At 44.4% G+C, this 144,179-nt stretch overlaps 3 protein-coding genes across 3 annotated transcripts; 1 reads left to right on the top strand and 2 right to left on the bottom strand.

Moving 5' to 3' along the window:
• Positions 1-33,510: 33,510 nt before the first annotated feature.
• LOC311248830 (lysosomal protective protein) lies at positions 33,511-52,335 on the top strand. The gene is made up of 11 exons (XM_084338051.1): positions 33,511-33,784; positions 37,590-37,701; positions 39,097-39,234; positions 39,824-39,982; positions 41,502-41,593; positions 43,550-43,634; positions 44,133-44,285; positions 45,765-45,910; positions 47,247-47,409; positions 51,047-51,136; positions 52,150-52,335. Exons 1-11 carry the CDS (start codon positions 33,606-33,608, stop codon positions 52,231-52,233), a joined length of 1,401 nt encoding a protein of 466 aa, XP_084194177.1. The 5' UTR covers positions 33,511-33,605; the 3' UTR covers positions 52,234-52,335.
• A 4,153-nt stretch (positions 52,336-56,488) lies between these two features.
• Positions 56,489-84,471, bottom strand: slc38a7 (solute carrier family 38 member 7). Its single transcript, XM_084308769.1, has 12 exons — positions 84,396-84,471; positions 80,192-80,808; positions 78,462-78,515; positions 72,838-72,982; positions 72,414-72,552; positions 72,181-72,279; positions 71,317-71,374; positions 69,866-69,980; positions 64,698-64,845; positions 60,822-61,021; positions 60,663-60,714; positions 56,489-58,385 (listed from the first exon to the last, which is right to left on the bottom strand). Exons 2-12 carry the CDS (start codon positions 80,438-80,440, stop codon positions 58,280-58,282), a joined length of 1,365 nt encoding a protein of 454 aa, XP_084164895.1. The 5' UTR covers positions 80,441-80,808; positions 84,396-84,471; the 3' UTR covers positions 56,489-58,279.
• A 2,486-nt stretch (positions 84,472-86,957) lies between these two features.
• Positions 86,958-130,208, bottom strand: got2b (glutamic-oxaloacetic transaminase 2b, mitochondrial). The gene is made up of 10 exons (XM_084307978.1): positions 130,075-130,208; positions 116,061-116,217; positions 110,932-111,060; positions 107,850-107,909; positions 104,678-104,839; positions 102,500-102,604; positions 98,027-98,177; positions 93,609-93,774; positions 89,455-89,605; positions 86,958-88,619 (listed from the first exon to the last, which is right to left on the bottom strand). The coding sequence occupies exons 1-10, from the start codon at positions 130,158-130,160 to the stop codon at positions 88,497-88,499; spliced, it is 1,290 nt and encodes a 429-aa protein (XP_084164104.1). The 5' UTR covers positions 130,161-130,208; the 3' UTR covers positions 86,958-88,496.
• Between the last annotated feature and the right edge of the window lie 13,971 nt (positions 130,209-144,179).

Here is a 144,179-nt window from a genome sequence, read left to right as displayed (position 1 = left end):
ATACCTGGTCACTCCAGACAGCCAACTGCTTAGTCGACTTCCCCTTGGGAAGTGGCTTCTTTTTCGGCTCCAACACCATCTCAGGGCAAAGGATAGATGCCATCGGGTTATCAAGCCGTGGTACCCCCTCCTTCAACCCCTGGACCAAACCCACCACCCGCGTGAAAGGCACGTAGGTGGCGGTGAGGCAGACGATGCGGGGGATTACCTGTCCCGGCGCCACGTAAGCCTCCATCGACGGGAACAATGGGCAGACGCTCGCCTCCCTCATAGGACGGCGTTGCCAGAGATGACCTATCATGTCATCGGGAACAGGTGCCGGCAGTGGCGTCGGCAGCGGCACACCGTTGGCACGGGCGGCTGCCGTCATGAGCTCTGGGAACAAAGCATGCAACTCCCTTTGCACACCTTCTTCCACTTCGCTCGCATCCCTCGCGTTTGGGAGGCTACACTCACTGTCTCCATAGGATAGGTGGGAGCCAGCATCCAGTGCGGCTGATAGAAGGGCATCTCGTCTCGGAGGTGGTGACTTTAACACTTTGGCGACCACTGGGCATAGTCTAATTAGTGGCTAGAGGACCAGGGAATGTAAACAGACGTGACCCTGTTTGTTGAGCTATATCTATACTTTATAGTATTGCTATCTGTCCATTCTCATTGTCACTTGAGTTCATAAATCGTCCCTTCAAAATGGCTTAAAAAAAATCCATCAATAGGTTGTCATTTTATAGCGCCGTGAATATAAGCTTTATCGCAGATTTCGTCTCATATATTTTCTGGAAAGCTAGTTATGGAGCTAAAGGCTACTAACGTTATATTCAACGGCATTTCCGTTTTATATATGCTAAAGAAATAACACAAACTGCATATGATCCGGGCTCTCCCAAAGCATGTATGGATGAAAGGGGGGCGGCGGGGGACGGCGTTTAGTATTATTGATTACCAATACGTCCGTGTAACTAGCCACATTCACTGATAGAATGCTTGCGTCTCACAACAATGTCTGATCCGGCTGTAATTTAGGTGAATAAGGTCTTACTGTCAGCCCATGGGATACCCTACAGCATTTCCCCGTTATCGATCGGCATCTGGTAGATCGATATGTCCATTGGGTGATGATAAATCCCCTTATTCCATGGTGAAATCTGCGATTCGAAACGTAATCAACGGTGCATGCTGTTGGTTCGGGATCAGGGTAATATGAAACGCCATTGGAAGGTAAAAAATAAAAAATTTCCATTCGCCCACATGGTATACTGCAGTGGAGCGATGGCGCTCCTAAGAGGATCTGGCCGGTATTGCATGTTCGCGATTCCACAGACGAGGGTAGATCTGCAGAGCCGGTCGGGGATCTTGATCCGGTTATTAATATGGAATAAAACAATAACAACTTGCCACAGCTATGTACGTGCCTCTGGTCCACAACGCATGGCACCGAAACACCCCATTGTGTTAACCCAGTCTCGGAGTACGAGGCTCTCCAGAAGACACAGCATCCTCTGCCACTCCCCGAGTGGGAGAATGCTCTCTCTTTGCTGGAGCGTCGAACAAGAATGCCCCCGCCCCCTCCATGTAATCCTCTGTTTCCATTGGATGCGATGGAGAGTAGACGAGGGAATCCTCGCTCGGTGCCGGCCCGACACAGCCGCTAGACTGTCTGCCCCCGCCGCTCACCGTCGTATGACGAGAACGAGCCGAGGCGGAGAGCTTGCGCCGCAAATCCCCGTCCACCTCCGGCAGGGGAACCAGAGCCGGAACTCGACCACCTCACAGGAGATGGGAGCTTGACGGCCCCTCTGCGACGCGCACTCTCCTCCGGACGGCGCTGAGGCGCACCTGCCTGCCACAACCGTGGAGCCAGGAACGCCCCACGATGCACGGAGGAAGCCGCGACTGTGAAGTGCCAGTGGAGGTCAGAGCGATAATCGTCTACTCTAAACCCTCCGGTGGTGAAGACATTATACCTTTCTTTTCCCGAAAAATTGCGAGAGAGAGAAAACAAAAGCCCAATGTCAGCACAGCTCCTTAACCAAACTAACTACTTTAAGCACTGAACTTGAAGAGGTGCTATACACGGACTTCACGGTGATGAAAGTAGGGAAGGAGCTGTATGGCCATGACCCAGCTTATATGTGAGCAGATGTGGGCGTGGTCAGGCAGGTGAGGTGCGTGCACGTGAGCTGCGTGCACGTGGTTGAAAGTTTTCATGATAGCATAGATTAAAGGGGCAGTTCCAATAGAGCAGAGAGCAAAGCTATAACGAAATATAACCATGTATTCATCATAGATAACCATGTTAGGTTAGGTTCTCATAACAGGTTAGGTTCTCAGGTTAGGTTCTCATAACAGGTTAGGTTCTCATAACAGTTCACAGGATCAGCAGGAGGAGGTTGAAATTGAACACGTTGCAGGAATTGTCACACAAGAAGAAAAAAGACAAAACATTCCATTAAAACATTCTAACAGGACAGCTGACACCCAGCCAATCAGCGCTATTCCCTGATGGAGACCAGCGGGTTGAAACATGCTGGCTTTTTATAAATGATGCAGCTGTGTCCTAATAAAGGCTTTTTATAAATGATGCAGCCTCGTCCTAATAAAGGCTTTTTATAAATGATGCAGCCTCGTCCTAATAAAGGCTTTTTATAAATGATGCAGCCTCGTCCTAATAAAGGCTTTTTATAAATGATGCAGCCTCGTCCTAATAAAGGCTTTTTTATAAATGATGCAGCTGTGTCCTAATAAAGGCTTTTTATAAATGATGCAGCCATATCCTAATAAAGGCTTTTTATAAATGATGCAGCCTCGTCCTAATAAAGGCTTTTTATAAATGATGCAGCCTCGTCCTAATAAAGGCTTTTTATAAATGATGCAGCCATATCCTAATAAAGGCTTTTTTATAAATGATGCAGCCTCGTCCTAATAAAGGCTTTTTATAAATGATGCAGCCTCGTCCTAATAAAGGCTTTTTATAAATGATGCAGCCTCGTCCTAATAAAGGCTTTTTTATAAATGATGCAGCCTCGTCCTAATAAAGGCTTTTTATAAATGATGCAGCCTCGTCCTAATAAAGGCTTTTTATAAATGATGCAGCCTCGTCCTAATAAAGGCTTTTTATAAATGATGCAGCCTCGTCCTAATAAAGGCTTTTTATAAATGATGCAGCCTCGTCCTAATAAAGGCTTTTTATAAATGATGCAGCCTCGTCCTAATAAAGGCTTTTTATAAATGATGCAGCCTCGTCCTAATAAAGGCTTTTTATAAATGATGCAGCCATATCCTAATAAAGGCTTTTTATAAATGATGCAGCCATATCCCAATAAAGGCTTTTTATAAATGATGCAGCCTCGTCCTAATAAAGGCTTTTTATAAATGATGCAGCCTCGTCCTAATAAAGGCTTTTTATAAATGATGCAGCCTCGTCCTAATAAAGGCTTTTTATAAATGATGCAGCTGTGTCCTAATAAAGGCTTTTTATAAATGATGCAGCCATATCCTAATAAAGGCTTTTTATAAATGATGCAGCCTCGTCCTAATAAAGGCTTTTTATAAATGATGCAGCCTCGTCCTAATAAAGGCTTTTTATAAATGATGCAGCCTCGTCCTAATAAAGGCTTTTTATAAATGATGCAGCCTCGTCCTAATAAAGGCTTTTTATAAATGATGCAGCCTCGTCCTAATAAAGGCTTTTTATAAATGATGCAGCCTCGTCCTAATAAAGGCTTTTTATAAATGATGCAGCCTCGTCCTAATAAAGGCTTTTTATAAATGATGCAGCCTCGTCCTAATAAAGGCTTTTTATAAATGATGCAGCCTCGTCCTAATAAAGGCTTTTTATAAATGATGCAGCCATATCCTAATAAAGGCTTTTTATAAATGATGCAGCCATATCCTAATAAAGGCTTTTTATAAATGATGCAGCCATATCCTAATAAAGGCTTTTTATAAATGATACAGCCTCGTCCTAATAAAGGCTTTTTATAAATGATGCAGCCTCGTCCTAATAAAGGCTTTTTATAAATGATGCAGCTGTGTCCTAATAAAGGCTTTTTATAAATGATGCAGCCTCGTCCTAATAAAGGCTTTTTATAAATGATGCAGCCTCGTCCTAATAAAGGCTTTTTATAAATGATGCAGCTGTGTCCTAATAAAGGCTTTTTATAAATTATGCAGCCTCGTCCTAATAAAGGCTTTTTATAAATGATGCAGCCTCGTCCTAATAAAGGCTTTTTATAAATGATGCAGCCTCGTCCTAATAAAGGCTTTTTATAAATGATGCAGCCTCGTCCTAATAAAGGCTTTTTATAAATGATGCAGCCTCGTCCTAATAAAGGCTTTTTATAAATGATGCAGCCTCGTCCTAATAAAGGCTTTTTATAAATGATGCAGCCTCGTCCTAATAAAGGCTTTTTATAAATGATGCAGCTGTGTCCTAATAAAGGCTTTTTATAAATGATGCAGCCTCGTCCTAATAAAGGCTTTTTATAAATGATGCAGCCTCGTCCTAATAAAGGCTTTTTATAAATGATGCAGCCTTGTCCTAATAAAGGCTTTTTATAAATGATGCAGCCTCGTTCTAATAAAGGCTTTTTATAAATGATGCAGCCTCGTCCTAATAAAGGCTTTTTATAAATGATGCAGCCATATCCTAATAAAGGCTTTTTATAAATGATGCAGCCATATCCTAATAAAGGCTTTTTATAAATGATGCAGCCACGTCCTAATAAAGGCTTTTTATAAATGATGCAGCCTCGTCCTAATAAAGGCTTTTTATAAATGATGCAGCTGTGTCCTAATAAAGGCTTTTTATATATGATGCAGCCATATCCTAATAAAGGCTTTTTATAAATGATGCAGCCTCGTCCTAATAAAGGCTTTTTATAAATGATGCAGCTGTGTCCTAATAAAGGCTTTTTATAAATGATGCAGCCTTGTCCTAATAAAGGCTTTTAAATTATGTAACCATGTCCTAATACAGTAGTACTGTTTACATTTGTGCAGGCCTTGAGAGGGATTTTGGTGTCAAAGTTTGGTTTTGAGCATAATGGGCAACTGTTTTGGTGTGATAGTTTGGTTTTGAAAAGAGAATGTGAGGTTTTGTGTAGCTTGAGAAAAGTGTTTTGTGTTTAGAGTTTTGGGAAACAAGAGGGCAGTTTGTATTTTTACTTAAATATCGTCTTATTTTACTGTAATTTCATTTGTGTTCTTATTGTTTACTGTATAATTTTGCTATTATTATTATTATTATTTATTTATATTATCCTTTTGTTTAGTTTTTTGTGTAAAGCACTTTGAGCTGCAATCTGTATGAATAGTGCTAATATAAATAAAGTTATTATTATCTTTCCCCCAAAACAAACAGTGAGACACACGACTGACCCGCCAGCAAACATGCCGACTAACTCCCCTGCAAACATACCGACTCTTCATACGACTATTGAATAACAAAACGTTACCATACTGGGCTAGATTGCACGGAGCAAGTTGCACCCTTACTTACAATTCATTATGAATGTAAAATGGGGGACCGTGATGTAAACAAGACGAAAGTCTTTCTCTGGTCTGCAAGCATCCCCTTAACAATTGTGTGTATTGAGCTGTACTGTATTGTACCCATTCTGCAATCTGGTAATAAAGTTTTCATTCAATCAATCACCGTGTCTCTCACTACATTACTGTAATTATCCTCGCAGGCACCAACCTCCTCCAATGCACAGTGTCTATGTCAAATGTATATACACTCTTTTTCTGGATTTTTTTAGTATCACAAACAGTACTGTATTTGAAAATCTGGTATGTCATAAATGTATAGATGTAGCAGTACTGTCTATCTGTGTGTCATATGTTATGATGAATTGAAAATGGGGGACCCTGATGGAAACAAGACGAAAGTCTTTCTCTGGTCTGCAACCCCTTAACAATTGTATGTATTGAGCTGTACTGTACTGTACCCATTCTGCAATCTGTTAATAAACTTTTCAATCAATCAATCAATCAATGAAAACAATAGCAATACTGCCATCTGGTGACATTTACACCACATTACAACTCATTGTGGTCTAACTATGCTGTAGCAACGTTGTGTCAAGAGTCAAGACATAATATACAGTATGATACACTGAACAAGAATATGAACGCAACACTTTTGTTTTTGCTCCAATTTTCCAACGAGTTGAAATCAGAGATCTAATACTTTTTCTATGTACACAAAGGCCTATTTCTCTCACAATTTGTTCACAAACTTGTTTAAATCTGTTAGTGAGCACTTCTTTCTCAATTCTCACGAGCTGCACCCCGACTCTGGAACCCCCCCCCCCCCCCCCCCCCAGACCCTCCCTCCTCTCCCTCACTCTCCACCAGGCACGTGCACACATAGAGCCCAAGGGGTGCCTGAGCACCTGCCTTTTTGAGCCTCATAAAAAAAGTGCCCTTTTTGAAAAAAAAAGAAAAAAAAATCGTTACGCATATAGACTGCCCTTCCAACTGAAAATGTCAGGATAGAATCAAAATATTAGGTAAAGAGAGAGAGATGCCCCATATTCCATTGCAGTTTGCACGGCCTCCCATAGCGTGGGTGGTGATGATGATGATGATGATGATGATGATAATGATGATGATGATGATGATGATGATGATAGAAACCGCTGTGGCGCATACAGTTGAATGCTGGTATTACACTCACTGAGGGACACGAAGAAGTCAAGTCCGATGGGATTTGGGAATCTCAAATACAAATCGGGATTGGAATAAAAAATGCATTTATATTAAACAATACAGAATATACAGCACTTCTTGGGGTCTGTAGGGTAAGCACTTATTCCCTCCCCCCTGAACATTTATGGAGATGTATGGGCCTTTTAAGTCAGTGATAAAAGTGTCTTTCAAGGATAAATGAGCTCCTGCACTGATTATTATAGTTCAATATTCAATATTTGATCACCAAAACCCCCCAAAAAGCTTAAGAAGGTGGCCCCCCCGCTATGCGCGCTCTGTTAAAACACACAGGTATAGTGCCATTTTCAGCCATTGAGCACCTGCCCCTCTAAAGTCCTGTGCACGTCCCTGAGTGGGTGTGTATTGTTAGTGGCTTGATGTGATGGAAATTAGTCAGAAGGATTACGACAAACATCTGTATCTCCAGTATGCACCCTCCCAAGTGATGATGTTTGGAGGGTGTGGAGGAGATGTATTATAGGACACGAGTGTCAGCTTCCTCATGGTTGCATTGATCCATTGGTGGACTGTTTCCAACATGGTGGACTTGATCACCTGCAGTGATGTAGACATCCTTGTCATCTGGGAACTGTCCATCTGTTAACAACTTATTTGACAGGAATGAGAAAATGTCTTGTTACACCTGGCGCAAACTAACTCCTCGTCAACAGAAATATCTCTACTTGACGTGTATTGTGTCTATCACAATAAAAGCTTTCCCATAGAGCTCTGCATGATGTTTGAAGTGCTGCATTCTCAGCTTATTTGCTGTCTTCTTCTGTGTTTTCTTCTCATGGAACAACAGTAAGTTATTTCTCTTGATCGGTGCTGTCAGAAGTCTGTCATTTGATTCAAGCACTCTTCCTGAAATTGTTGTACTGCTCTTGTCCCATAGACTCGAGTTGATGGACAGATACGGCAGCAGCCGCAGACTCACACACCTTATTGTCTAATGTAACCAGGTCTTTACTGCCCTCCTCAAAGGGATTCCCATTGCTCAGCAACACCTCCATCAGGTCTTTGGCATGGCGTTGACATTGGTGCTGAGATGCAGATCCTTTCTTGTGATGAGGACGTTCTTCACAATCATCGTTTGTTCTTCACAATCAACTGTTGTTTACAGTTCTCATATCTAACTCTAGTTCTCCACATATTTATTGTCTCATTGTGTGAAATATCATATAAGATATGCTCCAATCATGTTTCTTTTATTTTTATTCAATTACTCATTCATGAAAACCTAGGTACAGGCACCAACATCACCATTCTAGGTTCAATAGAATAAAAGTTATGAAGCGTAATTCGAAATAAATACAGAAATTGCAGCCATCTTTGATTTTTGCCATACCAGAATATTCAAAACATCAATATTTGAACTCCAGTTGATTCCTCACACAGTATTAACTTAAAATAGCAATACAAAATTAGATTACACAGCATTTGTGTGAACATTAAGACGTTTTTAAAGAATTCATGATTTCGATTGTGGCCATTTTGGATAAATTTTTATTAAATTCAACTGGTTTCTTGACACTCAAGCCCAAATTGTTGTATAGATCCTTATCTTCAAATTAGAAGTGAAAACGAAACTTTCGCATTCATTTGAAATGACTGAGTGTCCAGGCACCCCACTATCAGAAAAGTGTGTGGTTTTCTGGTCAGCAGGAGATGTGCATCTCTGGCAGCTTATGGTCAGTGGCATTGTTCGTCAAATAGTGTTGAACTTGAGTGTTACACCCTGAGTGCATAGTGTAACTGAGGGGTTACAAAACCCTGACTGTATTAAAGATTGTGATAGATTAAACCACTACTACATATTATTATTATTATTATTATTATTACTTGCCAGACAGTACAGTTATTATGGCAGACACTCAAATAGACGGCACGGTGACAAAGAGATATCATTTACAGTATTTTATTATTATGCAGAAGATACAACTGATAATTACTGGGTCGCTCTTTTATGGCGAATGATATTAGAAAGTCAGAGAGTAGCAAAGTCAATGGGAATGAATAATTCCTAGGTTAAGTATACTAGACCGGACGCCGCATGGCGTGAGATGGCAATATAGTGGGGCAAAACGAGGGTATAGCTGGAGACTGGTGATATCCTCCCACAGAGTTGTAAGCTCCAGAGGAATGAAGAATGTACGGATACTCAGGCTGGTCACTTGAAGAAAGGGGTTCTCATACGGATCCGGTCTTTATAATCCAAGTGCTCGGTAGCAAGGTAATAGCTGTAATCCAATGCCCGATAGCAATGATGATAGCCAGCCAGCTTCGTCCCCGAAGCTAGCCCGATGTAGAATCTTCAGGGTAGTTAAATCCAAACGACAATGGTATTAACGAGGCTCTTCTCCACGGTACTACGTTTCCACAAGTCACTATAATCCACCAATAATGGTTCTACAATATCGCCGCGGTAGGTTCCAATGCTCACATGTCCAATAGTTCTGCCACTAGGTCCACCTCGTGTGCTGGCACTAATTACTTTAAGTCCACACACACTTGCTAAGGTTCACACTAGTTACTAAACGAACAAACTGCTTGTTAATGCTGCACACCGAACGAACTGCTGTAATACGATTCACACTAAATGACGACTCTTTACTTCACGTTAAGTTAGGTCGAACTTGACTCTGCTACTAGACGAACTGGGTTAACGTTACTGCGTTAACTGTAATGACGAACTGCACAATACGTTAGGTTCAACTACTGCTGTTGCATTACTTCGGACGAACTGCTTCTGTTTGCGCCTTCCACAATATATATACTTAGAGGGCTTTCTAGTGCGCAACCGAAGCTCTTGTCTGGAATCAATGCGCTGCCCCCAGGCAGGTCTCAACTTGTCCAAACCCCACACAGGGCGTCTCCTCTCAGCCCAACCCCTAAACCAACCTCCTTAAAGTGACAGTGCCCCATCAACACATCAAAACAATACCATGGGGAATTATGTCTCTATAGAACACACTACAATATAAATGTAGTTTACGAGATATATACCTAATACTTGCTATCTAATACAATACATACATATGCTCTTGCTCGCTCTCCCCCCCCCGGATCCCCACTTGGATAATCCATCCATTTTTCATTTGTTTCTAACCAGGCATTACAATTCATATGCTAGCTTTTATTCTCTCCACCACTTCTAACCAGATTGCAATGTTGGTTTCACTGACACCTAAAATTCTTGCTGTAGATATCTCTAGATAAATCACATCGAGATAGGTAAGAACTCATACCTTCCGGCACATTTTATCCGGTTGAATCCATCGTGATGCTATCAGCTTTTTAGCAGCTGTGAGACCGGATAAAACTAGTCTCTTTAGCTGTATAGGGGCTGCAAACTGAAAAACATCATTCAACAGCAATACAGAGGGATGTACAGGTATGTTCAGATATAAATATTAAGGTTATTTATTTATTTGCATTTCAGATATTGATTGAAGAGGTGTGTTTCTATATGGGTGACATGTCCCCATACACAGGGCATTCGCATGCATTCACCAGGTCTCCACCCAATCCAATGCCTATATGGGAGATTTCCGACGACCTGTTAAGACGGCACTCTCTTACGCCACCATTGCCAAAACACCAAAAGAGCATCAAATCACTGACCTCTAGGACCATCATTCAGGTCATAGTACCAGTTAGATTAGATTACATTGAAATGTATTGCCATCATACAGCATAAGTATATTACAATTCAAATAGGTGGGGCATCCAACCCGAGTGCAAATGTAACAGTAAAGTGCAATAGTAATATTAATATAGTGATTAAGCTGGGTATAAGATATATACATTTGTTCTACTGAGTATAATGCTAATCACATGTATGTACAGAGTTGTAATATATTTAAATGTTTCAAAAATGTTCTTATGTACCCCAGTTGCTATTGCATGCACATATTTGTGTTTTATTACACGTATATGTACATACATACCAACTATTCGCCTGTTTTATTCTCCACCCATCCATAGCAACACTATTATCACCGACATCCAAGAAGGGGGATCCCCCCTTGAACGGCCTTTCTAAGGTTTCTCTCCTCCACATCGCCTGTGGTGCTTTTTTCCTATTGCTATAGGTTTTTCCTTACCTTTGCTGGGGTATGTCTGGGAGCGTTGCATTTATTACTTTAAGAACCTTGGTGTTGTCCTCGACGACCAGTTGAACTTCTCTGCTCACATCGCAGCGACAACCAGAACCTGCAGATTCCTCCTGAGCAACGTCAGAAGGATACGCCCCTTCCTGACAAAAGAAGCCACCCAACTCCTCGTCCAATCAACAGTCATCTCCCGCCTCGACTACTGCAACGCACTGCTAGCTGGCCTCCCGGCCACTGCCACCAAGCCTCTTCAACTCATTCAAAACGCAGCGGCCCGCCTGATCTCAAACCTACCGAAGTCGGCCCATGTCACCCCACTTCTTAGGGACCTGCACTGGCTCCCCATTGCTGCACGTATCCGCTTCAAGGCCCTCGACCTAGCATACCGTGCGGCAAAGGGAACCGCTCCCGCCTACCTCTGGTCAATGGTCTCTAACTACACACCCTCAAGACCCCTACGCTCTGCATCTTCTGGCCGCCTCAGATCTACTCCTATCCAAGCTCCCGGAGGGTCATCAAAGAGAAGCCGCCTATTCTCAGTCCTTGCCCCACAATGGTGGAATGAACTACCCATCCCAGTTAGGACAGCCGAATCCCGTCCAATATTTCGCCGTCGACTAAAGACTCACTTCTTCAACCATTATCTGAAATGAAAAAGAAAAAGAAAAAAAAAATCTAACCCCGACTAACCTTACTGTCATGCACTAATAAACTAACCTACACTGTAACACGCAACACTTGATGAACATTGTTACTCAGCTGATAGAGTTATACCCTTCTTGCTGTCTTGTCGCACAGAACTTGTAAGTCGCTTTGGATAAAAGCGTCAGCTAAATGACTAAATGTAAATGTAAATGTACTTTACATTTATTTTGGATTTCATGGTGGGTTTTTTGTTCTTGATTTATTGGGATGTTTCTTCTTGAATAGTTTAAAGAAGACTTGTCCGGCCCATGGGGACATTAACTTGTGATTTCGGGCTTCACAAATCAATTTGATTTGATTTAATATGCATTTATATGTCCAGTGATACAGGTATAAAGACACTATGGTCAGGCACTCTACTACTGGCCCCTGAGCAGCTAACACTGGAGCGGTTAAAGCTGAGGTGCCTTGCTCAAGGGCACAGCGAGCAGGCACGTGCACACATAGAGCCCAACGGGTGCACAAGCACCTGCCCTTTTGTGCCTCATAAAAAAGTGCCCTTTTTATGCCAATAATTTTTACCCTATTTTCTTTTTTACCTCCATATAGAGAGAGTGATCTGCAATCTGCTTGGGTTGGGGGTGCAATTCCTAACAGGCTCAACCATATGGATAAAAGTTCCCATAGTATGTGCATTACACAAACTAAAAACAGATATTACATTACATTACACAAACTAAAAACAGATATTACATTACATTACACAAACTAAAAACAGATATTACATTACATTACACAAACTAAAAACAGATATTACATTACATTACACAAACTAAAAACCGATATTGTCTGAATTACTAGAAGAAAGAAATGCACCACCTTTGGCTGATAGTAATTTAATAATTTCTTAGGATTTCTTTTGGTCTAATAAATGTTCAAGGTTCTTAAATGGATCCCCTGCTGCCCTCCTCTTCCTCCTCCTCCTCATCCTCCTCCTACTCTTCCTCATCTTCCTCCTCCGCCTCCTAATCCTCCTCCTCCTCCTACTCTTCCTCCTCCTCCTCCTCCTTCTCCTCCTCCTCCTCCTAATCATCCTCCTCCTCCTCCTACTCTTCCACATCTTCCTCCTCCTCCTCCTCCTCCTCTTCCTCCTCCTCCTGCTCCTACTCTTCCTCATCTTCCTCCTCCTCCTCCTCCTCCTGCTCCTCCTGTTCCTGCTCCTACTCTTCCTCATCTTCCTCCTCCTCCTCCTGCTCCTCTTCCTCCTCCTCCTCCTCCTGCTCCTCCTCCTCATCCTCCTCCTCCTCCTCCTCCTCATCATCCTCCTCCTCCTCCTGGTCCTCCTCCTCCTGCTCCTCTTCCTCCTGCTCCTCCTCCCCCTCCTCCTCCTCCTCCTCCTCCTCCTCCTAATCCTCCTCCTAATCCTCCTCCTCCTGCTCCTCCACCTCCTGCTCCTCCTCCTCCTGCTCCTCCTGTTCCTGCTCCTACTCTTCCTCATCTTCCTCCTCCTCCTCCTCCTCTTCCTCCTCCTGCTCCTCCTCCTCCTGCTCCTCCTCCTCCTGCTCCTCCTCCTCATCCTCCTCCTCCTCATCCTCCTCCTCCTCATCCTCCTCCACCTCCTGCTCCTCCTCCTCCTCCTCCTGCTCCTCCTCCTTCTCCTCCCCCTCCTCCTTCTCCTCCTCCTAATCCTCCTCCTCCTCCTCCTCCTCCTAATCCTCCTCCTCCTGCTCCTCCTCATCTTCCTCCCCCTCCTCCTCCAGGGGTCACTGCAGGGGTCACTGCCTCCTCCTCCTCTTCCTCTTCCTCCTCCTTTCTCCTCCTCCTCCTCCACGGGGAGCAGCGTACTGGCTCATGTTAAATGGCAGGCCATGCATTACGCAGCAGCTTAGGGCACCGCGCAGGATCTTCATGTCCTCGGCTACAGTCCACCTGTCGCTGCTCTGGTCGTAGCGCTCCACCTTGTTGTAAATGAAGGTGAAGTCATTGGAGATGCCTCCGACCACGAAGAGCAGGTCGTCCAGCACCGCAATGCCAAAGTGGGCGCGGGGGGTGATCATGTCGGGCAGGGCGCTCCAGGAGTCAGTCAAGGGGCTGTAGGCCTCCGCGCTATGCAGGGCGTTTCCACCGGCAAACCCTCCCACCTGAGGACAGGACACATGAGAGGAATGTTTTAGTGTGTGGCTCAGGCAGGCAGGCAGGCAGACACTGTATTAATCCACTTAGGGAAATGAGGGCATCACAGAAGCATTGAAAGTCAAATGATACATATCAATAGAAATATCTAGTATAAATCATTTGTCTCCGTGTGCACCTACCGCATAGACATGTCCTCCGTATGCAGCGACTCCCACTCCGCTACGCCTGCTGCTCATGGGGGCGATCAGAGTCCACTGGTCGGTGTCTGGGCTGTAGCACTCAGCTGTGAACAGACCCTCCCACCTCGTCCAGCTGCCGCCACCACAGATGTAAACCTGTATTAAGAAAGAATATTCTAATTTAGTTTATATATTCCATTTGATTTCATTCTACTTTAATTGTCTGTTAATGTTGATGCACCAAAGGACCCAGACACATCTTTTGTATGTGCAAGCTTACTTGGCAATAAAGACATTTATGATTTCTGATCTAACGTTCCTTGTGTTCATCTAGCACCCTGTGTCCCTCAGTTCCACCCACCTTGCTCCAGGCTCGTAGTGCTCGGCGGTGTTCAGGTCCACGTGTCCGTCGTCCCCTCCCATGGCGTAGATACAGCCATCCAACGCGACCACGCTGAGGTGACTGCGGCGTGAGTGCATGGGAGCCGCCTGCAGCCAGCTGCGAGTGACGGGGTTGAACCTGCGCACACTGTTCAAATACTGTACGCCGTCCCAGCCGCCGACGCAGTAGACCAGACCGTGGAGATAAGCGGTGCCGTGCCACCACCGGTTACTCTCCCCCTCAACGCTCACGTCCATCCATCCACCGGCTCGGATGTTGTAAGCCTCCATGCTACCCCGGCCTCCGATGGCCAATAGGACCTCCTGGGGCCGGCGTGGGCGGGTCAGGGGGTTTGGGAGCCTGTCGGAGCCAGGGGGGTTCAGGACGCTGAGGATGAGGGGGCCTGCAGTCGTGGCTGTCCCTCACCACAGGGTTGTTCTGGACGTTGCTCCTGAAGTAGTCAGGCCTCATCAAGCCCATGCGAACCTGGGAAGAGACAAGCAGACAGCGGGTACAACTTAGACATCGGTTGTAGACGGTTTCTGTTGCTAGGGAACAGTTTGGACCCAAATGTTTGAGAACCACTGTACTTGGGAACCTAGTGTTGTTTTAATGTAATGCACAGTAATACAATTAGTTTTATTTTATTTTTATAAATGTTTTTCTTTTCTTTTCATACATAAAACAGAACATAACAGTACAATAATAATAATAATAACAATGACAACAGCGACGACAACAATAATAACAGTAACATGAATCATAATGACCTTGACAAGAGACAGACAAACAAGAAAAAGTAAAATAATAAAAATTAAATTAAAAATAATGTGGCTCAGGCACTAGCAACCATGTTTGTGTATCCGTAATACAATTAGTTACCTTGGGAAGCAGCAAAGGGATGTGTGTTTTACGCTCCTCACGGGAGAGGTCGATCCAACGGAGGACTGCCTCGAACACCGTCTCCTCGCTCTTCACGTTCAGGTCATCCCTCTTGATGATCTCCACCAGTTGCTGTGGGGACAGCTCCACAAACTCCTGTGAGACATGCAACATCTCCTCAAAGTGGCACACAATGAAGAGATGGGCCTTGCGCCTCAGGTCAGGGCAGCAGTAGATGTCCGCAAACCTCCAGATGCCGACACAGTTTTCCAAAGACAGCTGGCCTTCTAGGAAGTCAGAGCACGCTCCTACTATGCCAGTGACGCGAAGCTGGTCTGCAGCCACCAGAAGCTCTTCCACGTTCTCTGCTGTCACCAGCACAAAGCGTGTGTAGTACTCTATGATGAGCTGCATCATACCCGGGGACACCCCAGGGATAGTGTAGACTGCTTTCTCTGAGTCGCTCCAGCGAGTGAAGAGGGCTCTGTGGGACGCAGAGTATAGAGATATCTGATGAGTAAACAGTAAGCAACATTCTGTCCTGTGTAGTAATCAGAGCATGTGAGCGGAGCGGAGCGGTGGATTTTGAAGTGAGCGTGGAGTGGGCTTTAAAATGGGTCAGAGCGACTCTGGAGCGAGAGCTCTCCTCCGCTCCGAGCCGCTCCCAGCCGCTCAGTGCACACGATCACACAGAAACTGATGTAATATACAAGTAGTACAATGCCAAAGCAATAGGTGGCGATGTACAAACATGAAGGCCATTTTCAACCAATGAGAAGGGTGAACCGTCACTGTAACTGAGGGGTACAATTCCCTGACTGTATTGAATAAGTATGGTATCATTAAACCACTACTGAGTTATGTACATTACTACTGGCCATACAGTACACATGTATATGTGATGAACACCCACACAATAACACGGCTTAACGAAGAAAGTCCTGTTTGTAATATTTATTAGAAGAGCATCAATATTATCTTACATCATTGATAATTAGAGTCGCGCTTATAAGGCGAAGAATGTGCATGAATAGGTCAAGAGCGTAATCCATGAGCATATTACGAAGGGGATAATTAATACCACCTGTAGCATAAGAATTATATAAGGTACACTCGTAGGTCAGCTGGAGATACTAGGGGGGTTCCCTCCGGTTGTAAGCCAGCAGGGGAGAGGAATGTTCGGGAGCAAAAGTCTGGATCAACGAGGAATCAATAAGCTCCAGCTACGGGAGGCGGTACATATACTCCCCTCGATCGGCAGACAAAAGCAGTGACTATAATCCAAGTATGCGGGACAGCATGGATGAAAGCCAGCCAGCCTCTTCCTAGAGACGGGCTCGAGTGATGCTCCTCACGGGTAAATCCCACACAGCAGCGGGGTAGACAGTTCTCTGCTCCAGCAGCCACGGTACCAAAGCAATAATAATCCAGCCGGAAAGGGCTCTGCATTCACCGGTGTAGATTCTCCTGTGCACGGTACTTCACATTTAACTAGGTCGAACTTGACGTTATTTCACTAAGCTCTGACACTTTTACTATCCTATTCGCACACGGTTCTAAGTGCTCTATTTAGACGCAAGGTTGCTCACTTCACTTGGTCGTTGACTCGTGATGAAGGCTTCAACTTGTTGGGTTAACTCGTTTGAGGGTAACTCGTTTGAGGGTAACTCGTTTGAGGGTAACTAACTGCTGTATCCACCTGCAACGTATTTATACGTAAGATGAATAATCTAGTGCCAACCTCAGTTCTGTCTCGTATTACTGCGCAAACCTGGGCATGTTGAGACATGTCTTAGCGGTGACTTTGAACTAGACATTGGGGGTATGGCCGTGGCGCCTAGGGGGGTCGCTGTCCAATAGGAGAACGAATATTATGGTCTGGCCTGTACCTAGGTAAAGGGATATTCCGTGTATATGTACAAAGAATATACAAGGGATATCAGACGATATACAAATATTATACATGGGATCTCAAGCAATAAATATATATATATTCGGTTTAATCTGACCCTTTGTAACAGCCGCCTCCTAATTAGTCCGCACCTAATTAGATAAGCAGAGACAGATTAACCGCCTTGTCCACTACTCAATGTCCGTTGTGAGGAGTAGGGCAATTCACAAAGTCAGGGGGTCATGGTCGTCATTAAGAGAGTCGGGGAGCCTTGGCAACTCTATCAGCCTCGCCACGGGTCGGGTGTATGTCCGCCCCTGGACGAGCACTTCTGCCGCTCTGACCTTTCCGTCGGCACCAGTAATCACTTTGCTTACGCGGCCGGCCGGCCACGCAGCTCGGGGTAGTGACTGGTCTATGATCACGACGACTGTGTCCACTTTTAAGTTGTCCCCGTCCTTGACCCGCTTCTGACGGGCTGGAAGGGATGGTAGGGGGGTTAGGAGGAAGCGGGCCTGAGGCTGCTTTGATCTGTGCTTGGCTGTGCCTCCACCTCCTCCGTCTGTTTCTCTTGTTTGCTCTTTTCCCCCGTCTGAGGAGGGGCCGGTTCCGGCCGCCCCATCAAGGAGTCGCTTGGGGTGCTGGGTTCGAGGTCAGCTACGTCTGGAGCGCAGCTGAGGGGGGTGGAGTTCGGAACTCCCTCTTGTGCCCACGGTTCTCTCACAGGCCTCTCGCCTAATGTCAATAGCCTCTCAACGGGCTGTACGAGAGAGTGGCCGGTGTCGCTTGCCTTTGTGTGCAGGCAGCGTGTAGACGTGGGTTGACTGTCAAGTCCGTAGAGGGGGCCCTGGAGCGTCCACCCCAGTCGGGTCTGAACCGCGACTGGGCATCCTTTGGGTCCGATGTGGGCCGCCTCAATTGGGAGAATGAGGTCCGCGTGGTCGGAGCCGATGAGCAGGGTCGGTGTGGCGCCGTCGATAAGCGGTATAGGTAGTTGACGTAGGTGCACATACTTCGCCATCAGCTGTGGGATGGGGTAGGTGTACTGCGACAGGCCTATGTCGTGGCTGGTGAAGACGTTGGTAATACTATACTGCTTCTCTGGCTGGTCCACCGCTGCTATCTTGAAGGAGACATTTTTACCCTTTATGGTCTTCTGGTCTCTTCTGATGGTACGTATGGTCATTGTTCCTTTGGCACCCCGCAGACCCAGCTGGGCTGCGGCGGAAGCGAGGAGGAGAGTCTTTTCAGACCCATCGTCTAGGACGGCGTAAGTGTCCAGGACCTTGTCCTCGTAGCTCAGGAGCACTCTGACCACTTTGATGAGCACTCGGGGGGTCCCGCTATGCTGGTCTATATGGAGCACTCCTGTTGGTCGGTTGCCTTGGATCTTCTGGTGGGCCCCGCACAGTGCTGCGCGGTAAGCGGCGCCCGCCTGGGCCGCCTCACGCCACTGGTCAACTTGGACGGGGTTCAGTGTCTTATATTCGGCGCACTGTGCCAGCCAGTGTCCGCCGTCGCAGTAGGTACAGTAGGGGGCGGTCTGGTGGATCTTCGGTACTGGTGCCACCGCCTCGGCCTGGTACATTACCGCGACGGGCCCACTCTGTTGTCCTGGCGGACGCCTGTTGATGTCATGCAGGACCTCCAAGTGGGCGCCGCCGCACCTGCTGCACTTCTTCTTCAAACAACACTCAGCTGCCATATGGCTGCGTGCGCAGCGGAGTCGCGGTGGTCTCTCTGCCGCCGAAAGCGCTCTTGTCGGGCGGGAGGGAGCTTCTCTAATATCCTTTCTACATTAGAGTTAGCGTACAGTTCATATATCCCTTTTTCCTTTTGGGACCCCAGCATCCCTACCAGGGACTGTACCTTGATAGAGAGGTCATCCAATGCTCTGTTGTCTCTGGCTGGGGGGAGGCGGTCGATATCTCTTATTTCCTGTATCACGTAGTCCCATATGCGTCCATAACGCTGGTCGAGGGCTACTAGAGCCGCGGTGTATGGGGTACTTGAGTTGGAATATGCCAGCGCTATATTATGCGCTCTGGGCACCTTCAGGTGCTTGAGGAGGATAGCATATTTGTACGTCTCATCGGGGACGTCGGACATCATAGTCTCTAAGCACATCCGTAGCTCCGTGTACTGTGCTCTGTCCTCGCGTGTAAAATCCGGGAACGTCGGTGTGCCAAGGTACGATGCCATGGATGGCTGGCACATCGGTGAGCGTTGGGGGAGAGGCCTCCTGGGCGAGTCTCCCCGTACGTGTCGTCGTGGGCTGGTACTTGGTGGGTACCGGGGGCCGGGTACCCAGGTGCTGTTCCTCGGTGCTGACGGTGCGTCAAACTCACCCGTGAGTTGAGTCGGGGGTTTGTAGCGCAGTGACTCGGGGCTGACGTCTGGGCTGTACTGGGCCTCCTGGTCCAGAGTACGTTGCTGCTGGTCGGCTTGACATTCCTCCTCTTCCTCTTCCTCTTCCTCTGCTAAGTCCTGGGCCCTCATTCATCAACGTGTTCTACGCACAGATTTGTGCTTACCCTGTGCGTACGATCATTTCTAAGCAAAGAGTGGGATTCATCAATTTCAACTTGAACTTGACTTCGTGCTTATATTTACGCACAGCTCGGACCATGCGTACCTGGCGCCCAGTGGTAGAATATATTATTACAACAAGGAAATGAGCTTCTGTGCATAATAACACTGGATGTTCTGTATGAACCGTAATTCATTATAGTTCATTGTAAAATAGCAACAGTAGTGTAATTATGGTCAAATCCCTATAAATAGCATTTGGAATAATAGATCTTTCTCTCAGAATGAATGCAGCATGGTTTATATAGCGTTATCGGAATATACGGGGTGTAGGCTACAGACTGACTGCGCTCCGCGTAGCTTGATTGATTGATTGATTGAAAAGTTTATTAACAGATTGCAGAATGGGTACAGTACAGTACAGCTCAGTACATACAATTGTTAAGGGGATGCAGACCAGAGAAAGACTTTCGTCTTGTTTACATCAGGGTCCCCCATTTTCAATTCATCATAAATCATAAAGCTCAACTCGTTATTATTTTGCGCACAGACCGCCGAAACACGGGAACGTTTTGATTATATTTAAAAGGCTTTACGTTAAACGAAACAAGTGGAATTTCGAAGCTGTAAGCAGAATACAAGTCATATGAATATAGTGTTCTTCCCCCTTTTTACTGTATAAGAAAGAATAGAAAACGCATTGCAATGACACCAGATAGTGGACAGACTATGTATATGATGGGATTCAAGTTCATGTATTGAAAGGCAGGCTACATCATACATGCAGTGAGATTCATTGTTCTTGTATATGCTCTCGTATTATTGTTTATATAGGCTACCCAATACTGACATCAAAATAGATTGTAGTATGCCTCTAGAAATCATGCAGCAGGTAGAAAATTGACGGGAGATCCATCGCGATTTGGAATAAAATTGAGGAGAACTTTAATCCCTGGGTATTAATCAAACAACACGGGAAAAGGCAGTCATATTCCAGCGCGGTCTTTATTAGCCGACAACAAAATAGATGCCTCTAAAAATCATATAGCCAATCGAACACAACTAATAAAGGCATTCATATTACAGCACGGTTATAATGACACACAACCAACGCCAAACAGTGGTCAACGAACGGTCTTTATTAGTATTTTGAGCTGTCCAGGCAGAATTGCAGCAATGGTCTTAGGGAGCCGTTGATATCTGACATCACCGTTTACAAGGCCGCCTTTTATTTATCCCATAATACGCGATAGTGTCTTCTTGGTTCGACAGCAGTGAACAATCTCCGTGGAGTTTCTCAGAGTTCCGCTCGGGTCAGTCCATTATTTCACATCCCATGGGGGGTGTTTCCTCACTTTCATGACCATATATGGATAATCATGCACGAGCATTGACGGTAGAACAAAGTGGTATTCATCAACACGGAGGAGCATAGAGCCTGCGTACGCACGTGTGATGAATCCCGACTTCCCTGTGCGTACACTGGTTCTACATTCCGTGCTTACGTGTGGAAATAGAACATGTTCTACGCACACATTGATGAATGAGGGCCCTGGAGTCTTCTAGTCAGTCTCTCGGCGACGTAGGCCGGTTCTTCCCGGTTGCTGGGTCTCGTATGGACCGGCCGGGGAGGGGGTTCGGAGACGTGGACAGGATCCTCCTGTTGGCGGGGTCGCTTGGTCGGGTAGGGGAATGTGCCCTAGACCCTTGTCGTGATGATCTCCGGGAGCTCCGTGCGGAGAGAGGGGGTGTCGCCATGGCAATCAATTGTTCTACCATCTTTGCCTGCAGCCGGTCGCGCTCTGCTTCGCGCTGGGCATGGGCGGCGTCGCGCTCTGCTTCGCGGTGGGCATTGGCGGCGTCGCGCTGTGCATTGGCGCTGGCATGGGCGGCGTGGAGCTGTGCATTTGCGGCGTCGCGCTGTGCATTGGCGGCGGCGTGCTGTGCATCGGCGCGGCTTCTTTCAACGTTCTCTTCCGTCTGAAGGCGTCTGGTCTCCAGTCTTATGCGGTCGTCTTCACTCCTTTGTTGCGCCTGGAAGCGCTCTCACTCGATTGCAGCGTGTTCGCGCTCGCTCGTCTGTTGAGCCTGGAAGCGTTCTCTTTCCCTGGTAGAATGTTCGCGCTCACTTAGTTGTTGCGCTTGAAGTCGATCGCGTTCTGTGGAGGCTACCAGGGTGGCGATGAATGCCTGCACCAGCATCTTGTCCGCTTCGCTGGGGGAAGACACTGACGGAGGTGATCGGCTTCTGGCAGTGCTCGTTGGAGATCTGTTCTCTGGGCGCGCCTCGAGGTCCGTCTCCTGGGCGCGCTTCTCTTCTGGTAGTGGGTCGGGTTCTGTCCCTGGAGCGCTTTCTTTATCCTGGAGCTCTCCGGGGACCGTCTCGTTGACGTTGTCTGGGGGTATAGTCATGTCATGTCCCTCCTGGTCCCCCCCGTGGGCTTGGTCAGTTTCGTTAGAACCCACTGGGGTCTCTACTGGCAGGGTCGTCTGGTCGGTAGGATTTGACATGCTTTGACTATCCGCTTTAGTTTATTTTATCCGCATTTAACTTCTTTATAAAGCTAGGTATTAGACTGACAGCGTATGCCTCTAGATAGGGAGGTGGCTGACGTCTGCGCTGCGGGCGTTCAAGCTCGGGAGAACCGTTTGTGGAGTGTTCATCGCTGGCCATGTCAATATTAATATTATATTAATATTACGCTAATTACCCTCCGGCTCGAAGGACCAATTGTAACTGAGGGGTACAATTCCCTGACTGTATTGAATAAGTATGGTATCATTAAACCACTACTGAGTTATGTACATTACTACTGGCCATACAGTACACATGTATATGTGATGAACACCCACACAATAACACGGCTTAACGAAGAAAGTCCTGTTTGTAATATTTATTAGAAGAGCATCAATATTATCTTACATCATTGATAATTAGAGTCGCGCTTATAAGGCGAAGAATGTGCATGAATAGGTCAAGAGCGTAAGTCCATGAGCATATTACGAAGGGGATAATTAATACCACCTGTAGCATAAGAATTATATAAGGTACACTCGTAGGTCAGCTGGAGATACTAGGGGGGTTCCCTCCGGTTGTAAGCCAGCAGGGGAGAGGAATGTTCGGGGGCAAAAGTCTGGATCAACGAGGAATCAATAAGCTCCAGCTACGGGAGGCGGTACATATACTCCCCTCGATCGGCAGACAAAAGCAGTGACTATAATCCAAGTATGCGGGACAGCATGGATGAAAGCCAGCCAGCCTCTTCCTAGAGACGGGCTCGAGTGATGCTCCTCACGGGTAAATCCCACACAGCAGCGGGGTAGACAGTTCTCTGCTCCAGCAGCCACGGTACCAAAGCAATAATAATCCAGCCGGAAAGGGCTCTGCATTCACCGGTGTAGATTCTCCTGTGCACGGTACTTCACATTTAACTAGGTCGAACTTGACGTTATTTCACTAAGCTCTGACACTTTTACTATCCTATTCGCACGCGGTTCTAAGTGCTCTATTTAGACGCAAGGTTGCTCACTTCACTTGGTCGTTGACTCGTGATGAAGGCTTCAACTTGTTGGGTTAACTCGTTTGAGGGTAACTCGTTTGAGGGTAACTCGTTTGAGGGTAACTAACTGCTGTATCCACCTGCAACGTATTTATACGTAAGATGAATAATCTAGTGCCAACCTCAGTTCTGTCTCGTATTACTGCGCAAACCTGGGCATGTTGAGACATGTCTTAGCGGTGACTTTGAACTAGACATTGGGGGTATGGCCGTGGCGCCTAGGGGGGTCGCTGTCCAATAGGAGAACGAATATTATGGTCTGGCCTGTACCTAGGTAAAGGGATATTCCGTGTATATGTACAAAGAATATACAAGGGATATCAGACGATATACAAATATTATACATGGGATCTCAAGCAATAAATATATATATATTCGGTTTAATCTGACCCTTTGTAACAGTCCCTACACATCCTGCTAAGTCCAAAGTAGAATCCGCCATCTTTAAATCACCTTGGGACCTCGGGCGAACGCAACATTTATTTTCAGTGAGAAACAAACAAAGTGCAATAAAAAAAAAGGATACATTCACTGTGTTCTGCCTCATTTATTGATGAAACGAAACCAACATCAACACAATGTACCACCAAGAGCGGAGAGTTTAGTCTCTCAAGAAAGCGAGAGACTAAAGCTAACGCTGTTGTTGTTAGCTTACATGCTAACGTGAATGGGATCGGCCATAGCATTGCGGCTACCGGGAGGAGGTTGAGGTACTGGAATGCTGGTGCCAGGACAACAGCCTGCTCCTGAACATTGGTAAAACCAAGGAGCTGATCGTGGATTATAGGAGAGGACAGCAGGAGACACACACACCACTGAGGATAAACAGGGCTACCGTGGACAGGGTGAGCAGCTTTAAGTACCTGGGGGTCCACATCTCAGAGGATCTGACATGGTCAACACACATAGACTCAGTCGTAAAGAAGGCGAAGCAGCGCCTCTACCACCTGAGACAGTTAAGGAAGTTCAGAGTATCTGGGAAGATACTCCAGTCCTTCTACTCCGGAGCTGTAGAGAGCATCTTGACTGGAAACATCACTGCCTGGTATGGAAACAGCACGGCACAGGACAAGAAGGTCCTACAGAGAGTGGTGCGCTCAGCCGAGCGTACCACAGGTATTGCACTACCTCCCCTGCAGGTTCTATACAACAAGAGGTGCAAATCCAGAGCCTGCAGAATAATGAAAGACCCTCACCACCCCAACAACAGCCTGTTCCAGCTGCTGAGGTCAGGCAGACGCCTGCGAACCCCAGCTACTAGGACAGAGAGGCTTCGGCTCAGCTTCTTCCCCCAGGCCATCAGAGCCTTGAACACTGAACACTGAGTGCCACAGAACACTGAACTCTCCACACACAAGCACACATGAGCACACACACGACACGCACGCTGTACACACTCGCACACTAGCAGCCACCTTAACATGAGCAAGCACAGACTCATGCTGCACACGCCCACACTTATGGCCACAAAGGAAAGGTCACTTTAAAAATAGTATAGCAACAGTAACAGTGTATTGCACTACCAAAGGACCTAGCATGTCCTCCATGCTCTGTAAATAACTTATGTACAAATACCGAGATGCCCCACTATGTTACCTGTTTATTGCACAATGTTGTTTTATTGGATTCTATTATATGTTGTTACTACTGTATTGCACATCGTTACGGGCAAGACCACCCGCATTTCATTGTATACTTGTATGCCGTGACAAATAAAACTCTTGACTTGACTTGACATAGCATAGTACAGCTAGTTGAATGGATACACGTTATTTAACATTGCAGAATGGGTACAATACAATACGGCTCAATACAAACAGTTGTTAAGGGGCCCAGGGGGTGCAGACTATTGTAGTTTGGTCAAATCAAGCTAATTTACATCATGCTCCAAAAAAATTCTGCTGAGCGGGCTGTGGAGCGGGGAGCGCTTGATGCGCAAATGAAGGTGAGCGGTGAGCGAGCGGAGAGCGACTTGGGGGGGGGGGCAGACCAGGCTGCAGAAACAAATTAGTGGGGGGGCATAAAATGTTCTCGGGGGGGCACAATGGTTTTTCAACACAGGTTCCCTTTTATACGTTTCAGCTGGGACAGCGGCGCTGTGGCTTGCTTGGCGCTGCCCACGGTGCTGAACTAAACAGCAGAGAGGCAATTGAAAAATCTAATTTCTCTCTATCTTAATTAAGAACATTCACTTATACAAAAACAGACTGAATGGATATATATAACAGACCTGCTGGGGCAGCGGACTGAGAGCAGGGGACACAAACAGGCTGGATAAGATGGTCAAGAAGGCCAGTAGCGTGGTTGGGGTGGAGCTGGATTCTAGCGAGGGTGGCGGAGAGGAGGAACCTTGCTAAGCTCCAGGCCATCAGGGAAAACCCCTCCCACCCACTATACACAGACTTGGCTGACAGGAGGAGCATGTTATAGGCTCACACTACCTAAATGCAGCACTGAACGGCACAGGAAGTCCTTCATTCCGACAGCCATCAGACTATACAATGCATCACTGTGCCTCACTGCATCACTGAGCACAGAGTGACAGTTACCATCTTCCTGGACTCTTACTTTTTAAACAGCACTGTGCATTATTACACCTACTGTAGACTTCAGTATATTTTTACTGTATTTATTTACTGTATCTTTTATTCTATTTTTATTCTATTTCATTTTATTCTATTCTTAGGCCATTTGTTTTGTTATTCTTATTTGTGACTTGTTCTGTCTAAATGTTTAATGTTGAGTGATTTGCAGTGTCAAATTTCCCTCAGGATAATACATTTCTATTCTATTCTATTCTATATCTTTGAAAAGTCTCCATTTATTCAACACTTCTGAATTCACTGACAAACTGAACTGACAAAAATAAGGTGCATAAAAAAGCAAACAAAATTCCTCCACAGGCTGCTCACCATCATAAGTAGAGAGGCAAGCGGTGTTTGGGGACAGAGTGAAATCTTCTTAAAACACTGCCCCTCCACTCATCCCTGAACTTTTTTGTTAAGTCCTTCTCACTTAGTTGCGTCGATGAAGCATACTAAGGCGATGTTCTGTAAAGACGTTCTTGAGGGTAGAAAACGAATTCTCACAGAGTGCCGTGCTAGCTTCAGTAGTGTTGTTGTTGAAATCAGTGCCCACTAGGGCTGTCCCCGACTAAGGATTTGGATAGTTGACTTTGACCCAAAAAAAAAAAAAAAAAAAATGTTTTTTTTTTTTTTTTTTTTTTTACCAGGGTGGGCACAGCTGACTCAGTGGGCGGGCCCGGCCCCCTAATGCCCGCCCATGGCGCCGGGACTGGGGGGGGGGGGCAACATGAGCGAATGAGAGCGGAACCAGACGTCTAGAGCGAAGAGCGGTAGTAATTAGGGCTGACCCCTATTAGTCGAATAGTCGACTAATCGGTCGAAAGGAGCCGTAGTCGACTGCCAACCTCTTAGAAGCGTGGCTAACGCTAATGGCACGCACACCAGAGGCCAACTTCCTAAGAAAACAGGCACAGAGGCACTGAAAGAGGATTTCACCATCTAATGAACACACTAGACTAGACAAATATCAAGATGTATCCATCAGTGGACCAATTGCATGCTTTTGCAGAGGACAAGAAGCCTTCAGTCGACTCCTTCAGACATTCAGCACCCCCCACAGCCCAAATGGAATGATACAAAAATATATTATACTTTTTTTATTTTTTTATAGTCGACTAATAGTCTACTAATGGAAAATGTTGGCCAATCATAGTCGACTATCCAACTCCTTAGTCGGGGACAGCCCTAGTAGTAATATATTTTCACTGTAGAAGTATAGGGTCTTAGCACAGTAGAAGTATAGTATCTTTTTACAGTAGAAGTACAGTATAGTATCTGTTTACAGTAGAAGTACAGTATAGTATCTGTTTACAGTAGAAGTACAGTATAGTATCTGTTTACAGTAGAAATGCAGTATAGTATCTTTTTACAGTAGAAGTACAGTATAGTATCTTTTTACAGTAGAAGTACAGTATAGTATCGGTTTACAGTAAACGTACAGTATGGTATCTGTTTACTAACCAAGCTAACCTGAACCAAGCTAACCTGAACCAAGCTAAACTTACCTGAAATAGTCACTGCAGTCACACAGGAGAGCCTTGTGGGCATTCAACTCAGTGCTGTTGGCTTTAATAACCACATCACAGAACCTTCCCTCCAGAGGCAGCTCATTAAGGATTGTACAGGACATTGTTTCCTTTTCCATGTGGGGATTTTAAATTGTATCTACAGAATATATTCAAGCTTACAAACAAGTAGCCGGAACCAACAAGTGATATCTTCACTTGGTCTTCTGAGATCTGAGAACTTCTTCTTCTTCTTCTTATTTGAATTTCCGGCAGTGTAGACGCATCGTGGCGTATTACTGCCCTCCACAATTCTTGCTTCGCCCACACTTGAGAAAGTTTACACTCCTCTTCTTCTTTTTCTCATCTTCAAAACACATTTCTATCGTCTCTGTCTCCTTCTTCTCTGCTCCTCTTGTCATACAATCACAATACAAACATCATCTCCTCTCTTGGAGGGCCCCCCCAAGAGGGGGAACCCTCCATCTCATCAGAGAATTGTTGAATGAGAGAATTGTTGAATATATACTGTACACAAATGTTCTAGAATGTTCTATTATGACATCATACTGTGACATCACAAATGTTCTAGAATGTTTGATTATGACATCATACTGTGACATCACAAATGTTCTACATTTACATTTACATTTAGTCATTTAGCTGACGCTTTTATCCAAGTTACAAGTTCTGTGCGACAAGACAGCAAGAAGGGTACAACTCTATCAGCTGAGTAACAATGTTCATCAAAGTGTTGCGTGTTACAGTGCAGGTTAGTTTATTAGGACAAGTGCATGACAGTAAGGTTAGTCAGAATGTTCTAGAATGTTTGATTATCATACTGTGACATCACAAATGTTCTAGAATGTTTGATTATGACATCATACTGTGACATCACAAATGTTCTAGAATGTTTGATTATGATAATCATACTGTGACATCACAAATGTTCTAGAATGTTTGATTATGACATCATACTGTGACATCACAAATGTTCTAGAATGTTTGATTATGACATCATACTGTGACATCACACATGTTCTAGAATGTTTGATTATGACATCATACTGTGACATCACAACGGAACATGTTTGAGGTCATTTGAATAATATAAATAATATGTTGACATTAAAAAAGAACAAATAAAATGATAAAAAAAACTACTTAAAACAATGATACAAATTATAATAAAATATTTAAGTAAAATCAATAGAAATAAAGAAAAATAAGACAATGAAATAAAGATAATAATTCATTTAAAAGCTATTTTAAAAAGGTACGTTTTGAGCAGTGCCAACCGAGTCTGCTGTCCTAACAGACTTGGGGTCTGTAGGGTAAGCACTTATTCCCTCCGCCCTGAACATTTATGGAGATGTATGGGCCTTTTAAGTCAGTGATAAAAGTGTCTTTCAAGGATAAGTGAGCTCCTGCACTGATTATTATAGTTCAATATTCAATATTTGATCACCAAAAACCCCCAAAAAGCATAAAAAGGCCCCTCCCGCCCAAAAAGGGCCCCCAAAAATAGCACAGGCCCAGTGCCCTTTTCAGCCTTTGAGCACCTGCCCCTCTAAAGTCCTGTGCACGTCCCTGCTCTCCACCTTCATCATGACTCTGGAACACCCCCCCCCCCTCAGACCCTCCCTCCTCTCCCTCACTCTCCACCTTCATCATGACTCTGGAACACCCCCCCCCCCCCCAGACCCTCCCTCCTCTCCCTCACTCTCCACCTTCATCATGACTCTGGAACACCCCCCCCCCCTCAGACCCTGCCTCCTCTCCCTCACTCTCCACCTTCATCATGACTCTGGAACACCCCCCCCCCTCAGACCCTCCCTCCTCTCCCTCACTCTCCACCTTCATCATGACTCTGGAACACCCCCCCCCCCCCTCAGACCCTCCCTCCTCTCCCTCACTCTCCACCTTCATCATGACTCTGGAACACCCCCCCCCCCCCCCCCCCCCTCAGACCCTCCCTCCTCTCCCTCACTCTCCACCTTCATCATGACTCTGGAACACCCCCCCCCCCCCCCCCTCAGACCCTCCCTCCTCTCCCTCACTCTCCACCTTCATCATGACTCTGGAACACCCCCCCCCCCCAGACCCTCCCTCCTCTCCCTCACTCTCCACCTTCATCATGACTCTGGAACACCCCCCCCCCCCCTCAGACCCTCCCCCCCCTCCCTCACTCTCCACCTTCATCATGACTCTGGAACACCCCCCCCCCCTCCCTCCTCTCCCTCACTCTCCACCTTCATCATGACTCTGGAACACCCCCCCCCCCCCAGACCCTCCCTCCTCTCCCTCACTCTCCACCTTCATCATGACTCTGGAACACCCCCCCCCCTCAGACCCTCCCCCCCCTCCCTCACTCTCCACCTTCATCATGACTCTGGAACACCCCCCCCCCCCCTCCCTCCTCTCCCTCACTCTCCACCTTCATCATGACTCTGGAACACCCCCCCCCCCCTCCCTCCTCTCCCTCACTCTCCACCTTCATCATGACTCTGGAACCCCCCCCCCCCCCCCCTCAGACCCTCCCTCCTCTCCCTCACTCTCCACCTTCATCATGACTCTGGAACACCCCCCCCCCCCCCCTCAGACCCTCCCTCCTCTCCCTCACTCTCCACCTTCATCATGACTCTGGAACACCCCCCTCAGACCCTGCCTCCTCTCCCTCACTCTCCACCTTCATCATGACTCTGGAACACCCCCCCCCCCCCCCTCAGACCCTCCCTCACTCTCCACCTTCATCATGACTCTGGAACACCCCCCCCCCCCCTCAGACCCTCCCTCCTCTCCCTCACTCTCCACCTTCATCATGACTCTGGAACACCCCCCCCCCCCCAGACCCTCCCTCCTCTCCACCTTCATCATGACTCTGGAACACCCCCCCCCCCCCCCTCAGACCCTCCCTCCTCTCCCTCTCCACCTTCATCATGACTCTGGAACCCCCCCCCCCCCCCCCTCAGACCCTCCCTCCTCTCTCTCACTCTCCACCTTCATCATGACTCTGGAACCCCCCCCCCCCCCCCCTCAGACCCTCCCTCCTCTCCCTCACTCTCCACCTTCATCATGACTCTGGAACACCCCCCCCCCCCCTCAGACCCTCCCTCCTCTCCCTCACTCTCCACCTTCATCATGACTCTGGAACACCCCCCCCCCCCCAGACCCTCTCTCCTCTCCCTCACTCTCCACCTTCATCATGACTCTGGAACACCCCCCCCCCCCCCCCCCCAGACCCTGCCTCCTCTCCCTCACTCTCCACCTTCATCATGACTCTGGAACACCCCCCCCCCCCCCCAGACCCTCTCTCCTCTCCCTCACTCTCCACCTTCATCATGACTCTGGAACACCCCCCCCCCCCCCAGACCCTCCCTCCTCTCCCTCACTCTCCACCTTCATCATGACTCTGGAACCCCCCCCCCCCCCAGACCCTCCCTCCTCTCCCTCACTCTCCACCTTCATCATGACTCTGGAACACCCCCCCCCCAGACCCTCCCTCCTCTCCCTCACTCTCCACCTTCATCATGACTCTGGAACACCCCCCCTCAGACCCTCGCCCTCCTCTCCCTCACTCTCTTAACTCTTAAACCTCTGGACTCTGTGTATTACTCAGCTCTTAGATTTATTACTGCCATGGTAAAAGTCATGTATCTTCACCACAGTACAACTTTTTCACCTCAAGGTGCAATTGACAACATTCAGCCACTGTGGCACGGTGGTGTAGTGGTTAACACTGCCGCCTCATAGCTTCAATTCCCGCGTGGGGACCAGGTTTACTCGTTGCGAGGTACCCCCCCCCCCCTTGCAGTATCATTAGTAGAATCATGATATGGTCGGTTTTTCTTTCTAGCTGTCAGATCAAGGTGTATGGTTTTTAACCCAAATAGTTTTCATTTTATATGTGTTAATAATCTCATCTGGAGACGTCTATACTTTAGACAACAAATTTGTGTTTCCGCGTTCGAGTTTTACGCTCTGATTGGCCATGCGCGTTTCTGGTCATGTGACATGTGCGCCAATCGTGGGACGGCAAGTTCGGCGCCTATTTTCGGGTCTAACAGCCTGCAAACTACCTAACGCCTAGTTTATCACTGGTTAAGCTTAGGCGACTCTTTCGCAGTTGGTAAGGTTAGAGTTTGGTCAGACTACTGCTTGACCTTACTCCTAGAACCCACCTCACCCCTGCCCACTTTGACAACCTAGGATGGCTTAGAGTAGACGACAGAGTACAGCAACTTGCAATGGGCCTGGTCTACAAGATACACTACACGACCAAGGTGCATGTACATGTCAAAATACTTCCCAAAGGTCAGTGAATACCACGATCACAACACCAGAGGGAGCTCCACAAATCATGTTAAACCCAGATTCGGCTCAAACAAGGGACTAAACACGTTTCGCAATTATGCCACATCAATGTGGAACGCCCTACCCACAGCTGTAAAGGAATGTGAATCACTACCCACTTTCAAAAACACTCTCAAAAAACACCTACGGGAGACTGCAATTCGAAACTGGCCCCTGTAAATGTCCTAACACAACCCCCCCCCCCCCCCCCAATGTACAGTAAATGACCAAGTATGGTCCTGTCAATATTCCAATGTACAGTTTTGCTTGTACAGTTGTACAGTGTCCCCCACCCACCCCTCCTACCCAACCTCCCCCCACCCACCCACCCAACCACCTCCAATGTACAGTCCCCCCCACCTACCCAACCTCCTCCAATGTACAGTTTCTACGTCAAATGTATATACTCTCTTTTCTGGACTCTTTTCGTATCACAAACAGTACTGTATTTGCAAATATGGTATGTCATAAATGTATAGATGTAGCAGTACTGTCTATCTGTATGTCATGTATGTCATATATGTTATGATGAATTGAAAATGGGGGACCCTGATGTAAACAAGACGAAAGTCTTTCTCTGGTCTGCATACCCTTAACAATTGTATGTATTGAGCTGTACTGTACTGTACCCATTCTGCAATCTGTTAATAAAGTTTTCAATCAATCAATCAATCAATGGAATCAGGGCAGGCGTTCTATCGCCATGCTCTAAGACAAACTCTAACTTTAACCAATTTCGAAAGAGCGCCTAAGCTTAACCAGTGTAGACACGATTCTTGTACCGGATCTCCTCTCTGGTAAACAAGAATACCCTGAAGACTCTAGCAGGAGCACTCATTCAAGGGTACTACGACTATGCTTGCACCTCATGGTACCAAAGCACCTCAAAGGCACTAAAAAACAAATTACAAACATCTCAAAACAAGCTAGTCAGACAACTACTTGACCTGACTCCTAGAACCCACCTCACCCCTGCCCACTTTGACAACCTAGGATGGCTTAGAGTAGACGACAGAGTACAGCAACTTGCAATGGGCCTGGTCTACAAGATACACTACGCAACCAAGGTACCCATGTACATGTCAAAATACTTCCCAAAGGTCAGTGAATACCACGATCACAACACCAGAGGGAGCTCCACAAATCATGTAAAACCCAGATTCGGCTCAAACAAGGGACTAAACACGTTTCGCAATTATGCCACATCAATGTGGAACGCCCTGCCTAAAGCTGTAAAGGAATGTGAATCACTACCCACTTTCAAAAACACTCTCAAAAAACACCTACGTGAGACTGCAATTCGAAACTGGCCCCTACAAATGTCCTAACCTAGTTGTACAGTAAATGACCAAGTAAGGCTTTGTCAATATTCCAATGTACAGTGTAAAATGTGTGTGTGTCCCCTACCCAACCCCCCCCCCCCCCCCCCCCCCCCCCCCACCTCCAATGTACAGCCCTCACCCAACCCACCCAACCCCACCCCACCCAACCAACCTCCTCCAATGTACAGTTTCTACGCCAAATGTATATACACTCCTTTTCTGGACACTTTTGTATCACAAACAGTACTGTATTTGCAAATCTGATATGTCATAAATGTATAGATGTAGCAGTACTGTCTATCTGTATGTCATGTATGTCATATATGTTATGATGAATTGAAAATGGGGGACCCTGATGTAAACAAGACGAAAGTCTTTCTCTGGTCTGCATCCCCTTAACAATTGTATGTATTGAGCTGTACTGTACTGTACCCATTCTGCAATCTGTTAATAAACTTTTCAATCAATCAATCAAAACACTTGCGGTCCCACGATTGGCGCACATGTCACATGACCAGAAACGGGCGTGGGCAATCAGAGACGCGGAAACACAAATTTGTTGTCGAAAGTATAGAGGCCATCTGGAGTGGTACACCTAAAATGGCTGCATCTTGCAGCCTGCAGGGTCGCGGGTCATGTGATGCGGGTCATGTGATGCATGCGGGTCATGTGACTTTTTGAAGGGATATATATCGTTCCTGCAGGACTCGGTGGCAGCAGCTCATGTTAATGTAGAGACACACTGTACTGACAGTACTGTACGGTAACGTTCTGTTCTTCACTAGTGTGTGAAGAAGAGTCGGTAATATGTCTGCAGGGGGGGTCGTGTTGTTGTTGTCGTGTCTCACTCTGTCTTGTTGTGTCGCCGTTTGGGGACAATACGCTCCCGACGAGGTGGGCGAGCTGCCGGGGATGTCCTTTAAACCCGCGTACCGCCAGTGGTCCGGGTTCCTGAGAGCCGGTCCGGGCAAGTTCCTGCATTACTGGTGAGTCCGAGTTTATCTTCTGTGTTTCCTCTGCTGGTTCCTTCCTTGTTGTCGCAGAGCAGGTCGTGATGAGGTCTCTCTCTGCAGACCAGGAAATTAATCTAAACACGTGTTCACTGTTGACACTGAACAAACATTTTAAATCTTTACGTTTAATAAGAAATAACTCAATCAATGCACCCGTTTCGTATCATTGACCTGCACCTGTAGGGGAAACTCAATTAGTTACAGATATTTTCCATTCAATGTTTTGGCACAGTTGGGCTAATGTGGATCAGTGGTTCTCAATCAATTGATCACCCACCCCCACCCCCCCTCCCTATCTGACGTGCATGTCCCATAACGCCCCCCCCCCCCCCCCATACACTCAATGGGAATTACATTATTTTCTGTTCATGGGTATCTATTCAATTATCATCAGCCATTGTTTCTAATATGGCTCAGTTTATTGGGTCAATTAAGTCTGCCAGTGTTGTGTCAAATGAAGGCTTCTAACAATGGGTAGGGTCTAATTCTAATAGCATATTCTTTAATTCAGAATGTTACTACCAGAAGTGTGTGTATAAATTAAACATTACAAAAAGTAAACCTTTATTTGTTAAAGTGACACTTTCCCTGTTCCTGGATTTTGATTTGTGTTTCACTGTAGGCTCCTCTCTGGTTCCAGTCAAGTTGTTGTCCTGATATTAAAACAATGATGACAAATATAAATATAGCCCCCTTTTTCAACAATTCCGCACCCAGCAACCCTGGGGGTGCTACCACACCAGCACTCTCAGAACGCCCCCTAGTGTGGCTAAAAATGTTATCACGATATATCAGTATTTTTCATATAGTTCGATATTGATAATTATTGATATTTTTATTAGTATTAATTTTATTTTTATTTAAACGACAAATTTATGTTTATTTTGCAGCAATTCTTTGTCGTTGCTGCCATCTTTAGTGTTACAGCCCCTCACACTCCAGTTCTCAGGCTGCAGCTGGTTTGAAAGTGAAAGTAAACCGGCTTCTCTGCTGGCTGTGGCTCCAGGGGAGTTCAAGTTTCAAGTTTCTTTAATAGTTGTCATACAGAAGTACAGAATACTTTTATACAAAATGCTTCTTACTGTTACGCTCCTGAGACTGTGCTAGACAAGATAAGTACGAAATAACATAGTATAGCATGTAAATTAGAAGTAAAAAACGAGGTCAGTGTTCAGTATAGACATATGTACAATGTTCGATGCAGAATAGAAGTAACAGAGTTACCATACAATATGCAATGTACTAATATAAAATACTATATAGTGCAAAGCAGAAATGGGATGAGGTACAATTTACAGTAAGGTGTACGAGTTGTAGTGCAAATCCTTTATCAATAAATATAAAGTGTGTTTAGGTGATCTGAACAGTTCTGGCTCTGCTAGTTTCTTTTCCATCTTTTGGTGCTTTTTTGGTGGACAAACATGTGCACCGTGACTCGTGACTGGAGACTAGCTCTGCTAGCACACATAGCCTACTGTGTACAGACTGTTTCAAACTGTATTTTAAATTAGAAAGCAAACAAAATCCCGACGTCTGTTCCTCCGCCTGCTTTGAGAGTGGCAGAGTGGATTTTATGGCGTCGCAGAGTGAAGCGGGGTCTTTTTCACCCGGGGGGACATCAGGCAGCATGGCTGCCCCCGTGTTCCCTGGATCTGCGAGACCCTACAGATCAAGTGTTCTGATGAATACTTATTATTATTATTTTTAACAAGCCTTCTATTCATGACTAACCTCGTTTTCTATCTCTGCTCCTCCCTTCACCTCCTTATTCACTTTCTCCCTCCCTGTCTTTTCTCACTCCCATCCTCTTTTTTTCTTTTCCCTCTCCTCCTGTCTTCATCCCTTACTTCTCCCTCTTTCTCCCATCTCCTCACTCCTCCCCATCTCCTACTCTTTCTCCTCCCCATCTGCTCTTCTCCTTTCTCCCTCCTGCTATTTTTCTCCTTCGTTCTCCTGCTCTTTCTCCACCGCCTTCTCTCTGTCCTCCTACAGAAAAAGTGATAAATAAAAAGAAAGCAAACTAAATAAATGAGAGAAATAAATCTCAATTTGGTCAGTATTGTCATTGGACATGCAAAGCAATTACTTTAAGTTGCAAGAAAGACGAGTCTGTCCACTATCTCTGATTTTAATAATAAGAATTTTAATTATCGATATTATTAAAATATATATTTATCGCCTAGGTGTGGTAACACACTCGGAACGCCCTTGTTGCGATGCCCTATGGTGGTTTATACTATAGCACTGTTTCCTCACAGCAAGAAGCTCCTGGTGGCCTGGGTTCAAACCTCAGCAGGGGGCCTTTCTGTGTAGAGTTTACATGTTCTGTCTCAGTTTCCTCCGCACACCAAAGACATGCATTTTGGGGATATACTCGTTGACCAAGGTACTGGTGTTACAACTGGAGTTGGTCCCTTGACCAAGGTACTGGTGTTACAACTGGAGTTGGTCCCTTGACCAAGGTACTGGTGTTACAACTGGAGTTGGTCCCTTGACCAAGGTACTGGTGTTACAACTGGAGTTGGTCCCTTGACCAAGGTACTGGAGTTGGTCCCTTGACCAAGGTACTGGTGTTACAACTGGAGTTGGTCCCTTGACCAAGGTACTGGTGTTACAACTGGAGTTGGCTTCACACAGCAACTAAATAGTTGGGTCAAATGCACAGGATGAATTTCCTTCCACGTTTTACAAGTAATGCTGAAAAGGCTTGGGGCAGATTTTAGAATTTAGATTGTGTCATGTGGTCCCAGATCTGGGACCACTGCAGTATAGAGCACATGCCCCCTGTGGTCGGCCAGGTCCACTTGGGAGCTTCTATCCCCAGGAGTTCAAAACTTGTAATCTCCATCTGATTGGATCAGATTTGTATTCATTCATGATTAATTGAAAATGGGGGACCCTGATGTAAACAAGACAAGTCTTTCTCTGGTCTCCATCCCCTTAACAATTGTGTGTATTGAGCTGTACTGTATTGTACCCATTCTGATCTGTTAATTAAAAATGTCAATCGATAGCGACTCAATGTTTTGAACTCCTGGGCCCAGGCCATCAGGATGCTCAACGACAATAAGACACTATGTAACAACCCATCATCTACACTCACTGCACACACATCCACACGCACACACTCACTTTAAACAAACACTCACCTAATCACCCACTCATTGTACATATGTCAAAACTGAACACTGTGTACATTGTACATATGTCAAAACTGAACACTGTGACCTCTTTTTTTACTTCTAATTTTTACTATGTTTTTATTTCATACTTATCTTGTCATGCACAGTCTCTGGAGCGCAACAGTAAGAAGCATTTTGTACAAAAGTATTCTGTACTTCTGTATGACAACTATTAAAGAAACTTGAAACTTGAAACTTGAACTTGAAACTCTACTCACTTTAGACACTTTAACACACTTTATATTTATTAGTAAAGAGATTTGCACTACAATTCATACCTCATTGCACCTTACCCTAAGTTTGTACCTCATCCCATTTCTGCATTGTACCTCACTGTTACTCTTTACTCTGTATTGTATATTGATGAACACTTTATTTTACGTACTTTTGACTTTTTCTATTTTATACTTTTTATCTATTACTGTATGAAGCAACACTCCCAGGGGCTCATACAGAAAAAAGCATTTCATGATAAAAGTATTCTGTATTAATAAACAAACTTGACTGTGGGTCGGCCTCCTCATCCTGCGACCGGGCTCTGCTTCCAGGATGTCTAGTTAGTTACCTAACCTCCCTGTGACCCCACCTGACCCCAGGTTTGTGACATCACAGAGGGACCCGCTGAAGGACCCGCTGGTGCTCTGGCTCAACGGAGGGCCCGGCTGCAGCTCGCTGGACGGGTTCCTGTCGGAAAACGGTCCTTTTCACGTGAGTTTGTTGTCGTGTGCAGCATTGAACCACCCCTCTTAACACTTTGATTGCCTAAGGTTAAATTCATGATATACCATCCGTTGCCAGCTCTATTTAACATGGAGAAGTCTTCTTTGCAGGGCTATAACTTTTTAAATTCTATTGCTAGATTGCCATTATTAGGGCCCATTCAATGTCCTATATGTAATGTTCAGGGTGTAGCAACGTTAAACTTTTTCATTCACATATTCATACTAAAATATGGTCTAAAGTATAAGTATGTTTTCATCTCTTTCTGCAGCTTTCTCCAGAACGTGATCTATAGCCCCAAATGCATTATATTGATGATGAAATACAGTTTGGTAGGAATCTGTGCGAGATCAAAAATTTCAATTGGACGTACTTCTAGAATTTACTACACGTCATCTGATGTTGACCGGATGGGCGAGGGGGCGTTTATAATTCCGTGGGCAACATTATACCATTCATCTAATGTGGGTCATATGTTCATCATAGCAGTTAGTAAAGAACACGTTAGAATATAACGCTAAAACTCACCCCAGTCTCCTCGGGCTGTTGGGCGATCAGCGTGGAGTAGACGGTTTTCAATTATGGGATGTCGAAATACCGGATCTATTTCCAGGTTGTATAATAGTATATACGTCCAAATCATGTTGTTTTTTCGAGTTATTTCCACAGATCGATGTTCACTGTGTGAAGACTGAGTCTCTCTAACACTAGCGAGTGCCCGGACCCCATATGGAGTGAGGTGGACATCCGGTTTTTCGATCTGCCGATCGGCCACCAGATGGCGCTCTTGAACCGCTAGAGGATTGAGAGGAGATCAGAACTGTGTGTCAAGGCTGCAGAGGGGAAATATGATTCCGATCACAGATTTTTGAAATATTGATATCAAAGACGAGTTCCGGCGTCCTCTGCAACTTGAGCATGGCGGGGAATGACGAGTTCCGGCGTTTTCGGCAGTTAAAGTGTTAATTTGTAATATTTCTTTACACTATGTATTTGGTTAATTATATTGTTTACACTGTTTATTTTTCCTCTTTATATGTAGTCCTAATTGTATTGCCTACATTTATGTCTTTCTACTATTACCCTGCCCATACCTACCTGTCCCTCCCTCCCCCCTCCCCATGCTGCTATGACTCCTGCATTTCCCCCAAGGAATATCTTTCCTTGAATTAACCCCTTCACTACCACACAATTAACCGTCTGTAGTGTGCTAGTAAAGGGTTAACCTGCTGGCATGTGGTAGTGATGGGGTTAACCTTCTGTGTAGTGTCGCAGTGAAACGGTTGACCTTCTGTCGTGTGGTAGTGAAAGGGTTAACCTGCTGGCGTGTGGCAGTGAAAGGGTTAAAGTGATTGACGGGCTCTTGTTGACCCTGTGGTGCAGGTGAGTGACGACGGGGCCACTCTGTACGAGAACGCAGACAGCTGGAACCGGGTGGCCAGTCTCCTGTACCTGGAGGCCCCCGCAGGCGTCGGCTACTCCTACTCAGACGACCAGCGGTACAAGACGGACGACGACCAGGTGAAGCTCGTCAGACCTTCTCAGTGTGGTTTTGATTGATTGAAAACTTTAACAGATTGCAGAATGGTTACAGTACGGCTCAATACACACAATTGTTAAGGGGATGCAGACCAGAGAAAGACTTTTGTCTTGTTTACATCAGGGTCCCCCATTTTCAATTCATCATAAACATATGACATACAGATGGACGGTATTGTTACATCTATACATTTATGACATACCAGATCTACAAATATACAGTACTGTAAGAGTACAACGTCCGTCATATAGACCCTGGCGTTGGAAACTCTTGAGTAATAGACAGAGTTTCTAAAAAAGACAGTATATACATTTCAGGGGGGGGCTGTACATTGGGGGGTGGGGGGGCATTGGAGGGGGTTGGGTTAGGACATTTACAGGGGCCAGTTTCGAATTGCAGCCTCCCGTAGGTGCTCTTTGAGAGCGGTTTTGAAGGAGGATAGTGATTCACATTCCTTTACGGCTGTGGGTAGGGCGTTCCACATTGTTGTGGTTGTGGCGTAATTGCGAAAAGTGTTTATAAATTTATAAACGTGTTTCTGATTGTCTTCCACCGTCTGCTGTCCCTCAGGTCTCTGCCGATAACTACCTCGCCCTGCAGAGCTTTTTTGCTAAGTTTCCCAACTTCACTGGGAACGAGTTCTACATCTTCGGGGAGAGTTACGGTGGGATTTACGCTCCGACGCTGAGTCAGCGCATTGTCGAAGGACCGACCAAGATTAACTTCCAGGTGAGATGCGTGGCGCAGCCTGGGCTCAAACTGGGCTCGTCAACCAGTATTATGATATGCAATCGTCCTGTAATTAAGCTGCGTTCCGTATTGAATCGATATGAAACATTTGTGTCGTATTTATATTATGGAATAGCTAACGTGCAACGGCCTGGCCCCGGGCCTCTTGAGGATGATTTGCCCACCGGCGCGACGCACCACTTTGCCGACCTCTTGCGGTGTGTATTTTTTTATATATATATATATATATATATATATATAGAGAGAATTACATTTACATTTAGTCATTTAGCTGACTCTTTTATCCAAAGCGACTTACAAGTTCTGTACGACAAGACAGCAAGAAGGGTACAACTCTTATCAGCTGAATCTATCAGAGAATTAAAGCCCCATTTGTTGCCTGTCGTTTCAGGCGAAGAAATCGCTCCCGAGGCTCTAGCTCTGTCAATCATTTGGCGATCTCAAATTACAGGGTGGCAAAATTCAGTACTATATCTACATAAAACCCTGTAAATCATCTGCCCTTTGTTCATTTGCTTAGATTTTTAGTACACTTGATCTCAAGAAGGTGCTGAATGAGCTCTGTGGCAATTGTTCACTTTTGGTCAATAGTGTTCACCGTCAAAGATGGGGGGGGGGGGGGGGGGGGAATAAACAGAATAATCATTTATATTCTCCCTTTGGTTCATTACAATTGACTCGAGCATAGTAACTGACACAATATTTCTGACACTGGGAATACATTCCCCGAGGTCCATAGATGTCCCTAGATACCCAGAACAGAACATGCTGCATGTTGACCTTGTAGAAGTGGAGCAATATTGCATTTACTTGGGCATGTACCTTCAGGCGAATCTTTTGAAAATATGGCTCAAGAGTTTCCCCATTAGAAGAGAACATTGGTAGATTGAAGAGGACTGGTGACAGACGGCAGGTATTTTCTCCTTGGCTGGTTTAAGCATTTTACTCTTTCAGCACTTTGAGCTGCACTTCTTGTACGACAGGTGCTCTACAAATAAAGTGTTTATTACCCGGTGTCTCTGTGCTGGAGCCTGGTGGCCTGTGGCAGGTCTACTGCCAATAAATACATGTGTGTGGAACTTTGGAAGACGGCCGTCACGAGGGACTGCAAGAATCAAAATGAGAGTAGTCATGATTCTCAATAGTCCAATCCACTTTATTTATAAAGCACATTTAAAAAACAACAAAGTTGACAAGTGCTGTACAAGTCCACAACATAAGAGAAAACATAAATATTTTTATAAAAGCACACAATAAAAACAAGTACAATATGTCCCTGCCTGGGGACAGTAGGCCTTGAATTAACTTTCACTAACGCCATCATCTAACCAAGCAAAGTCTTATTTCCTGTTCGCCCTTATACTCTTAATGCCAATCTAGAATCAAGATTGTTGAGAATTTGTTTTGTGCAAATTTGTGTTGCGTGCCAACCTTCCAGCAGCCATGTGACGTGTGTCTGGTTCTGTCTGGTTCTGACTGGTTCCGTCTGGTTCTCCAGGGCTTCGCGGTGGGCAACGGCCTCAGCAGCTTCGCGCTCAACGACCAGTCTCTGGTCTACTTCGGTTACTACCACGGCCTCTTTGGAGAAGAGTAAGTCCAACATTTATTTAATTTCTATTTAACTAGGCAGATATTTTTTCTTATTTACAAAAGGCCTCTCAAAGGAGGAGGGGCGGGGGGCAAAGATTAAATAGAATGGAAAAGAGACGGATGGATGCAGAGGTAAGGGAAATGATAAAAACATAACGGGACCAGGTATGTAATACAGTACATGAAGCGGAGCAGACGGATTACAGTTAAAAGGCTGGGTGACGGTTGCTGGTGTGTATAAACAACTCTATGGAGTCCGTAAAGTAATGTTCTTAAACTAGGATGTTCTTTTCTTTGACAGTTTGAAGTAGTTGATGCACCGATGTGAAAATTGTGGCCGATACCGATAACCAATATTAATATTGCTGTTCTGGCCGATACCGATATTTACCGATGTCGATATCTCTGTATAGAAAACACTTTTTTATGATAATCAAATAAAGAGCTATTTTCCAAAACGCATTTTTTTACTTTTGTAACTTATTTTCAGAAATTACTGATATTTTGAAACTATTTAAGGCCAAAACATGTTTATATCTGCCCTATCTTTATCGGACCGATACCGATGTGAAAAAAAAAAATCCATATCGGCGGCCGATATATTGTGCATCACTAGTTTGAAGGTAACTTCTTCAGTTTCCTCGAGACGCTGAAACATGTTGAAGATGAGGGTGAAGATTTACATGGTGAAGGATTCTAGTATCTCTCCCTCCCTCCCTCCCTCAGACCATCAGACTCTCCCTCACTCTCTACCTTTAAATCCAGACTCAAAACCTACCTGTTCTCCCCAAGCACACAACCTTCCCCACCCATAACCACCCTCCTCCAACCTACCACCTCCCTCCCCTTCCCTACTTTATCTCCCTCTCCTGCCCCCACCCCCCCCTCCCCTCGGTTTCCTTACTTCCCTGACTGTTCCTACTGGACTCTGTATCTGTTACTTGTTTCCCGTTGGTTGTATGTCCTGCGTGTTCATACTGTTTCTTATTCCCTGTGGCTCTTTGTTTCTCTGTTCATTTGTTTTGCTTGTCAGCGTCTTTGGGTTCCTGAAAGCATTATGTATTATCGTGATTTACATGGTGAAGGATTCTAGTATCAGGATTTACATGGCGCTCATCTGAAGTGTCAGACTGAGACGATATTTGGAAGAATCTATAAATCGGGTCCTAAATATTGATATTTTTATTAGTATTAAAATCTTAATTTAAATTATTTAAACAAATTTGTGGGCGGGCCGGTGGTATATACCGGTCTCACGTCCTGGAGAAGGGGTGGTTTGTTTACTTGTGCACGGCATTGAGACACAACTCGACTCGACTCATTCATTGTACAGCTACACTTGCAAACGGAGTGCGCTGCATATTGAATGCACGGTGCAAAGTTGCAATTCAACTGAATTTACATGAAATGGGGATGTTTTAACTAAAACATGCCACAAGACCTAGTATTTTAGTATAGTATAAATAAAATAAAACTCACGCTTCAGCTTTTTTACACATGCAAAAAAATCGATAAGGGATGTCTCTTATCGATTTCATGCAGTTTATCGATAAGTGGTCTCGGCCTTACTCGTCTGCAGTGCGTCTTCAACAAGAACCGTCACCATCTCCTTTTTGAGAAATGCAAGAGAAGCAAACTATTTCTCCTCACTTGGATCTCTGTGTGAAAGGCTTCACAGGCAGCAGTTGTCCTACGGAGCCACAACGGAATGTTTTTGACGTTTCCCGCTCAAACCGGCCCGAACGAACATTTTGGGGATTTATCAAGGAAAAGCAAGACTTCAAAAAGATTCTCGTTCACAAGATTGATAAACATGGAGGAAGGTTTTTGTACGGATGTGTAAATGGTGGTAAATGAGGCTCATTCTGGTGCAGGTTGGGGCTCGATCTGAACAAACATTGTGTTTCTGGTGCAGGTTGGGGCTCGATCTGAACAAACATTGTGTTTCTGGTGCAGGTTATGGAACGATCTGAACAAACATTGCTGTGAAAAGCAAAGCTGTAATTTCTACAACAACAGTGTGGAAGCCTGCAAGGACCTAGTACGTACATTTAGTTTAGCCTGCAAGGACCTGGTGGTTACATTTAGTTTAGTCATTTAGTAAATGAAAGTCGCCAAAGCGACCTGCAAGTTCTTAGTCAGCAGGAAGGGGGGAAGGGTACAACTGGAGCAGCTAAGGGTCCGTAACATAGTGCATAGTAGTGTTGACATGATGAGCATAGTAATATAGGGGCACAGTACATTACTTGGTAGTAAAGTACATAATATTAAATTATAGTATAATACAGTAAGGCTAGTAGTTTATATTTATGTTTTTAAGGGTGTCTACTCTGATGAATTCTACTTGAGTTTACTCTTCGATTCAGATTTCTTTATTCACCATATTGTATATACAAATGGAACGTGATTTGACATTACAGTGCATGATTCATTTTTTTCACAAATAAGAATAGCATAATAATAAATTGTTATAAAGTGCAAAACAGGACGGAACAGTGAGACAACGATGAGACGATAAAGTAAGTTCTTCTCCTCGTAGTTGAACCAGGCCTTTGGTATCGTGTACGAGTCCGGACTCAACGAGTACGCCCTGTACCTGGACTGCGCTGGAGGGGTGTCTGCCCACAGAGGGTACGAGCGGAGCATGGACCTCGTCTTCAGGCCCTACAGGACCTACTGGGACACGCGCCTGGTGAGCCCCCCCCCCTTGTGGTTCTGATGAGGGCTTCCTTTATTGATCCCTTGTGGGGGGGGAGGCAGGGGGAGGGGCAGGTATGGTTCAGGGTAATGGTAGAAAGACGTGCATAATAATACAATCAACTCTAAATATATAAATATGAGAAGAAATAAACTACACAAAAGGTATGCTACAAAATAAATGTGTGGGTGAGTAAAAGTAGTTCTTGTTTTATGTTTATACAGTATTTGGTGAGTAGGTTTTGAACGCTGTCTTAGTGTTTTTCCTCTGAAACGTGTGTTTTCTCCTGAAGCGTGTTCAATAATAATAATATCTTAAATTTATATAGCGCCTTTCAGGAGACCCAAGGCACTTAAGAGGAGGGGGCAGCTAAGGGAGGGGAACAGGGAACAACAAAATAACAATCAAAAGGAAATCAGGCTGAGTCATTTACAGATTTGGTGAAGAGGTGGGTTTTGAGTTGGGATTTGAAGCAGTGCAGGGATGTAGCATTACGGATGTCTGGAGGGAGCTGAGTTCCAGAGGGTGGGTGCGGCCACAGAGAAGGCTCTGGGACCAACAGTCCGCAAGTTGGTGGTGGGGATGGAGAGGAGACCGGAGTCAGAGGACCGCAGCCTCCGGGAGGGATGTAGGGATGGAGGTCGGCTAGGTGCCAGGGAGTTTAGGGATGGAGGAGGTCAGCTAGGTACCAGGGGCCAGGGAGTGTAGGGATGGAGGAGGTCAGCTAGGTACCAGGGGCCAGGGAGTGTAGGGATGGAGGTCAGCTAGGTGCCAGGGAGTGTAGGGATGGAGGAGGTCAGCTAGGTGCCAGGGAGTGTAGGGATGGAGGAGGTCAGCTAGGTACCAGGTGCCAGGGAGTGTAGGGATGGAGGAGGTCAGCTAGGTGCCAGGGAGTGTAGGGATGGAGGAGGTCAGCTAGGTACCAGGGGCCAGGGAGTGTAGGGATGGAGGAGGTCAGCTAGGTGCCAGGGAGTGTAGGGATGGAGGAGGTCAGCTAGGTACCAGGGGCCAGGGAGTGTAGGGATGGAGGTCAGCTAGGTACCAGGGGCCAGGGAGTGTAGGGATGGAGGAGGTCAGCTAGGTGCCAGGGAGTGTAGGGATGGAGGAGGTCAGCTAGGTACCAGGTGCCAGGGAGTGTAGGGATGGAGGAGGTCAGCTAGGTGCCAGGGAGTGTAGGGATGGAGGAGGTCAGCTAGGTACCAGGGGCCAGGGAGTGTAGGGATGGAGGAGGTCAGCTAGGTGCCAGGGAGTGTAGGGATGGAGGAGGTCAGCTAGGTACCAGGGGCCAGGGAGTGTAGGGATGGAGGAGGTCAGCTAGGTGCCAGGGAGTGAAGGGCTTTGTAGGTGGTGGGGAGGATCTTGAAATTGATTCAGGACTTGACTGGAAGCCTGTGGATGGGGGTCATGTGGGGGTGAGGTGGATGAGGGTGGGGGTGATGTGGTTTCTTCTGAAGTGTGCGTTTCCTCCTGAAGCGTGCGTCTCCGCGGTCTGGCCAGATGTCTCTCCGAGGCGTCCCCCCTTGCCTCAACAGCACGGCTCAGATGAACTGGCTCAACAGAGGAGACGTCAGGAGGGCGCTTCACATCCCAGACGTCCTGCCGCGCTGGGAGCTCTGCAGGTCGAGTGATCTACTGTGATCCCCCCTTAATCTACTGTGATCTCACTATAATCTACTGTGATCTCACCATAATCTACTGTGATCTCACCTTAATCTACTATGATCTCTCCTTAATCTACTGTGATCTCCCATTAATCTACTGTGATCTCCCATTAATCTACTGTGATCTCACCATAATCTACTGTGATCTCACCTTAATCTACTGTGATCTCACCTTAATCTACTGTGATCTCTCCTTAATCTACTGTGATCTCCCCTTAATCTACTGTGATCTCCCCTTAATCTACTGTGATCTCCCCTTAATCTACCGTGATCTCCCCTTAATCTACTGTGATCTCCCCTTAATCTACTGTGATCTCGCCTTAATCTACTGTGATCTCGCCTTAATCTACTGTGATCTCGCCTTAATCTACTGTGATCTCCCCTTAATCTACTGTGATCTCTCCTTAATCTACTGTGATCTCCCCTTAATCTACTGTGATCTCTCCTTAATCTACTGTGATCTCCCCTTAATCTACTGTGATCTCACCTTAACCTACTGTGATATCACCTTAACCTACCGTGATCTCACCTTAACCTACTGTGATCTCACCTTAACCTACTGTGATCTCACCTTAATCTACCGTGATCTCACCTTAATCTACCGTGATCTCACCTTAATCTACTGTGATATCACCATGGAACACGTGCAGGGTGTTGAGTGCAGAGTAGTAGAGACATGATAGTGTAAGAAGGTTGGTGTTTGTAGGTGGTCCTGTAGGTTCCAACACTGGTGTGCAGAGTATTGTAATCACTTGTAGGTAGGGATGTCCGATATTATCGGCCGATATTGGCATTAAAATGTAATATCGGAAAGTATCTGGTTTAAAAAAATGTATGTGTATATATATATATATATATATTTTCATTTACCCAGGCAAGTAAGAACAAATTCTTTTATTTATTGTCAAAAGTATGCATAATGTTGTGTTAATTCCACGACAAGAGATATGTAATGTTAATTACCTGCAATTATTCAATTTTTTTGGGGGGGAAACCCTGCATATATCAGTATCGGTTGATATCGTAAATTAAGAGTTGGACTATATCTGTAAAAAAGCAAATATCGAACATCCCTACTTGTAGGTATTTATCTCTTAAAAGGAACACTATTCAACATTATGGGATGTTCTTACGGTCTTCTCCAGAGTCGGACGAGATCATGGATACCAATTCCCTCTCTGTGCGTTCCGGCTGCAAGCAAATTAATGGAAGCGGATACGGACCACTAGCCTTAATGACCCAATGGAAGCGGATACGGACCACTAGCCTTAATGACCCCTTTGTGTCTCCACAGTGACACGGTCGGGGAGCAGTACACCATCCTCTACCCCACGGTGAAGCCCGTCTACCAGAAGCTGCTCTCCCTCGGCCTCCGCGCTCTGGTTTACAACGGAGACACCGACATGGCCTGCAACTTCCTCGGAGACCAGTGGTTCGTGGAAGACCTCGGCCAGAAGGCGAGTGCTTTAACTGGGGGAGAGGTAGTGGAGAGAGGGGTGTAGAGCATCTGGTTTACTGGGGGAGAGGTAGTGGAGAGAGAGGGTGTAGAGCATCTGGTTTACTGGGGGAGAGGTAGTGGAGAGAGGGGTGTAGAGCATCTGGTTTACTGGGGGAGAGGTAGTGGAGAGAGGGGTGTAGAGCATCTGGTTTACTGGGGGAGAGGTAGTGGAGAGAGGGGTGTAGAGCATCTGGTTTACTGGGGGAGAGGTAGTGGAGAGAGGGGTGTAGAGCATCTGGTTTACTGGGGGAGAGGTAGTGGAGAGAGAGGGTGTAGAGCATCTGGTTTACTGGGGGAGAGGTAGTGGAGAGAGAGGGGTGTAGAGCATCTGGTTTACTGGGGAGAGGTAGTGGAGAGAGGGGTGTAGAGCATCTGGTTTACTGGGGGAGAGGTAGTGGGGAGAGAGGGTGTAGAGCATCTGGTTTACTGGGGAGAGGTAGTGGAGAGAGGGGTGTAGAGCATCTGGTTTACTGGGGAGAGGTAGTGGAGAGAGGGGTGTAGAGCATCTGGTTTACTGGGGAGAGGTAGTGGAGAGAGGGGTGTAGAGCATCTGGTTTACTGGGGGAGAGGTAGTGGAGAGAGGGGTGTAGAGCATCTGGTTTACTGGGGGAGAGGTAGTGGAGAGAGAGGGGTGTAGAGCATCTGGTTTACTGGGGGAGAGGTAGTGGAGAGAGGGCTGTAGAGCATCTGGTTTACTGGGGGAGAGGTAGTGGAGAGAGGGCTGTAGAGCATCTGGTTTACTGGGGGAGAGGTAGTGGAGAGAGGGGTGTAGAGCATCTGGTTTACTGGGGGAGAGGTAGTGGAGAGAGAGGTGTAGAGCATCTGGTTTACTGGGGGAGAGGTAGTGGAGAGAGGGGTGTAGAGCATCTGGTTTACTGGGGAGAGGTAGTGGAGAGAGGGGTGTAGAGCATCTGGTTTACTGGGGGAGAGGTAGTGGAGAGAGAGAGAGGGGTGTAGAGCATCTGGTTTACTGGGGGAGAGGTAGTGGAGAGAGGGGTGTAGAGCATCTGGTTTACTGGGGGAGAGGTAGTGGAGAGAGGGGTGTAGAGCATCTGGTTTACTGGGGGAGAGGTAGTGGAGAGAGGGGTGTAGAGCATCTGGTTTACTGGGGGAGAGGTAGTGGAGAGAGGGGTGTAGAGCATCTGGTTTACTGGGGGAGAGGTAGTGGAGAGAGGGGTGTAGAGCATCTGGTTTACTGGGGGAGAGGTAGTGGAGAGAGGGGTGTAGAGCATCTGGTTTACTGGGGGAGAGGTAGTGGAGAGAGAGGGTGTAGAGCATCTGGTTTACTGGGGGAGAGGTAGTGGAGAGAGGGGTGTAGAGCATCTGGTTTACTGGGGGAGAGGTAGTGGAGAGAGGGGTGTAGAGCATCTGGTTTACTGGGGGAGAGGTAGTGGAGAGAGGGGTGTAGAGCATCTGGTTTACTGGGGGAGAGGTAGTGGAGAGAGGGGTGTAGAGCATCTGGTTTACTGGGGGAGAGGTAGTGGAGAGAGGGGTGTAGAGCATCTGGTTTACTGGGGGAGAGGTAGTGGAGAGAGGAGAGCATCTGGTTTACTGGGGAGAGGTAGTGGAGAGAGGGGTGTAGAGCATCTGGTTTACTGGGGGAGAGGTAGTGGAGAGAGAGGGGTGTAGAGCATCTGGTTTACTGGGGGAGAGGTAGTGGAGAGAGAGGGTGTAGAGCATCTGGTTTACTGGGGGAGAGGTAGTGGAGAGAGGGGTGTAGAGCATCTGGTTTACTGGGGGAGAGGTAGTGGAGAGAGGGGTGTAGAGCATCTGGTTTACTGGGGGAGAGGTGGTGGAGAGAGGGGTGTAGAGCATCCTGTTTTTATGACTCGAAGTGTTTTTGGCCCTTTATCAGCCTTCATCTGCCCTTCTGTGAAGTCTCCTGTGTTTAGGGCTGACCTTCGAAGCTTTTTTTGGCAATCGAAGCTTCGGGGCCGAGCTTCGATTTTAATTCGAAGCTTCAAAAAATTTTTTTTTTTTTTTTTTTTTTTTTTTTTTTTTCTTATGTTGTGGGACTTGTACAGCACTTTCGTAAACTTTGTTGTTTTTAAATGTGCTCTATAAATAAAGTGGGTTGGATTAATTAATTAAGTAGCCCCTTTCGTGACTGTGACGCATCCAACAAGGTTTCACTCGGCTGTGTGATTTAATTCAAGGTGGATCGCTGTTGTCGTCTGAACAACTTCAGATTTCATGGGAACTACCAATCCCCCAAATCAAGAATGTTTAAGATGAATGAAGTAAGATTTTGATTATTTGAAATATGGCCTGTGTAGACTAAACTATGCACAGAATTATGTCAGTCTACATTAAGGTCCGGATTCTACATGGTCCGGCAATGTAGACCTTGTAGACTCCACTACAGACCAATTATCAGTGAATGTTCATGCATTTTTAAGAAGGGCAACTTCCACAAAAAAACAAAGAACTCACCAAAACATCTCAGTAGCACCTTATCTAAATGTTATATTTCATATATGGAGATTCATATTTATTTATGTATTGCATGCATTTCTACATTTTATTTCCTATTTTGTTTATTCATCCCAGTATCTTTCTTTCTTATGTGTGGAATTCTACAAGGCGCGCGCACACACACTTACATTTAGTCATTTAGCTGACGCTTTTATCCAAAGCGACTTACAAGTTCTGTACGACAAGACAGCAAGAAGGGTACAACTCTATCAGCTGAGTAACAATGTTCATCAAAGTGTTGCGTGTTACAGTGTAGGTTAGTTTATTAGGACAAGTGCATGACAGTAAGGTTAGTCACGGTTAGATTTTTTTTTTTTTTTTTTTTTTTATCATTTCAGATAATGGTTGAAGAAGTGAGTCTTTAGTCGACGGCGAAAGATTGGACGGGATTCGGCTGTTCACACACACACACGCACACAAATCGAAGTAAAAAAAAAATTGAGTTTTTTTTTTTGAAAAAAACATTTATATATTTTTTTTTTTAAACTTCGATTTTTTTTTTAATGTTCGAAGCTTGTGCCATCGAACGAAGCTTCGAAGTATTTAAGACAGCCCTACCTGTGTTGTGTTTATTTAGTTTTGTTAAGGCAATCGTTTGGTGGAAGTCCGTCCGCCCTCTTGCTGGCTGGAACACTGTTTCACCCCGTTAATGCATCCAGACAAAAATAGTCATTTCTTTATCAGAAAGGATGTTTATTTCCATAAACATAACATCTCGTACAAGTCTTTGGTGGTATAAGAAACTGGAATAATAGATTCTGTCTTTGGTGGTTCTGCGGCCTGTCCCGTTAGCCTGTAGCTATCTCTCTCTACCCCCCCCCCCCCCCCCCCCCCCCCACCCCAACCTGGATCTGTTGTGACTATCTCGTCCTCCTAGCAACAGCTTTCCCCCTAGCAACGGCTTTTGACCTATATATATATATATATGCTGCTACTGTACTTCCGGCTATCTGACATAGGCTCTTATCTCTCCCACAGGCCCTGCTACAGAGAAAATGTCAGAGTTTAACACATTTAAACTGCAGTCTAGATAGATATTTACATGACATGCATGTTGTTATAACCATATGAAAACCAGTGATATCCTTCACATGCGTAATATCCTACCGTTTGGCTTCTAGGCAACAACCAAGTACCAGAGCTGGATTCATGACGACCAGATCGCCGGCTTCTACCAGCAGTTTGGAAACATTACCTTACTGACCGTTAAGGTAAGCGATGCCTCGTTAGATTAAAGGGGAACTATCTTATAAATTGCCTTTTTCAGTGTTTAGCATTGTTTCCTAGCTATGTGGACTTATATTAATATGATCTATGTCTCTAATTATCATATTTGCGCATTCTTCCAATTCTCCTCTCACAATATTCACCCTCACTGAACTGAGTCATCTGAAAATGTGATGATTTGTGATGTCAGAGAGACACCGCTGCATGATAATGTTCAGGCGGCGCAGTAACTTACCATTGTGGTTGGAGCCCAGCCTCAAAACGGCTTAGGATCTTGAGGTAGAAAAATGCTGTTTTTGAAGACTTGATTAGAAATACAAAACAATGAATTAAAAAAAATAAAAACTTACAGAGGTGTTCCATAAACTCACAGGAATTGTGTAAAAGTGCCCAAATAGTGAAAGAAATAGTAAAATAGTTCCCCTTTAAGATGTGTTTGTCATCAATACATCAAGTGTGACTGTCTAATGTGTTTAGCGATGGCTCGGATACTCTGTATCGGTATCCGGGGCGCTACAGTGCCGACTGTTTCACTCATTTGCCCCTAAAAATAGATATGTGCGAACTGGAAAAATTATTTAGGAGCACAGTGAGTAATAGTGGGCGTGTCAACGCGCAATTGTCAGAGCAGAGCTTCAATTCTAGAAGCAATGGGGAGGTGTAGTCTGACGTCACTGGTTGTTCCACCCGTCATTTAACATAACAATTCTGCCCCATGGAAATTGAAAAGCGTTCCATTTTGCACAAAATGAGTTCCCTTCTATCACTAACATTATTGTTTAAGAATTTTTGGTTGAAATAAAACGATTTTTACAGTTTGGCTCAGCACCAAGGAACGGAGGATGTGCGTTATTTATTTTCTTTCTCTAACGTGTTGCCATGTGGTTTCCCCTACAGGGTGCAGGTCACATGGTCCCTCTAACGTGTTGCCATGGTTTCTCCTACAGGGTGCAGGTCACATGGTCCCTCTAACGTGTTGCCATGGTTTCCCCTACAGGGTGCAGGTCACATGGTCCCCCAGTGGGCCCCCGGCCCGGCCTTCCACATGTTCCAGTCCTTCATCACCAACGGTCCCTACTGATCCGTGCAGCAGCAGAACCACCGCTGGTCCGGATGTTCATTGTTCTCAGGGAAGCCACTCGCTAAAGAGATTTCGCTCATTAAAAAAAGTTTTACTTTTCAACTTGTTGAATTGATGATTTTTTATGTAAATGAATGTCTCCTATAATGAGCTCTGCTCTTATGAAGCGGGTCTTATTTAAATCACTGTGCTTCTGAAGCAGGTCTTATTTAGATCACTGTGCTTCTGAAGCAGGTCTTATTTAGATCACTGTGCTTCTGAAGCAGGTCTTATTTAGATCACTGCTTCTAAAGCAGGTCTTATTTAGATCACTGCTTCTGAAGCAGGTCTTATTTAAATCACTGTGCTTCTGAAGCAGGTCTTATTTAGATCACTGCTTCTAAAGCAGGTCTTATTTAGATCACTGTGCTTCTGAAGCAGGTCTTATTTAGATCACTGTGCTTCTGAAGCAGGTCTTATTTAGATCACTGTGCTTCTGAAGCAGGTCTTATTTAGATCACTGCTTCTAAAGCAGGTCTTATTTAGATCACTGTGCTTCTGAAGCAGGTCTTATTTAGATCACTGTGCTTCTGAAGCAGGTCTTATTTAGATCACTGCTTCTAAAGCAGGTCTTATTTAGATCACTGTGCTTCTGAAGCAGGTCTTATTTAGATCACTGTGCTTCTGAAGCAGGTCTTATTTAGATCACTGTGCTTCTGAAGCAGGTCTTATTTAGATCACTGTGCTTCTGAAGCAGGTCTTATTTAGATCACTGTGCTTCTGAAGCAGGTCTTATTTAGATCACTGTGCTTCTGAAGCAGGTTTTATTTAGATCACTGTGCTTCTGAAGCAGGTTTTATTTAGATCACTGTGCTTCTGAAGCAGGTCTTATTTAGATCACTGTGCTTCTGAAGCGGGTCTTATTTAGATCACTGTACCATATTGTAAGGCGAAGGTTTTTTTGTAACGCTGTAAAGACTCTTCTGCTCGGACCACTTGGGAGACGTGATGAGGTGAAGCTCAGTGCTCTTGGCCAGTCTGCACTTTAAAATGCATTTTCTTGTTGACCGTCTTTTGTATTAAAGCTTTATTGTAACTGCCAGTCCTGGTCTGTCAATGATTCATTCACACGCCAGAATGTCAATGATTTTATTGGACTGAGTTGGTGCTGTTCATGTTTAACATTCAAGACATTTGAGGTTGAAGCCACCTTATTGGACAATAGGGCATGTCAATCATGATTTTATAAAATTACTTCAGTCCTGAGCTCTTAAAGGGCCACTTCACCAAAAATCCCATGCCGATTTATTTAGTAAATCTCACATCCAAAAACTAGTTTTGCACATTAATTTAGTTTTGACAGTTCTTGAGTAAATTAGTTTGAATATGGCCACCAGTGATGTCATCGAATCGTTGTTTTGTTCATTACAGCTCAATAAAATTATGTAGATGGAAAAAAATCATGTAATGACTGCTACCTTATTTAATTGAGCTGTAATTAACAAGGATTCAATGTCCCTGGATGTGAGATTATGTGCAAAATATCTTTTTGATGAGTGCCCCTTTAATTCCACTAGTGTACAGACCATATTGCTCTACACATGGACATCCAGTTATAACTATAATGGGACGAAATATTAATATTACTGTATCTGTAGAAACAGCATGTCAAGATGCACAACCATTTCATAGTCAAACCCACATTCAATAAATACTGTAGTCAAGAGGTTGAGTATTTATATTTCCCTTTCTCCAAATGACTGTATAACCATGACAAAATGCCAACTCAATGCAGTCTCATTCAAGTAATTAATGTGCTTTGTGCTATCCCTTTTAAAGTCCATGATGATCCTGTGTCCCTTTCCTCATCCTGGCAACATTTACACACAAAATAAAGCCTTGTTTTGTTAACTGCAGGTCAAGTATAAACTCTCACAGAAATGGAACTAACAATTCTGGAATGTCGTATCATTCAAATATCGACCGCTAGTACACACGCTACATTAGTCTATTATATGACTGCCGGATACATTCAGGGAATATTGTAAAATCACTCTAATAACCATTTGGCCACAAGCTTTAAAATACAAAAAGGAAAAACCTGCATGACATCCTCAGTGTTGAGACCAATGTTATAATATGGGTCTTACAACGTTTAGGTCCTTGGTTTAAATGGTGATGTGGTTTTCTCTCATGAATTAATCGGATTAATTCATTCAGACAATGTTTGGCTTTGCTTCCTCAGTCAGTCAAGACCCTGATGGATGTCAGTGGTTCTTCCATAGCAACAGACCAATTGGTCTGTTTATCATTGGTTTAAAATAAATAAAAACAACTTCTCTACAGGATTGGGCCTCATTCATAACAAAAGTCCCCGAAGTCACATGATCTGTAACTCTATCGTAAGAATTTCTCTGATCGAGACACCGGTCAACAGCCGTCTCGGCATCTGTGATGGTCAATTACCGACGGGTCAAACACCTACATGTAGCCAATAGGGAAACAAACTGGCCCAATACACAACATTCTGGTGTTTGTTTGTTTGTTTGTGCAGCTCAACCCCAGGAGGGGGGGCGGAGCCAGGAGACGACAGCCCCAGGATGCAATAAAACATTACTGAGCATAAAACATAAAAAGAAAAGGGACAAAATTAAAACATGCAGCATCATATTGACATGAATTGATTAAAACAGTTTTTAAAGTTTTGTTCAGCAACTATAGCCTCCGTGGCCAAGGGGGGGGAGGACGAGGCGGGACGGGATTCACACCGGCAGCCTCCCGAGACGCGCGGGTCAGTACTTCTGGACAAGCAGCAGCTGCTCCCTCAGTTATTGATGACGTCTTGGTAGATGGAGTTGGTGGTGCTCAGGCCAAAGATGAACGCTCGGATGGTAACCATGACGACGCCATAGATCACCAGCGCATACCAACTGTAGAGATTAGATTAAAATATATCGTCGTCATGCAGCACAAGTACAGTACAACTAAAAGAAGTTTGGCAGAGTCGGATCCCTATACTGATCCGTTCAGCAGCAGAACCACCGCCTTCTTCATCAGAACCTCGACGCTGCTGGTCCGGATGCTGGTCCGGATGTTCATTGTTCTCAGGGAAGCCACTCGCTAAAGAGATTTCGCTCATTAAAAAAAAACGAGTTTAACTTTTCAACTTGTTGAATTGATGATTTTTTATGTAAATGAATGTCTCCTATAATGAGCTCTGCTCTTCTGAAGCAGCAGGTCTTATTTAGATCACTGTGCTTCTGAAGCAGCAGGTCTTATTTAGATCACTGTGCTTCTGAAGCAGCAGGTCTTATTTAGATCACTGTGCTTCTGAAGCAGCAGGTCTTATTTAGATCACTGTGCTTCTGAAGCGGGTCTTATTTAGATCACTGTGCTTCTGAAGCAGCAGGTCTTATTTAGATCACTGTGCTTCTGAAGCAGGTCTTATTTAGATCACTGTGCTTCTGAAGCAGCAGGTCTTATTTAGATCACTGTGCTTCTGAAGCAGCAGGTCTTATTTAGATCACTGTGCTTCTGAAGCAGCAGGTCTTATTTAGATCACTGTGCTTCTGAAGCAGCAGGTCTTATTTAGATCACTGTGCTTCTGAAGCGGGTCTTATTTAGATCAGTGTGCTTCTGAAGCAGCAGGTCTTATTTAGATCACTGTGCTGCTGAAGCAGGTCTTATTTAGATCAGTGCTTCTGAAGCAGGTCTTATTTAGATCACTGTGCTTCTGAAGCAGGTCTTATTTAGATCACTGTGCTTCTAAAGCAGGTCTTATTTAGATCACTGCTTCTGAAGCAGGTCTTATTTAGATCACTGTGCTTCTGAAGCAGGTCTTATTTAGATCACTGTGCTTCTGAAGCAGGTCTTATTTAGATCACTGTGCTTCTGAAGCAGGTCTTATTTAGATCACTGTGCTTCTGAAGCGGGTCTTATTTAGATCACTGTGCTTCTGAAGCGGGTCTTATTTAGATCACTGCTTCTGAAGCAGGTCTTATTTAGATCACTGTGCTGCTGAACCGGGTCTTATTTAGATCACTGTGCTTCTGAAGCAGGTCTTATTTAGATCACTGTACCATATTGTAAGGTGAAGGTTTTTTTGTAATGCTGTAAAGACTCTTCTGCTCGGACCACTTGGGAGACGTGATGAGGTGAAGCTCAGTGCTCTTGGCCAGTCTGCACTTTAAAATGCATTTTCTTGTTGACTGTCTTTTGTATTAAAGCTTTATTGTAACTGCCAGTCCTGGTCTGTCAATGATTCATTCACACGCCAGAATGTCAATGATTTTATTGGACTGAGTTGGTGCTGTTCATGTTTAACATTTGAGGTTGAAGCCACCTTATTGGACAATAGGGCATGTCAATCATGATTTTATAAAATTACTTCAGTCCTGAGCTCTTAAAGGGCCACTTCACCAAAAATCCCATGCTGATTTATTTAGTAAATCTCACATCCAAAAACTAGTTTTGCACATTAATTTAGTTTGACAGTTCTTGAGTAAATTTGTTTGAATATGGCCACCAGTGATGTCATCGAATCGTTGTTTTGTTCATTACAGCTCAATAAAGTAGATGGAAAAAATCATGTAATGACTGCTACCTTATTTAATTGAGCTGTAATTAACAAGGATTCAATGTCCCTGGATGTGAGATTATGTTGAAGTGCCCCTTTAATTCCATTAGTATACAGACCATATTGATCTACACTATAAGATGGACATCCAGTTATAACTATAATGGGACGGAATATTACTGTATCTGTAGAAACAGCATGTCAAGATGCACAACCATTTCATAGTCAAACCCACATTCAATAAATACTGTAGTCAAGAGGTTGAGTATTTATATTTCCCTTTCTCCAAATGACTGTATAACCATGACAAAATGCCAACTCAATGCAGTCTCATTCAAGTAATTAATGTGCTTTGTGCTATCCCTTTAAAGTCCACGATTATCCTGTGTCCCTTTCCTCATCCTGGCAACATTTACACACAAAATAAAGCCTTGTTTAAAGTCCACGATTATCCTGTGTCAATTTCCTCATCCTGGCAACATTTACACACAAAATAAAGCCTTGTTTAAAGTCCATGATCTTGTGTCCCTTTCCTCATCCTGGCAACATTTACACACAAAATAAAGCCTTGTTTTGTTAACGGCAGGTCAAGTGTAAACTCTCACAGAAATGGAACTTAACAATTCTGGAATGTCGTATCATTCAAATATCGACCGCTAGTACACACGCTACATTAGTCTATATGACTAATTATGACTGCCGGATACATTCAGGGAATATTGTAAAATCACTCTAATAACCATTTGGCCACAAGCTTTAAAATACAAAAAGGAAAAACCTGCATGACATCCTCAGTGTTGAGACCAATGTTGTTATAATCTGGGTCTTACAACGTTTAGGTCCTTGGTTTAAATGATGGTGATGTGGTTTTCTCGCATGATTATCAATCGGATTAATTCATTCAGACAATGTTTGGCTTTGCTTCCTCAGTCAGTCAAGACCCTGATGGATGTCGGTGGTTCTTCCATAGCAAAATATTTTAAATAAATTAAAATAAAGGTAAATAAAAGCAACTTCTCTACAGGATTGGGCCTCATTCATAACAAAAGTCCCCGAAGTCACATCTGTAACTCGATCGTAGGAGAATTTCTCTGATCGAGACACCGGTCAACAGCCGTCTCGACATCTGTGATGGTCAATTACCGACGGGTCAAACACCTACATGTAGCCAATAGGGAAACAAACTGGCCCAATACACAACATTCTGGTGTTTGTTTGTGCAGCTCAACCCCAGGAGGGGGGCGGAGCCAGGAGACGACAGCCCCAGGATGCAATAAAACATTACTGAGCATAAAACATAAAAAGAAAAGGGACAAAATTAAAACATGCAGCATCATATTGACATGAATTGATTAAAACAGTTTTTAAAGTTTTGTTCAGCAACTATAGCCTCCGTGGCCAAGGGGGGGAGGGCGAGGCGGGACGGGATTCACACCGGCAGCCTCCCGAGACGCGCGGGTCAGTACTTCTGGACAAGCAGCAGCTGCTCCCTCAGTTATTGATGACGTCTTGGTAGATGGAGTTGGTGGTGCTCAGGCCAAAGATGAACGCTCCGATGGTAACCATGACGACGCCATAGATCACCAGCGCATACCAACTGTAGAGATTAGATTAAAGTATCGTCATCATGCAGCACAAGCACAGTACAACTAAAAGAAGTTTGGCATCCAACCAGAGTGCAAATGTAACGGTAAAGTGCAATATTAATATACAATGTACAGGTAATTAAACTGGGTATAAAATATATAAATTAGTACTACTGAGTAATAGTGCTAATCAGATGTATGTACAGAGTTGTGGTATTAATATGTACAGTGATGCAGGTATAAAGACACAGTAAGTCATACTGGTCAGAAGCTAAACTAACTAGTAAGAGTAGGGAAGGGATATGTACAGATATAGCATCTATGGATATGCAGTAAATATGGTATATACAACATTATTGTACATGCTATCAGAGAGTTACTGTATATGGGTAGGCTATAGTTTGAGGTAGGTAGTTATGACACACATTTATTTTTTATCACAGGGTATTTGCACTTTGAGAATATTTAGAGAAAGCTTGGGATAACCGTACGAAAAGAACATATGTGATGTGGAGGATAACAACGGCAAAGGTTGAATATTCTCACAGGAAAATGGCCCTAATACATTTGATGCAGTTTTACAAAACGATCACCAAAGTAATGTTAGAACCCCATGAATACGCTCTCATAGTGGGCGGTGGTTTCAACGCGTGCTGCGACTCCACGACGGACAGATCCGGTCTCTCGGAAACATATGACCAGAAACGGTCCTCTAATGCCCTTAGGACTTGGGCTTGTGATACTGGCCTCACTGACCTATGGCGTTTGGTCAACCCTACTTTAAAGGACTACTCTTGCCTCTCAAGAAGACACAAAACTTTTTCTAGAATTGACGACTTATTCTCATCTCCTCATTTGTTTGATAAATCCGATGTTTCGCTGGTTCCCTTAGCTCTCTCGGATCACAAATGGATTTTTTTTACAGCATCGTTTGGCAGACTATCCACAAGAGCTCTCAGATGGCGTTTTAATTCATCCTTGTTAAAAAAAACGTTTGTAAGACCCTAGAGTTCTGTGGAATGCCGTAAAGGGCTTTGTCAGAAGTAACTTTTCGCTTCCAACTTGCGTAAAACTTGTTTAAATAAACTAGAAAAATTGGAAACATTATACGCGGACCTATACGCATCATTGCAGACTAGCTACAATGAACAAATGAACACACAACGGAAGATAGTTAAAAAGGAAATAAATTCCATACTTAAGACAACACTGAGTTTTTAATACATAGGACGAGACTAAATTATTACTTTCATGGTTCTAGACCCAGCAAGAATCATTCTGGCGGGTATCACTGCAGCCAAGAAGCTTATAGCCATGAAACAACCTGAGTAACTCACAATGATTAATTGGTCTCTGACACTGCTGGGTGTCATTTATATGGACATCTCTACTGCACGTGTAATTGGGGTTGGTCAGGCCAGCATTGAGCTGTGGGTCTCATCAGCTGAGAAAGTTAAAGCCACTATCTAGCAGCGGAGCGGGGTTGGGGTGTTGGTCCTGGGGTGGGGGAGGAAATGACTTTTGTGGTGTCTGTAGCAATATAATTACATTTTTAATTTAGATTTTTGCGTCTATTTATTATTTTTGTTATTCTATTGTCATTATTGTTATTGTTAGTATTATTATTGTCCTGTGAAGTCATGTCTATTATTATTATTATTATTATTATTATTATTATTATTATTATTATTATTATTATTATTATTATTATTATTATTATTATTATTATTATTATTATTATTATTGTATTGTCATGTTTTATATTTCATGTAAAAGAAAAAGAAAAGAAAATAACAATGATGTATTTATTTTGGCCTCTGATGGTGTGCATGGTGTAGCTTACAAACCTTGGGAAGTGAATGTTATATTCAATTATTGTTTTTGGTGTCTTGGACATGACATGAAAAAATTATTTCATTCATAGTGTAAGGCAGTAGAGGATCATGCATTCATAGTGTAAGGCAGTCGAGGATCATGCATTCATAGTGTAAGGCAGTAGAGGATCATGCATTCATAGTGTAAGGCAGTAGAGGATCATGCATTCATAGTGTAAGGCAGTAGAGGATCATGCATTCATAGTGTAAGGCAGTAGAGGATCATGCATTCATAGTGTAAGGCAGTAGAGGATCATGCATTCATAGTGTAAGGCAGTAGAGGATCATGCATTCATAGTGTAAGGCAGTAGAGGATCATGCATTCATACAGTGTAAGTAGAGAGCAAAGTCCTTCTCAAGAGAACAAAACGCTTGTATGAAACTGACACCCAGTTAATGAATTGAATGACTTACCTGGCAGATCGATTCTCCGTCTCCGAGAGCTTCGCCTGAATCAAACACAGGCCTGTCCAACAGAAGAGACACAGCGGATACAAACATTAAAGGCACCTCGCTACAATTAACAATATAGAAATATTATATAGACGATATTATAGGCGACGAAGGCGTTACCTGGGAAGACGAAGATGAAACAGGCGGCGAGGCCTCCGATGAGGGAGATCACCCGTCCGATGTCGGGGATGAAGAGGGCGAGGACGAGGGTGATGAAGAACCAGACCAGCGTCTGCAGGACCCTGCGCCTCCTCTCCCTCCTCACGCACACCTCCACCAGATCCCCGCGCAGACGCAGCCACAGGCCCTCCATGACGGCCCTGCAGAGACCAGACCATATCACTGCTGATACCACCATATCACTGCAGAGACCACCACCATATCACTGCAGAGACCACCCCATATCACTGCTGATACCCCCATATCACTGCTGATACCACCACCATATCACTGCAGAGACCACCACCATATCACTGCTGATACCACCCCCATATCACTGAAGAGACCACCCCCATATCACTGCTGATACCATCACCATATCACTGCTGATACCACCCCCATATCACTGCAGAGACCACCCCCATATCACTGCTGATACCATCACCATATCACTGCAGAGACCACCCCCATATCACTGCTGATACCACCCCCATATCACTGCTGATACCACCACCATATCACTGCAGAGACCACCCCCATATCACTGCTGATACCATCACCATATCACTGCAGAGACCACCCCCATATCACTGCTGATCAGGGCTCCAGACTAACTTTTTTCACCACCGTCCCAGAACCGTCCCGAAATACAATTTTAACCGTCCCAAAGTGAATGTAACCGTCCCAAAAATCAAATGTAGTTTCTTTACTTTGGTTTTGTCGTCTATAGTTGTTATTGCCATAAGAAACACCATTCAGAGAAGGGGAGAATAAATTGATTTAGTCAAAAGGCTCCCATGGTGGAAAGATTTCACAAGAATAATTATGATTAAAAATAAATATAAAAAAAAAGTGTTTAACAAGGTGCTAGTATAGGGATATTTGGTCACGGTGCTGTTATAGTCAACCAATTGGAGCCATGTTGATTATTCTTTCCATAGGAAAATATATTTAAATGTATTGTATTTCGTTTTAGTTTTTTTTGTTATTATGTTTATGGTTGAAAATGTTAGAGATAAATAAAGATCAAATCAAATCTAACTGAATAAGTTATCCCTCTTCTAACAAGAAAGAAAAACGTAGTTTAGCTTTAAACTACATAATGTCATTGCGTCCAGAGATTCCACCTTTGATAACTAAGTGGAGTACAGTGGAGAAAGCCTAGGTAAGAGAGATTTCCCTCACCTGATAACACGTTTTTATTTTTTGGAGCGAGATTCATTTGGGGTGTGATGCTGCTGCTGCTGCTGCAGCGCGACTGGCTGCGGAGAGGTGGGTAGGACCTTGGTTAGGGCTGGGCGATATGGCCTAAATATGATATCACGATATTTTCTGACCTTTCGGCGATACACATCACGATGTTTTTCTTTTTTACCCCAAACGATTCATTATGAGGCTTACCAAGACAGTATTTGAGTTTGCAAGCTAACATTAAAGACAAAATAAAATACCCATGCATTTAGCATTTTTATATTATATATTAGATTTAGATTATTGGATTATTAGATTATAATATATTGCATATATTTAGCAATGAGATATTATATGATTTAGATATGAAATATGATGAATTGAAAATGGGGGACCCTGATGTAAACAAGACAAAAGTCTTTCTCTGGTCTGCATCCCCTTAACAATTGTATGTATTGAGCTGTACTGTACCCATTCTGCAATATGTTAATAAAGTTTTAAATCAATCAATCAATCAATCAATAGCATTTTAGCATTTTTATGAAACTACTGTATATTTGTATGTCTCTAAATGTTTTGATGAATTGAAAATGGAGGACCCTTATGTAAAAAAGCCGAAAGTCTTTTTCTGGTCTTCATCCTCCTGTACTGTATTGTACCCATTCTGCAATATGTTAATAAAGTTTTCATTCATTCTGACGGACAACAGAATCATTTTGATTGACAGTCGAGTCTGCCAATTACGTCACACCGCTTGCACCCGCCCTGCTGTTCTTAGCACCAATCGGCAAGCGCCATTAGTTTTTGACTTCCTGAATGTCCGGTGTGCTGACATCAACAAAGCTACTTACATTAGCTCCCCGCAACCGACTAGTAGGAGACTAGTGCACCACAGGATGACTAAATGAGCCATAATGATTTTACCTCAACGAATGTTATAATAAAAGCCTTTCCATACATCCGTCTGATTGAAAACTTTATTAACAGACCGCGGAATGGGCATATCTCAACACAGGCTGAGATATGAACGAGTAACGTGTGGACCAGATTGACGCGACACAATCCTATTGGGCAAAACATCACGATATCCACGATACGTTGAAAAAGTGTATTGTTAATGAACTGTACCCGATATTTATATAATAGTCATATCGCCCAGCCCTAACCTTGGTGTTGCAGCGCGACTGGCTGAGGAGTGGTGGGTAGGAGCTTGATGTTGGATTAGCGTATCGCTGCCTTGGGAGACGGAGATAGACATTGGATTCGGCTAATCATGCAACGTTTAGATTCATCATTTGACAGCAATATATGCGCGCACTGACAGTCGGCTAATTTACATTTCCTGTGAAAAAAAAGAAAAAATCCTCCCCGTCCCGGTTGCGTCCCAAAAAAGATTTCTGTTCGTCCCAAATCAATATTTGATCGTCCCCGGGACGACGGGACATCGTTAGTCTCGAGCCCTGCTGCTGATACCATCACCATATCACTGCAGACACCACCCCCATATCACTGCTGATACCATCACCATATCACTGCAGAGACCACCCCCATATCACTGCTAATTAGGGATGGGTACCGAATTCGGTACTTTTGAGGCACCGAACCGAAACACGTCGGTACTACCGAGTATCGAATCAAGTGAGAAACTGAAAAAAAAAAAAGAAAAAAAAAATCTACTTTTTTTTTTTTTTACTTTTTTCTTTTCATGTCAACGTTCACACGCACAATATATGCTTACCTAGGATTTTACTTGATTCAACAACAAAGCAGTCGGAGCAATGACAAGCCGAAAACTGTCGAAATTGTAGTTACCGTAATTCCTCTAATAGTAACCGGTATTCAATTAAAAACCGGGTCTCTATTAATGACCGGGTGCGCTGTTGAGCTAAGCAATTATAAGCCGGCCTCCTAATACAAGCCGGGTTTCATGTATATTAGAGTTATTGTTGTTATATGCTGGCCTGGCTGTGCAGTAAATACCATATAATGGTATGGTGTTAATGTTTACCAAGAGAGTAAGCCTACCTCAGAATTGTATAAAACGAAGTTATTATTATTATTATTATTATTATTATTATTATTATTATTATTATTATTATTATTATTATTATTATTATTATTATTATACCAGTATTGTGATTGCACTATTTTACTTTATTTTACTTTTTTTGACCACCTGTAATTGCACTGTTTACTACCGTATTTCATACAGTACTTGCTTGGTTTCAATAAATGAACCCAGTCCATTTTACTGGGTTCAAACTGACACAAAATGTTGATTTATTCATTATGATCTGTTTGAAATATAGGCCTCTCTCTTATACATGCCTCCTCCTAATACAAGCCTGGTATCCGCTACAGTTGAAACAAATACAAGCCGGGGTTACTATTAGAGGAATTACGGTATTTGAAGTTTGGATTTTTTTTTACGACTGAGGTAGGTAAATTAAATTTCTTGAGACTAAAGTACAGAAAAAAGGTAAAGGTATATAAAAATATATATATATATAATTCCTTTTAATTTAATTTTTTTTACTACCAGTCGACTATCACCACCATATCACTACACACCCGATATCGTCACTACACAACATCATCGTGGTTTACAGTACGAGACATATTGTATTTGTTGATTATGTATGTTACCTGCCACAGAAATGCAAGATGGGATAGGAGGTAATGACGCAGATGATGATGAAGGCTCTTGCGATCGCCACGGCGATGTCATCGGAAGGATATGACATCAACACATCCTGGTTCACATTGGAGCCAAATGACAGGAAGCCACACACACCTGAGGAAGTCAAACATTAGGTATTAAAGTCAATTCAAGTCAATTAGAGCGGTTCTCTGATCTCGAGTAAGGCTGCTCCTTTGCCTTGGGGAGGATGCCATTATATCGTCTTTTGTGGAAAGCGGTATCATTTGACAAATATAACAAGTTTCCATTGCACTGCTAGACAGTGTTGGGGAAGTTACTTTAAAATGTAATACATTACACATTACTTATTACTCAATTAAATGTAGTGTAGTTACATTACATTCTTGCTCTTCGTAGCAATACGTTATATGTTGCGTTACTCTCTGTAATAACATGCTGCTGACCAGTTGTCATAATCATTATGACATCATTCTACTGTTGGACAGGAAACTACTAAACTAATAATCCTATACTTTAAAGCCGCTATAGACAACATGTTTATGTAACCTTTTAGAAAGGTGCAGAATGAAAGTGTTGCTTTTCCTCCAAAATAATGATTGGTTAATTAATGTATCATTTAAAAAATGTTGGTGGGTCCAAAATTAATGTTGTTGTTTACATGTTGTGTGCATGTGTCCCCTCCCTACTTCCCCACATGGAAGGCACCTGATTGGATAAATGATGCTGGTGCTCTAGTGCGACATCGAGTGGCTGCACGTTATCTATAGCACCATCTAGTGGCTGAATGTTATTTATAGCACAATCTAGTGGCTGAATGTTATCTATATAGCACCATCTAGTGGCTGAATGTTATCTATAGCACCATCTAGTGGCTGAATGTTATCTATAGCACCATCTAGTGGCTGAATGTTATCTATAGCACAATCTAGTGGCTGAATGTTATCTATATAGCACCATCTAGTGGCTGAATGTTATCTATAGCACCATCTAGTGGCTGAATGTTATTTATAGCACCATCTAGTGGCTGAATGTTATTTATAGCACCATCTAGTGGCTGAATGTTATTTATACTGCAGTGGTTCCCAAAGTGGGGGGTCGCCAGATGATTAAAAATATTTCAAAAATAAAAATAAACATTTTAATTTAAAAAATGTTATGCAGTCAGGCCACTGAACTTAGAAGCAGGCCAGGCCAGTGTTTCTAGTTGCAGCGGTGCAATAGTTAGATAACCTAGGTGGGGAACAACCAGGAGTTCACTGCAACTCACACAAGTTGGAGAACTATCTCTCTCTCTCTCTCTCTTGCTCACACACACACACACATACACACACACAAAGGGAGACGCATGTGATTGGTGGAGGCGGGACCCTTACAAAAAACTAAAAATCCATCAAAATCAGTGTTGTTGCTAATCATTGACACATACTAGCCTGTAATAATCCCTCCCAGAAAAATATACTTTGCATTTGCAAATATATGCCATCACACACACTGGCATTTAAAGGGTTAGAATTATAAAATTAATATGTGGTGTTATGATCAGGGCTGAAGTTGAATAAAAGATTTATGAAAGAAAAAGTGGTAAATTATTTCAACAGAGGACAATTTAGTCCTTTTTTCAATCTGACATTACAAAGAAAACAGAAAATCCATCAAAATCAGTATTGTTGCTAATCATACATAATGCTAGCCTGTTTTTTAACAATAGAATAGAATAGAATAGAAATACTTTTATTATCCCGTGGGAAATTTGACACTGCAAATCGCTCAACATTTAAACATTTAGACAGGACAGGTCACAAATTAGAATAATAACACAAATCAAATCAAGTTGCCTAGGATACGAGTAGAGTAAAATAGAATAAAATGAAATGAAATATACAGAAATAAATACAGTAAGAATATACTGAGCATGGGGGAAGCAGTGTAAACAATTTGGTCAATATAATTATAATTTAAATCTAACTAAATGAAATGTATATTCCAGTATTCACAGTGTCACATAAGGTGCAGTATGCTTCAGGTAGTGTATTGTCCTCCTTGGGTTCCTATAAGTCCTAGATCAATGTCTGGCAGCCGTCGCTGCCCCCTGTTGTGGAGCCTGGAGGCCGCTAGTCGCTAGTGATGCAGTGAGGCACAGTGATGCATTATATAGTCTGATGGCTGTTGGAATGAAGGACTTCCTGTGCCGTTCAGTGCTGCATTTGGGTAGTGTGAGCCTAGCACTGAACATGCTCCTCCTGTCAGCCAAGTCTGTGTATAGTGGATGGGTGGGGTTTTCCCTGATGGCCTGGAGCTTAGCAAGGCTCCTCCTCTCCGCCACCCTCGCTAGAGATGCCATCACAAACACTGGCATTTAAAGGGTACAAATTAAAAAAAATCCTGCACCAGAATGCAGGAAATTAAGTCTTTGTAACAAAGAATTTCCTGGTGGGGGACCCCCAGACCCCCTGCTTAAACAGTGGCCTGACTGGGGCTATATTTCGCACAATATATTTCCTGGCCTGAATGATTTCCCCAGTACGGCCCTGGTTAAAAGCCTCCAATGCTTATTGGTGTGTGCGTTTGAACGTTTGCATGTTTCAACCATACATTTCCATTTATAATAATTAAAAATAATAAAAATAAAAAAAAAGTATAAAAAATAATGCCCCCCTCCTATAATAGTGGGGGTCGCGGCTCTCTGACACCGTTATTTCGGGGGTCGCAGCCTGAAAAGTTTGGGAACCCCTGATTTATAGGACCATCTAGTGTCTGAAATTTTATAGCACCATCTAGTGGCTGAATGTTATCTATACGCAGGGGTTCTCAACCTTTCTGCTGCCAAGGCACCCCTGTGTCCAAAAAAATATTCCAGGGCACCCCTACATACGATAAAGACTTTTGCGGTCCTGTCTTTTTTGCTACAATGATGACAAAAGTGCTTGCTTTCAAAATAACGTTTATTTAACCCATTGAAACCGGGAAACAAACAGAAAATCATGTATTTTATTTTTAAATACAGAAAAATATCAAAGTGCTCTGTTGCAGCTGCACTGTTTTCCATAAAAATAACATAGTGTGACCATTTATCAAACAGAAAATCATGTATTTATTTTTTTAAATACAGAAAAATATCAATAAAGTGCTATCTGTTGCAGCTGCACTGTTTTCCATAAAAATAACATAGTGTGACCATTTATCAAACAGAAAATCATGTATTTATTTTTTTAAATACAGAAAAATATCAATAAAGTGCTATATGTTGCAGCTGCACTGTTTTCCATAAAAATAACATAGTGTGACCATTTATCAAACAGAAAATCGTGTATTTATTTTTTTAAATACAGAAAAATATCAATAAAGTGCTATCTGTTGCAGCTGCACTGTTTTCTATACAAATAACATTGTGACCATTTATCAAACAGAAAATCATGTATTTATTTTTTTAAATACAGAAAAATATCAATAAAGTGCTATCTGTTGCAGCTGCACTGTTTTCAAAAAAAAATAAAAACTAGTGTGACCATTTCTCAAAACAGAAAATCATGTATTTATTTTTTTAAATACAGAAAAATATCAATAAAGTGCTATCTGTTGCAGCGGCACTGTTTTCTATAAAAATAACATAGTGTGACCATTTGGAAATATTATTCTAGTGAGGTGACGCTTGTTTATGACATCACATCCTGCCATTCTTTGTTGACGGTCAGGGACACAATGTTGACGTATAAAACAGCTATATATAAATGTAATCTGCAGAGTGCCTTTTACTGTTTATCTGTTAAATACAGTTTTCATTCATTCATTCTGTAACGGAGATAGGACCCGCGATGTGACGTCACACGAATGCGACTTCTCTGGAAATGCGTTGGAAAATCTGTTGGTAAAAGCAATGACGCCTGACGCGGACGTTAAGTTGTTTCTATAATAACTTTACGAAACGTGTGAAGACATTTTGATCGATTTCTTTTTTAGTTCATGTTATTAGATTAGGCAATTATTGTATACACATGAAGCACTAGATAGACTATTTGTTTAGTTAATAGTTGTCATTCTATATTCTTAAAGAAACATTCCCATCAGGCATCTCGCGGAACCCCTGACAGCTCTCCGCGGAACCCCTGTGTGCCGCGGAACCCCTGTTGAACCGCTGATCTATATGTTATTTATAGCACCATCTAGTGGCTGAATGTTATCTATAGCACCATCTAGTAGCTGAATGTTATCTATAGCACCATCTAGTGGCTGAATGTTATAGCACAAACTAGTGGCTGAATGTTATCTATACTATAGCACCATCTAGTGGCTGAATGTCATCTATAGCACCATCTACATTTACATTTACATTAAGTCATTTAGCTGAACGCTTTTATCCAAAGCGACTTACAAGTTCTGTACGACAAGCCATCAGGAAGGGAACAACTCTATCAGCTGAGAAACAATGTTCATCAAAGTGTTGAGTGCTACAGTGTAGGTTAGTTTATTAGGACAAGTGCATGACAGTACGGTTAGTTAGGGTTAGATTTAAAAAAAATATTGTTTTGTTTTTTAATTCAGATAATGGTTGAAGAAGTGCGTCTTTAGTCGACGGCAAAAGATTGGACGTGATTCGGCTGTCCTAACTGGGGTGGGTAGTTCATTCCACCATTGTGGGGCAAGAACTGAGAATAGGCGACTTCTCTTTGATGACCCTCCCGGAGCTTGGATAGGAGTGGGTCTGAGGCGGCCAGAAAATGCAGAGCGTAGGGGTCTTGAGGGTGTGTAGTTAGAGACCATTGACCGGAGGTAGGCGGGAGCGGTTCCCTTTGCCGCACGGTATGCTAGGTCGAGGGCCTTGAAGCGGATTCGTGCAGCATTGGGGAGCCAGTGCAGGTCCCTGAGAAGTGGGGTGACATGGGCCGACTTCGGTAGGTTTGAGATCAGGCGGGCCGCTGCGTTCTGAATGCATCTAGTGGCTGAATGTTATCTATAGCACCATCTAGTGGATGAATGTTATCTATAGCACCTTTAAATCAAAAGGCCTTATGAGCCGCAGTCTGGGAACTCAGGCCAGGATGGAGGAAACATCTCACTCTCACACAAACACACACCTGTTCCTGTGTAGACGAAGAGGAAGATGAAAACACACACCTGTTACTGTGTAGACGAAGAGGAAGATGAAAACACACACCTGTTCCTGTGTAGACGAAGAGGCAGATGATCATTCCCACGGTGACCACGCCTCCCCACGGCTTCAGCTCGCTCCTACTCATACTGGTGAACACAGGCACACTGCTGACATGACACTGAGAGAGAGAGAGAGAGAGAGAGAGAGAGAGAGAGAGAGAGAGAGAGAGAGAGAGACAGAGAGAGAGAGAGAGAGAGAGAGAGAGAGAGAGAGAGAGAGAGAGAGAGAGAGACAGAGAGAGAGACAGACAGAGAGAGAGAGACATAGAAAGAGACAGAGAGAGATATGGAGAGAAAGAGAGAGACAGACAGCGAAAGAGACACAGAGAGAGATAGACAGAGACACATGAGTCTCCCGGACAATTTAAAACCAAGCCCGAGTCGATCAGAGCTTCCTACGCTGAGCTTCCCCCACACACACACACACACACACACACACATGCACACGCACGCAGAAAGGGAGAATGGCAATTTACAAGGCGTTGCTCCCCTTTGCGTAATTCACTCACAGCTAGGGATGGGTACTGAATTCGGTACTTTTGAGGTACCGAACCGAAACACGTCGGTACTACCGAGTATCGAATCAAGTGAGATACAGAGAAGAAGAAAAAAAAGAAAAAGAAAAAAACTTTTTTTTTAAACTTTTTTTCTTTTCATGTCAACGTTCACACGCACAATATATGCTTACCTAGGATTTGACTTGATTCAACAACAAAGCAGTCGGAGCAATGGCAAGCCGAAAACTGTCGAAATTGTAGTTATTTGAAGTTTGGATTATTTTTTTTCACGACTAGGTAGGTAAATTAAATTTCTTGAGACTAAAGTACAGAAAAAAGGTACCGTTGGGTACCGGTATCGATTCACAGGTACCGGTACCGTATCGGTTCAAATGTGAAAGGTACCCATCCCTACTCACAGCTCGGGCTGTCGTCGTGGTAGAGACATGATCATAATCAGGTTTTTATGCACATGTCTCCCAAATAATTTAAAACCAAGCCCGAGTCGATCAGAGCTTTCTACGCTGAGATATTGTCACTTTTGCGCCTGATGCGTACTGTCTTTATGCTACAGAGATATACACGTTTCTAAAGATATTAAGCTTTCTCTGCATAAATTCTTTTCACACCGTCAACAAAGTAGCCTACTGGGTCCATTGTCTCGAAATGGATTTGGTAGCTGTCATTTCTGTCCGTCTTCGACACCTGAGACTGAACGTTTTGGACAAGTTAACAATAATTAACACATTTACAAGTCGTATTCAATTTAGCAAATAAGGAAACACATTTTAAAGCACTATAAATTGCAAATATCATTTTTTTTTACCTATTTCTGAATCGTGCAACGTTTTCTGCATTTGTGAGATGAGCGGCCTAGACCGCGCTGCGTCATTATTGTAAACCCGCCTACGGGTTTGGCGACCTCAAGTGAGAGTCATTGGATTGTGTTTACAAATACCTGGAAGCCAAAGCAGATGGTGGGCATGGCGTTGAACACTGCGGTCCAGGAGGCGGGGCTGGAAGAAAACACACCGACTGATCAACCAACCACAGCGTAGGGCTGGGCGATAAAACGATAACGAAAATGATCGCGATATATTTTAATAATCGATAATAAAAATAATATCGATAATAAATTTTTTTGTTGTGACCTGCAACAGGGCAGCTTTAAACCCAGAGACAGTGGACAGACTTGTCTTTCTTGCCTAAAACTCAAAGTAATGGCTTTGCTTGTCCAAATGACAATACTGACCAAATTGAGATTTATTTTTCTCTTGTCCATTTATTTGGTTTGCTTTCTAATGTAAAATACAGTTTGAAACCGTCTGTACACAGTGTGCTAGCAGAGCTAGTCTCCAGTCGCGAGTCACGGTGCACGTATGGTTTGTCCACCAAAAAAGAGCCAAAAGATAGAAAATGATGACCAAATGCAACCGAATGTAGGAAATGATGGTATTTTAAAGGTGCACCTTGTAGTTTTGAGAGATAATTGTTTACATTTGCAGAACCTGCTACTATGATGTCACTTTTTCATTTGTTTAATTTTATCACAAGGTCAATGAAAAATCATTTTGAAGCACCATAAATATAACAGAAGCCTAGCAGATGCTTCTTAGAATAGTAAATATATTTGAAAACCAAATATCTGGCCCTGCAACTGTAAACAACAACAATAAAAATGGTAACTTTTCAGTGTCCCAGGGACAGTTTTTCCCTGAACATAGTTTATTATAATGTATATTTCAATGTATATTTTCATATACCAAAGCATTTGTCCACAACAATGAGTTGAAAACTCCTACATACTGCAGCTCTAACGTACCTGGTGGGGATGTCGCCGGGCGTCATGGCTTCGTCGGGCCAGATGTACTTCACGATGACCACGTTGGTGACGTAAAAGGTGCCCGCGACACTCAGCGCACTGGTGACAACACACACACACACACACACATCTCTGACATCACAAAGGGCGAACGAGACACCCCCATCTTTATCCCACACGGCACAATGAAGCGTGCGCGCGTGTACGACTGTAGCCATGGTGTGTGTGTGTACCTGGCATATTTCTGGAAGCCGATCTCTTTGGGGATGGAGAGCGGTAGGATGAACAGCACTGCGGTGACCACGATGGTGAACTTCCGGTCCGTGTACCACTGACCTCCGAGCTCCGAGCCGTGACCCATAGCAGCGATCACTGTGAAGAGGACAGAACATGTGGTTAATGTGGAGGACGGAGAACATGTTATTAATATGAAGGATGGAGAACACGTGATTGATTCATATGAAGGACAGAGAACATGTGATTAATATGAAGGACGGAGAATGAAAGAGTGGGGGTAGTCAGAGCAGTAGAGTCACAGCAGTAGAGTCAGAGCAGACAGTAGAGTCACACAGTAGAGTCACAGCAGTAGAGTCACAGCAGTAGAGTCACAGCAGTAGAGTAAACAGAACGACGACATGACGATGAGATAACACTCACAGCGGTCCAGCTGGTCTCCGATGACGATGAAGAAGGCGATGCACGTGCCGAAGGTGTAGATGGCGATGGCGAGCTCACATATCACCCCCGTCGCCTTCCCACACGAGGCACGCACCACCTCCTGGTAGGTGCCCTCGTTGCTGACCTGAGAACAGCAGCAGGACATTAAGATATAACACTGCTGCACACTGGAGCGGGCACCGTAGTAAGCGGCTCGTTTATTAGCACAGTTCAGCCACTAGATGGTGCTATAGATGACATTCAGCCACTAGGTGGTGCTATAGATGACATTCAGCCACTAGGTGGTGCTATAGATGACATTCAGCCACTAGGTGGTGCTATAGATGACATTCAGCCACAAAATTTGTAAATGACTGCCTGATTTCCCCTTTTTCTTATGTTTTCTTTCTTTTCTTTCCTTTTGACTAATATTTTGTTGTTACGTTGTTCCCTGTCCCCCTCCCTTAGCTGTTAAGCGCCTTGGGTCTCCTGAAAGGCGCTATATACATTTAAGATATTATTATTATTATTATTATTAGATGGTGCTATAGATCAGTGGTTCTCAACTGGTCTAGCCTCGGGACCCAACATTTTCCTTAGTCATTAAGTCGCGACCCAAATTTTTTAACCACTATGATTTATTTCACTTTTTTTTGTTGCAGTAATACACAATCTTTCATGCACTGTTAAAACATGAAATAAACACAAAAAAGTGCAACAAAAGTGCAACTAGGGCTAAAAACCCAATGAAATAAAATAATAATACTAAATAATATATTATGCTTCTTAGCAGACTTCTTAGCTTAACATAACAGACCTACAGTAAGTTTGGGGGAACTAATGGGATAACTGGGGTTGCAACAAAAGTGCAACTAGGGCTAAAAACACAATGAAAAAAATTTATAATAATAATATAATGCTTCTTAGCAGACTTCTTAGCTTAACATCCCAGGGAACTAATGGGATAACTGGGGATGTTGTTTGCTCCTGACAAGAGTCTCAAAGTCTGGGGTGATGGTAGACAAAGCAACTCTGAGGTCATGCTCAATGTCCAATCTGTTCCTCTGCTCTGTCTTCAGCTGGACCAGAGCTGAGAAGCCACTTCCACAAAGATAGGTAGTGCAAAAAAAAAGGATATGATGATTTTTTATTTATTTTTTTACACACACACGACCCACTCAAAATGGCCCCGCGACCCACCTTTGGGTCGCAACCCACCAGTTGAGAAACACTGCTATAGATGACATTCAGCCACTAGATGGTGATATAGATAACATTCAGCCACTAGAATAGTGGGGAAATGGGAAGTAGAGAGGGGATATTATGTAACATGTAAACATGTCACCCTGGTCAACATTATCACCATGACATCCTCACAAAGGCCTAAACGACGTGTCCCTGGTCAACATTATCGCAGTTCCTCTCCAGGCCTCCAGGGGCAGGAGGACAGCTTGTGTGGACGAGAGTCCAAGTCCTGATCAGAAAGTTATCCATTTACTCTCCGGCGCTGTCCTCCATCACAGCCTTCTTCTTCGTTCGCAAACAACAGGTGACCGCAATCAAGTGGCAGGTGATTCTCATTAAATGACAACAGCCGTGTCATTTAGTGAACCGTGGCGTTGTGTAATACTGTACGCGAGAACACGCTGCGAGAACACTGAGAATGAACCCTTTCACTACCACACTACAGATGGTTAACCCTTTCACTACCACACTACAGAAGGTTAACCCTTTACTATCGCACTACAGAAGGTTAACCCTTTACTATCGCACTACAGACGGTTAACCGTGGGTGGAATGAAAGAAATGACAAAAGTAAAATGAATATGAACAGATTTGGAGAAACTGTAGGAGGTTATGAGGAGAGGAGATGAAGCAACATTTAGTCATTTAGCCAAACGCTTTTATCCAAATTCCACTTTGTCTTTGTTCTGTGTATTGGGAATTGCCCCTAGCTTTGCCTATTTTATTTATCTGTTGCTTTTCATTTCTATAATTATTTTTTTCTTTTCTTTGTTTCTAACCTGTAGCACTCTGATATTTCATTGAGGCAACCATGCAAGGTGCCAACCTGCTCATTGGGAGCAATTAGGGGTTAAGTGTCTTGCTCAAGGACACTTCGACACGCTGCCCGAGAGGAGCAGGAATCGAACCGGGAACATCCAGATTACCAGACGACTGCTCTACCTCCCGAGCCACTGTCGCATAGTAGGTAGTAATATAGGCATAGTAGGTGATGGTTTCAGCTGTCCTGACTGTGATGGTTTCAGCTGTCCTGACTATGATGGTGTCAGCTGTCCTGACTGTGATGGTTTCAGCTCCTGACTGTGATGGTTTCAGCTGTCTGTCCTGACTGTGATGGTTTCAGCTCCTGACTGTGATGGTTTCAGTTGTCTGTCCTGACTGTGATGGTTTCAGCTGTCTGTCCTGACTGTGATGGTGTCAGCTGTCCTGACTGTGATGATTTCAGCTGTCTGTCCTGACTGTGGTGGTTTCAGCTGTCTGTCCTGACTGTGATGGTTTCAGCTGTCCTGACTGTGGTGGTTTCAGCTGTCCTGACTGTGATGGTTTCAGCTGTCCTGACTGTGATGGTTTCAGCTGTCCTGACTGTGGTGGTTTCAGCTGTCTGTCCTGACTGTGATGGTTTCAGCTGTCTGTCCTGACTGTGATGGTTTCAGCTGTCTGTCCTGACTGTGATGGTTTCAGCTGTCTGTCCTGACTGTGATGGTTTCAGCTGTCTGTCCTGACTGTGATGGTTTCAGCTGTCTGTCCTGACTGTGATGGTTTCAGCTGTCTGTCCTGACTGTGGTGGTTTCAGCTGTCCTGACTGTGGTGGTTTCAGCTGTCTGTCCTGACTGTGATGGTTTCAGCTGTCTGTCCTGACTGTGGTGGTTTCAGCTGTCCTGACTGTGATGGTTTCAGCTCCTGACTGTGATGGTTTCAGCTGTCCTGACTGTGATGGTTTCAGCTGTCTGTCCTGACTGTGATGGTTTCAGCTGTCCTGACTGTGATGGTTTCAGCTGTCTGTCCTGACTGTGGTGGTTTCAGCTCTCTGTCCTGACTGTGATGGTTTCAGCTGTCCTGACTGTGATGGTTTCAGCTGTCCTGACTGTGATGGTGTCAGCTGTCCTGACTGTGATGGTGTCAGCTGTCCTGACTGTGATGGTTTCAGCTGTCTGTCCTGACTGTGGTGGTTTCAGCTGTCCTGACTGTGATGGTTTCAGCTCCTGACTGTGATGGTTTCAGCTGTCTGTCCTGACTGTGATGGTTTCAGCTCCTGACTGTGGTGGTTTCAGTTGTCTGTCCTGACTGTGATGGTTTCAGCTGTCTGTCCTGACTGTGATGGTGTCAGCTGTCCTGACTGTGATGATTTCAGCTGTCTGTCCTGACTGTGGTGGTTTCAGCTGTCTGTCCTGACTGTGATGGTTTCAGCTGTCCTGACTGTGGTGGTTTCAGCTGTCCTGACTGTGATGGTTTCAGCTGTCCTGACTGTGATGGTTTCAGCTGTCCTGACTGTGGTGGTTTCAGCTGTCTGTCCTGACTGTGATGGTGTCAGCTGTCCTGACTGTGATGATTTCAGCTGTCTGTCCTGACTGTGGTGGTTTCAGCTGTCTGTCCTGACTGTGATGGTTTCAGCTGTCCTGACTGTGGTGGTTTCAGCTGTCCTGACTGTGATGGTTTCAGCTGTCCTGACTGTGATGGTTTCAGCTGTCCTGACTGTGGTGGTTTCAGCTGTCTGTCCTGACTGTGATGGTTTCAGCTGTCTGTCCTGACTGTGATGGTTTCAGCTGTCTGTCCTGACTGTGATGGTTTCAGCTGTCTGTCCTGACTGTGATGGTTTCAGCTGTCTGTCCTGACTGTGATGGTTTCAGCTGTCTGTCCTGACTGTGATGGTTTCAGCTGTCTGTCCTGACTGTGGTGGTTTCAGCTGTCCTGACTGTGGTGGTTTCAGCTGTCTGTCCTGACTGTGATGGTTTCAGCTGTCTGTCCTGACTGTGGTGGTTTCAGCTGTCCTGACTGTGATGGTTTCAGCTCCTGACTGTGATGGTTTCAGCTGTCCTGACTGTGATGGTTTCAGCTGTCTGTCCTGACTGTGATGGTTTCAGCTGTCCTGACTGTGATGGTTTCAGCTGTCTGTCCTGACTGTGGTGGTTTCAGCTCTCTGTCCTGACTGTGATGGTTTCAGCTGTCCTGACTGTGATGGTTTCAGCTGTCCTGACTGTGATGGTGTCAGCTGTCCTGACTGTGATGGTGTCAGCTGTCCTGACTGTGATGGTTTCAGCTGTCTGTCCTGACTGTGGTGGTTTCAGCTGTCCTGACTGTGATGGTTTCAGCTCCTGACTGTGATGGTTTCAGCTGTCTGTCCTGACTGTGATGGTTTCAGCTCCTGACTGTGGTGGTTTCAGTTGTCTGTCCTGACTGTGATGGTTTCAGCTGTCTGTCCTGACTGTGATGGTGTCAGCTGTCCTGACTGTGATGATTTCAGCTGTCTGTCCTGACTGTGGTGGTTTCAGCTGTCTGTCCTGACTGTGATGGTTTCAGCTGTCCTGACTGTGGTGGTTTCAGCTGTCCTGACTGTGATGGTTTCAGCTGTCCTGACTGTGATGGTTTCAGCTGTCCTGACTGTGGTGGTTTCAGCTGTCTGTCCTGACTGTGATGGTTTCAGCTGTCTGTCCTGACTGTGATGGTTTCAGCTGTCTGTCCTGACTGTGATGGTTTCAGCTGTCTGTCCTGACTGTGATGGTTTCAGCTGTCTGTCCTGACTGTGATGGTTTCAGCTGTCTGTCCTGACTGTGGTGGTTTCAGCTGTCCTGACTGTGGTGGTTTCAGCTGTCTGTCCTGACTGTGATGGTTTCAGCTGTCTGTCCTGACTGTGGTGGTTTCAGCTGTCCTGACTGTGGTGGTTTCAGCTCCTGACTGTGATGGTTTCAGCTGTCCTGACTGTGATGGTTTCAGCTGTCTGTCCTGACTGTGATGGTTTCAGCTGTCCTGACTGTGATGGTTTCAGCTGTCCGTCCTGACTGTGATGGTTTCAGCTGTCCTGACTGTGATGGTTTCAGCTGTCTGTCCTGACTGTGATGGTTTCAGCTGTCCTGACTGTGATGGTTTCAGCTGTCTGTCCTGACTGTGATGGTTTCAGCTGTCTGTCCTGACTGTGATGGTTTCAGCTAACCTGACTGTGATGGTTTCAGCTGTCCTGACTGTGATGGTTTCAGCTGTCTGTCCTGACTGTGATGGTTTCAGCTGTCTGTCCTGACTGTGGTGGTTTCAGCTGTCTGTCCTGACTGTGATGGTTTCAGCTGTCTGTCCTGACTGTGGTGGCTTCAGCTGTCCTGACTGTGATGGTTTCAGCTGTCCTGACTGTGATGGTTTCAGCTGTCTGTCCTGACTGTGATGGTTTCAGCTGTCCTGACTGTGATGGTTTCAGCTGTCTGTCCTGACTGTGATGGTTTCAGCTGTCTGTCCTGACTGTGGTGGCTTCAGCTGTCTGTCCTGACTGTGGTGGCTTCAGCTGTCCCGAGTTGACTGTGATAAATTGTAATGTAAATGAAGCGATAACTTAAGAGAGGAGAGAGAGACAAGACAGGTATGGGGACACCAGGCCTGGCACACGCGACACTGACCTGGGAGCAGTAGGCCAGGATGACCAGCCCACTGATGATGAAGATCAGCATGAACTGAAACACAGAGCAGAAACAGGAGGGATTATACGACAGACAGCTGGTCGCAGGCCAGTAATATTGCCCTCAGGTTGCCCTGTTTGGCACATGTAATAATAATAATAATAATTCATTGCATTTATAAAGTGCTTCTCGGGAACCCGGAGTCACTGAAAGGTTGAGGGTACCAGTTGAGGGGGGTGGATAGAGGCCTGCCAGTATGATGAAGAGTATTCACTCATATGGTTTCCCTGTATAATGGTGTAGCGCCACCATGTGTTTAAAAAAGAGCACCATGTGCTTAAAACCTGTTGAGCTGTAGCCCTATTTTCAGAAATGTCGCCTAAAGGTACATGCCCAAGTAAATGGAAGATTGCTCCACTTCTACAAGGTCAATTTGCATGTTTTTGGTATCTAGGAACATCTAGGGACCTGGGGGTATGTATTCCCAGTGTCAGAAATATTGTGTCTGTTACTAGGCTTGAGTAAATTGTGACGAAACAAAGGAGAATATAAATTATGATTTTTTTTTGCATCTTTGCCGGTGAATAACACCATGAAAACATTGAGGTGCTTTTGATTTCGCTCACTGAGCTCATTCAGCACCTTCTTGAGATCAAGTGTACAATCTAAGCAAAATGAATAAAGGGAAGATGATTAAACAGAAGGATTTGTAGATACAGTAATAAATTATAATACATTTTAATTATAAATTCATATTTGACCTTGAACTTGACCTTGACCTTATTATGGCCAAATCATACATCTATGGATAGGGGGAAATCTCCTCTTTCCAATGGCAGTGTTAAATCTGGATTTAGTTATTTCCTTGCATGTTTTTTTTTTCTACTTAAAATTTTATTTTCAGTTTCTTGATTTACAAACAAACATCCACATACAACAAACAGCATGTTTTCTTTTATACGAGAGATAGAATTTGCATTTTTCCGATAAATTATTATTTTCGGTAAATCTTAAAAACATCTGTAAACAAACGTAGTGCTGAACATATACAATTTGACTTCTGTTTTGATAGGGTCTTTACTCTTGGCTACATTTGAAAAAGAAACATAACATTAATTAATATGGTCTATATTGATCGATTTATGATAAAAACAGCTTAACAGGGGACCCTACAGTTTAACAGCTTAAAAAAGAGCACCATGTGTTATGGTGAGGTCAGATATAAAGGGTGTGGTCAGATATAAAGGGTGAGGTCAGATATAAAGGGTGTGGTCAGACAGAAAGGGTGTGGCCAGAAGGGTGTGGCCAGAAAGAAGGGCGTGGCCAGACATAAAGGGTGTTGTCAGACATAAAGGGTGTGGTCAGATATAAAGGGCATGGTCAGATATAAAGGGTGTGGTCAGACAGAAAGGGGTGGTCAGACAGAAAGGGTGTGGCCAGAAGGGTGTGGTCAGAAAGAAGGGCGTGGCCAGACATAAAGGGCGTGGTCAGATATAAAGGGCGTGGTCAGATATAAAGGGTGTGGTCAGACAGAAAGGGTGTGGTCAGAAAGAAGGGCATGGTCAGACAGAAAGGGCATGGTCGGATATAAAGGGTGTGGTCAGACAGAAAGGGCGTAGTCAGATATAAAGGGTGTGGTGAGATATAAAGGGCGTGGTCAGATATAAAGGGCATGGTCAGACAGAAAGGGCGTGGTCATATATAAAGGGGCGTGGCCAGAACCCCCTCACCATCATGAGCGCCAGTCCTGCAGTCACGCCTCCTGCCATGTAGAACGCCGCCGGGAAGTTGAGTAGCCCCGCCCCCAGTGCCGCGTTGACCACGATGAAGACGGCGCCCGTGGCCGAGACCCCGCCCCTCCTCTCCGACCCGGGGGGGCGCACGGACTCCACGCTGGGGCTCTGCAGCAGCCACGCCCTCTCTCCGGGGTCGCTCGCCCCGGCTGCGCCCCAGTCCGCCGCCTCACTGTTAATGGCCATGATGAGTTAATAGTTTACTGCCGGGCCGGCGAAACCCCCCAAAACGCCCCCAGGAAACACACGTCGACCGGGCGCGCCCCCCTCCTCCCGGGGGACATGGAATCAGGTCACAGGTCAACAGAGACGCTCTTGATCAACTTCCAGGGCTTTCAGGAAACTGTTGATGGCTTCAAAATGTTATCACCAGGGTCCGTTAGATAGGGCTCAGGCGCTCACAGAATGTTGTTATCACCAGGGTCCGTTAGATAGGGCTCAGGCGCTCACAGAATGTTGTTATCACCAGGGTCCGTTAGATAGGGCTCAGGCGCTCACAGAATGTTGTTATCACCAGGGTCCGTTAGATAGGGCTCAGCCGCTCACTGAAGGACCTGTAAGGAAACAATCATTGATCACCGATTACATTTAAGGAGACATATAGTGGAAGGAAGACACGTTGATACAACTGAGCAAAACACAGTAATTCACGCCTTCATATCCTCACGCTTAGACTACTGTAACTCCCTGTACCTGGGGCTAAATAAATCCACCATAGCCTGTCTACAAGTTAACTCCCCCAAAACGCTGCCGCTAGACTGCTCACAGGTACCGGGAAGAGAGCTCACATCACCCCTGTACTTGCCTCCCTCCACTGGCTCCCGGTGCGCTTTAGAATAGACTTCAAGGTCCTCTTAATGGTTTATAAAGCCCTAAATGGTAAAGCCCCTGCTTACCTAGCAGACCTCCTCACCCCCTATACCAACGCCAGGGCCCTCAGATCGGCTGATAAGGGTCTCCTAACCACTCGTAGGTCTAACTTCAAGTCTAGGGGGGGACGTGCTTTTGCGGTCGCAGCCCCTGACCTCTGGAACAGCATCCCCATGTCCATCAAATCTGCCCCCTCCATCGAGTCTTTTAAATCAAAACTCAAAACCCACCTATATCGCCCGGCCTTCCCTGACTCACTCTGACTCTTGCCGTACTTGTTGACATGTTGTTCTGTTTTTCCTTTGTCTATCCGTTGATTTTTTTCTGTTTATTTTATACTTTTCTTTGTACTTAGCTTAGCTATGTGAAGCACTTTGGTTGACAAGCGTCATGTTTAAACGTGCTATACAAATAAATGTGATTGATTGATTGATTGATTGAGTCTTCATGTTATCAGTTTTACAAAGTCGACACTAACAGTTAACAGTTAAGTAGGACATCATAGTGTAGTTTAAGGCCGTCCCCGAGGCCTGTTTTTGGGATTCGAACTACGTCAGGGTTTTTCTAACAGACGTTCGAACCTTCGTTTTTAATTAAAAAATATATATATATAAAAAAAGAAAAGGGCGGCTGAGTGGCGCAGTGGGCAAGGCGCTCGCCACTAACGCAGGAGTTGCTGGTATCGAGCCCAGCTCTCGGCGTTGCTACCGGCTTGGCCGGCCGTCATACTAACACAATTGGCAGTGTTAGAGGGTGGGAAAGCTGGTGGGTGGGGATTGGACGTTGTGGACAGCGACTCCTACAGGTCGGTTGGGTGACGCCGGTGCGGTGGAAACAGGAAGTATCGGGGGCAGCCTGAGCCTCCCACGCGTTACTCCTCGCCACTGAGAGTTCGAGCTGCTGCGGTGAAAAGATGCGACAGGCTGCCTCCTCGTGTACCGGAGGGGACACGTGATGCAAGGCTTCTATCCTCACTACAGCCGACCAGTGGGAGGCATAGTCTAGCAACGTTCAAGACAGGGGAGGGAAGAATTGGAAACACGAAATTGGGATGGGAGAAAATTATTTTATTTATTTTTAAATAAATATCCTCAAACTAAGTAAATCCTCAATTTGAATAAAGTGATTAATCTGATTAAATTAGTTTTTTTTTTTTATTAAATCAACTTTCCAGCCCCAGACCCAGGGAGAAGCCCCAGCCCAACTAAATGTGTGATAGTAAAGGATTTACCTTCTGTCGTGTGGCAGTGAAAGGGTTAACGTCAGCTGATCTGACACCAGGATTGGCTACATGACAGTCAGGTGTTTATGGTCACGTGACTCATCCCAGGATACAACTGTACTTCATGTCAGCTGGTGACCACTGTGCACACACCATAATCCCCTCACTGGGACCTCGAGTTAATCAGATAGTGGTCGTGTTGTTGATCCATTTTTTCCAAAGTTCCAGTTTCTTCTTTTCTACCCAGTAAAACCCTTGATTGATTGATTGATTGAAAAGTTTATTAACAGATTGCAGAATGGGTACAGTACAGTACAGCTCAATACATACAATTGTTAAGGGGATGCAGACCAGAGAAAGACTTTCGTCTTGTTTACATCAGGGTCCCCCATTTTCAATTCATCATAACATATATGAAATACATGACATACAGATAGACAGTACTGCTACATCTATACATTTATGACATACCAGATTTGCAGAAAAAAAGTGTATAGACGTAGAAACTGTACATTGGGGGAGGTTGGGTGGGTGGGTGGGGGCTGTACATTGGAGGTGGGGGGGGGGGGGGGTTGGGTAGGGGGGGGACACACACTGTACACTGTACATTGGAATAATGACAAAGCCATACTTGGTAATTTACTGTACAACTGGGTTAGGACATTTGTAGGGGCCAGTTTCGAATTGCAGTCTCCCGTAGGTGTTCTTTGAGAGTGTTTTTGAAAGTGGGTAGTGATTCACATTCCTTTACAGCTTTAGGTAGGGCATTCCACATTGATGTGGCATAATTGCAAAACGTGTTTAGTCCCTTGTTTGAGCCGAATCTGGGTTTAACATGATTTGTGGAGCTCCCTCTGGTGTTGTGATCGTGGTATTCACTGACCTTTGGGAAGTATTTTGACATGTACATGGGTACCTTGGTCGTGTAGTGTATCTTGTAGACCAGGCCCATTGCAAGTTGCTGTACTCTGTCGTCTACCTTCCATGTGTATATTATGGTTTTACAGATTCGACAGAGATTAGAATTGTGAGAACTTAACCTTCTAATGATTGATTGATTGAAAACTTTATTACCAGATTGCAGAATGGGTACAATACACTACAGTACGGCTCAATACACACAATTGTTAAGGGGATGCAGACCAGAGAAAGACTTTCGTCTTGTGTTTACATCAGGGTCCCCCATTTTCAATTCATCAAAACATACACGACATACAGATAGACAGTACTGCTACATCTATACATTTATGACATACCAGATTTACAAATACATGATGATGCAAAATGTCTGAAGCGATGAGAGGTCCAATCAATCAGATGACACTCACATCTGTCTGTACATTCCTGCATATAATCATTTTCACACATCTGTAGATACTGTATCTATATCTGTAACGTATATATCCCTTACCTACTCTTACGCTGCTGGCCAGTATGACTCACTACCATTAGTGTCTGTATACCTGCATCACTGTACATATTAACACTACAACTCTGTACATACATCTGATTAGCACTATTACTCAGTAGTACTCATTCATACAGTGTGTTTTATATGCCGTTTAATGCCGTTAATCACATCATACGAATGAATGAATGAAAACTTTACAGTACAGCTCAATACACACAATTGTTAAGGGGATGCAGACCAGAGAAAGACTTTCGTCTTGTTTACATCAGGGTCCCCCATTTTCAACTCATTGTATATTACTATACTATTGCACTTTACTGTGTTACATTTGCACTCTGGTTGGATGCTTAACTTCTTTTCAGTGTACTGTACATCAATGACAATACATTTGAGTCTAATCTAATCTAAACGTGTCCGGGTTATTATAACATGAATTATAACAACCAGACTAAAGCACAATGTATGAGAGGTTGTTGTTGTTGCTAACAGGGGCTCGTCGAGCTAACGACAGGTTATCATTAGGTAACCGCCATCACAACAACAGCTGCCTGGATATTAAATACCAACCAACATACGTTAAGTTAGAAAGGGTAAATATATATACATGTATATAATATCTCAATAAACAGTTACTGTACCTCAGAGCGTGTCGTCACCTGCAGCTGAACCCCAGAGAGAAGAATAACATTCCTGCTGAACAAGCAGAGGGGCACGTGACTCCTCCTCACGCGATGACGTCGTTGGGATGATGTGGGTATTGTCATAGATATATCTATGGGTATTGTAGTTATTCCCTCCTCACGTGACTGACTGATTGATTGGAAACTTTATTTAACAGATTGCAGAATGGATACAATACAGTATGGCTCCATACACACAATTGTTAAGGGGATGCAGACCAGAGAAAGACTTTCGTCTTGTTTACATCAGGGTCCCCCATTTTCAATTCATAGTGACATTTATGACATTACACAACATGTAACATGACATTTATGAGGCATAGGGACATACATGACATACAGGTATATAGTACTGTTACATTTGTGACATATACGATATGCAAATATACAGTACTGTTACCCATAGATCCTAACAGAGAATATATACATATGATGGGGAGGAGACTGTACATTAGGAGGGGGTGGGTGTGGGGGGAGAGAAATATACATACGGTGGGGAGAGAATATATACATACGGTGGGGAGGAGACTGTACATTAGGAGGGGGTGGGGTTGGACATTTTTTACGGTGGCCAGTTTCGAATTGCAGTCTCCCGTAGGTTCTCTTTAAGAGTAGTTTTAAAAGTGGGCAGGGATTCACATTCCTTTACGGCTGTGGGTAGGGCGTTCCACATTGATGTGGCATAATTGCGAAACGTGTTTAGTCCCTTGTTTAAGCCGTGTGGGATGTGGGCATTGTAGTGACTCTCTCCTCACGTGACGACGTCGGTGGGATCATGTGGACATTGTAGTGAAGACAGACTGGTTTCACTTCCACACTTGACTTCAGATCAGACTTGCTGACTGGCTCCAACACGGTTCTGAATGTCCTAATGTCGCCAGTAGTCAGTCACTACTGTACGTTCACACTGCAGGCAAAAAAATACTAATCAGATTTATTTGCGCTCATATGTGATGTTTTTTTCATAATAGTGTGAACAGCATAAATCACATATGGAATCTGATCTGTTCAGTTCTGATTTGGGCCACTTTCATATGTGGTCCTAATTCAGATAAACACATGGTATTTTTTTCTAATGTGATTTTCAACAGTGAACAGTCATGATGTCAGAATTCATGTGATGTTTACGTCACTCTAGACTGACATTCATCACAATTCACTCTGTTAATACAGGATACAGACATGAAGACAGCTGTGATGGAGGTGGTTAGTGGATACAGACATGAAGACAGCTGTGATGGAGGTGGTCAGTGGATACAGACATGAAGACAGCTGTGATGGAGGTGGTCAGTGGATACAGACATGAAGACAGCTGTGATGGAGGTGGTCAGTGGATACAGACATGAAGACAGCTGTGATGGAGGTGGTCAGTGGATACAGACATGGACAGCTGTGATGGAGGTGGTCAGTGGATACAGACATGAAGACAGCTGTGATGGAGGTGGTCAGTGGATAGACATGGAAGACAGCTGTGATGGAGGTGGTCAGTGGATACAGACATGGAGACAGCTGTGATGGAGGTGGTCAGGGATACAGATACAGATTGAGGTGGTCAGTGGAGGGACAAGGAGGTGTTTACCTTCTTTTTTTAGGTGTTTGAAAGCATATTGAAACAAGAAATGTGCCCTTCACCTCCTCCTCACCTCATTATCATCTGCTCATGAATTAGCCTCCACTGTACATCAACTTATAAATTAAACCATAAACTGTGACTTCAGTGCCATCTTCAATATTGTTAATCTGCACATGTGGGGCAGTTCAGGAGTGGGACCAGTTCACACTGGAACCTGATGAAAAGATAATGTGAACAGCCAAATAAACAAAAGCCGAGTAATAATGTCGGGCCACACTGGACCAGAGCAGGTTCCTCAGGACCTCTGTACAGGTTTCATGGAACCTTTTGTGGATCAGATCATTTCCGTTATACACCAACCCCCCCCCCCGTCTCACCAGTTCCTGTTAATCACATTTACATAACAATTGACTGAATATTGCAACTTCTAATGAAAAATACCAAGGTAGTGTCATAATAACAATGTCAACAAAATCATTTCACATCTTCACATTAAAGCTGCTGTAGATAACATATTTATGTAGAATAAAATACATCCACAAAACTTTTAGAAAGGTGCAGAATAAAAGTGTTGCTTTCCCCCCCCCCACCACCCTTCAAATAATTACTGATGAATGAATTGATCATTTAACAAGTGTTAGCGTGTCCTAAATTAATGTTGTTTACATGTTGCATGTATCCCCTCCCTACTTCCCATTTCCCCCACATGGAATGTACATGATTGGATAAATGGCATGCTGGTGCTCTAGTGTGATAAGTGATCTAGTGGTTGAATGTTATCTATAGCACCATCTAGTGGTTCAATGTTATCTATAGCACCATATAGTGGCACAATTTTCTTTAATGATAAATTAATTAGTGAATATTTATCTATAGTACCTTTAAATTAATAAAATAATTGTAAGAGAGAGTGGACTCTCCTTAAAAAAAAAACACAGTACAGGTAATACTTCAATAATTTATGGGTTTATTGTTTGTTCAGAGGGTACATAGCCAGCGCTCCATTATTCACTGACAGAATGCTAAAAACAGCAAAACCTTCCAACATTCTGGCATCTGTACAAAGAATCTCACAATCTCTCGACAGAGACACTCATAATCAAGTCTGATCCACGGAGCGGAGCAGCGCATCTTTTAGTTAATGACGACTTGACGACGCGGTCTGGGACTGACTGAGGAACTGCTGCCTTGTCGCCACAGAAGCACCGAACAAAAACCCGTCAGAGAAGAAGACTTACAGCCACACGGAACACTTAACACGCGGCGGACAACACTAACGCCAGTCAGAGCACCAGAGACAGAAGACGTGACCGAGCGGCTGACCGGGTCGACCGTACAGGTCCAAAGGTCGCACGCTAACCGGTCTAGTATCGGCTACGACGCATTTCATAGCGCTACGTCAGAGCCGATGTGGCTGTACTATAGACTACTGATTTAGGATCAGTGGCCAGGTCACATGACCACGAACCGCACCAGTTTAACTGGTGTGGGATCAGTAGGCTACTCCCATCCTACGTAGTGTCGCACTGTGTATACCGATACGAGAGAGGCGTCGCAGTTCATCGGGTTCAGTCATGTGACCCGGCGGAGGTCTGAACACACACACACACACAGCACGGGCCTGTCAATCATCAATCAGTGTCAAACCAGATCACAGAACTCGGGACTCAAGAGAAGAAACAACAAAGATATGTGAACAAACTGTACGTTTAGGGCTGCGATGCAGACGCCGCCCTGCTGACATCATCACTCTGCCGTTAAGAACGCTGCCGTAGCCCCGCGTTAGTGGTACCGGTGCTTTAAGATGACGGTACTTTTAACAAGAGCTGTATTTCCGCAACAGTGGGGTTGTGTTTGTGTGTGTGTGTGTGTGTGTGTGTGTGTGTGTGTGGGGGGGGGGTATTATTTCATGATGTTTAGGCCACTGATCCTGAAATACTTTATATACTTTATATACACATCAAAGAGTCCCAGATAAACTGATGATGACGGAGCAGAATGCTGCCTAGCAGAGCCTCGTCTTCTATGTAAAAAGTGCAATAAGAGATTTGAGAAACATGATTCTAATACACACACACGCGTGTAGAACGACACACACCGAGGCTCGTACTGAAACACAAACCACAGCGAGTGTGGCCGCAAAGAGAGCACACTTAAGAGATCTTTTAAACTACAGGCGTTTTTTTTTATAAAGTATCCACATAATAAATAAGCGCGGAAGAGAAACATCATCAGACATCAGTTCGTCAGTCAGCGCGACCGCCTGGTCAAGAGAAACCGTGGGGGGGGGGGGGGGGGGGACTAAACAGTTTAAAAACAGCACCCTAAACACAAACCACTTTTCCAAATTGAAATGCGTGATGAAATCCCACAAACGAAAGTGTCTAACAGAAAATCCAGCTCTTTTTTTTTAGAGGATGGAATGGAGGAACGACGCGATGCTTCCCGCCGCTCCCCCCCCCCCCCCCGGCCGGCGCGCTCCTCCTCTACTTGGTGACCGCGTGGATTCCTTGCGCCAGGTAGCCCACGTTGCCGGAGGTCACGCCGGCCATGGAGATCCTGCCATCCTTGGTCATGTACACCGAGAACTCCTTGGTCAGGCGCTCCACCTGGAGGAGAGAGACATAAACACAGGTTACAGCTCTTCAAAGAGAGGTCATCGCTCTTCATTTATAATGTAGATGTAAAGGCCATATGAGTGTTTTGTTTATTAATATTATTATTGTGCTTAGGATAGTGTCTTATTTATGTTTGAACACTAGAGGGCTCTCCGCCTCCATTATAGCCACTCTTCTATAAATAGCCTAGCTAATTAACGTAATCCCATGCACCTGTGATGAGGATACATTTTTCCTACCTGTCTCACCGTTTGGAACCGACAATGGAGCACTTGACAACTGTTCTGATTTAACCCTTCATTCACCATCATTCACCTTTGGACAACAATAAACCCTGTAAACCGAACCGGCGGCAACTTTGGACATTCAATTCATTCAACATCACAAACTTTGGGACTGAGTAAGATCATTAATTGCGGGTGCATCCTGGACGCTTGTCGATTCATTGGGGAGCGACAAGCGGACACTACAGTAGAGGTCAAGAGGTTATAGCTCCTCATTTATAGTGTCAAGAGAATTGGACACTAAGGCCGAGTTTGTGGCAGGAACCTCTGCATCCCCCCCCCTCCACTTCGCATGCTTAGCAACACAATCTTGTTCCAACTAGAGATCACTAGATTTATCAACTTATAATATGCATCCTGGTTGATAAGCAGACGAAAGAGGTGAAACGGACGTTGAATGTCTTGCTAGTTTGATCAAAGGAGACACTGTGTGTGTGTGTGTCTGTGTGTGTGTGTGTGTGTGTGTGTGTGTGTCTGTGTGCGTGTGTGCGTGCGTGCGTGCGTGTGTGTGTGTGTCTGTGTGTGTGTGTGTGTGCGTGTACCTGGTCAGGCTTGAGGCCTGTGAAGCAGAACATGCCGATCTGGTCGATGACGTGCTGCCAGTTGAGGCCGGAGCCCTCCTTCTTCAGGTTGGCTGCCAGCTGCTCCCTCATCTTGATGATGCGGTTGGCCATGTCATGAACCTCTCCCAGCCTGGAGGGAGAGGGAGGGAGAGAGAGAGGGAGAGAGAGGAGACAGAGAGAGAGAGAGAGGGGATACAGAGAGAGAGAGAGAGAGAGAGAGGAGAGAGGAGACGGAGAGAGAGAGAGAGAGAAGAGAGAGAGGAGACCGAGAGAGAGAGGAGACAGAGAGAGAGAGAGAGGAGACAGAGAAGAGAGCGAGGAGACAGAGAGAGGGGATACAGAGAGAGAGAGAGAGGAGACAGAGGAGAGAGAGAGGAGACAGAGAGAGAGAGAGAGGAGACAGAGAAGAGAGCGAGAGCGAGGAGACAGAGAGAGGGGATACAGAGAGAGAGAGAGAGAGAGAGAGAGAGAGGAGACAGAGAGAGAGAGAGGAGACAGAGAAGAGAGCAAGAAGACAGAGAGGGGATACAGAGAGAGAGAGAGAGAGGGAAGATATAGGGGATACAGAGAAGAGAGAGAGAAAGAGAAGAGAGGGGATCAAAATCAAATCAAATTTATTTGTAAAGCCCAACAACACACGTTACTGTCCCCATGGGCCGGACACGCTTTTTTTTTTTTTTTTTTATCCACTTTTTCTCCCGTTTTCTATATTTTCTCCCATCCCAATTTCGTATCATCCAATTCAACCCTCCCCTGTCTCGAACGCTGTTTCTTGCCTCCCACAAGCCGGCTGCAATGTGGACTAAGTCATACATAGCACGAGTCCCCTCCGGTACTTGAGGTAACAGCAGTCGCATCTTTTCACCTGCACAGCGCGATCTCTCAGTGGCGAGGAGTAACGCGTGGGAGGCTCACGCTGCCCCCGACACTTCCTGATTCTACTGCGCAGGCGCACCAACCGACCTGTAGGAGTCGCTGTCCACAACGCCCGATCCCCACCCATCAGTTTCCCACCCCCTAATACGGCCAATGTGTATTAGTACGGACGACCAGCTAAACTGAAAGCAAATGTGGAGCGCTGGGCTCGAACAGGCAAGCCCAGCGTCTCCAGATTTCGTGGCGAGCGCCTTGCCCACTACGCCACGTAGCCGCCTGGCCGGACACGTCTTCTTTAACACTTTGAGTGCCACTCACGGCTTTTCTCGGGTTTACGACCAGACCGTTGAATGCCACGCCCCGAGTATTCTCGGGTATTTTATCTTTTTATTAGCGATCTGAAATCATATTGCATCACGCGAGCCTACCGTTGGAGATCCAGGGACCGCCGGCGCTCCGATGTGAAAAAAGCGCCCACTATCGTCTCCCAGATGGTAAATCACCCTTTTGGAATGGACTCAATGAAAGTGAATGGGAGAACGGATTTCTGACTCCACATTTGACTTCTCACTGATGCAGCCGGGGTCTACCAGAGTTCATTCTGGAGCCTCTGAGCCGCGCGGATCATGTGTTATACTGTATACACGGTTGATCAATACATTTATCAATTTTTTCGAATGGCGATCGGAAATTGGAATAAACCATTTGGATACCATCTGACCTCAGGTAAGGAATCTATGTTATCAATGTTAGGATAATCAGACTCGTTTTCACTGATATATAAGCGTTTATGCGATATGTGATATGGCTGTTTTGACTGTAAAAGCCATGAGGAAATAAGTGCAGCGGTCATCAGCGCACGGCACGAGCGTGCATGCGCACACATATACTATCGATCATCTAGCGTTTATTTGAAAACTATTCATAAATAGGCCAACAAATGACAACGTTTTGGAATATTCCAGTAAAAGGCGATCATCATAGGCATGGGTTGTTTTTCCCCCCGGAAAACGGGTGATTTTCAAAATGCTATCAAACGGAAATTAAGCGATAAAAATACAATCTGCCTTGCCAATGTTGACTGGAAAATGAGTCTTTGATAAGCGACGGGCAGATTAGACACATAGCCATAATTTAAAACATAGATTAGGCGATATTAACGTTAACATTGGCCGTGGATGGTGGCATTCAACGGGGTAAAAAGGAAAACACGGCCCGGCACTGAAAGTGTTAAACAAGTCAAGAAGAAACATCACAATAAATCAAGAACAAAACAAAAACACCATAAAGTCCAATTTTTTTTAAATAAATAAATGAATGCAACACTCCCAGACAGACCCCACGCGAAGGTAAGGAAAAACTCACTAAAACCTAACAATAGGAAGAAATGCACCACAGGCAGTGTGGAGGAGAGAAACCTTAGAAGGGCCATTCAAGGGGGGATCTCCCTTCTTAGATGTCAGTGATAGTAGTGTTGCAGACTGACAGTTGGTAAGTAAGCACTCATGTGTGTAGTGAAACACAGATGAGTGCATGCAATAGCAACTGAACATTTTGAAAGATTAAAGATAGAGCTGATAGCGGATCTATTTGAGACATAGGGGCGGCGCAGAGAGAGAGAGGAGAGAGAGAGACACATACAGAGAGACACAGAGAGAGACACAGAGAGAGAGAGACACAGAGAGAGCAACAGAGAGAGACACATACAGAGAGACAGAGAGAGAGAGACACATACAGAGAGACACAGAGAGAGATGCAGAGAGAGAGAGACACAGAGAGAGCAACAGAGAGAGACACATACAGAGAGACACAGAGAGAGATGCAGAGAGAGACACAGAGAGAGATGCAGAGAGAGAGAGAGACACACAGAGAGAGCAACAGAGAGAGACACATACAGAGAGACACAGAGAGAGATGCAGAGAGAGAGACATACAGAGAGACACAGAGAGAGATGCAGAGAGAGAGGAGAGAGAGACACATACAGAGAGACACAGAGAGAGAGACACAGAGAGAGCAACAGAGAGAGAGAGACACACAGAGAGAGACACACACAGAGAGAGACACAGAGAGATGCAGAGAGAGAGAGGAGAGAGAGACACATACAGAGAGACACAGAGAGAGATGCAGAGAGAGAGACACAGAGAGAGCAACACAGAGAGAGCAACAGAGAGAGAGAGACACACAGAGAGAGACACACAGAGAGAGAGTTATGGATGAAGTCATGTAATTAGGACCAGGTATATTTCAAAGCAGAAGCAGCAAAAGATGGTCCTGAGCTCCAGGGTGGTGAGGTAGTAATAACAGTAGTAACAGCAGTAACAGTAATAACAGTAGTAAGTCGGGGTGTAATGGTTAGAGTTGTTCCGATACCGATACCAGTATCGGAAATGCCGCCGATACTGCCTAAAATGCTGGTATCGGTATCGGCGAGTACACGTAAATTCTAGCCTCCGATCCCATGACGTTATTTATCTCCTGCGGAGAGTGAGGATTATAAAATGAACGTGTTTTAAAGTGTGATGCTGTTTGTCATTTTAACAGCAGATACACTTTGCGGATTAGGGCATATCTGCAGTGCCGCAGCCCCATACTCATTGATTAATGATACTAATACTAATCTATACAATCACCTGTTGTTGAATAAATACCATTACTTTCTAGTTATTACTAAAAAACAGTATATATATAAAACGGTATCTGTAAAAAAATAAATAAAGAAAAAAAAGGTAATTTATACAATAGTTTTTATTTATTTATTTCTTTAATGTATGCACTGGTATCGGATCAGTATCGGTATCGGCCGATACCCAAAGCTTAGGTATCGGAATGGGAAGGAAAAAATTGTATCGGAACATCTCTAGTAACGGTACACAAAAACCACGGTTCGGTACGCACCTCGGTTTTGAAGTCACGGTTCGGTACGGGTTTTCGGTACAGTGGGGGAAAGTTTGGCTTTCCATGTTCCACTCAGGGGTGATGTAGTGTGCAGTAACTAATTGTACTTGTAGGGCTGTCAACGAATATTCTATATTGAAATTAATAATCGACTTGTAAAGAGAAAAAGAAATAATAATTATTATATTAGATTGTGAAAAAAACAGCCCCCTGGTGGGCGGTCGGTCGTTAGTGGTTAACATAGCGTTGTATTGGTTCGGTACACAGCCGTTCGGTACGGTACACGCTCACTGAAATGGTTGGGTACGGATAAGTGTACCTTTACACCCCTAGCAGCAGCAGCAGCAGCAGCAGTGACTCACCAGATGGTCCTGAGCTCCGGGGTGTTGAGGATGGTGGCAGCGATCCTGGCTCCGTTCATGGGGGGGTTGGAGTAGATGGGTCTGATGAGGATCTTCAGCTGAGACTCCACCCGCTTGGCCTCCTCAGCATCGTTACACACCACGGTGAAGCCTCCCACACGCTCCCCTGGAGACAGAGACACAGAGACACGGAGACATGGAGACATGGAGACAGAGACATGGAGACAGAGAGACAGAGACACGGAGACACGGAGACACGGAGACAGAGACACGGAGACATGGAGACAGACAGACAGAGACACGGAGACAGAGACATGGAGACATGGAGACATGGAGACAGAGACACGGAGACATGGAGACACGGAGACATGGAGACATGGAGACATGGAGACACGGAGACAGACAGAGACACGGAGACATGGAGACAGAGACATGGAGACATGGAGACACGGAGACATGGAGACAGACAGACAGAGACACGGAGACATGGAGACAGACAGACAGAGACACGGAGACATGGAGACAGACAGACATGGAGACAGAGACATGGAGACGGAGACATGGAGACAGAGACACACGTCAGCAAGGTTTCCAGAAAAAACACTGTTTGGACACCTGGAGATCTTTTATCCAAACTAACAAACTGTGTAAAACAAGTCAGCAGGAGGACCACGTGTTTTACTGTTTTATATATATATATATATATAAATAAATAAATAAATAAATAAATACAGGCAAAACATTTAAAAAAAACGTCTGAATATATATATATATATATACATGCATATTCAGAAGTTTTTTTATTGCCTGTATTTATTAGTAACATATATTATGACCGACATACAGACCCTGATCTGCACCATTGTTTATTTCTCTCATATTTACATTTAGTCATTTAGCTTTATTATTCTATTCTACTTCTATTTTAACCCTTTCACTACCACACTACAGAAGGTTAACCTTTCACTACCACACTACAGAAGGTTAACCTTTCACTACCACACTACAGAAGGTTAACCCTTTCACTACCACACTACAGAAGGTTAACCTTTCACTACCACACTACAGAAGATTAACCCTTTCACTACCACACTACAGAAGGTTCACCTTTCACTACCACACTACAGAAGGTTAACCCTTTCACTACCACTCTACAGATGGTTAACCCTTTCACTACCACACTACAGATGGTTAACCCTTTCACTACCACACTACAGAAGGTTAACCTTTCACTACCACACTACAGAAGGTTAACCCTTTCACTACCACACTACAGACGGTTCACCTTTCACTACCACACTACAGAAGGTTAACCTTTCACTACCACACTACAGAAGGTTAACCTTTCACTACCACACTACAGAAGGTTAACCTTTCACTACCACACTACAAAAGGTTAACCCTTTCACTACCACACTACAGACGGTTCACCTTTCACTACCACACTACAGAAGGTTAACCTTTCACTACCACACTACAGAAGGTTAACCTTTCACTACCACACTACAGATGGTTAACCCTTTCACTACCACACTACAGAAGGTTACCCTTTCACTACCACACTACAGATGGTTAACCTTTCACTACCACACTACAGAAGGTTAACCTTTCACTACCACACTACAGAAGGTTAACCTTTCACTACCACACTACAGAAGGTTAACCCTTTCTCTACCACACTACAGAAGGTTAACCTTTCACTACCACACTACAGACGGTTAACATTTCACTACCACACTACAGAAGGTTAACCCTTTCACTACCACACTACAGAAGGTTAACCTTTCACTACCACACTACAGAAGGTTAACCTTTCACTACCACACTACAGACGATTAACCCTTTCACTACCACACTACAGAAGGTTAACCTTTCACTATCACACTACAGAAGGTTAACCCTTTCACTATCACACTACAGAAGGTTAATCTTTCACTACCACACTACAGACGGTTAACCCTTTCACTATCACACTACAGACGGTTAACCTTTCACTACCACACTACAGACGGTTAACCTTTCACTACCACACTACAGAAGGTTAACCTTTCACTACCACACTACAGAAGGTTAACCTTTCACTACAGAAGGTTAACCCTTTCACTACCACACTACAGAAGGTTAACCTTTCACTACCACACTACAGATGGTTAACCTTTCACTACCACACTACAGAAGGTTAACCTTTCACTACCACACTACAGAAGGTTAACCTTTCACTACCACACTACAGAAGGTTAACCCTTTCACTACCACACTACAGAAGGTTAACCTTTCACTACCACACTACAGACGGTTAACCTTTCACTACCACACTACAGAAGGTTAACCCTTTCACTACCACACTACAGAAGGTTAACCTTTCACTACCACACTACAGAAGGTTCACCTTTCACTACAGAAGGTTAACCCTTTCACTACCACACTACAGAAGGTTCACCTTTCACTACCACACTACAGAAGGTTAATCTTTCACTACCACACTACAGAAGGTTCACCTTTCACTACAGGTTCACCTTTCACTACCACACTACAGACGGTTAACCGTAACACTACTTTACGCTAACACTACTTCTGTAGTATGGTAGTGAAAGGGTTTATTAGTTTATTTCATTCTACCTCAATTGTCTGTCCGTTAATGTCACACCAAACGACCAAATCAAATTCCTTGCATGTGTAAACCACTTGGCAATAAAGACCTTTCAGATTCTGATCTAGTGACTAGTTCATTGCTGGGTTAAGTACTTCTATTCTATTCACACATATGCTTACTACAACATGTATCTATTGCTCCTATGTCCGCCCACCACAAACAGACAAACTGTCTAACCCCTGTCCCCGTCTCCCTGTGAGTGGATGTCTCGTGGTGATGGCCAAGATGGTGCGATCTTCTCTACGTCGCACCCATACTTCAAATGGATCCGAGTGGAATACATACGCGTGTGCAAACGGAATGACTGATATTTTGAGCTCCGAGCCTCGACATTTAGCCGTTGTCCTATTTTCATACTAGCGCTCGTTTCCCTATGCTTTTTCTTTTGTTGTTGTTCTTAGCCATATTCTATTTAAATCTTTCAAAAATTGTCTTATGTACCCCAGTTGCTATTGCATATGTGTTTTATTACACGTATATGTTCATACATACCAACTATTTTGCCAGTTTTATTCTCCACCCATCGATTATCCATAGCAACACTATTATCACCGACATCCAAAAATGGGGATGCCCCCTTGAACGGCCCTTCTAATGTTTCTCTCCTCCACATTGCCGGTGGTGCTTTTTTCCTATTAGCTAGGTTTTTAGTGAGTGTTCCCTTACCTTCGCTTGGGTATGTCTGGGAGTGTTTTTAAATTAAACGTAATCTTTAGTAAATGTATTTATTTTACATTTATTTTGGATTTCATGGTGGGTTTTTGTTCTTGATTTATTGTCATGTTTCTTCTCGACTTGTTTAAAGAAGACTTGTCTGGCCCATGGGGATATTACCTTGAGATTTCGGGCTTTACAAAATACATTTGATTTGAAATTTGATGATCCCTACTGTTCAAGTGACAGTAACTACTCTCTCCACTAGGTGGCAGTAATGCACCATTGTTCGTTCTCTAACCACCACAACTGAAACACATCAATGAACAGCCATTATTTTTAGCCAAATCATTCATGTCGCTGCCAAGATGAACACATTTCATTGTAAATTGGTCTCTAAAGTAAAAATAAAATAAAAACGCCTACTTCTCTACATGTTTATTTACTTATACTCCCATCAGTTATTCTGGCCTTATCGTCCGTAGACATTAAAGGGGAACTATCTTATAAATGGCCTTTTTCAGTGTTTAGCATTGTTTCCTAGCTATGTGGACTTATATTAATATGATCTATGTCTCTAATTCTCATATTGGCGCATTCTTCCAATTCTCCTCTCACAATATTCACCCTCACTGAACTGAGTCATCTGAAAATGTGCTGATCTGTGATGTCAGAGAGACTCAGCTGCATGATAATGTGGCTGTGTGGCATCGTTTAGGTGCCCAGGCTCAAAATGGCTTAAGATCTTGAGGTAGAAAAATGCTGTTTGAGTAGTTGATTAGAAATAGAAAACAATGAATTAAAAAAATATAAATTACAGAGGTGTTCCATAGACTCACAGGAATTGTGTAAAAGTGCCCAAATAGTGAAATAAAAAATATCTTATTTTTACCTTATTTTAGCATTCGCTTGTATTTCAATTGTTCATTTTTAGTATTGTGTGATTTTGTGTGAAGGGCGGACTAGCAAAGTAAGATTTCCATTGTACGGCAAACTGTCTGTATAACTGAGCACATGACCATAAACAATCTTGAATCCACCGTGATACATGAAGACTTGTAACTGTAATCCTGTGTCATGGTTCTAATGGCCAGCCGTCCCCCTGACTGACCGTAGAGACCCATGTTCTTGGCGAAGGACTGGGACAGCAGGATGTTGTGACCCTGCTCGATGAAGTACCGCACGGCCCAGGCGTCCCTGTCGATGTCCCCGCTGGCAAAGCCCTGGTAGGCCATGTCAAAGAAGACCAGCAGGTCCTTTTTCTGTGGGACAGACGGAGACATTAATAACACATGTCAGGACAGACGGAGACATTAATAACACATGTCAGGACAGACGGAGACATTAATAACACATGTCAGGACAGACGGAGAAATCATTAATAACACATGTCAGGACAGACGGAGACATCATTAATAACTAGGGCTGTCAAAATTAATGCTTTAACTTGAGATTAATTTAAATTATTTAAAGCATTAAAATAAATCTATCTAGATTAATCTATGGAGTGAAAAATCTTCAATCTTAGCGCCGCGGATATAAGAAAGAGGTCTAGCTGAGTCAATGTTGATGGTTTTGTTGAACATTTGTATTTCACAGGAGAGAAACTGTATTCAAAGAAAGCTATTAAAATAGTCTTTGAATCTAAATATACTTTCTTTGTGTTGATTTTACATTAATTCCATGATTTTACTCAAGTAAATATCTGTTACAAGCTTCAGTCTTAAGTAGAAAAATGCAATTTTAGTCTAGATTTATCTAGATTAATTACAGAAAATTGTGAGATTAATTAGTGATTTTTTTTTAATCTATTGACAGCACTAACACATATGATAACTGTGAAGTGTCACAGCCAACTAGTGACACTGGTTATTATGACATCCTGTTCTTATATATGATTATGAGGAATGTCTGTATATTCTTCCTCCCACTTGTGTAAAACTGTGAGAACTATGGACTGTGGACTCTGGAACAGTAACTTGTGTACACTACAATATCTTGCGTGATCCTGGAGAATGGAATCAATGGAATCAATACAATAGGTTTATTGTATATATTTGTTTTAAATCTAGGCATATGTTACTATAGGTGTCTAGATGTGATATGTATTCTGGCTGGTAATGCCCAGTCAGAAAGGAGTTGAGAAGAAACACGGCAGAAACGCAGAATGGAATGCAGAATGCATAGATCTATCTATCCTGCAGAGTTAGCCCTTGTTTTTATGAAGCAGAGGGAGAATGATGGGGAGAATGATGTGCAGAACATATCCACCAATGTATATTGAGCATTTAACATGTATATAAGAGAGGATGCTGTAAGAATGTGTGCTTCCCCCCATGTGTCTGACCTCCTATCACCATACCGAGGGGAAAGCTATTATACAACATTTAACTACAATGTGTGATGTGTACACTTTTAAAACTATGTTACAGTTAATGTGCAGTCGGAATGGAGGCAGAAGCCTTTTTGAAAAGTGCAGTCTCTGTTAGAGGGGGGGGAATGTGCTCTCTCTATCTGTGGCCTTGAGCTAAGAGCAGGCCCAAGCTGGGAGCAGGTTGGCACATGTTAACCCTTGCCTGTCTTGCCTGCATAGAGTGAACATGTGGCCATTGAATAGTACAGGTATATATATATGTATGAATATATCTGTATATATATATATATACTATATTAGGCTATTCATGCTAGAAGGACCATGTACTGTATATTACAGCAGTCTTCCTCATCTTCTTATCTTACTAATAGTGGAGCTAGGAATGTGGCCTGGGAGACTGCTCTGAGCAGAGGAGTGAATCTCTGCCTACAAAAGTTAACCCTTTATAAATTATAATACAAAAATATACATACATATTATACTTTAAACTACAAAATACATATATGATGTGTGATCAATCAGTGTTATTGTATACGAGTGTTGAGTTGTATATATAGGCGTGTTAGACTATTCATGAAAGAAGGGCAATTGCTATTCATGCAACACAGGGCAATTGCTTCCATACTGCTTGGCCCCTTAAGAATGTGAGACGACCTTGGGGCCTCTGGTAGCCTGCTAGTAGGGGTGGACGGTATAAACGGTATACGGTATAAACGGTATGAATTTGCTCTACGGTATGGATTTTGACTATACCGTGTAACCGGGTAGAGCAGCTCTAAAATAGCAATGACGTCATGTAACCACAGCGCGACTATTTCAATCGCATTTGCCCCTAAAAATAGATCGAATTAGTCATAGATAATAGATATGTGCAAACTGGAAAAAGTTATTTAGGAGGCTTCGCGCAGTGGGCGCACTGGGCGTGTCAACACGCAATTTTCATTTCATAATAAACACATATCACCGCGGCGCACAGCAAGTTTCAATTTCAGTTCCTGGCATTTTTAACCAGTGGAGAAAGGTAAGAGATCTTACCTATCGTTTTTCTTATATGAATTATTTTACGTTAATAAAACATACCTGGTGATCAACTACAGTTTGCTGTAAACATTATGATATGTGTGTAGTGTTATGATAACGACGGGAGGACGGCTGCAGCAGTGGACTTGCGAAATAGCATGCAGCTGCAGAGCCGCAGAGCCAGTGGCTCTTTCAGGTCTGGTCACAGGCCCGCTCAACAGCGCCCCCCCACCAAACGGCTGAACGACCTGAAAGAGCCACTGGCTCTGCGGCTCTGCAGCTACATATGCTTCTAGCAAAATCCAGCCCCGCTGTTTGCAATGGGAGCAGCACGGAGTCTCGACTCGGGACTTATTTTATTTGGAATATAATGACTTTATACGCAAAAGTAGCCTAGTTTTAAGTTAAAATATTATAAATCTACATGCCTTGAGGATGTCATTCTTTATATAGCCTGCCTATCAGGCAAAAAAAATTATTCTAACGGAAACACTGATACCGTGATATATACCGTTACCGTCTATGCTTCAAATTATACCGTGATATAAATTTTAGACCATACCGTCCACCCCTACCTGCTAGTAACAGATAGGGATTTTCCAACACAAGGTAATCTGTTACTTCTCCAGTAGATGTAACGACTAGAAGGGGAGGAGTCCATCCTTACTATGTGTGTTATACGTTGATTGGCTAGTGGAATGACATAGCTGTGACATCACTGTTTTTGGACCAATGGCAAAGAGGTCCCGATATGATATAAAAATGACTGCTCCAACTTCGAGAGCTCAGAATTTCAGATTTTACTTGCAGACACTTTCTTCTAGCGGCCGATACCGTAAGGAACGGAATCGGTCTATTTTTCAAAGTAGAGTCCCCCGGACAAAGCTCATTTGCTCAAAATGACAAAGAGAGTTTTTTTGCTATGAGACAGATTTTTCAGATGTTCGGATTTTTCCATTTGTTACTTTAGAAGACAAGATGCAGGATTTTGCTTTGGCAGGCACAAGCCGTGTTAGGCCTTTGCTATCTTAGAGATGAGATGTTTTGTATTATATAATCTTTTAAACTGTAATGGATATATCCAATACAGTCCTTTTTTGTAACTTCATTGAAATAAAGATTACTTTTTTTCTAATTATCCATTGAATCCTTGGACTGATTTCTGCCAGCAATGTGCCACGACGCCGGCCGCCGCCCTGATTTCCTATTGAAGGTGACTATAATGTACTGTAACCTAATACAGATTGAATCAATTGACTGGTTAATGCTTTTCAGCTAAAAGTTATATATATATATATACCGTAATTCCTCTAATAGTAACCCCGGCTTGTATTTGTTTCAACTGTAGCGGGTACCAGGCTTGTATTAGGAGGAGGCCTGTATAAGAGGGAGGCCTATATTTCAAATTTTCAAATGGATCATAATGAATAAATTAACATTTTGTGTCAGTTTGAACCCAGTAAAATGTACTGGGTTCATTTATTGAAACCAAGTACTGTATGAAATAGTAAACAGTGCAATTACAGGTGGTCACTGGTCATTTCAACGTTTTCAAAGTGAAATCAAGTAACTAGCTCAGTATGCAGCTCAGTATATTAGTAACCCGGCTTGTATTAGGAGGCCGGCTTATAATTGCTTAGCTCAAGAGCGCACCCGGCCATTAATAGAGACCCGGCTTGTATTTGAGACCCGGTTACTATTAGAGGAATTTATATGTTATTAACAGGCCTTTCCTCACAAATGAGGACGGTGATGATGGTGGTGGTGGTGACGAAAGATCATCAGGCTTCCAGAGAAGCAGCCTAACAGGCATTACGTAAAATGACGGTACATGCCTACAGGCTACATGCCTTCCCTCACAAATGAGGACGGTGATGATAATGATAATAATAATATTATTTTTATTATAGGCAATAATGGTTCTCCTAGACATACATTCGGTTTATTACAAACAAGAAGAGATCAACAACTCTTCATGCTTACATTTCATATCAACTGGATATAACTAGACCAGTGACTTGAAGTAATCTTGACAGAAATAGTAATTGACTCGAGAACTTGGCGAGTTTAGCACCTCGCTGGGGGATATCGAGCGGCCACAGGCTTCTATCTCGAGTAGGTGATTGAGATAGATAAGAGACTGCCTGTAGCTCTTAACAATAACACATCCTCAGAGTTAGCTACACTCACCTTTATAACCTCAGAGAGCTCCTTCCACTGCTCTGGTTTGGGGTCCACTCCGGTGGGGTTGTGGGCACAAGCATGGAGCATGATCACGCTCCTCGCTGGCATTTTCTACGACACAAAAACACAGATGTTGCCTTTTAAAAGATCATAACCAAAATAAAGATTGTATTCACGCAGCACAAGTACAGTACAACAAAAAGAAGTTTGGCATCCAACCAGAGTGCAAATGTAACAGTAAAGTACAATAGTAATATAAGATTTACAGCAGGGTATAAAATATATAAATTAGTACTACTGAGTAATAGTGCTAATCAGATGTATGTACAGAGTTGTAGTATTAATATGTACAGTGATACAGGTATAAAGACACTATGGTAGTAAGTCATACTGGCCAGCAGTGTAACTAGTAAGAGTAGGTAAGAGATATGTACAGATATAGATATAGTAACTAGTAAGAGTAAGTAAGAGATATGTACAGATATAGATATAGTAACTAGTAAGAGTAGGTAAGAGATATGTACAGATATAGATATAGTAACTAGTAAGAGTAGGTAAGAGATATGTACAGATATAGATATAGTATTAATATGTACAGTGATACAGGTATAAAGACACTATGGTAGTAAGTCATACTGGCCAGCAGTGTAACTAGTAAGAGTAGGTAAGGGATTAGCCCCTTTCGTGACTTTCGGTTTGCAAGCCTGTGGCTTTTGTGACCGGAGTCACTTGCCCACCCGCCCCGATCACCCAGTAGCGAAACGACCAAGCGTCGTCAAGGGGCTTGCGGTGTGTCAAGAATACATCAGATCTGAATTTCAAAGATACCCAGCGTACAATATGGGTCTAACACAGCTTCACGATGGGGTCTGGAAGCTCGGAGTTGCTAATAAACAGTTTAAAACATTGTTACTCGACGAGTGGTATTTACAGACCGAACGTCCATCTCCGCCGTTGGTGTCACAGCGCATGCGCACCATGCCGCGTTCACGTTACTGGGAAGAAGCGGAAGAACCAGAGGACATCTCGTTGCTACAACTAGGAAGCCTTCACGCTTTGACTCTATATATATCTATGGATGAAACGCCCACATCCATACTTCCGCAATTCGTGACGCGAAGTGGGAGATATGGGGTCTATAAAAGAATCCCATATGTCCTAGTAGGAATTACCACTAGGAGGCTGACGTGAATGGTTTTTCCCAGTCGGAAACTGGTTCTTCCGCTTCTTCCCAGTAACGTGAACGCGGCATGGTGCGCATGCGCTGTGACACCAACGGCGGAGATGGACGTTCGGTCTGTAAATACCACTCGTCGAGTAACAATGTTTTAAACTGTTTATTAGCAACTCCGAGCTTCCAGACCCCATCGTGAAGCTGTGTTAGACCCATATTGTACGCTGGGTATCTTTGAAATTCAGATCTGATGTATTCTTGACACACCGCGAGCCCCTTGACGACGCTTGGTCGTTTCGCTACTGGGTGATCGGGGCGGGTGGGCAAGTGACTCCGGTCACAAAAGCCACAGGCTTGCAAACCGAAAGTCACGAAAGGGGCTAGTAAGGGATATGTACAGATATAGATATAGTAACTAGTAGGAGTAGGTAAGGGATATGTACAGATATAGATATAGTAACTAGTAGGAGTAGGTAAGGGATATGTACAGATATAGTAACTAGTAATAGTAGGTAAGGGATATGTACAGATATAGATATAGTAACTAGTAGGGGTGTAACGGTACACAAAAACCACGGTGCGGTACGTACCTCGGTTTTGAAGTCACTGTTCGGTACGGGTTTTCGGTACAGTGGGGGAAAGTTTGGCTTTCCATGTTCCACTCAGGGGTGATGTAGTGTGCAGTAACTAATTGTACTTGTAGGGCTGTCAACAAATATTCTATATTGAAATTAATAATCGACTTTGTAAAAAAAATAAAATAAAAATATTATTATATTAGATTGTGAAAAAAACAGCCCCTGGTGGGCGGTCATTAGTGATTAACATACCGTTGTATTCGTTCGGTACGGTACACACTGAAACGGTTCGGTTCGGTACGGATGAGTGTACCTTTACACCCCTAGTAACTAGTAAGAGTAGGTAAGGTATATGTACACAGATATAGATATAGTATCTACAGATATGTACAGATAGATATTTCTTGTTAAGATTAAAAGGCCGTCTCTCACCGAGATGTCGTCCAGGGCTCCAGCGAAGTCGAAGCCGCAGGTGGCCGGCTCGTAGTACCTGTAGGCCTTCAGCGTCATGCCGGCGTCTCTGAAGATGGGCGTGTGGTTTCCCCAGGACGGCTTGGGCAGGTACACGTCTTTGGGCCCGTCGTGGAAACGAGACTGCGACCAGGAAGGAAGATATTACGCTAACGAGACAGCCGACCAGAGCAAGATATCACGCTAACGAGACAGCCGACCAGAGGAAGATATCACGCTAACGAGACAGCCGACCAGAGGAAGAGATTACGCTAACGAGACAGCCGACCAGAGGAAGATATCACGCTAACGAGACAGCCGACCAGAGGAAGATATCACGCTAACGAAACAGCCGACCAGAGGAAGATATTACGCTAACGAGACAGCCGACCAGAGGAAGATATCACGCTAACGAGACAGCCGACCAGAGGAAGATATTACGCTAACGAGACAGCCGACCAGAGGAAGATATTACGCTAACGAGACAGCCGACCAGAGGAAGATATCACGCTAACGAGACAGCCGACCAGAGGAAGATATCACGCTAACGAGACAGCCGACCAGAGGAAGATATCACGCTAACGAAACAGCCGACCAGAGGAAGATATCACGCTAACGAGACAGCCGACCAGAGGAAGATATTACACTAACGAGACAGCCGACCAGAGGAAGATATTACGCTAACGAAACAGCCGACCAGATCAAGATATTACGCTAACGAGACAGCCGACCAGAGGAAGATATTACGCTAACGAGCCAGCCAACCAGAGGAAGATATCACGCTAACGAGACAGCCGACCAGAGGAAGATATTACGCTAACGAGACAGCCGACCAGGAAGGAAGATATTACGCTAACGAGCCAGCCGACCAGAGGAAGATATCACGCTAACGAGACAGCCGACCAGAGGAAGATATCACGCTAACGAGACAGCCGACCAGAGGAAGATATCACGCTAACGAGACAGCCGACCAGAGGAAGATATTACGCTAACGAGACAGCCGACCAGAGGAAGATATTACGCTAACGAGACAGCCGACCAGAGGAAGATATCACGCTAACGACAGCCGACCAGAGGAAGATATCACGCTAATGAGACAGCCGCCCAGAGGAAGATATTACGCTAACGAGACAGCCGACCAGAGGAAGATATTACGCTAACGAGCCAGCCGACCAGAGGAAGATATTACGCTAACGAGACAGCCGACCAAAGGAAGATATTACGCTAACGAGCCAGCCAACCAGAGGAAGATATCACGCTAACGAGACAGCTGACCAGAGGAAGATATTAACGAGACAGCCGACCAGAGGAAGATATCACACTAACGAGCCAGCCGACCAGAGGAAGATATTACGCTAACGAGACAGCCGACCAGAGCAAGATATTACGCTAACGAGACAGCCGACCAAAGGAAGATATTACGCTAACGAGCCAGCCAACCAGAGGAAGATATCACGCTAACGAGACAGCCGACCAGAGGAAGATATTAACGAGACAGCCGACCAGAGGAAGATATCACGCTAACGAGCCAGCCGACCAGAGGAAGATATTACGCTAACGAGACAGCCGACCAGAGCAAGATATTACGCTAACGAGACAGCCGACCAGAGGAAGATATTACGCTAACGAGACAGCCGACCAAAGGAAGATATTACGCTAACGAGACAGCCGACCAGAGGAAGTTATCACGCTAACGAAACAGCCGACCAGAGGAAGATATTACGCTAACTAGACAGCCGACCAGAGGAAGATATTACGCTAACGAAACAGCCGACCAGAGGAAGATATTACGCTAACGATACAGCAGACTAGAAGATATTACGCTAACGAGACAGCCGACCAGAGGAAGATATTACGCTAACGAAACAGCCGACCAGAGGAAGATATCACGCTAACGAAACAGCCGACCAGAGGAAGATATCACGCTAACGAGACAGCCGACCAGAGGAAGATATCACGCTAACGAGACAGCCGACCAGAGGAAGATATTACACTAACGAGACAGCCGACCAGAGGAAGATATTACGCTAACGAAACAGCCGACCAGATCAAGATATTACGCTAACGAAACAGCCAACCAGAGGAAGATATTACGCTAACGAGACAGCCGACCAGAGGAAGATATTACGCTAACGAGACAGCCGACCACAGAAAGATATCACGCTAACGAGACAGCCGACCAGAGGAAGATATCACGCTAACGAGACAGCCGACCAGAGGAAGATATTACGCTAACGAGACAGCCGACCAGAGGAAGATATCATATCAACCGCGTATTTATGCAAATAAGTAAATGACAGAGATTCACCCATAGTGTCTGTAGCGTCTGTATGGGCACCGATCAGGCTCCTAAACACTCTGAAGCTGGCCCCACAACAAGATGTCATAATCTGAAGCTGTCCCCACAACAATATGTCATAATCTGAAGCTGCCCCCACAACAATATGTCATAATCTAAAACTGCCCCCACAACAATATGTCATAATCTGAAGCTGCCCACACAACAATATGTCATAATCTGAAACTGCCCACACAACAATATGTCATAATCTGAAGCTGCCCACACAACAATATGTCATAATCTGAAGCTGCCCCCACAACAATATGTCATAATATGAAGCTGCCCCCACAACAATATGTCATAATCTGAAGCTGCCCACACAACAATATGTCATAATATGAAGCTGCCCACACAACAATATGTCATAATATGAAGCTGCCCCCACAACAATATGTCATAATCTGAAGCTGCCCACACAACAATATGTCATAATATGAAGCTGCCCCACAACAATATGTCATAAACCACATTTTCTTGACTGGGATACAATGGTTGGTCCATAAATCCATCAAATCAATAAATCAACAAATCAATAAATACAATGAATGCAGTGGTTCCTGTAATAATGTCATGGTAGTGTGTGTTGGTGGACCTCTAGTAGGTAGGAGTGACCCACCAGGTGGACCTCTAGTAGGGGAGGAGTGACCCACCAGGTGGACCTCTAGTAGGTAGGAGTGACTCACCAGGTGGACCTCTAGTAGGTAGGAGTGACCCACCAGGTGGACCTCTAGTAGGGGAGGAGTGACCCACCAGGTGGACCTCTAGTAGGGGAGGAGTGACCCACCAGGTGGACCTCTAGTAGGAGTGACTCACCAGGAAGTTGCTTCCGATGCGCAGAGATCCAGTTCCTGAGATGGTCTGCACTGTGATGTTCTGATGGGAGAAGAGAACCACTTTACAAAATCATAACTTCAATGTGAACTGTAACAATATCATAACTTCAATGTGAACTGTAACAATATCATAACTTCAATGTGAACCTTTACAATATCATAACTTCAATGTGAACCGTTACAATATCATAACTTCAATGTGAACTGTAACAATATCATAACTTCAATGTGAACTGTAACAATATCATAACTTCAATGATTGTGAACCTTTACAATATCATAACTTCAATGTGAACTGTAACAATATCATAACTTCAATGTGAACTGTGACAATATCATAACTTCAATGTGAACTGTAACAATAGCATAACTTCAATGTGAACTGTAACAATATCATAACTTCAATGTGAACTGTGACAATATCATAACTTCAATGTGAACTGTAACAATATCATAACTTCAATATGTGAACTGTAACAATATCATAACTTCAATGTGAGCCTCATTTGGGTTTTGACAGTGAAATTCTCCGCACCCCCTCCCCCTCACATCCACATAGCCTTCACATATTTCACATAACACACACGTAGCTTTCTGAAGCCTCCTCATAGTCTGCATATCACATCTATAACTCATAGTCTGTATGTCAAGGTACCACATAGCTATCTATCTACTCTCCTGTATAAATACTGTGTTAGTCCATCGCTGTAACCTATAGGTCTCTATGTTGCAACATGTCATTCCATCAGTAAACTCCATCCTCAAATCAAAGACTGTTGTCCCACCTCCATTGTATAATCTTTTTAGATTAGTAGCCTCCATGTATAATCTGTTCAGATTATTAGCCTCCATGTATAATCTGTTCATATTAGACTTTATATATAATCTGTTCAAATTAGCCCCGTATGTATAATCTGTTCAGATTAGTAACCTCCATGTACAGTATAATCTGTTCAGATTATTAGCCCCCTGTGTATAATCTGTTCAGATTAGTAACCTCCATGTACAGTATAATCTGTTCAGATTATTAGCCCCCCCCGTGTATAATCTGTTCAGATTAGTAGCCTCCATGTATAATCTGTTCAGATTAGTAACCTCCATGTACAGTATAATCTGTTCAGATTATTAGCCCCCCCCCCGTGTATAATCTGTTCAGATTAGTAGCCTCCATGTATAATCTGTTCAGATTAGTAACCTCCATGTACAGTATAATCTGTTCAGATTATTAGCCCCCCTGTGTATAATCTGTTCAGATTATTAGCCCCCCGTGTATAATCTGTTCAGATTAGTAGCCTCTAGGGGTGTAACGGTACACAAAATCCACGGTTCGGTACGTACCTCGGTTTTGAAGTCACGGTTCGGTATTTTTTCGGTAAAGTTTTTTTTTTTTTTTTATATAAATTATACTTTTTTTTTTTTATACAGCTACTGTTTTATATACTGTTTTTTAGTAATAACTAGAAAGTAATGGTATTTATTCAACAACAGGTGATTGATTAATGATACTAATACAAATCTATACAATGAGTATGGCTGCATCATCATCATCATTAGGTGGCTTCTTCGTTCCGAAGGTTGCCTATCACTCTCCAACCCATTCTGTCCCCACTTCTTCTCTCCAACTCCGTGACTCCGCCTCTCACTCCACTCCAATCACAGACATCGTCTACCCAGCCTCTTCTTGGTCTTCCACTTCCTCTCTTTCCATCCACCTTCCCCATCACCACCTTCTTGAACATCTCCCCGCTGGATCCTCTCAGAACATGCCCGCACAACTCCATCTTTCTCTTTTTCAACCTCTCCAGCAGCTGTCCCCCTTGCATATCCGCTCTTCTCAGTACCTCCTCATTCTTGATCTTATCCTTCCATGTTATCTTCAGCATCTTCCTCAGTGTCCACATTTCAAAAGAGTCTATCATCCTCTTTGCCTCTTCATTCAGCGTCCATGCTTCTGCTCCGTATGAAAAGACTGACATAACATACGTTTCCAAAATCCTGGTCTTCGTTTTCCAACTTATGTTTCTTCTCAATAATTCTTTATAGCACTGCAGATATACCCTACTCCAATGATCCACACACGGACATTACACGGTGTTGCACTCGCTACCCACTGGCTCTGCAGATATACCCTACTCGGTCTACAAGGCTCCGTTGATGTAGCATAGAGAATCTGTTGTGATTTTTGCACAATAAATATTCAACATTCTCTTTTGAGACTCCGCCTCAGACACTTATCATTTGGCACTAAAAGCTAAACATTGTCACCGATATGGCTGTCCGCAACATGTCATTAATTGTGTACGCGAGGTGGTTCAGTGACGACGACTCTAACGTGAGCTAGGTTAGCTAGCAGGAGCTACCGAGAGATGGAAAGACTAACGTTACTGGTGAAAATGTGATTTACGTTGGAATACTCCTTTGCCAACTTGCTGTACTTTGCTTGCAGGTCTGCAGCCATTATTGCTGGATTATGAATAGCCCCAACGTTAGCCAAGGTAACGTTATGGCTAAACCTTTAATGTTAGTTAATGCTAGCTTTCGGTTAGCTGTTCAATGCTAAATAACACCAGCAAGCTCCCCGTCAACACCCCTCTCTCGGGAGGATGGCATTTAAGAAAGTATCTGCTGTTAAAATGACAAACAGCATTGACACTTTAATTCATGGTCGGTTAAACACACGTTTGTTTTATAATGCTCACAGCAGACCGCAGTGTTGTTGATAAATTACGTGGGGCCGGGGGGATTTAAGTTCTGCAAAAAAAGGTTGACCATACCATTGTAATCGTACGGTGCACAGCCCGTACTGTACCGGAGGACCACATTGACGCGGTACAGTACGTATCCGCGTACCGTTACACCCCTAGTAGCCTCCATGTATAATCTGTTCAGATTATTATTAGCCCCCCGTGTATAATCTGTTCAGATTATTAGCCCCCCTGTGTATAATCTGTTCAGATTATTAGCCCCAGTGTATAATCTGTTCAGATTAGTAGCCTCCATGTACAGTATAATCTGTTCAGATTATTAGCCTCCATGTATAATCTGTTCAGATCACCACTCACCCTGCCACTCTTCAGGACCTCACTGTCATCACCGAGACCAAGCTGGGCGCAGGCCTTGGTGAACTCCCCCAGACCACCGATACCCAGGTACTCCTTATCCATCTGCTTGGCTGCGATCAGAGCCTCTGCCTGTAGAGATAAGAGAAAAGGTACACAACGTGCATGAGGTTTAGCCGTTTCCCCCCAGAGAACCTCTCCGAGTGACATGTAGTGTTTTTCTCACACGTTCCCGGTGATTCAGACATTCAGCTGAACTACAAACAAGTCTTTCACTTCTAACTCCATTCACAGTGTGGCATCAGTGTCACAGAATCCGTCACTCATCACCGTGTGCTTTATGAAGAGGTTGGCTGGTCCTCTCTGACTGAGCCTCATCACTGTCCTTTATGAATAATAAGTTTAACTCTTCATAATTATTGGAATGGCATTTATTGAACCTTTGGAAGTGATAGCTGGAAGTCCTAGTGACTGGCGGGTCCCCTGAGTTTGCTCTGAACAGGTTAAATCTGTATTTTGCTACGATGCCCCTCTAGCTCATGGAATGAACTCCAACAGTCCTTAAAGCTGGAGATTCTCCTCCCCTCTGTTGCAGAGTTTAAAACCTGAGATCTCCAACCTTTGTCAATCAAGTTGTACGTGGTTTAATTGATTTGTTATCCTTGCTCTTTGCCTCGTCTTGTCGTCTTATAGTTGTGATTTTATATGCGGTGTGATTTTATATGCCGCTATTCACTCGACGTAAATGAGGGAAATCTCAGTTGCCTTTCGAGTTTAAATAAAGCCTTGTGAACCACAGACCTGCGACAGTGCTAAAGCCCTGGGGGAAGCAGCTAGGTGCCCCCCCCCCCACCCTGGGGGAAGCAGCTAGGTGCCCACCCCACCCTGTACGTCAAGTATCCCTATCTGGCCTGTTCAAAACAAACACACAGTTAGACTTTAACTCTGTCAATCATTTTCAGTGTAGATGTACAAACATTACTAGTGGCTCAAGCTGCAGAAATAGATGGTGGGCTAACACATTGGGTGCCAACAACGAGATATCTTGAGCTTTTCCTCCCCCCGCTTTCGTGCATGCATGATGAAACATAATACCGATAATCTAGCGTTTATTTCAGAATGATTCAATAATCAGGCGAGAAATGGCACGATTTCTAAGGAAATGCATTGAAGCGCTGTTTGCCAGAGTTTCCTGGGATTACACAGGATCACTCTACAATAGGGCTGTCCCTGACTAAGGATTTGGATGGTCGACTATGATTGGCCAAAATTTGCCGTTAGTCGAATATTGGTCGGAAAAAAAGAAAAAAAATGTAATATTTTTAACACTTTAATCGCCGAAGACCAGGGCTGTACGTTAACTTTTTTTGCACATAGCACTGGTGCTACAGAGGTTGATAGTTTTGTAGCACAGGCCAAAATCTTGTAGCACAAGTATAAAACGTGTTATATTTGTAACAGTCACAAATGTGCCTATTGTATTTGTGTTATTTAGTTGCAGTGCCATGTTTGGCTGTCATTTAGTATATCGCCATGTGTTATTATTACTATGATACTCTCATATGCTATTTTCAATTAATATCATAAACATCATAAGGAATATTAGCATAATTTTGAGTGGACTGAAGGAATGAGTCAGCGTTAATAGTTTTAAATGCAAATAATTTATTGAAACATAGAAGTGGGGTCGGTTGGGACACACACACACAATGGGGGACCCTGATGTAAACAAGACAAACGTCTTTCTCAGGTCTGCATCCCCTTAACAATTGTGTGTATTGAGCCGTACTGTACTGTACCCATTCTGCAATCTGTTAAATAAAGTTTTCATTCATTCATTCACACACACTGTTTCAACTCACCACCCCCGCATCATATTGTAGTCTAGTCTGTCTTCAAACTTCCACTCCTCTCGAAACTTGTTTATATTTGAATATCAACATTATCTGTCCATCCTCAGTTTACTATAATATACTCCTGTCCTGACTAGTGACTTCATCATCTTTCCAAACGCACGCACACACACACACAGGGAAGGGGAGAGAGTGCCCCCCCATTTCCCTTTCCCCAGTCCACACTGTCTGCTGGCTCTGCCTCTGATCAGGATTAGCTTGTTAGCTTGCTAACGTTGTAGTGATTGTAATGGTACATAAACGTTAATTTCGGGCAATGTGCGCATAAAGGAATGGCGACGGTGCAAAGCATGTAGATGCATTTGACCCGTTGCGAGAAAAAAAAACCACCACGGACTTATTTCGGGACGTGTAGGCGCACTGCTGTGTTAACGCAGCAGTGCGCAGCAACCGACCAACGCGCTGCTCTGCTTGCAGAAGGCGCACGGATAGGGCGGATATGACTCGTCGAGTTGTCACAAGAGTTTTCAAAATAAGATTATCATATGCACCTGAACGTTGCTAGCTTTCGGAGCCTAGCTGGAGCTGCGCGTGGGCAGAAATGAGACCCGCTACAGGATTTTCAAAATAAGAGTATCTATATGAACCGAATCCCTATCGCACCAGTGCTACTGAAGTAAATCCATCCATCGCACAGACCGCTGTTGCTGTAGCACGTGCGATATATATGTCGCACTGTACAGGCCTGCCGAAGACGCTGGGCAGCGTCTTTCCCCACCATGCTTATTCTGCCGAAGACGCTGGGCAGCGTCTTTGATATCAATATTTCAAAAATCTGTGATCGAAATCATATTTCTCCCCCGGAGACATGATATGTACTGTTGAGCCCCTCTCAACTCTCCAACGGTTCAAGAGCGCCATCTGGTGGCCGATCGGCGGATCACCAGGGCGGAAACAGGAAATGAAAGCTGGTGCTCATTTCAATTCGGTCCGATCACTCGGTAATAGTCTCAGGACTCGAGCTGATCACAACGGATAGCAATCCGTTACCAATAACTCGATAAACAACATGATTTGGACGTATATACTATTATACAACGTGGAAATGGATCGGATATTTCTACATCCCATAATAGGAATATTTCAGTTCCACGCTCATCGTCCAACGGCGCGAGGAAGATACGGTAAGATCCAGCGTTATTTTTCAACGCGTTCGATACTAACTGCTCTAATGATCATATCACCCACACTAGATGAATGATATAACGTTGGCCACGGAATTATAAACGACCCCCCGCCCATCCGGTCAACATCAGATCATACTTAGTAACTCCTAGAAGCACGTCCAGTTGAAATTTTTTATCTCGCACAGATTCCTATCAAACTGTATTTGATCATCAATATAATGCATTTGGGGCTATAAATCAAGTTCTGGAGAAAGCTGCAGAAAACGATAAAAACATACTTATACTTTAAACCGTATTTTAGTATGAATATGTGAATGAAAAAGTATAACGTTGCTACACCCTGAACAATAGATATAGGACGTTGAATGGGCCATAATAATGTCAATTTAGCAATACAATTTAAAAAGTTATAGCCCTGCAAAGAAGGGGAACTTCTCCATAGACAAATAGAGCTGGCGAGGGATGGTAAATTATGAATTTAACCCTGGCGATCAAAGTGTTAATATAAAAAATATATACAAATTTTATCATTCCATTTGGGCTGTGGGGGTGCTTAATGTCTGAAGGAGTCAACTGAAGGCTTCTTGTCCTCTGCAAAAGCATGCAATTGGTCCACTGATGGATACATCTTGATATTTGTCTAGTCTAGTGTGTTCATTAGATGGTGAAATCCTCTTTCAGTGCCTCTGTGCCTGTTTTCTTAGACAGTTAGCCTCTGGTATGCGTGCCATTAGCCACGCTTCTAGGCCTCTTTTCTTTTGGAAAGAATGATATATATATATATTTCGACTAAGAGGATGGCCAGTCGACTACGGCTCCCTTCGACCGATTAGTCGACTAATAGGGGTCAGCCCTACTCTACAACTATACTCATATTCACCACGGTATAAAACGGAAATGTATTTTTTGCATGTTGACCGAAAGAAACTCACTGACAATGAACATTGTTATTAGATCCATAGCTATAATATTTAATATAGGTTTAGCACTCTAAACACTGGAAATTATTCCCATTGAACAAAGCGCTAGCACGCAACGGCCCAACGCAACCCCTGGCGCTCAAAGTGTTAATGGAGTTAGTAGTGTGATAGTAAAGGGTTAACCTTCTGTAGTGTGGCAGTGAAAGGGTTAACCTTCCATATTGTCGCAGTGAAAGGGTTAAACCATTTGGTAGTGCGGCAGGGAAAGGGTTAAGGTACGGACACAAACGGGACAGAGGGGTATAGCGGCTGCAAGAATGCATACGATTGTTACGCCGGTTCTTTAAATGGTAGGGGGGGGGCCAATTAACATTCAGGATGGAATTTGAGCGATGGTGTAAACTGTAACACAGTAAGAGTCAGTATGGCCTGCCCCTAGTGGAGCCGAGACGCAATAACAGACGGATGGCTGAAACTCAAGGGCCCAATATCTGGGCGGGGCTTCCGTAGCGCGAGAGAGAGAGAGAGAGAGAGAGAGAGCCCCCCCCCCCCCCCTCATGCGCAGTAGTGCACCTCAGTGTACAGTAGAGGATGACATTTTTTCGGGATTCCCGCGGGATGGGAGTCAAATTCACTTTGAATCACGGGATTGGGCAGGACCGGGAGTAAACGTCAACGGGAGCAGAAGGGAGTGGGAACTTAACTATGACAACAAAATCAATGGGATTCGGGCGGGAGTGGGAGGGAGTGGGATCAGTCTCTGTGGGAGTGGGATCAGTCTCTGTGGGAGTGGGAGGGAGCGGGATCAGTCTCTGTGGGAGTGGGAGGGAGTGGGATCAGTCTCTGTGGGAGTGGGAGGGAGTGGGATCAGTCTCTGTGGGAGTGGGATTATTTCTGTGGGAGGGGGAAGGAGCGAGAGTCAAAATCCACTCACATGTCAGCCTCTAGTGTACAGGGCCCGATGCCCCGCCCACTCCAAGTACAGGCCCCGAAGCCCCGCCCAGACATTGGGCCCTGCGGTTCTGCAGATTTACCCTATTGACTCAAGCAGTCAGTGTGTGTGTATGTGTATGTGTGTATGTGTATGTGTATGTGTATGTGTATGTGTATGTGTATGGTGTGTGGTGTGTGGTGTGTGGTGTGTGTGTGTGTGTGTGTGAGACATGGCTGACCTTGCGGACGCAGCTGAGCACGAAGGGCTTGCCCTTGTCATCCCTGTAGGCCCCGACGCCCAGGTTCATCTTCTTGGGGTTGGTGTCCTTCTTGTAGGCCTCGCTCACCCCCAGGATGGGGTCGGGGGGCCCCATCGCAACTCCACCCCACCAGGAGCTGACCACGGAGGAGGGAGAGGACGGACATTTTACAGTTGAACAAACCTTTACTGTAAATATATATATATACAGGTGCAGCTGCTCAATACATTAGAATATCGTGGAGAAGTCAATATATTTCGCTGTATTGATGCAGTAATTTGTGCAAAAGGAGCCCCTGAGTACTGAGTGAACATTCAGAAGGCCAACATTTCTATATTACATTTTCACTTTTTTTTTTATTATTATTATTATTGGTTTTATGTAATATTCAAACTTTCTCAGATACTGAATTTTGGGCTGTAAGCCATAATCATCAAAATTAAAACAAATAAAGGCTTGAAATATTTCACTTCGTGTGTAATGAATCTATAATCTATGAGAGTTTCGCTTTTTTTTTTTTTTTTTTTTTTTTTTTTTTTTTTACTTTGACCAGTCAGCTGGTTCTTTTAGCGTTTATTGCTTTTTTCTGGTCAAGCATGACCGACAGAAACAGGTTGAATGGGGTATAGATCGGGGAAAAACACAGAGAAAATACGGCGAGTCCGGGAGTCGAACTCGTGTACCCCAGATCCGTGACGCGCACGGTTGTCCCCGACGCCGAAATAGCGTTCGAGGTACGCGGTGAGCTACTGGAGCTCCCGAGAGTTTCGCTTTTTGAATTGAATTACTGAAATAAAATTACTTTTCCACAATATTCTAATTTATTGAGCTGCACCTGTATATGACATTGGTTGTATTTTTTTTTTGGAACTATATTTACACCGTTTCTAGACGTCCTAACTACACAGACATACAAAGTGAAGGAGAGATTCATCCGTTTTAGCTGCTCTGCCAACAAATGGTAAAAGCACTGCATTTATATAACAGCTTTTATCCAAAGCGCTTTACAACTTATTCCTCACATTAACCCGTTCACGCACACATTCACACACAGACAGTGGAGGCGACCACGCAAGGTGCCAACCTGCTCATCGGGAGCAGTTAGGGGTCAAAGTGTCTTGCTCAAGGACACTTGGACATGCTGCCGGGAGGAGCGGGAATCTAACAGGGAACCTTCTGATTACCAGACGACTGCTCTACCTCCTGAGACACTGTCTAACCCTAACCTTCTGATTACCAGACGACCTGCTCTACCTCCTGAGACACTGTCTAACCCTAACCTTCTGATTACCAGACTCTACCTCCTGAGACACTGTCTAACCCTAACCTTCTGATTACCAGACGACCGCTCTACCTCCTGAGCCACTGTCTAACCCTAACCTTCTGATTACCAGACGACCGCTCTACCTCCTGAGCCACTGTCTAACCCTAACCTTCTGATTACCAGACGACCTGCTCTACCTCCTGAGACACTGTCTAACTCTAACCTTCTGATTACCAGACGACTGCTCTACCTCCTGAGACACTGTCTAACTCTAACCTTCTGATTACCAGACGACCGCTCTAACTCCTGAGCCACTGTCTAACCCTAACCTTCTGATTACCAGACGACCGCTCTACCTCCTGAGACACTGTCTAACTCTAACCTTCTGATTACCAGACGACCGCTCTAACTCCTGAGCCACTGTCTAACCCTAACCTTCTGATTACCAGACGACCTCCGCTAGACACTGTCCCCTCACAGCTCAGTTCTCTCTTCGTTGAGTCTCTAGTGAGGATGTAATGGAGTCATACGTTTGCTTAATAAACGAGGGCCTGTGTGTCGTGGACAGACAGCCTTGAACTGCTGCTCGTGGCTCTCAGGTGTCAGATCTGCGTTCAAACACTCTAAAGCTCGCAGCTAAACATAGCCTCAGCAAAGGGCAGAAGCCACAAAGTAAATAACAAATCTTTTTATAAATCATTTGTAAAACTGGTGGACAAGCTTTACATTCTGCATGTTATGAATAACTCACTGTAATTCCAAAGCACATGTGGATATGGTGATATAAATCTACAGACGTGCGGCGGCCTCCACTCTTAAGCCCTTAGACTCTGTATATCACTCAGCCATTAGATTTATCCCATAATACTCTTACTAGTTAAGTTTCAAGTTTGTTGATCATTTGTCACAACAAAATACAGAATACTTTACTACATACTGTTCACTCTCTCGAACGGTGCCCCGTCGATGCTGAGGGGGCTGTAGTCCTTGACCCCCGACCTCCTAAAGTCCACAATCATCTATTTCGTTTTTGCCGACGTTCAGGGAGAGGCTGTTCTCCTGACACCACAGCGCCAGGACCTAGACCTCTCCCAGGTAGGCCCTCTCATCGTTTGCAGAGATCAGGCCCACCGTGACTGTGTCGTCAGCAAACTTGACAATTGTGTTGTAGTTACACTGCTGACCAGTACGACTTACTATATACCATAGTATCTTTATACCTGTATCACTGTACATATTAATTAAGGCTGTCAAAGTGAACTCACAGTTCCTTTAACGAATGCCACTCTTTTTTTTAACGCAAGATTAACGTTTACATTTTATTTTACACTAGACTTCACTCAGGTGTATTATTGATACTCTCATTGTTTGATACTATGTTGTTTCTGACTCAAAGTGTGTGTGTGCGTGTGTGTGTGAGGAGAGAGAGAGAGAGGAGATGAGGAAGGGGCAAGAGAGAAAGAGCTGGGAGAGTGTGTGTGTGTGTGCGTGCGTGCGTGTGAGAGAGAGAGAGAGGGGGGGGGGGGGGGGGTGCGAGTCCTCAGCCCTTGTGTGGGTGAATGTAACAAGTTCCTAACGTTTTCTTTCCCCTATTATTTCATGCACACTTTATTCTCTCTTTTAAGTTATTTTGTGCATCACTCCGTTTTGAATTTAATGCAAATTTGCAATGCATGAGGGTCATCCTTTTGTGTTAAATGGCTGCATAAAGCAAAGTTGACTCTCTCTGTTGATAAGAGTATTAAAACTAGAAAAAGATATGTTTACGGTAGATTTAGAACAGATAAGAAATATGTGATTCATCGCACGTTAACTATGGACAATCATGCCTCATGCGATTAATCAGATTAAATATTTTAATCGATTGACAGACTTAATATTAATACTATATCTATATCTGTAATATCCTTTACCTACTCTTACCAATTACACTGCTGGCCAGTACGACTTACTATCATAGTGTCTTTATACCTGCATCACTGTACATATTAATACTATATCTATATCTGTACATATCCCTTAGCTGCTCAGTTACACTGCTGGCCAGTATGACTTACTACCATAGTGTCTCTTTAAACCCGTATCACTGTACATATTTATACAACTCTGTACAATGTAGTACATACATCTGATTAGCCCCCCCTCCAGACCACCTCCTAGTAGAGACTCAGCCCCCCCCCCTCCAGACCACCCCCTAGTTGAGACTCAGCCCCCCCCCCCCCCTCCAGACCACCTCCTAGTAGAGACTCAGCCCCCCCCCCCCCTCCAGACCACCTCCTAGTACTCAGCCCCCCCCCCCCCCCTCCAGACAACCTCCTAGTAGACTCAGCCCCCCCCCCTCCAGACCACCCCCTAGTTGAGACTCAGCCCCCCCCCTCCAGACCACCTCCTAGTTGAGACTCAGCCCCCCTCCAGACCACCCCCTAGTTGAGACTCAGCCCCCCTCCAGACCACCTCCTAGTTGAGACTCAGCCCCCACCCCCTAGTTGAGACTCAGCCCCCCCTCAGGACCACCCCCTAGTTGAGACTCAGCCCCCCCCCCCAGCGGAGACTCTGCACCATCTTCTTTGAAACCTCTGGGGAAAGACCTGGAGTGCAAAATGACACTTGCTGATTCATGGGATCAATATATAGATTCTAAAGGCAAATGATCCAATTCAATCAATGCAATCGTAACTTACATCGTGACAGATTAAATTAGCTAACACGGCCTAATTGATTGAGCAACAGGTTTGCAATGTTTAGGCTCTTAGAAACATTTTAAACCTGGAATGACATTCAGCTAATCCGTTTTCCTTCCGTCTCAACTAGGGATGCCCCGATCGATCGGCCACCGATCGTTATCGGCCGATACTCAGTATACATTTTACATTTACATTGTCATTTAGCTGACGCTTTTATCCAAAGCGACTTACAAGTTCTGTACGACAAGCCATCAGGAAGGGCACAACTCTATCAGCTGAGCAACAATGTTCATCAAAGTGTTGAGTGCTACAGTGTAGGTTAGTTTATTAGGACAAGTGCATGACAGTACGGTTAGTTAGGGTTAGATTTTTTTTTTTTTTTTTTTTTTTAATTCAGATAATTGTTGAAGAAGTGCGTCTTTAGTCGACGGCGAAAGATTGGACGTGATTCGGCTGTCCTAACTGGGGTGGGTAGTTCATTCCACCATTGTGGGGCAAGGACTGAGAATAGGCGACTTCTCTTTGATGACCCTCCCGGAGCTTGGATAGGAGTAGGTCTGAGGCGGCCAGAAGATGCAGAGCGTAGGGGTCTTGAGGGTGTGTAGTTAGAGACCATTGACCGGAGGTAGGCGGGAGCGGTTCCCTTTGCCGCACGGTATGCTAGGTCGAGGGCCTTGAAGCGGATTCGTGCAGCAATGGGGAGCCAGTGCAGGTCCCTAAGAAGTGGGGTGACATGGGCCGACTTCGGTAGGTTTGAGATCAGGCGGGCCGCTGCGTTCTGAATGAGTTGAAGAGGCTTAGTGGCAGTGGCCGGGAGGCCAGCGAGCAGTGCATTGCAGTAGTCGAGGCGGGAGATGACTGTTGATTGGACGAGGAGTTGGGTGGCTTCTTTTGTCAGGAAGGGGCGGATCCTTCTGACGTTGCTCAGGAGGAATCGGCAGGTTCTGGTCGTCGCCGCGATGTGAGCAGAGAAGTTCAACTGGTCGTCGAGGACAACACCAAGGTTCTTGGCGGTCGGGGACGCAGTCACAGCTGCATTCTCGACTGTGATTGAAAGGTCGGTTAGGGGGGAGGATTTGGCCGGCAGGTGGAGCAATTCTGTTTTGCTTAGGTTCAGTTTGAGGTGGTTGGACGTCATCCAGGCGGAGATGTCGGACAGACAGGCCGAGATCCGCTCAGAGACGTGGATATCTGAGGGAGGGAAGGAGAGGAAGAGTTGAGTATCGTCGGCATAACAATGGTAGGAGAAGCCATGAGACGTGATAATGTTACCCAGTGATTTAGTGTAGAGGGAGAAGAGAAGGGGTCCTAAAACCGAGCCCTGGGGGACACCCGTCCGCAGGGGGCGGGTGGCCGACAGGGTCCCTCTCCATGACACTTGGTAGGAGCGGTCATTGAGGTATGATGACAGCCATGTCAGCGCAGAGCCAGCCACTCCCATTCCTGCGAGGGCCGCAAGGAGGATCTGGTGGTTGACTGTGTCGAAGGCTGCAGATAGATCTAGGAGAATCAGGACAGAGGAGAGGCCTTTCGCTTTTGCTAAGTGAAGTGCCTCTGTGACCGCAATGAGGGCTGTCTCTGTGGAGTGACCAGTCCTGAAGCCTGACTGATTAGGGTCTAGGAGGTCATTCTGTAAGAGATAAGCAGTAAGTTGGTTGGATACAGCACGTTCAAGTTCAAGTATAAATATGCAATCTGTGAATTCCGATAATGAGTCATATTCGCCGATTGCGGAAACCGATCAAGCGAAGCTCTCACTCGCTGTCTGTCTCAGACACACACAACCTGCAAACTGCCGCTGCTCCTCCTCCCTAGGCCCGCCCGCCCCCGTGTAGAGTTTGTAAACACTGAGGACTGAGAGGAGGCTCCCCTGCTCGAGTCTGTAGTGCATTCGACCTGCGCTAACGTTAGCTACCTAGCTATCGTTACTGTTTAAACAAAATTACCCAGTCAACTATTCACGTTTAGTAGGCATTGTCTAACGGTATTTAGCCGGCTAGCTACCGATAGCTCCTGATATCAACAAATGATCCAGAAAGTCTAGTAGTCCATGTTCATACCTCCGTTAGCTTGCGTTAGCTGACGTTAGTTTACTGTTCAAAACGAAATGTCCCATTGAACTAAAGTTCTGTCTTAACGTCATCTAGCCGGCTAGCAGTAGCTACAGATAGCTCTTGATATCAATGTCTTATAACATTGATTTAATGCGTATTCGAGCTGAGGGCTTGCTGAATGTGAAATGACCAACGCACAGTAACGTTACCAATAGGGTCCCGCTGCAGCGCCGGAGAATCCTTTTTGGAGCTGGAGGCTACTCGAGTACACACAGACAGTGGAGCTGTTTGCAGATAGCGAGCATTTTGACTTGTTGCGTGGTGGCGATGTCTCGCAGATAATACAAGTACAAGTCTAATTATATAATATATATATTTTATAAAAAAAAAAGAAAAAATTATAAAATATTTTTTAATTTCTTTTTAATCAAAAACAATCGGTATCGGATCGGTATCGGCCGATATGGCTCACGACGATCTGTGATCGGTATCGGTGGCAAAAAACGTGATCGGGGCATCCCTATCCCCCGCAGCTCAGCGTGCAGCCGCCCCCTCGTCAGACGTACGCTGCTGGTCAACACCGCGGGCTGTGGAGGGTTAAACTGGCACGTCGTTGTGTGAGGTCATCAGTTTAGCCACCGACTGGTCCTTTGCAGCAGCGAGCGAGGGCTGGGCGATATGGCAAAAAAAAAAATCACGATAGCGATGTGATAATGTTATCATATCACTCAATATCGATAATTATCTAGTTATTTATCAGTATTAAAAATAAAATAATAAATATATTATTTTAACAACAGATGTATGTTTATTTTGCAGCAATTCTTTGTCGTTGCCGCCATCTTAGTGTTACAGCCGCTCACACTCCACTAGTTCTCAGGCTGCAGCTGGTTTGAAAGCAAAAGTAAACAGGCTTCTCTGATGAGTTAGGAGACGGCTAGCCCCCTTTGATTCTGATGAGTTAGGAGACAGGTAGCCCCCTTTGATTCTGATGCGTTAGGAGACAGGTAGCCCCCTTTGATTCTGATGCGTTAGGAGACAGGTAGCCCCCTTTGATTCTGATGAGTTAGGAGACAGGTAGCCCCCTTTGATTCCGATGCGTTAGGAGACAGGTAGCCCCCTTTGATTCTGATGCGTTAGGAGACGGCTAGCCCCCTTTGATTCTGATGAGTTAGGAGACGGCTAGCCCCCTTTGATTCTGATGCGTTAGGAGACGGCTAGCCCCCTTTGATTCTGATGAGTTAGGAGACAGGTAGCCCCCTTTGATTCTGATGCGTTAGGAGACAGGTAGCCCCCTTTGATTCTGATGAGTTAGGAGACAGGTAGCCCCCTTTGATTCTGATGAGTTAGGAGACAGGTAGCCCCCTTTGATTCTGATGAGTTAGGAGACAGGTAGCCCCCTTTGATTCTGATGAGTTAGGAGACAGGTAGCCCCCTTTGATTCTGATGCGTTAGGAGACAGGTAGCCCCCTTTGATTCTGATGAGTTAGGAGACGGCTAGCCCCCTTTGATTCTGATGAGTTAGGAGACAGGTAGCCCCCTATGATTCTGATGCGTTAGGAGACAGGTAGCCCCCTTTGATTCTGATGCGTTAGGAGACAGGTAGCCCCCTTTGATTCTGATGCGTTAGGAGACAGGTAGCCCCCTTTGATTCTGATGTGTTAGGAGACAGGTAGCCCCCTTTGATTGAGACAGGTAGCCCCCTTTGATTCTGATGCGTTAGGAGACGGGAGGCTTTTTGCTTGGTAGAGAGACCTTAGTTAAAGTAATGATCTTATGATCTTAGTAAGCCTACTTCCTGAAGCTAAGTAATAGACATGTTTTAATGTTTAATGTTAATTAGAACTCTACTAACTGTCCTGTTGCTGCATAGTTGTTTTTTCCTCCGATGTCACAACATTCTGGGGGTGAACCGTCGGCCTCGTAGAGCAGGCGATTGATTTGGACCAACAAACAACCTTTGACCGTCTGAACTTCAGATTTGAGACACAAACGTCACAATGACTGACCATTTAAATATCAGCGGTCATCATCAGACCATTTTTGATTAAGCTTAAAAATAGGACTGCTTGATAAGGATATCACAGAAAATCTAATGTATTGTAATTTGAAAGACCCAACTGATCCCATATCAGTAATTTAGTTATTATGGGCCAATGACAGCGGAAGAGTTTGGTTTGATTAGAGCCCAGAATATGTATAGATAGTTCGATAGATACAGTGTAGATTAGGCCCATTCCTGGATTATAGTGTATACTATGTGTGCATTAGGCCCATTCCTGGATTATAGTGTATACTATGTGTGCATTAGGCCCATTCCTGGATTATAGTGTATACTATGTGTGCATTAGGCCCATTCCTGGATTATAGTGTATACTATGTGTGCATTAGGCCCATTCCTGGATTATAGTGTATACTATGTGTGCATTAGGCCCATTCCTGGATTATAGTGTGTATACTATGCATGCATTAGGCCCATTCCTGGATTATAGTGTATACTATGTGTGCATTAGGCCCATTCCTGGATTATAGTGTATACTATGTGTGCATTAGCCCATTCCTGGATTATAGTGTGTATACTATGTGTGCATTAGGCCCATTCCTGGATTATAGTGTATACTATGCGTGCATTAGGCCCATTCCTGGATTATAGTGTATACTATGCATGCATTAGGCCCATTCCTGGATTATAGTGTATACTATGTGTGCATTAGGCCCATTCCTGGATTGTAGTGTATACTATGTGTGCATTAGGCCCATTCCTGGATTATAGTGTATACTATGCGTGCATTAGGCCCATTCCTGGATTATAGTGTATACTATGTGTGCATTAGGCTACGCCCCTCATCCCCAGTGGTTTATGGTTCTGTAGTGGAAGAATAGGGGGTTTATTTGCTCTACATGTCAACACCTGTGAAAGCAAACCACCGCGCTTTAAAAAGAGGACCACCGTCCAAATAAAGAATTCTAATTATTTCCAAGGCCTAGGAAAGTTCCATTCAAGATGTGTGATCATGAGCTGCTCACAACGCCAGGACTCGGATTCAAACTGGTGATGTTGTAGAAAACATGGAACGTTTTGCAACGCACTTTGAAACTCAATTCATTGGCATCTATATGTCAGTTTAAATCTTTAATAGCAAACCACTTCACAACAGTCTGCAGTTTCTTTTTTTTTAATTGTTTTAAATGTTTAATTGATTGACTTCTTTTATTTTTATTTATTTATTTATTATGCGTTTTATTTCACGGCGGCATTGTAAATGAGAGCTTGTTCTCTACGATGCTTCCAGATTAAAGAAAGATTGAATGAATGAATGAATGTCGTCATCATCATCATCATCAGGTATAAAGTCCGGGAAAAGTCAAATCACCAACCCTGAGAACGCACCAGCAATGGTGACATCAGGTGACCTGATCTGCAATAGGGAGGTGTAGTGGTTACTTCCTGGTCTATAGGGAGGTGTAGTGGTTACTTCCTGGTCTATAGGGAGGTGTGCGTCTCTACAATTCGTAGCCGCATTTCTGCAGACCCCTCTCTGATTGGTTGAGGCCATTTCTGCAGACCCCTCTCTGATTGGCCGAGCGCGCGCATGCGCATGAGCCGCGACAAGCTCCTCTAGCCAGGAGTCGAAACTCCGTTAAGCTCCAGAGAGAGAGGCTGAAAACCCACAGTTGTTGCCCGACGGATGAGAGCCGAATCCCGGATCCGAGTTTTCTGATGAATAGCCCCAAAACACGGAGGTCGCGAACGCAATTTATACACATGGAAGTATTGATTACGCCATAACGAATCATTAAAAAAATATACCGTTAACTGGAATATGTTGTGTGTGCCTTTACACATATGTTGGATAGGATTATGTAATTGGTTTGTCATTAAAAACCAATAATAAACTTTCTGAATATGATTTGGGAGGGTTATAATAGAAGAAAGACAGTGTAAACAATATAACGTTATGTGAATAAACCGCGAAATAATAACTAATTCCTTGGTCAATAGAAGTCTCTGATACTTTCTGAATATGATTTGGGAGGGTTATAATAGAAGAAAGACAGTGTAAACAATATAACGTTATGTGAATAAACCTCGAAATAACCGTGAAATGTTATATAATGTTACAATGTACAGTTTCTAACAGCTGGCTGTGTTGTGAAATGTGCATAACGTTATGAATAAACCGCGAAGTCACGCGAAATAAATAACGTTATACGCGAATCTGGTAGTACATTTCTGCTTATCTTCTTGATATGATAACATTACATCCGCCTTTTACGGCGTGACGAGCTAAACCAATCAGAGAGGGGCTTCGCTCAACCAATCAGAGGGGGGTCTGCAGAAATGGAGCTCAACCAATCAGAGAGGGGTCTGCAGAAATGCGGCTACGAATTGTAGAGACGCGGGAGGTGTAGTGGTTACTTCCTGGTCTATAGGGAGGTGTAGTGGTTACTTCCTGGTCTATAGGGAGGTGTAGTGGTTACGTCATTGCCGTTTCTGGCCGGTCCACCTCGCAAAATTGCAACGTATTTACTCATTGCCCATTTCTAAATCGTCTCGTTTAAAACAAATAAAGCATGAACATTTGCATGATGTACCTTTCTGTGTGTATTCATCCACAATCGATAGCTCAACATGAAAATATTCGCAATTAAATCGTAAAAGAATTTTAATCGCCAAATTTTATTTCAACCAAAAATGCTTTAAAAACAATAATGTTAGTGATAGAAGGGAACTCATTTTGTGCAAAAATAGAAAGCTTTTCAATGTTCATGAGGCAGAATTGTTACAATAGGCGATAATCCATTTTGCCAATGATAAATCCTAGGGATGCCCCGATCGATCGGCCACCGATCGTTATCGGCCGATACTCAGTATAAATATGCAATCTGTGAATTCCGATAATTAGTCATATTCGCCGATAGCGGAAACCGATCAAGCGAAGCTCTCACTCGCTGTCTGTCTCAGACACACACGACCTGCAAACTGCCGCTGCTCCTCCTCCCTAGCCCCGCCCGCCCCCGTGTAGAGTTTGTAAACAAAGAGGTGCGGCTCCTCTGCTCGAGTCTGTAGTGCACTGCATTCGACCTGCGCTAACGTTAGCTACCTAGCTATCGTTACTGTTTAAACAAAATTACCCAATTTCACAAGGAGCGCGGCCTGCAGCACCACAGAAGAAGAGACACGTATATCAGAAGGCCCTGTTCACAAGGAGCGCGGCCTGCAGCACCACAGAAGAAGCTAAGAGCCGTCTTTTAAGTCCATTCATCCTCCTATAGCAGCTCCTAGAGCGACGCAGTGGCTGAGGCAGACGGAGGTGATGTTTGTGGACCCGAGCCACTGCATTTCTGTTTCTTCTTTACACCCAAATATGCTTCGTCATCTTGTGTTCTCAGTGGAGAAAGAGACAATGCACCTCACAATGTTAACCGGCTGGGTGCTCACTGCTCTCTGTGTCGCCTTTAAATGGTAAACGGACTGCAATTATCCAAAGCGCTTTACAGCTTAGTTATGCCTCACATTCACCGTCTGACCCTAACCTTCAGATTACCAGACGAGACAACCAGCTCTACCTCCTGAGCCACTGTCTAACCCTAACCTTCTGATTACCAGACGAGACAACCAGCTCTACCTCCTGAGCCACTGTCTAACCCTAACCTTCTGATTACCAGACGACCGCTCTACCTCCTGAGACACTGTCTAACCCTAACCTTCTGATTACCAGACTCTACCTCCTGAGACACTGTCTAACCCTAACCTTCTGATTACCAGACTCTACCTCCTGAGACACTGTCTAACCCTAACCTTCTGATTACCAGACTCTACCTCCTGAGACACTGTCACAGTCTAACCCTAACCTTCTGATTACCAGACGACCAATGATGGGAGTCACACATTTGAGTTCTAGCAAGAGTTTTTGGGACAGGGATGAGAGCTGCTCGTTTTCATTCATATGTTTAACTGTTTTAAGAACTTAACATCGGGAGTAATTGCTCTTTGATAAATAGGAGACACTGCAGGTCACAGACATCCGACGGCTAGCAGTTAGCAACAAGCTAGGCCTTATTAATCTTGTGTAGTTGATGGTCTGAGGAAAGTACCCGCAGGGGGTAGTATTATATAACGTAAGATCTGTTAGGATCTCTGGGTAACAGTACTGTATATTTGCATATCGTATATGTCACAAATGTTACAGTACTATATACCTGTATGTCATGTATGTCCATATGTCATAAATGTCACTATGAATTGAAAATGGGGGACCCTGATGTAAACAAGACAAACGTCTTTCTCTGGTCTGCATCCCCTTAACAATTGTGTGTATTTAGCCGTACTGTACCCATCTGTTAATAAAGTTCTCATTCATGCATTCATTCACACGTTCACATAGTCAAAAGTGAATATATAACATCATTATATACTCCGCCCTCCCTCCAGTTCACCAGGCGCCACATCCATACGTAGGCGGCCGGCTATCACATACAGTGTCTCAGGCCTCCTGTAATGCTGACATGTTCAACAAATGTACATGTCTGTTGAATTTATGCTGTGCCATTGTTACTGTAAAAATGTAATGATTGTGTTGTTGTTAATATCATTTATGAGACGTTAAGCTGTATGTGTGTGTCATGAATTTCCCCAAGGGGATTAATAAAGGAATATCTTATCTTATCTTATCTTATTATATATATAAGAAAACACTGGGCGAAAAGACTGCCACTGTCCACCACGGAGGAGTTCGCCCTCCAACAGGCTCCTGAGAGGACACCTCGGGTCAGATGGTCACGTCTTCGGTTCACCGGTGAGAACTTAAGCCAATGAGCGAGCAGAGGCGCGCACATGAGAACCAATCACCTTGATTCACCGGACTACAGGAAGCCCCTTAGATCAAACCGTGCGTTGGATTAGTAACGCAAACGACACATTTGACCAAACTAAAACAACATTTAAAAGGGTTAACGTTATATAACCGTAGGAGAGTTTATATTATAATAAACACACAATACGTTATTTTCTAACGTCCATTGTCCAAGGGCAAGGGTGAAATTCGCCACGACAACATAGATTACTTGTACCACCGTTGTACTATCACAAACAGTACTGTATTTGCAAATCTGGTATGTCACATGTATGTATAGATGTAGCAGTACTGTCTATCTGTATGTCATGTATGTATAGATGTAGCAGTACTGTCTATCTGTATGTATAGATGTAGCAGTACTGTCTATCTGTATGTATAGATGTAGCAGTACTGTCTATCTGTATGTATAGATGTAGCAGTACTGTCTATCTGTATGTATAGATGTAGCAGTACTGTCTATCTGTATGTCATGTATGTATAGATGATTGAAAATGGGGGACCCTGATGTAAACAAAACGAAAGTCTTTCTCTGGTCTGCATCCCAATTGTGTGTATTGAGCTGTACTGTACCCATTCTGCAATCTGTTAATAAAGTTCTCAATCAATCAATCAATCAAGGTTAATCCTGCTCCTCGGTGGCTAACGCTAGCTAGCTAGTTAGTAGCCAGTTATCAGGTTTTAGCTGCAGACTGCGGTCAATGACAGAAAGGATGAGACAGTTAGTTAGGTGACATGACAGCTCAGACTAGTTAACCTTAACAAGAGTCCCAATGAGAGGCTAACGTTAGCATCATCATGGCACAACTTCAGTGACTAACGCCGGGTTCATAATAAGTAATAACGTCGGCTACACAACCCCGTTATTAAAGTATAAACGGGTGTCATCCTGTGTCCGTTTGAACCCTAATAATAATATAACTTAAGTTGCCAACTTCATCAGATCATAGCCAAGTTTATTAGCCTGATGCTCAGGTTCAAGTGTAGTGCGACGCGCTGCTCTAACCGGCTCACCTCTGGCGTTAGCTCCCCTTAGCTCCCCGGCTAACAGGCTGACTGTAACTCAATGTCAAGACGTGATAAGTTAACACAATGTTGACAACATGCTGGACGAGGTGGTGAGTTATTAGTTACCTGCTCCTGGAGGAGGACATGGCCGCCAGGGACGGCGACAGGGCCCCGAGGCTGGACAGCACCTTGGTGGACTTGAGCAGGGCCATGGCTGCTGCTGCTGGATCTAATGCTGCTGCTGGGTGTGAGCTGGTGAAGGGCAAGCGGCGCTGAGCAGCACGTCGTTCACGTTACTTTACGTCAAAGACGTGCCGCGTCACTCAGGACGCACGCACCCAGGAGGACGTTGGTTTGGTTTCCCAACTTGGGGTCCGGGGACCAACCAGGGGCTCCTCGAGGGATTGATTGATTGATTGATTGATTGAAAACTTTATTAACAGATTGCAGAATGGGTACAATACAGTACAGCTCAATACACACAATTGTTAAGGGGATGCAGACCAGAGAAAGACTTTCGTCTTGTTTACATCAGGGTCCCCCATTTTCAATTCATCAGGACATATATGACATACATGACATACAGATAGTCAGTACTGCTACATCTATACATTTATGACATACCAGATTTGCAAATACAGTACTGTTTGTGATACAGAAGGAGTCAAGAAAAGGGAGTATATACATTTGACGTAGAAACTGTACATTGGAGGAGGTTGGGTGGGGGGGGGTTGGGTACATTGGGATATTGACAACCATACTGGGTAATTTACATTGGAGGTGGTTGGGGGGGGGGGGGGGCACACTGTATAAACAAGTAAAACTGTACATTGAGGGGGGGGGGGGGGGGGGGGACACTGTACAAACAAACAAAATTGTACATTGGACTATTGACAAAACCATACTAGGTAAATGACTGTACGTTGGATGGGGTTGGGTTAGGATATTTACAGGGGCCAGTGTTGAATTGCAGTCTCCCGTAGGTGTCCCTTGAGAGAGGTTTTGAAAGTGGGTAGTGATCCACATTCCTTTACAGCTTTGGGTAGGGCGTTCCACATTGATGTGGCATAATTGCGAAACGTGTTTAGTCCCTTATTTGCGCCGAATCTGGGTTTAACATGATTTGTGGAGCTCCCTCTGGTGTTGTGATCGTGGTATTCACTGACCTTTGGGAAGTATTTTGACATGTACATGGGTACCTTGGTCGTGTAGTGTATCTTGTAGACCAGGCCCATTGCAAGTTGCTGTACTCTGTCGTCTACTCTAAGCCATCCTAGGTTGTCAAAGTGGGCAGGGGTGAGGTGGGTTCTAGGAGTAAGGTCAAGCAGTAGTCTGACCAGTTTGTTTTGAGATGTTTGTAATTTTGTTTTTAGCGCCTTTGAGGTGCTTTGGTACCATGAGGTGCAAGCATAGTCGTAGTACCCCTGAATGAGTGCTCCTGCCAGAGTCTTCAGGGTATTCTTGTTTACCAGAGAGGAGATCCGGTACAAGAATCGAGTTCGTTGGTTGACTTTTTTTATTACATTGGATGCCATTTTGTCACAGGAGAGATTAGCCTCTAGGATGGAACCCAGGTAGGTAATTTCATCTTTCCTTGTGACAATATTGTCACCCACTGTAACTGAGAAGCCGTCGGTCTTGCTGAGTTTGTTATTTGAACCGAAGAGAATGGACTCTGTTTTGCCCATGTGTAATGATAGTTTGTTATCAGCGAGCCATATGCAGATTCTGCCTAGTTCCGAGCTGAGGGTTTTTTCAACCTGTAACTTGTTCTTGTCAGAGACCAGCAGGGCTGAGTCGTCCGCAAACAGGAACAAGTTGCAGTCACAAGCTGACGACATGTCATTTGCATAAATTAGGAACAGTAGCGGTCCTAGTATGCTTCCTTGTGGAACACCACTTCTATCCAGGGGTCCGAAACGATTCGATTCGATTTAAAGTGTATTGTCGTCATCATCATGCAGCACAAGTACAGTACAACGTAAGGATGTTTCCTGTTTGCGGACGACTCAGCCCTGCTGGTCTCTGACAAGAACAAGTTACAGGTTGAAAAAACCCTCAGCGCGGAACTAGGCAAAATCTGCATATGGCTCGCTGATAACCAGTGGTGCGTTCCTGAAATCAACTGGGGTTGCACGCACCTAATGGCGCCACGTGCACGCTCGCTCCCGCGAATGCGCATAAATGTCCCCTCACTTGAGCACAGACTACAGACAGTGCTTAATCCCTAATTGCCTCTACGAATGGAATGTAACACTTATCATTCACAACAAGTTAGGTGCAAGGCCAGATTAAGAATGCAGAGGCCCCTGGGCCAGATTCTTGTGGAGCCCCCCCCCCACACCCACACACATACACGCACAGTGGCGTTTTTATATGTCACAAAAACAAACAAAAAAAGCTGGATCCGTAACATTGTCCAACCAACCCTCCTGGTTTTCATGTTCAAGCACCGCCGGCGGCGGGCTGTCATCATCGCGGTCTGCCTCAGAGTCAGAGTCATTGGTGTTGGTGTTGGGGCTGGGCTGTGGAGATGCGGCGGGCGTATACCAACAGGTGGCAGCCACTGGTGGTGGTGGGCCGGCTGAACTAGAGGCTGCCGCTGCCTCTTCTCTGTCGCTAGCATCAATAATAATAACGTTAGCATTGTCGTCTTCTCTGCCCGCGGCGCCTGGCTCAGCCTCTCCCTCCCCATCAACCTGGACCCTCTGCAATTTGCATACCGCCCCAACAGGTCCACAGAGGACGCCATAGCCCATGTGCTGCACACAGCAGCATCACACCTGGACAAGAGGCAGGGGAACTATGTGAGAATGCTGTTCATCGACTACAGCTCAGCATTCAGCAAAACAGAGTCCATTCTCTTCGGTTCAAATAACAAACTCAGCAAGACCGACGGCTTCTCAGTTACAGTGGGTGACAATATTGTCACAAGGAAAGATGAAATTACCTACCTGGGTTCCATCCTAGAGGCTAATCTCTCCTGTGACAAAATGGCATCCAATGTAATAAAAAAAGTCAACCAACGAACTCGATTCTTGTACCGGATCGCCTCTCTGGTAAACAAGAATACCCTGAAGACTCTGGCAGGAGCACTCATTCAAGGGTACTACGACTATGCTTGCACCTCATGGTACCAAAGCACCTCAAAGGCGCTAAAAACAAAATTACAAACATCTCAAAACAAACTGGTCAGACTACTGCTTGACCTTACTCCTAGAACCCACCTCACCCCTGCCCACTTTGACAACCTAGGATGGCTTAGAGTAGACGACAGAGTACAGCAACTTGCAATGGGCCTGGTCTACAAGATACACTACACGACCAAGGTACCCATGTACATGTCAAAATACTTCCCAAAGGTCAGTGAATACCACGATCACAACACCAGAGGGAGCTCCACAAATCATGTTAAACCCAGATTCGGCTCAAACAAGGGACTAAACACGTTTTGCAATTATGCCACATCAATGTGGAACGCCCTACCCAAAACTGTAAAGGAATGTGAATCACTACCCACTTTCAAAAACACTCTCAAGGGACACCTACGGGAGACTGCAATTCGAAACTGGCCCCTGTAAATGTCCTAACCCAACCCCCTCCAATGTACAGTAATTTACCTAGTATGGTTTTGTCAATATTCCAATGTACAATTGTGCTTGTTTGTACAGTGTCCCCCCCCCCAATGTACAGTTTTGCTTGTTTATACAGTATGTGTCCCCCCCCCAATGTACAGTTTTGCTTGTTTATACAGTGTGTGTCCCCCCCCCCCCCCCAATGTACAGTTTTGCTTGTTTATACAGTGTTCCCCCCCCCAACCACCTCTAATGTAAATTACCCAGTATGGTTGTCAATATCCCAATGTACCCAACCCCCCCCCACAGAACCCCACCCAACCTCATCCAATGTACAGTTTCTACGTCAAATGTATATACTCCCTTTTCTTGACTCTTTTTGTATCACAAACAGTACTGTATTTGCAAATCTGGTATGTCATAAATGTATAGATGTAGCAGTACTGTCTATCTGTATGTCATGTATGTCATATATGTCCTGATGAATTGAAAATGGGGGACCCTGATGTAAACAAGACGAAAGTCTTTCTCTGGTCTGCATCCCCTTAACAATTGTGTGTATTGAGCTGTACTGTATTGTACCCATTCTGCAATCTGTTAATAAAGTTTTCAATCAATCAATCAATCAATTCAATACCATAGTCCCCTCCAAACTCATAGCCAAGCTCAGGGACCTGGGCTTGAACTATGACCTCTGCCAGTGGGTCTTGGACTTCCTGACGGGCAGACCCCAGGTGGTAAGAGCAGGCAACTGCACCTCCTCATCCATCACGCTCAACATAGGGGCCCCCCAGGGCTGTGTTCTGAGCCCCCTCCTCTACTCCCTGTACACACATGACTGCGTGGCACAGCGGAACAACAACACAATCATCAAATTTGCTGATGACACAGTAGTGGTGGGCCTGATCTCTGCCAACGACGAGAGGGCCTACCTGGAAGAGGTAGAGAATCTGTCACAGTGGTGTCAGGAGAACTGCCTCTCCCTGAACGTCAGCAAAACAAAAGAGATGATTGTGGACTTCAGGAGGTCGGGGGTCAAGGACTACAGCCCCCTCAGCATCGACGGGGCACCGGTTGAGAGAGTGAACAGTTTCAAGTACCTCGGAGCCCACATATCCGAGGACTTGACATGGACCACACACATTGACAGTGTTGTGAAGAAGGCACGACAACGCCTCTACTTCCTCAGGCGCCTAAGGAAGTTCCAAGTCAGTCAGAAGATCCTTAAGAACTTCTACTCATGTACAATAGAGAGCATCCTGACTGGCAACATCACCCCCTGGTTTGGGAATAGCACTGCACAAGACCGTAGCAGACTACAAAGAGTGACACGTTCAGCCGAACGCACAATTGGAGGGGGGCTTCCCACCCTCCAGAACATTTACAACAAGCGGTGCAGGGGTAAAGCTAAGAGAATCATTAAGGACTCCAGCCACCCGAACAACTGCCTCTTTGAACTGCTGCGGTCAGGCAAGCGATATCGGAGTCTTAAGGCGAGCACAGAAAGACTCAGAAGAATCTTCTATCCCCAGGCCATCAGGCTGCTCAACGAACAATAAACACTATGCAACAACCATCACATGCACACAGCACACACACCCACACGCACACACTCACTTAAACAAACAACACACTGCAGCACCCACTCTCCACACTTTAGATCACCTAAACACACTTTACACTTTATATTTATTGGTAAAGGATTTGCACTACAACTCGTACACCTTACTGTAAATTGTACCTAAATTGTACCTCATCCCATTTCTGCTCTGCACTATATAGTATTGTATATCAGTACATTGCATAGTATATTGGTAACTCAGTTACTTCTATTCTGCATCGAACATTGTACATATGTCTATACTGAACACTGTGACCTTTTTTTACTTCTATTTTACATGCTATACTATTTTATTTCATACTTATCTTGTCTAGCACAGTCTCTGGAGCATAACAGTAAGAAGCATTTTGTATAAAAGTATTCTGTACTTCTGTATGACAACTATTAAAGAAACTTGAAACTTGACGTTGCTGCTACTACTAGTGCTAGCCGGGGGGAGGGGGCTATCCTCCTCCAGGTCCTTACCTGACGGGATGAAAAAAGTAGAGATAGTTGGTATGCTTTGCCGAAGTAACGCGCTCTTTCTGTCCCTTTCCTGTTTAGATTTTAACTTAGCAGCTCCGCTTTCCCACCGTTTAACTTTTTTATCCATGTTTTTTGAGTGTCATATGATCATACAGTACTACACGAGTCTTAGCCTACTTGATCAACTTGCAAGTGCAATTCTCGCGGTCAGTGGTCACCTGACCTGACCTGACAGTGACCCCTGGACCTGGACGTCAGTGTCACGTAGACTCAACGTCTCTCACCCCTCATTATCAAACAATCAATCATATTTTTATTTGCAATACAATTTTTTTTATAAAAATAGATAGAGAAGAGATGAGATGATACTAGTAGTCACTATAGATGCTGTGAAAGTAAACGCTGGATGAGGATCTGATTATATATATATTTTTTTTTCCGTATCTTTTATTTTTTTTTACTGGTGTGTAGTGGAGGCCCCTAGTCACGTTATTTCTAAACCTAGCCGCATTTCTGGCAAGACGCTCTCTGATTGGCCGACGCCTGTTTCTACACTGTTTAAGCTTAGGCACTCTTCCAATGTTGGTTAAGGTTAGAGTTTGTCTTAGAGCGCGACGGCAAGTTCTTTCGACGGTTAAGCTTAGGCACTCTTTCGAAGTTGGTTAAGGTAGAGTTTGTCTTAGAGCGTGACGGCAAGTTCTTTCGACGGTTAAGCTTAGGCACTCTTTCGAAGTTGGTTAAGGTTAGAGTTTGTCTTAGAGCGTGACGATAGAACGCCAGGTAGTTTGCAGGCTGTTTGACGGGGAAATGGGCAAAGACACAGCTCGTCACGCGATTGGGCAAACATGTCAGTGGCCAATCAGAGAGTGTCAGTCAGTGCCAATCAGAGAGCGTCTGCCAGAAATGCGGCTAGGTTTAGAAATAATGCCCCCTAGTCACTAGGGGGAGCTCGATGATATCCGCTATCAGCACCGGCGGGTCTCTGCTGTCTGTCATGAATAATGATCCCAATCTGCCTTATTCGTGTCGGGGCTGTGTCTATTCTTTTACCAACGGATTTCCAGTTCCGCGTTCGCGTTCTGCAATCTGATTGGCCACTGACGTTTCTTAGGCGACTCTTTCAAAGTTGGTTATGGTTAGAGTATGGAATCAGGGCTGGTGTTCTATCGCCCTGCTCTAAGACAAACTCTAACCTTAACCAACTTCGAAAGAGTGCCTAAGCTTAACCGGTGAAAGAAAGAGGCGTCACACGATTGGCGCTACCAGAAACGTCAGTGGCCAATCAGAGCGCAGAACGCGAACGCGGAACTGGAAATCCGTTGGTAAAAGTATTCAGGCGTCGGGGCTGGGATGTGGAGATGCAAGTTTTGACTTTTTATTGCTGTTTTTACCTCAAACGGAAAACGGAAAAAAAATACTCAAGATTAGCCACTTGCAGACGGCAGGGTGTGACGTACTGTATATTTTAGTTGATGAAATATTTTTGTTGACTAAATATTTTTGTTGATGAAATATGTTTTCATTTCAGTGTCACAGTATGACATCGATCTCCAAAATAAGAAAAAAATATCTAATAAAATGTGGGGCCTCTAGTGACGAGGGGCCTCCAAAAAAATTCAAAAAAAAAGTAAAAAAAAAAAAGAAACAATTATTTGGGGCCTCTAGTGACGAGGGGCCTCCAAAAGGCCTCGAGTGACGAGGGGCCTCCAAATTTTTTTTTATTTGGGGCCTCTAGTGACGAGGGGCCTCCAAAGAAAATTAAAAATAAAAGTAAAACAAAAATCTGAAATAATTTGGGGCCTCTAGTGACGAGGGGCCTCAAAAAAAAGATTAAAATTAAAAATTAAAATAAAATACTTTTTTCTTTTATTTTTTATTTTTTTTGAGGCCCCTCGTCACTAGAGGCCCACGGGCCGCAATCCAGACGGCCCGGTCGTTAATCCGGCCCTGGGTATGGCAACAGCACGGCACAGGACAAGAAGGCCCTACAGAGAGTGGTGCGCTCAGCCGAGCATACCACGGGTATTGCACTACCAACCCTGCAGGTCCTATACAACAAGAGGTGCAAATCCAGAGCCTGCAGGATAATGAAAGACCCTCACCACCCCAACAACAGCCTGTTCATGCTGCTGCGGTCAGGCAAACGCCTGCGAGCACCAGTAACGAGGACAGAAAGACTTAGGCTCAGCTTCTTCCCCCAGGCCATCAGAGCCTTGAACACTGAACTCTCCACACACAAGCACATATGAGCACACACACAACCAGGGCTTGACGTTGACACCTGCCCACCTGCCCAGGGCTAGTGAAAATGCTGAGTGGCTAGTGACTTTGGAAAACCACTAGCCACAGTGGCTAGTGAGCCAAAAAGTTAACGTCAAGCCCTGCATAGGTGTGTCAATGATAATGTTCACAGCGTTTGGAGCAACAATGTAATTGCTAGGTTCAACACAACTCTTCCACATCTACACCCTCCATCTTGTCCCAGTCAGCCGTTGCCCCAACTGGAGCTCCTTTTGCGGCTGAGTCACTGGTCGCAGGCAGTAGTAAACAATGGAGTCAACAGTCAGAAGCACAGTTGTACAGTTGGCGTGTAGCAGTATGATTACAATGATACTGTCCCCAGCAGGGGTTAGTGAAGAAGAAATTACATTAACGTGTGTTGTCGGGCCTTACAAATAAATTTGATTTGATTTGATTTGAATTTGGTTTTGAATCCAAGCCATGTTTCTTCAACCTGTGTACCACGGAGTTCATCTGACCAGTCCAAGCTCCCCAGTTCTTGGTTAAAGGCCTCTCTAGAGTAGGTTTTGAGGTCTCTAGATGTGACTGTTTTGTGACAGCTGGCCTTGTTTTTTTTCTTTTTTTTTTTTTCTTTTTTCCTCCGATTTTCTCCCATCCCAATGTTAGTCGTTATGCCAATTCCCAATCCCCTTCCTGGTCGCTGCGCACTTACCCCCCACAGTCGGTCTGGGAGAGTGGAGGCTATCACGTGCTTCCTCCGACACACGTCTAGCCAATCAACTGCTTCTTTTCACCTGGCAGCGCGGACTCTCACTGAGAGGGTGTAACGTGTGGAAGGATCACACTATCTGTCACAAAACAGTCACATCTAGAGACCTCAAAACCTACTCTAGCGAGGCCTTTAACCTTGAACTGGAGAGTCTGGACTGGTCAGATGAACTCAATGGTACACTGGTTGAAGAAACTTGGCTTGGCTTCAAAACCAAATTTTCATCAATACTAAACAACATGGCCCCCCTAAGAACCACCAGGGTAAAAAATCGCGCTGAGCCATGGATGCACACTGAAATACTGACCGCTATGAAAGCCAGAGACAAAAAATGCTCTGAGTTTCGTAAAAGCCAGTCAAAGCTTACCAAAAGCATGAGCAGTGAACTCCAAGACCACGTGACTGAACTCAAACTAGAAAGAAACAGACTAAGAAATGACGTAAACTCCATGATCAAAACTGCTAAAAAATATTTCATCAATGACAAAACCGAGGAAAACAAAAATAAACCATGTGAACTTTGGAAATTACTCAACAATCAACTAGGGTGCAGTAAAAAACTTAAAACCAGGTTCTCAAACATAAACATAAAGACGGACAACACGCTCATCACAGACAAGCTGGATGTAGCCAATTACTTAAACACTTTCTTCACAAACATAGCCACAACACTGGTAAACAAACTACCCTCCCACTCAGGGCAGTATGGGGTAGAACACATAGTAGCATACTACAAGAACCTAGGCGTCCACAAAGACGACTTCAAACTGGAAATGGTAACTACAGATGAGGTACTCAAAAAACTGAGCGCCCTCCAACCAAACAAGGCCACTGGCCATGACAACATCCCCTCCAAATTCCTCAGAGACTCAGCAGCAGCCATCACCCCAGTCATCACACACATAATAAACCTCTCCATAAAACAGGGACACGTCCCCAAGGACTTCAAAATTGCGAGAGTAACACCCCTGCACAAAAAGGGCAGCAAATTAGACCCGGGTAACTACCGCCCTGTTTCTATCCTTACATCCATCTCGAAAGTCATGGAAAAAATAGTATACGAACAGATCGAAAAGTACCTCGCGGAAAAAAATCTAATCTACGAATTCCAATCTGGCTTCAGAACATCCCACTCCACTGACACATGCCTTCTCTACTTGAACGACCACATCAAACAAGAGGTGGACGCGGGCAAATACTGCGGCATGGTCATGCTGGACCTACAAAAGGCCTTCGACACTGTCAATCACACCATTCTGATTGACAAGCTAAAAGCAATTGGTTTTGATAGTTTATCAGTGAGCTGGATACAATCCTACCTGGAGGGGAGGGAACAGATGGTGGAAGTAAACGGTACCCTATCCCCCCCCCTCACAGTGAGCTGTGGTGTTCCACAAGGAAGCATACTAGGACCGCTACTATTCCTAATTTATGCAAATGACATGTCGTCAGCTTGTGACTGCAACTTGTTCCTGTTTGCAGACGACTCAGCCCTGCTGGTCTCTGACAAGAACAAGTTACAGGTTGAAAAAGCCCTCAGCTCGGAACTAGGCAAAATCTGCATATGGCTCGCCGACAACAAACTATCATTACACATGGGCAAAACAGAGTCCATTCTCTTCGGTTCAAATAACAAACTCAGCAAGACCGACGGCTTCTCGGTTACAGTGGGTGACAATATTATCACAAGGAAAGATGAAATTACCTACCTGGGTTCCATCCTAGAGGCTAATCTTTCCTGTGACAAAATGGCATCCAATGTAATAAAAAAAGTCAACCAACGAACGCGTTTCTTGTACCGGATCTCCTCACTGGTAAACAAGAATACCCTGAAGACTCTGGCAGGAGCACTCATTCAAGGGTACTACGACTATGCTTGCACCTCATGGTACCAAAGCACCTCAAAGGCACTAAAAAACAAATTACAAACATCTCAAAACAAGCTAGTCAGACTACTACTTGACCTGACTCCTAGAACCCACCTCACCCCTGCCCACTTTGACAACCTAGGATGGCTTAGAGTAGACGACAGAGTACAGCAACTTGCAATGGGCCTGGTCTACAAGATACACTACGCGACCAAGGTACCCATGTACATGTCAAAATACTTCCCAAAGGTCAGTGAATACCACGATCACAACACCAGAGGGAGCTCCACAAATCATGTAAAACCCAGATTCGGCTCAAACAAGGGACTAAACACGTTTCGCAATTATGCCACATCAATGTGGAACGCCCTACCTAAAGCTGTAAAGGAATGTGAATCACTACCCACTTTCAAAAACACTCTCAAAAAACACCTACGTGAGACTGCAATTCGAAACTGGCCCCTACAAATGTCCTAACCTAGTTGTACAGTAAATGACCAAGTAAGGCTTTGTCAATATTCCAATGTACAGTGTAAAATGTGTGTCTGTCCCCTACCGAACCCCCCCTCTCCCCACCTCCAATGTACAGCCCTCACCCAACCCACCCAACCCCACCCCACCCATCCAACCTCCTCCAATGTACAGTTTCTACGCCAAATGTATATACACTCCTTTTCTGGACACTTTTGTATCACAAACAGTACTGTATTTGCAAATCTGATATGTCATAAATGTATAGATGTAGCAGTACTGTCTATCTGTATGTCATGTATGTCATATATGTTATGATGAATTGAAAATGGGGGACCCTGATGTAAACAAGACGAAAGTCTTTCTCTGGTCTGCATCCCCTTAACAATTGTATGTATTGAGCTGTACTGTACTGTACCCATTCTGCAATCTGTTAATAAACTTTTCAATCAATCAATCAATCAATCAATCAGATCCTATCCGTGCTGAGCAGGCGCCCCGACCGAACTGTAGGAGTCGCTGTTTACAACGACCCGGACCCACCCCGCCAGCTTCTCCCACCCTCTAATACTGCCAATTGTATTAGTGTGAACGGCCAGCCAAGCTGGTGACAACCCCGGAGCTGTGAGCTGGATTCGAACAGGCGAATCCAGCGTCTCCGGGGTTGGTGACAAACGCAATCTCCGCTACGCCACCTGACCGCCTAGCCGGCCTTTTGTTTTAGCTTTTTGCGGGTACAGAAAATCATATAATGATCACTTAACTTGCATGCTATCACCCCTTTATTGGAGATCATGGACTTGTCAGAGGTCAAAATGAGGTCAATGGTGGTTTGTGTCCAATCACATACCCTTGTGGGTTGGGTGATTAGCTGGCTGAAACCGTGCAGATCAGAAAATCTACTGAAGGCCTTGAAGACGGTTGCTGCTTTACGCAGCATATCCGTGTTCCAGTCCCCAATACGAATTTTTTCTACCCCCTCCACCCCAGCTAAACACCCATCAAGTGTGTCATAGAAGCCACTCTGTTCTGGCGGTCTATAGATTGTGCCTACTAGTACTGGTTTCACCCTATCGAATAAGATTTCAATCTCGTCATGGTTAAGGTCAGTACGGTTGATGAACCGTAAAATACCGTTTAAATACAGAAGTGGATTCCATGTTTAAATACAGAAGTGGATTCCATGTTTAAATACAGAAGTGGATTCCATGTTTAAATACAGAAGTGGATTCCATGTTTAAATACAGAAGTGGATTCCATGTTTAAATCCAGAAGTGGATTCCATGTTTAAATCCAGATCAGGCTCTATTGGTCTGTTCTGTTCTTGAAGCAGGAAGCACAACACAACACGGTTTGACACAAGTATCCATTTATTAAACACAATAACGGGCTTTAAAACAGGACAAAATAGACATCCTAATATCAGATTAACATTTCTTTTGGAGTAAACACGCTGACATTCCAGTGTGAGAACAGTGACCAGGTATGGACTTCAGGGTCATGTTGAGGGATCTTCATTTTTTTTTTTTTTTTTTTTTACATATTATGAAAGTACAGATTCATACCTTCAAAATAAGCCATCACTTGAACATTTTGGTGGGATACTTTGCAAGCTACTTCCTATGATTCATGGTGATTATCACAAAACGTATTCAGAGATTGTAACTGAGGGGTACAATTCCCTGACTGTATTACTAGATATGATACTTACTACCACTACCTTTGTACTTAATATTCGGCCACCCAGTACACGGCATAAATATATTATCATAAACACTCTCACGTAGATGAAACGGATCCAACACAAATGTACGAAGTCGAAACAGGTCTTTATTTCTACACAGCGATGGTGTGTAGAACAAGCACTTAATCACTTAATTACATTTATGAATTGAAATAGTATGCACTTTTATGGCAAAGAGTATTCGTCGGTATATCAATAGAGAATGTCCAATCTCTGAAGGCGCAGGTGGTAAATATACGACCTGGAATAGTTAAGGAATAACAGCAATGATACTTTAATGATTATATACTAGATACAATAGAGGGGGTTAATCCGGTCGCTTGTAAGCCGACAGGAGTAGGAGGGGGGGGGGGGTAGAATCCGGCTGCCTCGTCCGGCCAAGGGTATCCCAGGTGAACCCACTGTAGTGCCGTTCAATGCGCCGGCGATCCTTGGACCACAGATGAAAGCAGGTGGACTCTTTGTGGGCCGGCTCTCTCCGGTCCACGGGGGAGAGACGTGAAGCGACCTCGTCTTGCAGAGCGTCTCCTCACCTTGCGTCCTCTCCAGGGGGGGGGGTTCCAACACACGGCAGTGTCGGGGGTCTTTATCCATGGAATAATCAAAGTATACAAAGCATAATCCGTGCCTGGGAAGGCGGGCTGTCGTCGGTAGAATAATCCGGTATACAGGTCCACTCGCTCATCGGCTCTGGGGCTCCTCGGGTGCAGCTTCACATGGGGTCAACCACCCTGGGTAAGCAGCCAGTTCTCTGCCCGAAACGATGGGGTACTGACTACGGTAGTATTCTCACCGCACGAAGCACTATATATTAACAGACTATTATTAGCTTAATAGACTACGTCCAACTCGACGATATAGTGCCAAATATGACTATTCAAATATTAATATACACGATGTCTCAATACCGATGGTAGGCGAACTTGGCCTTACTCCCACACGTGGCGTCGCGGGGAGGCTTTACGTCTGTGACTCTATTGGAGGGTAAGAAACTGGACTGAAAAGAAAGTCCTACTTTAGTAGCGCAGTATATATACGCACTATGAACAAATAGTCCCATTAGTGGTGCGGTAGCCAGATTCCTACGCGGAACTAGGACTTGTTCGTACATGTGGAGCGGTACGTTTGAACTGGGTCTGAGGGGTATGGCAGCCTGGCACCAAGGTCTCGACCAATAGTAGAATGGAGACTATTATGGGATGTTCAGTAGGCTAGAATGGATATTCAATGCATATTGTACAAGGAATATACAAGGGATATCAGGGAATATTAGAGAATATACAAATACAATTAAATATATATAAATAAATATATATATTCGGTTTAATCTGGCCCTTCACAACAGCCACCCCCTGAATAGGTCCCAGACCTAATCAGTTAAACAGAGACAGATTAATCGCGTTGTCTATTTACACATAAGGGTTTGCTGTAGGGGTCAGTCAACTTCACAAAGTCATAGGGTTGTAGGGTCATGGTC

The sequence above is a fragment of the Notolepis coatsorum genome (assembly GCF_963971535.1).
Source record: "Notolepis coatsorum genome assembly, chromosome: 2".
Classification (NCBI taxonomy): Eukaryota; Metazoa; Chordata; class Actinopteri; order Aulopiformes; family Paralepididae; genus Notolepis; species Notolepis coatsorum.
Note: the sequence above shows the minus strand (reverse complement) of the source record. Positions and strands in the feature narration are given on the sequence as shown.

What these genes read in the sequence shown, in the direction of transcription:
- LOC311248830 (XM_084338051.1), top strand. Translation starts at nt 33,606, where the DNA reads ATGTCTGCAGGGGGGGTCGTGTTGTTGTTGTCGTGTCTCACTCTGTCT. An exon ending in CGACCAAGATTAACTTCCAG is followed by an intron (nt 39,983 to 41,501) that starts GTGAGATGCGTG and finishes CTGGTTCTCCAG; the next exon opens with GGCTTCGCGGTGGGCAACGG. An exon ending in CCGCGCTGGGAGCTCTGCAG is followed by an intron (nt 45,911 to 47,246) that starts GTCGAGTGATCT and finishes GTGTCTCCACAG; the next exon opens with TGACACGGTCGGGGAGCAGT.
- got2b (XM_084307978.1), bottom strand. Translation starts at nt 130,160, where the DNA reads ATGGCCCTGCTCAAGTCCACCAAGGTGCTGTCCAGCCTCGGGGCCCTG. An exon ending in AGGTCCTGAAGAGTGGCAGG is followed by an intron (nt 107,910 to 110,931) that starts GTGAGTGGTGAT and finishes TTCTCCCATCAG; the next exon opens with AACATCACAGTGCAGACCAT. An exon ending in GAGCCCTGGACGACATCTCG is followed by an intron (nt 102,605 to 104,677) that starts GTGAGAGACGGC and finishes TTTGTGTCGTAG; the next exon opens with AAAATGCCAGCGAGGAGCGT.
- slc38a7 (XM_084308769.1), bottom strand. Translation starts at nt 80,440, where the DNA reads ATGGCCATTAACAGTGAGGCGGCGGACTGGGGCGCAGCCGGGGCGAGC. An exon ending in CTTCGTCTACACAGGAACAG is followed by an intron (nt 64,846 to 69,865) that starts GTGTGTGTTTTC and finishes TGACTTCCTCAG; the next exon opens with GTGTGTGTGGCTTCCTGTCA. An exon ending in TTTCATCTTCGTCTTCCCAG is followed by an intron (nt 60,715 to 60,821) that starts GTAACGCCTTCG and finishes TCTGTTGGACAG; the next exon opens with GCCTGTGTTTGATTCAGGCG.